This window comes from Spodoptera frugiperda, chromosome 13 (genome assembly GCF_023101765.2).
Source record: "Spodoptera frugiperda isolate SF20-4 chromosome 13, AGI-APGP_CSIRO_Sfru_2.0, whole genome shotgun sequence".
NCBI classification, from domain to species: domain Eukaryota; kingdom Metazoa; phylum Arthropoda; class Insecta; order Lepidoptera; family Noctuidae; genus Spodoptera; species Spodoptera frugiperda.
In genome coordinates, this window is record NC_064224.1 from 3,023,530 (window position 1) to 3,124,888 (window position 101,359).

The following is a 101,359-nucleotide window of genomic DNA, read 5'->3' on the forward strand; positions in this document are numbered from 1 at the left end:
TTAGTACAAGATAGCTTATCATCAGCAATCATGCATGTTAATATTTCTAAAATATGAGAGTGGACGAGAACAGGCACATCATCAGATGATGATGATGATGATTTCTAAAATAGACGAATATGAATTTACTAAAAACTTAAACCTTCTTGCATGCAGCGCCTGATATTGAGCTCATAGCAATATGACATTTGAATACAGATTGTAAAACTATGCGTAAGTAACAACTGGAGCTGCGGACTACCTAGCGGGTTTACCGGGGCTCCGGCTTCAAAAGCAGGAGTAGAAACGGGGTGGTTTTTAGTTAGTAAGAGTCTGACACTCCATCTCACCTCGCCCAAAGCTGGAGAAGAACCTAGTAAAGTTAATAAAATGATTGTTACAGTAAAACTAAACACAAGTAAAGTTGAAGCAGATAAAGAGAAAGATGATCATTATACAGAAAATAGCTCGGAAGAACTAACACACATGATAGACGGAGCTATCGACCATTTCTTCGATAACCACATCATCAGAGTCAGTGCTTTGGGAAAGGAAACCTCTCTGCCGATGCCAAATAACGGTAAGTTTTTATTTTATAAAAGATAATAAGGGCATTCTATTGAAGATGATTCCATTTGTAAAAGTATTACTGATGCCCGACCCGGATCTGTAGACTAACGAGCTTACCGGGAATTCCGATCAGAAAGCAGGAGTAGAAACCGGGTGGTTGTTAGTCAGTAAGAGTTTGACACCCCTTCTCGCCTTGCCCCAGGTGGGACGAGGCATTGGTTGATTTTCCCCCATTAAAAAATGTGTTTTATATTGGTATCTACTATTTCACCAAGTAAAAAATATAAAGTAGTTGTACAGATTCAAGATACTGGACAAACACTTATAGCAAAACTACAATCTTGCGTTCTGTTGCTTGTTTAAATAGTACAGATTTACCACAGAATTAGGTACAATCAAATTACTTACAAAAACTACGGAATTGACTAATATGAGTTTGAAGGTATAAAACAAATTATTTTCTTTTTTAAACGTTACCCCACACCATGTTTTCTCCTGAATCATGGGTTCGTTTACAAACATCAACTCGAAACAACTATTTGTAGATCACACAAAGAGTTGCTCCATATGAAAATCGAACCGCAACACGTTGCGCGGTAGCCGATTGCACAGCCACCGCACCAACCGTGCATTCAAATTTCATTTATTAATTACTCAATATATCCGTTCAAAATGGCATTTAATTTACACTTACTCTAATTACCTATGTTACAGTAGAAGAATTTGTCGGTAGAAAGAAACGAAAAGGCGGTGGCGGTGGAGGTGGTGGGGGTGGCCACGACCATGATGGAGGAGATGGGTTCGGGAAGAAGAAGATGATGATGATGGCCATGATGTGCATGAAGATGAAGTTGATGATGGTAAGACTGTTGTTTGATGAGAATGACACTTGTTAATTTTATTTTTAAAAAGAGGAATAAAACTAATGTGGCTTTCTACACTGATTAATCTATACATATAATAAAATCGTAGAAAAGTGCTGTCTGTACATTGAAAATAAAAATAAAAAAAATAGCAGGGGTTATTGTTATGTCGATGTCGAACCCAAAAATGTAATTAACTTTTTTTGTCTGTTTGTCTGTTTGTCTGTTTGTCTGTTTGTCTGTTCGTCTGTGCGCGCTAATCTCAGAAACGGCTGATCCGAGTTGGATGCGGTTTTCACGAATATATTGTGGGATGCTTAAATTTACATTTAGTGTTTGTTTCATGTCAATCGGTTCATAAATAAAAAAGTTATGTCAAATTAAAGAATCACGTCGAACATTCTATGCTTATACCATTAATCTCCGCAACTATTTGACGGATTTGGTTGAAATTTGGTACAGATATAGTTTAGAACCTTAAAAAGGACATAGATATATTTTTATTTCAAAAATCAAAAATAAAAATAAGAAATAAATTATTTATAAATAATTCTATGTCGATCGTTACACGACTTCGGTTCATGTTATTGTTTTAATTTATCGAAAAAAAGTAAATAAATAGTAAAAAGGTATGAAAAAAATAATATCAATATAATAAAACATTTAGTACAAAGAAAATGCTCTAACGGAGTATAGATAATTCTATGTCGATCGTTACACGACTTCGGTTCATGTTATTGTTTTAATTCATCGAAAAAAGTAAATAAATAGTAAAAAGGTATGAAAAAAATAATATCAATATAATTAAACTTTTAGTACAAAGAAAATGCCCGAACGGAGTATAAATAAATAAACAAGTTGTCTTTATCCTCGATAGATGGCGTTGGGATCGAAATAGATCGCGCTATGGTTTCGTTACATTCATTTGGTTGGGTATCGGCCGAGCGCTTCGGTACTATCGTAGAAAAAGTGTATTATCAGTCGTATGATTATTTGTCTGTAGTGGTCCTGCTGTTTCGTATATTCTAAATTGGTTTCGTTGTATTTGTCAATTAATAAGTTTATTTGTTGGGTTTTCCTGGTTTTTTGGTTAAACTATTTAACGTAGGTTTAGTTTGATATCGATTATTAGTAGTTACTGTAGTTAGTTTTTTTAATAAAATTGTAAGTCTAATTTATAAATTAATTAGATTAGATTTAAGTCGTTTCTTTTAAATTATTTAGTTTAAGCTTGGTTATTATAGCATAGAGGATAGGTTGTAATATAGTTTCTTTTTTAATTGTTATAAATTCGTAAGTAGCTTTCTTTAGTTTTAAGTTAGTTTAAGTCCGTTTTTAAACTATTTTTTCAATGCCCTAAGTGAGTATACATCTATTAAATTCAAACGCAGAGCTCATTATGTTGATTTTTGAAGAGTTCCCTGGAATATCTTCCACATCTCATTTTTGAAGAGATCCCGCGAGATCGGGAACTATGTGGTTAAAACCAAAAATTTGCCGGAAGTCACTATTCCACGCGAACGAAGTCGCGGGCAAAAGCTAGTAACTAATATAAGGCCAAAATTAATAACTACTACTGATTTTTGAGATCGACTCTAAGAAAATTGTGTTTAAGAGTGCTTTTACAGCGAAGCTAAATTACGAAGATAACTAAACTGTGAAAGTATGCGACAGCTTATAATGATACTTAGCTATGTATTCTGTGAGAGAAAGATGCGCAGCTCGATTATATCGATAATAGGGTAGCCATCCATAGCAAGCAAAAAACATAAGTTTTTCTACCACTGCTAAAGTATATGTACCAATAAATATGATTGGTGGAAGCCAAACGCATCCATAACAACGTAGCATAAAGGTCTCAGCACACATATGGGATCGGAAAGGGATCGTAACCGTAACGCCTTTTGCCTCGCTGTCAACCAGGCGTCAACCTACCGTATGCACGTAACGAAAGCGTATCAGCAGCGCCTGTACGTCAACTCGGCTACGGCTAGGCGACACCGCGCTTACGCCTCGCCGCCCCCTGGCTGACCTGGGGGCCTAGACAAAATCCAAGCGTGGACGAAGAGATGTGAGCTCGGGTACGGAGAGACGTAAGCGCGGGGACGGAGAAACGTTGTTCCGAGGCGAGGCGATTACGTTATTATTCCGATTAGTGTGCGTTGCAGTAGGGAGTTTAATACAAACCATTCTGAACGGCTCGAGGCGATACGGTGACGATCCCTTTCCGATCCCATATGTGTGCTGAGACCTTAACACATCTCTTGTGGATAAATATCAGTTATTGATTTTGACTGTCAGTGAGTAACATATACGTACAACTGAATTAAACGCAATTGCACTATTTAAAAGTAGTACAAAAAGAATCGTATGGTTAAAGTAATAGCAACGGATTTTGAACTATTGCAAACTGTTGCAGATGGTACCAGCAATGATGGGGATGATGGGAATGATGTCGTTCAAAGGAATGATGTTCAGCATGATGTCGTTTATGTTATCTAAGGTAAAATATATATAATGTAATAAATCACGTTTGTTTGATATAATGAGCAAAGTAAGGACTCTTCAATCGTAAAATAAAAGACTTGTGTCTTGATCATATTTAATCATTTAACCGCCTTTAACATATTTCTATGTATCTGCTACCCGTGTCGTCTTGCTGCGACAGACAATATACCTATTACTCTTTCTTATTTAGTGTAGAAATATTTACATTTTTCGATTTATAGCCGCGCGCTAGTGGCACGGTAATTGATATTGAACTAAACGGTTCAAGATTTTATCATAATAATGTAATGTGTTTAGATGATGCTGCTGATGAAAATACTGGAGAAGAAAGGAGGAGCAGGCGGTGGTGGCGGCGGCGGTGGGGTAGGGGATGGAGTAAGTGATTTCAATTATATTATATCAAAATTTTTTTAAACCTTGCCCCTCACTAGTTTTCACTTGTATCGTTGGTGTGTTTATAAAAATACATGTTCACATAAAAATGACACCTAGACCCGAAACAAGTATTAATAGAGCACAGTTTTTCCGTGCGGAAATCGAACTCGCTGCACGTTGCGCGGAAGCCGGTTACCCAGCTACTACGCCAGCCGTACAGTCAAAATATTATAAACATGATTAGTGTATTATTTAAACATTAAACATAAGCAGTTTTAGAAATCAACAAACGCCTGGTAGATATATAATAGCAACTGTCATGTTTATGTAATAGTGTGAATGTGATGGAAACTGAAAAAGTACGTTTTGATAGTATTTTTATCATGTCACCTTTTATCACTCTCTAAAAGTGCATATCGATTTTGGTATAAGACAAATAAACACAACTTGCAAACTTCACAGGGATGGGCAACAGGTGGTGGCGGCGGCGGCGCCTGGATGCCAGCAGGTATTATCCCAGTATAACCCAAACTACACATAAACAACACACAAAACAAAGAATGAAAAATTCCCTTTTAACATCCAGGTGGACCAGATTACGGGGGTGGCGGCGGCGGAGGGGGAGGATATGACGCAAACGGCCAATGGCAAAGCAGATCCATACTAGACTTAGGAGGCAAAGAAGAAATAATTGAAAACAAACCAATCATAACTTACGTAGCACCGGTAGTGAGATACAACAATAACAAAATTGATAAAAAGGCAAATATGTATGCAAATGAGGACATTAGCAAGAAAGATGAAGATAGGACGGCAACGAAATCAAGACGAAAGAGAAGTATCATCGATGTCCTACAGAACTCATATTTATACTGGATGAATAAGCTTCTAGGCATCAACAATAACAGACGAACATCAACGAATTTTCCAAAATATAAGATAGTGAACGGTGTGAAGTATGTCTTCTATCCTTACCGACAGCAAAAGGTGAAAGTGCCGAAAGAAATTCAGAGTAATCGAATCAAAACTGTCGATGAAGGATTCAAGCCGATTATAACTGCAGAAGATTTTAATAAAGGGGAGATTGTAGAAGGAGCGGTGGAAAGCAGAATGAATAGAAAGAAGATGAATAAGATGAAAGAGACTGTGAATGATACTATAGATGAGAATCCATGGGAATGACTATATTATCTGATGAAGTTCTACGTTCTGGAGAATTTAGTGGAACCAGAGTTTAAATCGTATATATTTTTGTAATGGTTATGTGAATGGGTATGATGTAGATGGTTTATTTGATGAAGATGTTTTAAATGATGTAGTAATGTAAGACTATTTATTTGTATTCTTAATAAATGATTTTAGTCAACAATTTCTTGGTTTATTTTGTGTCTTTGAATTATTCAGAATAGAATAGTATGAATAATAATTTGAGCTGACTAACAGCCGTACTCAGAGTCATTTAATGGTTACTTAGCCCAGTCTTTAGCTTTTGTTTTTGGAACAAAATCGTTACTAATGCATAGTTTAAGTAATCATTCAAGTGTCTCTGAGTACGGGAGTAATTATTAGAAATGAACGTTATTTACTTGAATACACCTATTTCTATACAGTTAGATATAATTTGGAACGAACTACTAAATTATCTAAACCAAAACTATTTAGGGGCATATTAGGACACCCAGTCAAGTTAAGTTAAAATGATAAATTAACTGAAGGTTGAAACAAAACAGACTCTGTGCCCACCGAAGACCATAAAACATGAGATAATATTATTACATTTTGATATAACAGCGCCATCTGTTATTTAACACGCATACTAAAACATTTGGTTACATACCTACACTGTACACAGCCGCTGTGTGCGTGATTGGCACACACAACGATTTTGATGTTTATAAATACCGGTAGATGGCGTAGTTAAAAGTGTACTGTAATTGTAAATGTTGTTATAGTACTATAATGTTATGATTTGAGAGATTTGGTTATTTCTTTATTAATTTGAAATTATATTTTATTAGTAAACATTAAAAACATTGTCATGAATTATTGTAACTTAACATAAGAACCTAAATTTCGACTAATATTGTAACATCCGATATGGTCTAGTGGCTAGGATACCTGGCTCTCACCCAGGAGGCTCGGGTTCGATTCCCGGTATCGGAAAATCTTTTTGTTTGTTGATATTTTTTTTTTATGTATTCGTTGATAGTGTAACGTAATTTATTTTTATCTAAGCGAGAATGACGACCAAATTCCCTTTAATTTTGTGTGCAAACCGGTTTGATAAAACGCCCATACATACTTACATACTATACAAATCCATTACTCTTGTCTCTCATTGAACTAGGCAGAGTCAATGGAACGCGAAATCAATAAAGTATTAAAACCTTTTTTTATAAAAACATGATTTTCATCTACTATGAGGAAGAAACTGCATAGCCACGGTTGGCTCACATCTCATAATGTTTGTTCACACATCAAGTGAATGCGACTATGGAATAGTTTCAACACAAGCAGCTTGTTGGCTTGACTCCCTGTAGCTTGTTGTTGTGTCAATTTTGTTGATTGAGAGATTGAGTTGATTCCTCTAATATAAAAGAAATAATTAAATAATTACATAAATATTTATTAAGAGCAGACGTCTAAGGAAGAATACTCCTGTAGAGTAATACAGTTAAATTGAATTTTACTACCAATAACAAGACTGTCGAAAATGAAAGTGATCACACAAAGGAAGACACTAAAAAAGGACTAAATACTATTCAGCCACCTGTAGCTCCAGCAACAGTTAATGATATACCATCAGTTGAGACTAAGACACCATAAACGAGCATTGAGCACGACCTTTACTCGTACATCTGTGAGCAGACACGCTCTGGTTGCCAGCCCCACTTCTATGGGGCTTTAATTCGGACTGCGGATAATCCTATCGCAGAAACATTAATTAATTAAAAAGGTTTAATGTAAATTAGAAAATTAGAAAAAAGATGGTTCTGGCTTAGGATTAAAGATATTTTTTTTGGGTTAGGTTTAGTTTTTGGTTTTGAGCAGAATTTTTTGGAATTTGAGGCAATACAAAAAAACATTATTCTTTTTACACATTAGATTTAAAGCCATAACTTGATTTGAGAATGGTAGCCGACATGAAATTAAAAAATATGATTCTTACATAATTATGTGGATTGAAAGTCATAACCATTCTTTGTCAGTTGACTTTTGGTTAATGCAAATAACAAAGATCGTAATAGTAACAGAAATAAGTCCGCAAGGCAGCTTGTGGCGAGCTGTTGGGCAGTGGCGACCCCACGGACCTGACTCCCGGGAGAGGCCCTACTTTTTAACTCCGGTTAGTACTCGTGACTATCCGGAGTGGCCTCTCCTACCTACTCTTGCCTTAATCGGCTGGTTTGAGTGGAGATTCGCAAGAGTGGAGTTGCCTTCAGCTCCACTTGGGGGAAGCACGTATCCCAGTAAGATGCTGGTAGGGGTCTTGACCGTATCCGGGATTGCTATGATAGCCGTGGGATGCCCCCTTCCTCAAGCAGCTCAACGGATGTTGCTTCCTTGTCGCTATATGCTAGCGGCCGTTTCCGGGGCCCACTATTGAGTTTGCGAGTCACCCCCTGCCTGTTTATCCGTATTTTTCAATATTGGTCAGGGGCAGCCATAGTCCCCATAGTTAACCGGTTAACTATTCCACAGCCACTTACACCCATATCCCTATCATTTCCTTACCATATCTCGCAATAGTCCTGCATCAACCGGGGATTGTCCTTTGGTGTACTTCAATAGTGCATACAGGGATAATCGCCGGCTGATTGTCCCATTACATTTGATCAAAATTGTTCAACGGGCCTCTGCGAGTTGGCTTCGGCCCCTCGTACGCCTTCCAAAGGTCCGGGACCCTGTGGTCCCGAGATTATGTAAAGAACAGAAATAAAAATTGTTTTAACAGAAAATCTTTCATTTGTGTTGTAATTACTTATAGGACAAGTAATTATTAACCTTCCTATGACTATTTGTTCTTTATACATTTCTAAGCATATCATGGTGAGTGGCGGCACATGCATGTAAGCATGTCAAATGTCATGGTCAATGTAGTGGTGGCCCGGAGGTTTAATAGACCCGCTACTCATGCATGAGGGTGCGGATTCGAAACCTATCAACGCAACGCAACGCCAAGTACCAATGTGACTTTTTCCGAGTTATATGTATTTCCCAAGATAACAAATATATATACACAGACACAAAAAATTTTGATTTGGTTTAAAATATTTAGACACTACTGACAAACGGTGAAGGAAAACATCGTGAGGAAACCTGGCCTTATAATTTCTAATTATAGGTTTGAAATCGCAAACCCGCATTGAACAAGCATGGTGATTAATACTCAAACTCACCTTCTCCGTGCCAGAAGAGGCCTGTAGTCAGTAGTGGCCACTTATAGGCTGTTGATATGATGATGTGTATGTCATGGTGTTAATATAGACAGTATGTCAATAAGGATACGAATTGACATACCGATTAGTAGACAATGTGGCAACTGTAATACAATTTGTAATAAGTCGGTAGTAATTTGTATTCAATGAGCGATTAAGTCGCCTCGGCACCTAGCGCGGCTGTCGCTTTCGAAAGCAAGCGGTTCAGTGGCACCTTGTTTAACGGTAGTTAGTTATCGTGGTTCAGTCTTAAATGGAATTATTTTACTTACTGATGGAATATTGTTATTTGTTACTGAATAATATTACGTTAAATAAAATGTGTCAATGAACTTAGTGGTTATTGTTAGTTTAAGCCTGTTGTTTTATCTAGGCACGTGCTTTATGTTTTAATGCTTCCAGCACGACCTAAGGAAATATTGTGATCTATAGCGTTACCCAAAATTGTATTTGTTTCAAGTTTATGTTCCAACTGTATAGTAGATTAACTAATGTAACAAATACAACACAGAAACTTAACTTTTTATTTATTTAAAATTGTCTAAAGACATACTTAATATCACAAGCAGTCTAGGGCAATGCAATGATAACTCATAATAATACTACTTTAATCACCAGTTAAAACTAATTCATTCATAATGCTTCGCCTACCAGCAGTTAAAATTCAAATCTTAGATTAGCGCATGGTAGAACCCGTCGCGTACAATCGGCCACTGCATACGGTCAAAGACCCAGATCTTCACCTTGCTCTTGGGACCTGGTTTGACATTTGTAGTGCTGTACCTGTAGCTCTTGTCGATGATTGTGGTTCATTGCTTTGTTTTTACAGTATAAAGTCAAAATCAAATCAAAACATATTTTATTTCAATTAATCCTAAATTAGGAACGTCAGATTGAATTGTCCGTCAGTCTGTATATCGGTGAAGCTAGGTGCTCGTACCAAATTAGTATAGCTTTGAATGGAGAAGAACGATAATGTTTAAATCTGTTGATGTTTATGTAATTGTACCAACATAGTACAGGTAAATGTTTATGGGTTTTGTAGATTCATCAGATACGTTCTATTATGTAACATAACTTAAAAAAAGAATAAGTTGCTTCATTTATTTTTATTTGATAACATTTTATTGCATTCATTTCATAATGCATTCTAAATTATTTTGTTAGTTTTTTTTTCTGTATATTGTTGATAAAATGATAAAACAATTTATCTCGTTCCTATTTTCATTAACCCGCTTCTTACCAGCACTATCGAAAGTTTTCGCACATCGACAACTTCACCCATCACTATGAGGCAGTGCGAAAGAGACCCACCAATTTCTCCCACTCGCCGTTCAGCCGAGATGAATTTAGTAAGCCAAGCGATAGCCGCCGGTTCGCGCGCTTTTCTAGTACATATGACCTGTTTACGAACGTAAACATAAACGTAAACGTGATTGTTTTGTGTTACGGATTTATAATTATGGGACTCAGGTAAATTAGCATTTTTTTCTTTAATTACTCTAATTCTACTTTTTACTCTATTCAGATCTACCGGTCTTTCCTGTTTGTTTTTATTCGAAAGTTTTGATAAAAACTCGCGAAACGGTTTCTTTTAGTTTTAATGTCAGATTTTGGTGGTTATGTGTTGAATTTAGTAGTTGTATCTGTGTCATGTTTTATATTTTATTCATGTTTAAATTTAACACCATCAAGCTCATGGCTATCATTCTATTTGCGAACATTTTCTTGGACTGCTACTTTATCACCTACATTCATTTGAATCCTTACATCAGCTACCAATACCATTACGTAATCAATCTGTTTAAAGTGGTTTACTTATTCAGGACATTATGGAACCTCACACCCAGTACAAGAACTCTCCCACATACATGACATCTACCATGCGTCATATTGGTTTTAGTAAGAAAGTGTTGATAGGCATTTAAGCAATGTCATCATCACTTTCTATTTGTTTATCAATCGGAAGTTTGCGACCTTGCTCATGTGTTTAGGAACCGGGTCATTTCGAAGATGGAAGATTTTCTACAATTCTCTCATTTTCGATATCAAACTGCTTTACGCATCGATTAGGCTTTCTGGTTTTGATTTCCATATCGAATCTTAAATAGTATAATATAAAGTCTAGTTTTCTAAAACCGGCTAGACCAACCTCTGTTACTACTAAAATATAACTGATGAACAGCACATTTACAAAGACCACCTCTTCCTTATGGATCTAAGAACATTTAAATTAAAAAGTCCTCTTTACAAGGACAACAAATCCGTACTAGTTGGACAGTGTATGAGTCTGCAGTCACAACTATCTAGCAGACACATAAATCCATCTAAGTCTGTGTTGAATATTAATAACATTAACCTGAATTGGAATGGAAATTAACCAATCTAAATAAATAATGAATCTAGGACTATAACAGAAATACGTCTTATCTATATTATGATGAAATTCTTAAAAAGAAATCCATCTAATCCCGTTTTAATTCCTCAGCCAATTGAAATGCTATCACTTACATGACTCATAAATTATAAAAAAAGAAGGCAATCAAAGATCCAATAAATTATGGAGAAGCCATAAATAATTATATCAATGCATATGACGACGAATTAAGTCAATTACTGCCACTTCCAGTTGACAAAAAGTGCACACAATAACAAAGAGTCGTTCATCTGGAAATACAACATAACTTCACGCTATACCTCATTGAGTACATACAATTATGATATAGTTTCTCTATCGAAGCAACTTTCTTTCGCATGTCCACCTGCATTCTTACTCACCTTACGTTAAAATTCTTCAGTCTTTGTAATTTCGTGTGCAAGTGATGGATCTACTTTCAACGTTTTCTTTGATATTTTCGATCTCTTCTCTGGAATGTAATTTCCTTCATCTAGGCTGATTAATTTGACAGCTGCAGTTGCTTTTAACCAGAGATGTGCTATGCTACGTTGTTGTGGATGCGTTTGGCTTCCACCAATCATGTTCATTGATACACGTTGCTTAGTACTAGTGGAATCAAACTCAGCTAAGCTATGTCTTTATTGGCATGCTATGGCATGCATCTTTTCATATAAAGACTTCTATGGGATGAAGAAGAAGATGTTTACTATGGATGGCTTCCATACTATCTATACATCGCATCTTCTTCGCATAGCTACATAGCTTATTATCGGTGGCAACGGTCACATAGTTTCACAGCTTCACTATTACATCTTCGTAACATAGCTACATAGCACATCTCTAGTGGAAAAACACCCTTAAACTTAAACATATATTTACAAGTTCCCTAATAAGTGAATACCAGTAAATACCAATACCTTCATACATGCAACATAGCACCTTTGTAAATCTACTTATTCAATTTAGACCACTCGATGATTCTCCTGAAGAAGACCACCTTCCAGTGACTTCATGGAAAACGGATGGGTCAAATTTTAGTCCATTGGCCCAAATTGATGTAGGCATCGTCTTTGAAATTGACTACAAACTGATTATTTATCTTTTTAATAGCTGACCCAGCAAACTTCCAACTGTTTACTAGCTGCTAGCTGGTCCAGCAATCTTCGTTCCGCCTCAAACATTATTTTCTCACCTTTTAAAACTTCGCTAGACTTCCACAAATAATTAAAGATCAAAATTCGCCAAATCGGTGTAGCCGTTCTCGAGTTTTAGCGAGACTAATGAACAGCAATTGATTTATATATTATACCAGATTATAATTAAATCAGCGTCACAATTTATTCCACCATGTGTATCATGACTAATATGTATAGTGACATTAGCAACAGTTTTCACCGCAACCAAAACAAGCAACGAATCATTGTGTCATACTGTAGAAAGTCTAACGTCATTTGTTTATTTCAACCCTGCTAATGAATACTTGGATTTGCAGACAAATTTGATTTTGTTTTTATTATTTACCCTTTTTTTTGAGGGGGAAAATCATCCAATGACTTCTCCCACCTTGGGCGAGGCGAGAGGGAGTGTCAGACTCTTACTGACTAAAAACCACCCCGTTCCTTCTCCTGCTTTTCGAGCCGGAGCCCCGGTAAACCCGCTAGGTAGTCCGCAGCTCCGGATCAGGCATCAGCCCTACTGGTTTATTATTTACCCTTGGTATGCGAACGCAGATCCACAATGTGTTTTGTATTGTGTCTTCTTTTTTTATGGTATATAAGCTGAGAAACGAAGAGGATCTCCTGATGGTAACGAAACACCAAAGGCGTTACAAGTGCGTTGCCAGCCTTTTAGGGGTTAGGAATTTAACCCCCAAAAGGCTGTTCACTTAGGGATGTTGGGGAATCAGGAATTGGTAAGACTGAGAATAGGGGTAATTGGGCCTCTGGTAACCTCATTCACATAACGAAATACAACGCAAGCGTTGTTTCATGTCGGTTTTCTGTTAGACCGTGGTATCACTCCGGACGAGGCGACGCATTTGTGCCGAAGCATGTTTTATCAGTATCACCTGAATCTTCTCATCGTTATCAACTATTGACATAAGGACTCCGTATAAACAGAAAGCTTGCCATAATCCTCATTCTTCGTAAGCGGCTTGTGGATCAAAGTTAAGTCATCGTCATAATATTATTTGACCACCTCTTGGGGACTGCTGGTAGTTTTAAATGGCCTTATAAGAAACAAAATAAGGTACATCGTCATTTTTTAAATACCGAACAATTAATAAAATTGGTCCTTGAAATTGAGACTTTCTGTTGTATCAATCAAGGTCTGTTTTAGAATAGAATTTGCAAACAATAGTGCTGCCAGTAAGCGGATAGGGTCGTTATATAGATACCTATGGCTAAATAATATGTATGGGTTGTAAAATATGAATATTTATTGATTTTCTAAAACATTAGAATTCTGTGTTAATTTTCTCCTATTGTTTATGTTATAAGAAAGCGCAAATACTCATTTATGTCGTCCATTACTTAGACATGGGTGGCCTACTTTGTAAAGAGGTTGTTGCTAATATTTTCATTCTTAAGTAGCTGTTAGTTAGGACTTAGCCTAGGTACTTGAAATTTTAGTAACTGGCCGGAGTTTCTTCAACAGTTATGGCAGTCAAAAGTTTCATTACCTACTCATAACATGATTGTCTTGCTTGCTAATAAACCAATGACCGGTTTAACTTCTTTTGGGCAAACATGCTATCATGTGACCCATCTGCTCATTTGCCCCTTATTCCATAAAAAATATATATTGATATTTTCAATGTTCATTTTGGTTATGAAATCCAGCAATACACCTGTGACTCCTCTGCTATTATGTGTGTCCATGGGCGGCGCTGATCGCTTTCCATCAGGCGATCCGTCTGCTTGATTGCCTCGTATTCCATAAAAACAAACGAAATTGTCACATTTTAATTTACTGTATAATCAATGAAGATTTTGTTTATTGTCTCTCCTTTTATAGTCATACCTTTTGAGTATCTCTTCCCTTAAAGTCATCAACTATAAAAAGTCCAACAAAAAAACAAGCAACCAACTTAAGAAATCACGCATCGGTTTACCGAAACATAATTCACTGCGTTAGAGTCGGTAAAAGTGTGTTAATGCGTGTGACATTGTAAAATCACGCAGAAGATACCGGATTATCTTCTAGACGTGTTCGATTTCTGAACCCTACATCGTATCGGTCGAGAAAAAAAGTAAAAACGGGACTATTTTAACATAATGTCAATAAGTGTGTCAAGTCTACCTATTTATAAGGTGTGAGTGAAAATCTCAAAACATAATTAATATGAATGTACTGTAACTGCAAAACGAAAAAAAAAACTACATAAATAGGTATAAATCAAAATTATGGAATGGCTAAATTAATTGCACCTACCTTATTGTGTTAGTTTTTATCAAAATAAATATGAAAATCTTGAGTTTTATTTAAAGACGTGTCATGAATGGAATGAATGTTCCGTCTCAACCAGAGTTGAGAAAACCACGGCCTCACAAAAAACGGACGTGAAACAATGCTTGCGTTGTGTATGGTCGTGTGAGGTTACCAGAGCCCCAATAAAATTACCCCACTGTCCAATCTTTCAAATCTACAACAATCCTAAATTTCCTTTTAGGAAATTCGGCCTTTTAGGCCGACAACGCACTTGTAACGCCTCTGGTGTTTCGAGTGCCCATGGGCGACGCGGATTGCTTACCATCAGAATATCCGACTGCTCGTTTACCAGCTTATACATTAATTAAACTGTTATAAGTTACAAGTGTGGGAGAGCCATGCTTCGGCACGAATGGGCCGGTTCGACCGGAGTGATACCACGGCCTCACAGAAAACCGACGTGAAACAACGCTTGCGTTGTATTTCGTTGTGGGAATGAGGTTACCGGAGGCCCAATTCCCCCCTTCCCAATCTTCCCCATCCCCGATTCCCGAACAACAACCCTTAAATTCCTAACTCCCAAAAAGCCGGCAATGCACTTGTAACGCCTCTGGTGTTTCAAGTGTCCATGGGCGGCGGCAATTGCTTACCATCAGGTAATACGTCAGCTCGATTGCCGGCTTGTTCCATAAAAAAAAAAATCCGTCAACGTTTGGTTTTCCCACTTTCTTAGTGAATGCGATAATTTTTTCCCCAAACTTTCAAACCATGCCTACCCATAAATACTCGATACAAACGTGTTTAGTGCACAAACTAATGGACCAATATTTGCATATCAATGAAGTGTGTGTTGTCGTTTGTGTGGGCTCGTCTATATACATAATTAACCTACCAACTATATTTTATAGTTATATGCTTGCACGCATATTCAACAAAATATTTTTCCCATGGATATTCAAAGACTCGAACGGAAATATATAATATTGCATTATTGTCCCATAAGTTTGAGGTCTTTAAGTACTTTTTCTTTTTGGAAAGGTCTGTACAACATGACATTGTAACATAAATAACTATGTCAGGATTAATATTATGTAAAAGAAATAATAAGATAAGTAGATTATGACTTCATGGCCTCGTTGGTCGAGTGGTCAGAAGTGCGACTGCTGGACAAGGAGTCACGAATTCGATTCCCGGGTCGGACAAAGTATTACTGGATCGCACACTAAATTATATTTATTTTCTGTTTCTCTACATTTCCTTTTGCAATATCTAAAGATACCAACGATTCAACCTAATTTAAACTTTATTATTTTGCGACAAAGTTAAAAATCTGTTGACATAGACCATTTGACCTAAGTCAAACTACACTACTCTAAAGTAGCTTAATCTACAAGTAAAAGAGTCACACAACGATATTAAACATACAATTTAAAAACATGTGTGGTCCTGTCACACAAACTTATTGGAAAGATAAAATCATTTATCATACATTCATTCATACATATTAATCACACATGAACGTACAAAAAAAACGCATAGGCCATAAAAATAACAGGTCAATATACTTATAAATAACATAACAAGTTGGCCATCACCAATAAAAAATAATCGAAAGTATGGCCTTGTTACACATGGACCTGCTTTACGTCATGTATACCGGTCGAGAGAGAAAGTACCACGAAAAATCCGCCCTTAACAGGAAATTAAGAGAAATTTCTTCGACAGACATGATACTTCTTAAATTGGTCGGTTTGTAGTAGGCTTGTCTGGTAGATTTAATGTCTACGTTTAGTAGATACATTTATATGTCTTTCTGTTTTGAAAACAGTCTGTTCTAATGGTCTTTTGGTAAAATAGGCCTAATCAAGTACCTGTGCTTCCCAGCATTTTGATTAAGCTTGGTCATTAGAATAACCAGAATGTTAATTCTATTGTATATACTATTCTATTGTATGTACTATTGTATACCATATACTATTCAGGTAATTCTACTTTGATGAAATGTCCTAGAATGCAAGTAAGAATAGAATATATTTTTAAAATAGTAAGATGAAATCGCACAAATATTGCTGTGCGTAGATTTCCGGTGATGCGAACTGCCTAACCGTTTACCGGGGCTCCGGCTCGAACAGCATAAATAGGAACGGGGTAGTTTTTAGTCAGTAAGAGTCTGACACCCCCTCTCGCCTCGCCCAAGGTGAGACAAGTCTTTGGATGTTTTTGCCCCCTAAAAAAACAAAAAAGGAGCGTAGATTTACCTAACAATTAGATAAATTACATCTGTCTCTCACTGGTAAACATAATAAGGATGATAGTCTTTACTTTAACTTTGCTTATACCCTGTGTACACCCAATTTCCACTGTAGTTTTTTTAATGGTATAAGCCGGTAAACGAGCAGACAGATCACCTGATGGTAAGCTCGGACCGATGGACACCCGAAACATCAGAGTTCCGGTTCGAAGCGGAATTTCAAGAGAAAAATTCGGTCGATACACCGCCGAGCCCTTTTACCGAAACTGGATTTTATATGCACAGCGGTAGCTCATGTCGATAACCATTAGACTATATGACATATACCTATGAAAGTGTAACGTGCACCTTTTTATTTATATGCTATCAATTACTTATTGATAATTAAATGTTTGTATGGTCGAATGATTTGTAGTGAAACTTCTGATTTCTTTTTTTAGATGTATTGATTGGTTTTTGGACTATGTAGAAGTTATTTTTATTTGTAAAGTTTGTTAGAAGATGGATTGCTAAGCACATGACTCAGGTGCAAATTTCATATCGAACATTCCTTGCTGAAAAGGCATAATTTCATTAAAGTTTGTAAAAGAATTTCGTTCATGTATCAGAGAGATTGTAAAAAAAAAGAGGAACGATGGAGTTTATTGATGGTTCTTCTCCATTCGAAGCTAAACTATACAACGAGCACATAGCTTTACTGACAGACAGACTGACAGACAATTCAATTTGACGTTTCAAAAGGTCCTAATTTAGGATTAATGGAAATAGATGCTTTAACTTTCATTCATATATCAAGACCCTGTTCTACAATTGTACATTAAGATAATGCATGTTGGTTGTATTCAAATAATACTGCTAATTACCTTTGTAACGATTATTTGACATACATATTCGTGAACTGTGAAACTTATGCTCATTAGAATTAAACTTAAAAAGGCATAAAGTAGATGCTTTGTTATAAAGGTTTAGATTCGATTTCTGAGAAGGATACTTAATTTATCTGCCAAGCAAGGGGTCTTGGCTTCGAATCCAGGGAGGGCTAGGTTTTTTCTGTTTTTAGAAAATTTCTCAGTTCTTGCACGGAGCTTGGAATTATGCCCGGTATATGGCTCTGAGATGTACAGTGACATTACGTGCTATAATGTGCACCTCTGCCTCCCTCTTCGGGGATAAAATGCATGACGATACAACAAGTCCTTAATTGAAGAAATTCTCAATACAGTAGCATTTAAGTATTGAATAATTTTACACTCTATACTATTACGGAATGCTTTCAAAACGAAAAGTAACCTGGGGAATTCCAAGAATCGATTTAAGCATCGTTTTATTTAATTGCTAACGAATTCTAATCAACATAATTGGTCGGAATATTTCATCTCGTCTGGGAATTAAACCTAGAACTTTGAGCTCAACAGTCGTGTTTATCTTTTCCTTAAACTGGCCACTACCACTATCTACGATATCTGTTGATTTCGTTTTTAAATTGTCTAGAATGTATTTATTTTTATTTGTATCCGAAGTAAGGCACTTTCTCTATATTATTAAACTGCAATCTAATCAAACTTGTTTTATTGGAAAATGAACGTTAATCTTTATTCGTTTTGTGTCCATTTTCCCTAATATTACCTTGTAACTTAAGTCTAGGTCTAATCTAGCCTAGTCGTAGTCCTAGGTTTCGACTTGGTTTTAAAGCATATTAATATATCGGGAAGAAATAGCTATGTAAAACGATATGTTGTAAATTTGTTTCGGTATTTCCTTAGAAATCGCTATATATAAAAATCAATTGCTGTTCAAAATTCGAAATTGGCTGGACCGATTTGGAAGCTTTAAAAGGTGAGAAAGTAAATATGGAGGCAGCATGAAGTTTGTCGGGCCAGCTAGCATCCATTAAATAATAGTATCCAAACCCACAGCATCTAGCGTATCTAGTTATTTAGCTAGAAAGGTCGTTTCCAACCTACCGATTTGGAAGTCATCAGGCTATGTTCACACGTTGTGGTAAACATGATGATGACGAATCATTTAGGAAATACCAACCTCCAATGACGTCAAATCTTACAAACACTAAGCACTCTTATTTTCTATCTCCCATTCACTTATTTCGATTACTTTCACTACGATGTGGTAAGCCGTTATCTGATACTAAGTAACTAGTGAGGTCTATACACGACAGATGAAGCTATGCAAAGCCAGTATACAATGACCTCTGAATATACTGAAAGATCATACAACGCGAGACCATAGTAAACTGGTCGTGTGTTGCTAAATATGTAGTAGTGAGGTCTATACACGACAGATGAAGCTATGCAAAGCCAGTATACAATGACCTCTGAATATACTGAAAGATCATACAACGCGAGACCATAGTAAACTGGTCGTGTGTTGCTAAATATGTAGTAGTGAGGTCTATACACGACAGATGAAGCTATGCAAAGCCAGTATACAATGACCTCTGAATATACTGAAAGATCATACAACGCGAGACCATAGTAAACTGGTCGTGTGTTGCTAAATATGTAGTAGTGAGGTCTATACACGACAGATGAAGCTATGCAAAGCCAGTATACAATGACCTCTGAATATACTGAAAGATCATACAACGCGAGACCATAGTAAACTGGTCGTGTGTTGCTAAATATGTAGTAGTGAGGTCTATACACGACAGATGAAGCTATGCAAAGCCAGTATACAATGACCTCTGAATATACTGAAAGATCATACAACGCGAGACCATGATAAACTGGTTATGTGTCGCTTGATGTGTAGCTGTTCTATTAACGTTGCTCCTACTTTATGCTCATTACACTTCTTATAGATTACTGTAATGCATTTGGGTATCTTCATAATATATTCTTAGGATGTGCTATTGTCGAACTGAGGTTCAGTCAAAGTCAAAGTCAAAACATTTATTTCAATTAATTCATAATGAATCACTTTGAAACGTCAAATTGAATTGTCAGTCAGTCTGTTTGTAAGTGAAGCTAGGTGCACGTTCCAAAGTGTAGCTTTGAAGTTACTCTTTTCAAGAATTGTTTTTTACAATCTCTCTGATCCATTACTTGATCCCTTTACCTATTATATGTTTATAGGTTTAATGTATAAGTGTCGATGTGTTTATATTTATATCTTTAATTATATCTTTGTACAAATACGAACTTCAACTACAGTTTTTTAATGATATCAAGTGTATGTGTATGTTTCATATTTTAATTAGTTTGGGCTTAAACAAATATTTGCATATAAATTAATATAAATCAAATGGATTTCCGAAAAAGTGAAAAATGCTTTCTCTTAATCTTAAATTAATTAAAAAATATTTTTTACTGTGTTAAACATTTTCTAATTAAAAATGAACAAATTAATGACTATGTATCATCAAAGGTTATGACATATTATGTTTCATTATATAATACTGTATTATTTCATCGGTCTCGTAGGTAACTTTCTCAGAAACTTGAATTTCCAAAATGTAAATAAAACCACAAGATCGATATAATAATTATAATAAATTATAATATATCTTACGTAAGAGGTAATCTATTAAATTTTATAATAGAATTGGCAAAATTTCACTCGTACGAGTAGCATTTTTATAATGTTTACATTGACCGAACTTTTCCTTCAGAAATATGCTACGAAGCTACGAATAAGCTACGAAGATGTAATAGCTAAGCTGAGAAACTATGTGACAGTTTCCACTGATACTAAGCTATGTTACGTAGTAGTTGTGCGAGAATTTATTCATAGGTTTAGTTAATATTGTCTTGTTCTTTTTTCTTAAAGTAGGTTAATGTTAAGCAATTTCAGTGTTATTATAGTTTAATGTAAAGAAATTTAAAGAACATATGTGGCTGACGATATTTTATAGTGCTATAAGCACAATATCTACTTATTGAGTCTTAATACTTAAAGGGAAATTACTTAAATAAACGAAAAATAAAGATATTTTGAACTCTATAAACACCATTATTATAATACGATCCATTTATTTTCTTTATACACTATATGGTACTTATTTACCAATACTTTGTACATATAACCAAAACGTAAACACCATTACATATATTATGACCAACAATAATAAGAAACGTAGTACTTTATGTCCGTCTGTCAAATACTCCATTATTCCTTATTTACTTCACATACTTTATGGCGTTTCGGTACCAGCTTTCTTTTCTTTAGTACTTTCGTAAAGTTCATGGTTTTTGTTTTGTTTTTTTTTTTAATCTTATTCTTTCATTTAGTAATGTATTGAGTTTTGTGCCATTATCGCTTCGAGATATCGTTTGTCGTTTTGTTTTGTTTTTTTTTTGTTATAAGCTATTAAATGAGATTTTAAGAAATGTTATAAGAAAAATTATTTTGTGTTTGTGTGAGGATTGGTATGAAAGAAAAATTTGTTAGTGATGTGATGATGATGATTACTAGGACAGAATGCGTGATTTGGATGTGTGCTATAATTGATGGCTACTCTACTATTGACACATCGCATAATCAAGCTGCGCATCTTCCCCACTCAACTACAAAGCTTAGCATCAGTGGAAACGGTCACATAGTTCCACAGTTTAGCTTTTACACCTTCGTAACATAGTTAATTAACTATTAAAAAGCACTCTTATTAACCTCAGTAACCACAGCTTCACCTTTACTTGACATACACATTACGTTATGCTAGCTTCTACATATACATATAAATATGACTCCATTTGTCAGTAAACCTGACATTATATGGTCATGAACTTCACCTCTATACAGATGACATCTTGCCCAGTAATCAGTAGCACATCAATCTCACACATTCATTAAACCCATGAAAGTTAAGACTTGTTTAATCACCCACTTTTGCTTTCAACAAAATCTATAAAGAAAAGTGAAGGTCGGTCATTGCAATATAGCTTTAAATGTCATCAGAATAAGGAGTATATCAGATTGTGAAAGAGAAAGTGATTTACATGCGTAGTTGTTGAGAAAATATCTCGCCACGTGGAGTTGTTTGTGTTTCCTTTGGGTTTAATACTGCAAATGTATTATTAAAAATTCTTCTTAACTCACTACAACCCTTTAAAAATACTTTTTTGCATCTTTTGCTAAACTTAAACAGATATTGAACTGCCAATCAGAATAAAAAGAAATACTGTTTTGTGTTAAATTTATTTCGGGTCGGGTATAGTATTGCTGAGCTTTTCTCGGTTTTTCGAAAATTTCTCAGTGGTAGCACGGAGACTGGAAATGTGCTCGGTATATGGCAATAGGCTCACCACCTATTAGATTGGACCTACAACATAAATTGAGAAAAGTGGGTGTACATTGTACAGTGGCATTACATGCCATACTATGCACCTCTGCCTACCCCTTCGGGAATAAAAAAGTGACTTAAAAATCAGTAAACGAAGATAATTGAACAATCATTTGAATATCTATGTCAATTACTGATCTATCGATATTTGCAGACAGCCTTTCTGAAGGTGATTGAACTCATTAGAATGCAACCAATGATCTCTCGAGAAAGTAAATGCATTGACAAAAAATCTCATTTAATTGGCATAAAGATCTTTTCAGTCATCTTTAATAATAAGAAGGTATTTTTGAGCCAATAGTATAGATATAGAAGTATTTGAAAATGCAGTATTCAATAGGAACTTAAATAAAATGATTGGCAGGTTTATTTAAAATCATAACTTTGTAGTATTTTTTGTTCTATTTGAAAATTCGAAACTTTTTTGATCTTTTTTTGTTTTATTGAGACCTCAATTTGTTTTTTTTTTTGCAAACTTCTTCTTATAAATAAATATGTGTTACTATATCGTGGTGGCCGGAGGTTTAAGACGCCCGCTTCTCATTCATGAGAGTGTGGCTTCGAAACTTACCAATGACAAGTACCAATGTGGCTTTTTCCGAGTTATATGTACTTTCTAAGATTATTTAGACACCACTGACAAACGGTGAAGGAAAACATCGTGAAGAAAATTGGGTTTATAATTTCTGATTCTAAGATTAAAATTGTCAACCTGCGTTAAGCAAGCATGTGGCCACTTATAGGTTGTTGATGTGTAATAAGTCAAAGGTCTTATTTATGGAAATTAACAACTTTCGGTGGAACCCAATTATTTCATGTAATTTCTACTTAAAATCTACCGATTAATGTCCATAGGCGTTGTAACTGTCATGATTACAATGTAATCGCACTTTTACTGTAAAAAAGTTACAAGTTACAAGAAAAATATTATGTTAATAACAGTAAAACATGGTTAAATCATAGCTTTTACTTTAAATAACAACTTAAGCTTATATGTTAAGTAAGACATACATATATTAAGTTAAATAGGGAGCCATTAAGAACTTACAAGTAATTATAATTATTGATCGATTGCCCAAAAACCTACATTGACCTCTTGGTCGGTCACAGTCAATAACAAGATGACAGTGACAATGACAAAATGGCGTGGAAATTTGGCATAACTGACATTTATACGCATAATTTCACACGGCTTTAGTTGATTCTATGAAGGAGGTAATTGAAGTGTTTATTAAGATATAATAATATTTTCTGTCGTATTAAGTAAATTATACTGATTGACAGAGGTGCTTATTGATTCGCAATCGGATTCATTGCTTTGCATAATTGTTAAGAGTAGAAAACACTTTTTTATAAATGTTGCCCCACACTAGGTTTTCTCGTGTGTCGTGGGTGCGTTTACAAATATGAAGTTCACATACACATCACACCCAGACCTGAAACAATAATACAAATTTCTTGGATCCCACAAAGAGTTGCTCCGTGCGAGAATTGAACCCACTTAACCGAACTTGAGCCTTAATAAATTCTAGCCGCGAAAGACCTGACAGGTTACCGGTGCTCCGGCTTGAAGAGTAAGTGTAGGAACGGGGGTTTTTAGTCAATAAGAGTCTGACACTCCCAATGCGGGCGTAGTCATAGGATAACTCCCCCCTTCAAAAACCTTAATTCTAGATTCAATAATATTTGCTGAGGCTGAAAATCATAAAAAATTAAACAACACAATAGAAGGAATATTAGTAATCAGTCGACAATCGGCAATCACTTGACCAACCACACGAGGCTATAGCTCAAACAGTTTATAAATATCCACTACTTACATTTTAATGTTCTAGTACATCAAGTATTTACCTAAGTCTAGTCTGAAGATACCTCAAGTACCAGGACCTGACATACATCTACAGTTTAGTGATAATAACAAAACATACAAACTAATGAATGCATGTCTACGGACTTTCCCAGTGAAAGTTTACACGTGTCGTGTCGAACCTCGGACCTTACGCTTTTGTGAATGGTTCCTTTGATGGCTAGTCATAATGGAGTGCGAGGTATATTAGGTAACATATTGCTTACCATCAGGTGACCCGTCTGCTCGTTTGCCCCCTATTCCATAAAAAAAACTTTATGGCACTTTACTTTACTATAAAGGTATAATAAGATTGTCTCTTTAATTAATTTATTAGTTGCATAAAAGCTTTACAACTTATAGAAATGGGTATCCGATTTTTATAACAAAATTCATAATACATATATTGAGTTTAAATTAATTATGTCTACCAATTTACTCGATTCGCGACCAAAAGTGCGGCAAGCATTGCGCAGCTCATGACCGCATATGAGTCCCTAGCGTAGCTTGAAACTAGTCGACTTATCCCGTCAAACAGTTACGTACGAGTAAGCCGTAAACCGTATTTTTTTTCTTTACGTATATTTACATGCACATAACACCTAGATCTTCCCAGACCCGGAACATCAATTTGTGGATTACACAAACAAAAAACAAGTTGTACCACGCGAGAATCGAACCTGCGACACGTAACGCGGCACCCAGTTGCTCAATAACTATTTACTTACTTAAATACGTATATTTCCTTATTCCTTTAGCTCAGTTTTGACAGTCTCGTTACTCAAATAAGTATGATATAATAAAGACCATAAAACCTTAATTACCGTCACTAAGTTACCGTACATAACGGTGTTACAGTGACAAAATATCTTCATAATTTCACACCATTATGCAAGGTCATGGGAAAATTCGTGACTGCACAGTTAACGCACTGTCTGATGTATTTAGGGACAAAGGTAGGAATTTTTATTGTTCAGTATGTGTATTGTGTATTTTGAAAAGTGTTTGTAGATATTTCATAATGATTAACTGTTTATTTTTTTAAAAAGGTTGGTTGAAGTTTAAGTTTGTAGGTGGTATGTATATTTTCTGCCTTGTCTTACCGCCATGCCTACTTAGAGTCATTAAATGGTTACCTAACCCAGTCCTTCCGGAACTGCGGATTACCTAGCGGGTTTACGGCTCCGGGTCGAAAGGAAGGAATAGGACCGGGGTAGTTTTTAGTCAGTATGAGTCTAACATTCTCTCTCGCCTTGCCCAAGGCGAAAGAAGGCATTGAATGTTTTACCCTTACCCCACGCAAAAAGAAAACCCAGTTATTGACAATTATTTTCAGAACAAAATCGTTACTGAGAAATAGTTTACGTAATCATTATAACTGAATACTGTTAAATTAAAAGTTCATAAAGTAGTTTTTTTTTTTAATATAGGTAACTATAATCACAGACAACTTATCAATCAATCAATTTGAAGACAAGTACTTAAGCTAGCTTCACTTTCAAAATCTGAATCGATTTGAGTCAGTTTGAGACGTGGTAACAAAACGGATCAGTTTTATTCATTGTTACACTGATCTCTATTCACTGGATGTGCCTGCACTGAAAGTGCTCAAAATACAGAAAAATATAACATATCGTTCTTTTTTCTTCTTCTCTAATACCTAATATCTTCTGATTTATTTCGTTGCCGGATCCAAGACAGTCATTCATGTCCCTGTGACGAGCCGAACTTCAGTATTCAGGTGTTTTCATGGTTGTATTTAGTGTTGCATCGGTTTTGATAGGTTGTGGCGGGTTTATCCCAGTTTGACAGTGTTTGACAGCTGAAGCTACCAGCTAGCCCACAGAAACTTCTTCACTTTCTTTCATTTCTATGAAGAACATAAAAAATTAAAACACACATATAAATCAAAATAAACCTCCTTATTATTTTCACACACTCTAAATCATGCTATTTTCTATTTTTGGTATACAAAAAATATATAAAAAAAAGAAAAATAATTCTAATTACAAATACGAAACTAAATTTAGAATTAAACATTAAAAAACGAAAGTTAACAGAAAATTTAATGTTGCAAAAATTCAAACTTTGAAATTAAAAATGTACGATACATAATTATGTGCATAATAACAGTTTAAAACAATCAGAGCATGACAATGATCGATACAAGAGTAAGTACAACAGATGCGTCATCTAGAAATACGTAAATCTCTGTGACGCGCACACGCCGAAAGCGTAACGGATGACAGACGCGAATCGCCGCGAATTCTGTGTCCGTTCTAGCATTTTATTGGTCTGCGAAATTGTTGAATTAATGTTTTTACAAATTGCAATTTTGTCTTAGGTAGGTAATTGTTTTGGTATTAATTTTTTTATGCAAATGTGTTCACTGATGGTAAGCGATCAGCGCCGGCTTTGGACACCCGCAACACCAGAGAAGTACGGATATTATATACGAAGTATGAATATTAACATGATCCATACTTCTTATCATGCAGCTGCAGACTGTCTAGCGGGTTACCGGACTCCGACTCGAAAAGCAGGAGTAGAGGGGATAGATTGGTTCTTTATTTATGCAATTCTCCGTATGGAACCACATAATGTACTTGTTTTAGCGCAATAGGGTGGCCTTTATTAAACATAACATAACTGACTAAATATTGACAATACTAACTCTTTCTAAACATTATAAAATAGTAAGATCTACGACCCGTAGTATGCCGGGAATATAGATCTAAGCTTATATAGCTTAAATCTAAGCGATACATAATGTGGTTTCTATTGTCTGGCTTCTCATATTATAGCAAGAGATTAATCAACAAAAGGCCATAATAAAATAACGACTCATTTTATAGTTAAAAAGAGAATAAAGTTCACTGATGCGCACTGGTTTAAAACCGGTGTAATTCTTTTTAAAAGTGTGTCTGTTGGTCGTATGTGTAACCAGTTTGTATAGGATTTTCCTACACGCAGCCATGAAGGTAGTGGCTTTGGAGGTTCTATGATAAATCAAGGTCACAATATCCTTACAATAGTCGGGTAAAAACTAAAAAGTAACAGAATGATAAAAGCTTTGAACTGATAGAAGTGGAAGGGAGGGTAGAGAAGCCTTTGCCCTGCAGTGGGACGATCATGGCTGAAATCTGAAATCTAAACAGAATGATAAGAGCTGCGGACTGCTTAACGGGTTACCGGGGTTCTGGTTGGAAAAGCAAGAGTAGGAACAGGGTAGTTTTTAGTCAGTAAGAGTCTGACACTCCCTCTCGCCTCGCCCAAGGTGGGAGAAGTCACTGGATGATTGTCCGCTTAAAAAATAAGTGTTGAATGATATTTTATGTTTCAGTAAAACACACATGCAATCAGTTCTCATATTATTTTTATGTTATTTTCTATGTTTGTTTAAAACCAACTATAATTTATATCTTGATGATTTCAAAAAGTAAATCAGTTATTTTACAGTCTAGTGAATAAAATAAAATAAAATACGAATTTGTAAACGTCTTGTTTGAAGATTATTCATTTTGTAAATTATAAAAGAGTATTCATAAATTAATTCTGACGTATCATCTGATAAAAGGATGAAAACTGTATTGTAAAAATATTCATGAAGTTTCACTTTCTGAAAAACTAGTCTTTTCAAAATGGTAAGTACGAGTAAGTAGGTGGATAATTTTTGTAACTTTCTTTATTTGTTAATATAAATCTTTATTTAATTTCAATTTTATAAAGACCATACCAGATGACATTGTTACTTAAAAAAAAAAAGAAATTTTGGGAATAGAAATTTATAGATTCTTATGCTTTTCAAAATTGTCTTTTTCTCTTTCTCTGTTTCTCTCAACAAGTTTACAATTTACCTAAAATGACAGTACAGTAGACATTTGCCTTCAACTTTAGCCAATTTGTACTAGAAGACTGACAAACAGATAGACTAGAGATTTGATATTTTAATATTTGCTTTAACGTTCAAAAGTGCCTTCCTGGTTCATTTGACATAAACAATTTTGACTTTGTCTAATCTAAGCATTGACTCATATTCCACCTCCAAATTTAGCAATATTCCATAAACAGAATTTACTTTCTCTGTCAACAGTCATACATTTTGGAGTCCCCCATCACGACTCCACAACCTCACACACAATCAGAATGCAAGACATTCATAGTTAAAGAAGGTTATACGTGATTAGAATGAGGAGTGAGCCAAGTTCCGGCCAAAATGTTGCTTAACCACAGCTGCAGGTGAATGATTATGGTATAATTATAGTGACTGATTTAAGTAATACATTATACATTCGACTTGAGAAAGCAGTGAGTAATGATAATATTGATTAGTAAGGCGAATTTCCAAAAGTACTAGTAGGTGATGTAAAACGATCACAGCGCCATCTATGATGTTTGTATCTTCAATATAAGAAAATTGAATTAATGTTGGTGAATTCTTTTAAGGAAAGAGGCTCTTATTTAGATCTATACTAATATTATAAAGCTGAAGAGTTTGTTTGTTTGTTTGAACGCGGCTAATATCCGGAACTACAGGGCCGATTTGATTTTTTTTGTTTTGGGTAGTGCATTTATCGAGGAAGGCTATAGGCTATAAAACATCACGCTATGACCAATAGGAGACAAGCAGAGCGGGTGAAACCGCGCGGAAGTAGCTAGTTTTACATAATTGTGATTTGGTAGATTTATCTGAAATTGTATAATAGGTGGAAACAAGCAGTCAATTACCTATAGATTAAAACTCAAAGCTAATTATCACATTCATGGCTCAAAGCTTACACGTCTATACTTAAAATTACAAATGGCTAGTCCTACTTAAATACATAAATAAAACATACCTCGTACAATTAACTACAGTTACACAATTGATCATGCATTAGTTTCTTGTAAGAAACACGTCTTATAATTAAAGAAAAGTATACTAAAACCAACTCTATTGATAAAGTAAATAAGATCTAAAATCTGTTAAAGAACAACTGTGCTAACAACAGCAGATCAAGATGCTCCAAATTTGCAACTATTTTAACAGATTTTCAACTTTATGGCAAAACCATAAGGTTGTAATGTTAAGGAAGATGGAAGGATATGGTAGCTTGTATTGCTGGTGTGTTTCAATAGATTATAAACAGTTTTATTAAACGTCAGTTCTAGTCTGTTAATTATTAGTATTAATTAATAAGCAATACGTTTAGCTCATGAATTCATGATTACTTATATTACTACTAGCGTCTGCCAGCGGCTTCGTCCGCGTTCCCCTGGTATAAAAAGTGTCCTATCACTCAAGTCAGCTCATACCCTATCTGTATACCAAATTTCATCAAAATCCGTTCAATAGTTTCAGTTTGATTGATGGAGAAACATCCAAACAACATGAGGCAAGTTTCTGAGAAGGAAAAAGAAGTTTCTCAGTTTGACTTGTATGAATATTTGTGCGCGATTATCTCGCGTTTGGGTAAACCGGTTCTGATGCCGTTTTCAGCATAGTATTTTTCAGACTAAAGAGAAGGTTTTAGGGTTATTTTACCTGGCTTTAAAAAAATAATTCCGTAAAAAACAGAAGGCGGTTCCCATTTAATAAAAAGCTATTATTCTGCGATTTACTATCCATATTCCTCAACCCAAAACGTTGTTTATAGATAATATTCAGTTTTACAAGTTGCGTGAGACAAAAATCGGTATTTTTGCTTCACTTCCAAGAAACTAATAAAATCATTATTGTAATTCCATACAATTTGTGTGGATACAGTGCAATGTGCGTGCAATGATAAAATAAGCTAGTTGCGTTCATTTTTATGTAGCAGATAATGATTGAACTGATTTATCACGCATATAATAATACTCTTGTTGAGATTAAACTTGAGTTAAAACAAGTAATGCATATTTTAGTTAAACAGTTTTAAATAGCTGTATATGTTGTATGGTTATCAAGATTAAGAGTATGTATAAAACATCAGATTGATCGGTCATCAAACAGGGGGTGAAATTCCAATGACTAAATTTGCCCCAAAGAAATAAAAGGAGCAAATTTAAACAGTTTAAAAAATACAAAGCATGTGAAACATCATATCTAAAAAGTAGATATAAAGTAAATATACCAGCTATGTCACTTGGTAGATACATTACTGTTTGTTATTTCGTGCTACTATGCAAATAAACTAAAGCCCCAATAATACACTATCCGACCCAGAAGTCGTACTTATCCATCTATCAACCAGCAAGCTACAACCTCTAAACTGACAAAATGTCTCAATTATTTAATTTTATCCGCGTGAGAACCCACACATTCACAAACATAATACTTACTTTAACAAATGACTAGCGGACAATTCTATTTGTACACGAAAGAAACCATTTTATGTTTAAGTTCTGAACTCTTGACACTTCCACAGCTTTGGATAATTTGTCAAGATTTAAATAAATACGATATAATTAAAATGAAGGATGATTTAGTGAAAATCGGGTTTACCGGGGCTATGGCTCGAAAAGCAGGAATAGGAACAGGATGGTTTTTAGTCAATAAAAGTCTGACACTTCCTCTCGCTTCGCCTAATGCGAGAAAAGACATCGGATGATTTTACACCCTTAAAAAATCCGGAGCTGTGGACTGCCTAATGGGCTTACCAGGGCTCCGGTTCGAAAAGCAGGAGTAGGAATGGAGTGGATTTTAGTTAGTAAGTCTGACATTCCCTCTTAACTCGCCCAAGGCGGTAAAATTCATTAGACAGATAGCTTTTCACCATTTAAAAAAAAGTCTCATATGAGAGGTTAGCGTAAAAGTCCAGATCTGAGCGAACGTGATTGTATGACCAGAATGATTAGGCATATTTGAATGTAATAGAAGATCAAAAAATAAGCAAAGACTGAGTAAATAGCGATATACCGACCTGGTGTTTTTTTATACTTAATAGGATGGCACTTGGTCACCATCTCGCCAGGTGGTAAGCGATGATGTGGCCGAGGATGAAGCACGCCTTCCTAAGAGCAGTAATGTTTATATTATTAATTTAATAATACAAAGCGTGTCCACGTGTTCATGGCTCCCAGACATTGCCTTAAGGGACAGACGTCTCATTCATACGAAGCAGTGTCAACGTCTTGCCAGAACTAGTATTACTCGTTTCCATTTAAGGGTTAATTTGTACCGGACCTAGTTTTAATGTCCTAGTCATCAGCTGGAATACTTTTTTGACTTTCATTACATACTCCTATACTCTGACCTTTCATTCCTTTTCTCAGTTCAATCACATTCATTAGCCTTTTCATGAATATGGGCCCTTTAAATTGGAGTATTTTTTAATACACCATCATCCTGTTCAGGTCCTTCTAAAATTTTATGCGGAGCTTTTCTCTCACTCGACTTATTTTCATTGTCTTCTCTCCTCTGACACCATTCTTGTTCATCCTTTATGACATGCAATATAAATATTTTATTCGTTAGAAAGCTCGATTGTTGAATTGAATTCTTATCTTAATGGGACGGTAATAATATTTCCTATATTTAGAGAAATTATATATTAATATATGTATGTATTCTAAAATAGGGAAATCGTTATATAATGTCTTATGAAAGATGTATTAAGGCAAGAAAGGTCTTTAATCAGTATTTTGAAGCTTTTTCTTTTATCCATAAGATTTATTTTGCAAAAATATTATACTGGTCGCTCCAATGAATGAAAGACATATAATTTTAAAGAAACCACGTATGTATCATAACTTCGTTAGTGTCATAACATCATCGGCCTAACAAGGCATATCCAATTTACTAGGATAAGAGAAAAAAATGTCATATATTTCCAATGACATCTCACTTTCACTAGAAAAGTACTGTAAGTCTGCTTTCCAAAATGTGGCGTGAATATATAGTATACTTTAATTTTGGATGGTCTAGAATATGAAGATTTACACAGTTTTGAATCTAAACGCTTGATCAATAGTAATTGCTTCATTGATGCTGTAGCATTCGATTCAGACGTTTCGAAAAGTATTATTCGACATATTGATTTTGTCGAAATTGTTAGCAAGTCTAAAATAATCAACGATGTATGGCAATAGGATTAGCTCCCATTTAAGCCTTAGCATATCTATTCTGGTACGTGAAGTGAAAATCGTATGTTACACAAACTCACTAATGAAAACCACAAACATTCAAATACTTTCAATTTTCACATTTATCATTTTTCATATTACGATCATCACTGATTTATGACTGTATCATTAAATTTACATAAAATATGAGCCTCTTCTTAATCGGCTCATACTTATATGAGTATACTATTTCCTTTCATTAATAAAATCACACTCATTTTACTCTCAGTTGCCGAAGAGACTTTCAAGAGAGCAGACGTTTGCCTTTATGGTTTTATTTATATTTAAATCATATTCTACAATTTATTGATCATTAAAATGTAAATATATTCGTAATAACTGTTACTCAACATGTTATGTGATCGAAAATATTCATCACTACTGTTTTCAAATTAACATCTCCGTCACAGACTGCCAACTAAGATAATACATTATTTGTTACAGATGAAACGACGACAAGATCAACACACAAGATAATCTGACCTGTCAACAAGATACAGAATAACTTTCCAAAATTACAATTCACAAAAACGTCAAGAGAATGGAATTACTCCAACTAGACGCGACTAGATACAACAGCGGACAACACGTGTGCAGAACATAGAAAAAAAACTTGTGATAAAAAAGAAAACAGTGATGATCTGACAATGGCTGGACATAATGAAGTTAGAAATAAAAACAAAATGTGTATCAATACGATAGCAAAGTTCATACTAATAGTTTTAATTAGTGTTAAACAAGTACAGTGCAGTGAAGACGATGAGATAGCGAAACGAATGAAGATTATAGAGAGTGTGTCAGGTAGATATTTCAGTGACGTTTATCAGAATGGGACATTTAGGACTGGGAATGTGTTGTGGGATGATATTTTGAACAAGTGTACTGTGACTCCGTCGGTGAGTTGTTTACAGAAGAATGTTTACACTTACCTTGATGATAGGTTAGGGATGAATGGTGATGTGGAAGTGGCTAGTGGTGTGTGCTTCAAGAAGAATAATGTGGACATCAACAAGTATAGCAAGGAGGCTAATACTATCTACCTCACTGGCACTGACAGTGCTGAAGAGAAGGCGCGGTACATGGAGGAGGAGAATGAAGTGGATGATGAGGAACCAGGTGAGTTTATATGTTCATTTTTTTAATAGGGTTTCTTAAATTAGGACAGCTTTGCGTTTCTATCTTAAGTGTTAAGTGATTATTAAGTGATTATTCCAATGTTTTGTTATGACTGTAGTTCGTTAGTTACTTCATGGAATACGAACTTGATATTAAAAAATTACCAAGTACCATGGAGTGGATATGAGAAAATATTATCAGATCATGATTTTCTTCTCTATTGGATTGAGAAAATAACTTTATTATGAGACAACAGTTCTAGATACACGTACAGAAATCAAGGATTATAATAATATATCAAAGTTAAAGGCAAATAGAGAAAAACTAAATAAAAATAAATAAGCTAAGAAGCACACTAGTGACATACAAAAGATTTCTCTCAAAGACAAACATATTGTCGACACTTTGACGTATCATTGAGAGTTGAGGAAACACCGACACGGTGAAAACACATTTGTTTATCCACACAATAAGCAATTCACGTAGAGTTTAATACACATACCAGTATAAACTGACCCATGAATGTGTAGAAAGATTATACAAAACGAGGTCTTAATAAACTGGTTATGCAGGTATAGCTTGATGTGCAGGCGGAAAAACCAGTGTATCTAGAGCTCTAGTCAGGAAGTAAATGTTTTATGTCTTAAACTGGTTCTTGTACTTTCGTTCCGGTTGTGTGACATTTTTATGTTGTTATTAGTTAAGTGTGTGTGTGCTCTGCATTGTTGATAACCTTGAACTTAGGATTTGATATGTAAATGTATGTACATTTGAAAAAAAACACGACTTTAACGTTACTAGGTCTTATTTCCTTAGCTAGCCGATACTATGGAACTAGGACTAGGGTATATTTGTTTGGGCTTGCTGTCATTGCAGCGGTAAGTCCCCTCTTTGAGGAGTGGCTTGAGAGGCGCCACGGCGTCCTCACCTACCGCCTGACACAGGTGCTTACCGGACATGGAAACTTCGGTAGGTTCTTGTTTCTAATTGGGCGGGAGGAAACGCCCGGGTGTCATTACTGTGCGGACCGCCCGGAGGACACGGTGGAGCATACGGTGGCGGTGTGCCCTGCATGGGCTGAGCACCGCCGTGTCCTCAGGGATGTGGTCGGCGACGGCGACCTCTCGCGTCCGGCATTGGTTCAGGCCATGGTGCGGAGCGATGGGGACTGGGATGCCGTCTCCTCCTTCTGCGAAGCATGATGCTAGCTAAGGAGGAGGCGGGGCTCGTGAGAGAATGAACCTAACATTCACGCCCCAGCCTTCGCGAGAGACACTCCGGGCGTCGGGGATCGCGGGACGATCTCCGGTCACCGTAAGTGCGGGTCTGCGGACGGTGAGCAAGGGTAACTCGCCGCCCGACCAGAACCAGACCCGTGCGTGGGGCGCATCGCGTTCTGCGCGCGCCTCAAAGAGCCATCAGACCACCACAGATGGGGCCCAGTAGGGCTGATGCCTAATCCAGAGCTGCGGACTACCTAGCGGGTTTACCGGGGCTCCGGCTCGACGGGCAGGAGTAGGAACGGGGTGGTTTTTAGTCAGTAAGAGTCTGACACTCCCTCTCGCTTTGCCCAAGGCGGGAGAAGCCATTGGATGACTTTCCACTCTCAAAAAAAAAAGGGTATATTTGTTGGCACACAGCTGTTTTTGTTGATAAACTGGACTAAGTCTTAATTTTTTTAATCCTGAACAATAAATTAGTATAATCTTTTGGTTAAAAGGAAACCGGTCTAAGTCCTAGGTTTTTAATCCTGAGCGATAAATGTTAATCTTTTGGTGGAAAGGAGCCTAAGATTTTTTTCACCTGCACTAGCTTTTTATCTTATGTTGTAAGTGCGTTATTCACGTACTCCCAGATCCGAAACAGCAATATTCGGGTCACACTAATCCGCGAAACATTTTGCAGCAGCCAGTTGCCCAGTCAGTTTAAATTCATAAAATCGATGTTTTTGAGAAAAGCATTAATCTTCAGAAAATACCATTTGTAATCTTACACAAAGATAATAAAAAATGAATTCTATTATGATTTGTATAGATAATAAATTGTCTAGTCACGCCGGCACGGTGAAGTTTCTGATACCACTCTAAGTCTAACGTTTCCATTGAAGTAACACCAGTGTCAATGACATTATATAGAATCTTAATCTTGTCGACTCTTGTAAGTACAATGAATAACATTCACTACATTGCTGCTTAATACTTATTTATTATTATTAGGGCTTTTTTGCTAATAGAAAAGCGACAGCCCCATTATATGTAGGTATATAATTAAACTTTAGTAACGGTTTGTTCCGAAAACAATTGCTAAGTACTGGGTTAATTAAGTAACTATTAACGGGCAATTTCAATAATATCTGTAGATTTGAGATGGTATTTTGACACATTTTGTATGGAGCTTGTGACAAAATACTCTGGTAGGCAAATCTACAGAAAGATGGGTTATTGAAATTGGCCGTAAATGTCTCTTAATATGGTGATTAGCCATAAAATAGAAATGATATAATAATTATGATAGTGATGTTTGTGGCACAAATCAATCAATTATTATTTACTGTGGGGGTATTAAACAGAAAGTAATTTCTATTATAATTCTTTTAACGAGAAACATCGTAAACTACACATAAGACAAAGTAACTTTTATGAAAAACAATACAAGTGTAAATTAATATTGGTCATCATCGTCTTCATAGGTGTTTATGTATCAACCACAAGACGATCATTGCTGAACATATACCTCCCTCAATGACTTCTAGAATAGTTAGTTATACTAATATAATAGAAAAGTTCGCCTTATATACCATTATTTAATTGTATTGTGTACATTAAAGATTAAAAAAAATAAAAATAATAGTTGGTTGGAAGCGACCTGCTGGATAGTTATTTTATTGATATACGGCGAAAATTAACAACTCTAGCTTGAGCGAAAATCTCTGGACTAAGTTTTCATCCTATTGTAAGTTTAAGGGTGTTTTTCCACCAGAGATGTGCTATGCTACATTGCTGTGTGTGCGCTTGGTTTCCACCAATCATATTAATTGGTACATATAGCTTAGCACTAGTGGAAACGGACTTAGCTAAGCAATATTTTTTATATGAAAAAATGCGTGCTATGGGTGACTTCCCTACTATACTCAAGTTACGCATTTCCTCGCACATCTACATAGCTTAGTATCAGTAGAAACGGTCACATAGTTTCATAGCTTAGCTATTATACCTTCGTAACATAGCTTACATTTCACATAACCACTTGATGGCAAAAGTTCCCGAATCTTCAGTGGTAATCCTCTTAGGCACCAAGGTACAAGCTTATTTATCAATTTTGGACTAAGATCGGTTATTCAGTTATTGTATTCAGCTATTATTCTATTCTGCTTATTTATGCACGAAAACTAGTTACTACATATTGTTAACAACAATAATAGTCAAACTCGATGGGTACACTGCACTGACTTATAAACAAGTGCCATTACAAACCCATGCTACACACCTGTGGCTTTACCATCAACACTCATGATACTAATGGTAGTAGACAGAGTCAACCGTCTCAAGGTCAACAGCGATACAAGTGACTTTCGTCTCGATATAAAGTGAAAACGAACTGGTTTTCGGTAAAAATGTGCAAGGAGATATTGAATGTTTTTTTCTTCTTTCATTCTCATATTTGGAGATAATTATGTGGACGTGGAAAAAGCTTGAAAGAAGTGTGGGAGAGCCACGTTTCGGCACGTATCGGCCGGTTCGGCCGGAAGGCCTATTAAGATCACGATCTTATAAAACCATACCATTTTTACATAAAACTATGAATTAAATACAAACTGTCACCAAACAGCATTTGAAAGAACAAAACATCTTTTAGCAATTTGCACTACAAGTGCAACCTTTATAATCAAAATTGTATACAATATTGTTTTTCATTGCACGATAACAGTGGTTCATAATTGGTGGTCTGAAAAAGACAAAAAATGGTCCGCAAAATGGAAAACAAATACACATTACTATACCTCTGTCTGATAAACACCACGGTTAAAGCTCAAATTAACTTACATGAAACGTGATAACTGAGAGGAGTAACTGAATTTCAATAATCCTAAAGTCACTGTTTTCGAGAAAATTAATATAGTAATAGTGGTCCTTGAACCAGATAAAGGTTGGGAACCCCTGCACTAAAACAATAACCTCCAATGTAATAAAAATGTGCTGTATCATCACAGTAGTTAGCATTATATCATAACATACGAGTAACCTTCAAGCTACCACCAATACTCTTATTAAATTATCACTTTTTTCTTTCCTACCACTTTCATTTTTTTACCAACAACCATCATCTGTAAAGACTGTAAATTAATTCATCGCAAACGTGATTTCGAAAGCATTTTGCATTCCACAGTGAAAGCAAAATAAACTAACAAATACACTGGACACTATCCACCTTATCACTCAAAGCATAAGGTTGAATATCGCACACATTTCCGTGAAACGTTTCTTCGTGTCCGTCACCGAAGTATTTACGGTTGTTGTAATTCTTATTGCGTGTGAAATAAGGGTTACATTTGATTGCGCAACTGTTGTTTTAACGTTGTTACGTTGGCGTGAGGCGTGCTTGTAGAAAAAGTTAGGCATGTTCTAATGGTCGTTTTAGGTGCTACAATTTCTATGAGCTAGGAATGCGGGAACATTGATGACTATAGATACTATTGTTACAGCTGTGCTATGTAATGCATGAATGGATTGTAGCTAGCTTTTGTACTATACATATTAAAGGTACATCTATAAAGAAAGCAATGTGATGTAGACGATACTTGCAGATCATAATTGTTGTTGACTAATATTTTATTTGGTATTGTTGTGGTTGAGATCTTTATGACATACTCTTATTAAGAAAGAAACAGCGAAAGACACATTTTGGCCAATTTTGACCAAAGGATTTAAGTGATTAGGAGCTTCAAAATTATCAATAGTTTAAAAGACATGCCTAACTCCAGTAAGGTTCTGATCCGGAGCTACGAACAGCTTAGCGGGTATACCGTGGCTCCGGTTTGCAATGCAGGAGTAGGAATGGGGTGGGTTTTAGCCAGTAAGTCTCTGACACTCCCTCTGCGCTCGCCCAAGGCGGGAGAAATCATTGGACGATTTTCCCCCTAAAAAAACGATATTTTGGATTTTTAATACAATCATGTTTATAATTACCTATACATACGCATGAATATAACACTTACTAGGTACATTTTCTCAACATTTCTGGTTCCTAAACTTAAACTTATTCTATACAAAAAGCTATTTCTCCCAAAAGCGACAACAGCGCCGTAAAAATCCATCATTTCACTAACAAAAAAGCAGAAAGCATATTATGTCAGTACTTATATTCTAATGGAAATTCCCAATACTTTCTCTCGACGTGTCACAAGTAATTTATTACCTTAAATGTGAGAAGTATAGGTTGAAAGTTGAAAATCTTTATTTTTAGAGAGCCCTGCCCAGAGGTTAGTAAGTTTGTCTTTTGTTCCTAATGCTAATTACTTTTGCAGTAATTATTCAGGTTTAAGTTCATAGGTACTTGTCTTTTTATTGATGTGCGAAGTTATAATACTCAAATGTACTAGTATGAGTCAAATGTTAAGAAAATGCCATATTATTTGACATTGTCGTGCCGTAAAAAATGAAAATCTGTATTATATCACAGTAATAATATAAATGTCAAAGTTTGTTTGGTTGGATGTTTGTCCATCAATCACGCTGAAACTACTGAATGGATTTTGATGAAATTTAGTATACAGACAGGGTATGAGCTAACTAAGGAGATCGAATAATTTTTATCCGCGAAGCCGCTGGTCAATGAACATTATAGTAAACACGTTTTTATGTGGTCCCTATTTCACAAAAGAAAAAATAAACGATTGATGAAAATGTGTTCAAGGCAACGAACTCTCAATATCATGAGATAGTAAATAAATCCCACGATGTTACGTTATAATTATAATAATTATGTAAACGTCTCATTATAAATACAGAAACATGTAAAAAGAAAACACTAAATCAATATTAAATAATACAAAAATGAGTAATCATTACCAAACATTTTAATATTCATAATATTTGTTTCTTTTTAGAAATAAACTTATAATATTAAAATACATTATATTATCTAAGTTATGCTACCAGTTGTATTTATATTACGTTGCTAGATCCAAATGTATCGAAAGTTATTGAATTAATTAATTCTGCTTTCACACACTTACTTTTTTAATGGTATAAGCCGATAATCATCTGATAGTGAGCAATCGCCGCCGTCCATGGATACCCGAAACACCAAAGGCGTCGCGTTGCCGGCCTTTTGGGTGTTAGGAATTTAAAGGTAGTTGGGTAATCAGGGGTTTGGCAAGATTAGCAAAGGGGAAGTAATTGGGCCTATGGTAACCTCACTCACACAACGCAAGCGACGTGAAATAATCACGTTGATTTTCTGTGAGGCCGTGGTATCACTCGTAATGCCTCTGGATGTCCAAGAGCGGCGGCCATTGCTTACCATCAGGTGATGTGTCTGTTCGTTTACCGGCTTATAACATACAAAAAAAAACCTTTTACATATATTTTTTTTACATTAACTTCCTACCGAATGAATGTCACCAGACTTAAGCAATTTAGCAGCTCCCTATCTTGAGAACACCCTTTAAGATTATTTCTAGATGAATAGATAGTACAATCCATCAATGCACTACAAAGGCTCATTTCCCCAGTAGGTCAGTGGCTCATGAAGCTAGTTCTGCGGTTCACCACAAAGGGATACACCTGTCATAGCCGTAGTCTTGTTATTGGCAAATACTTCTTGTACACTTGTGTTGAATGCTGCGGTTTTAGAAAAACATGTGCAATTGTAGAAATTGTAGGTACCTGTGAGATACTTGAGGGTTTCGGAGTCAAGTGTGCAATTATATTCTTGTCGTTCATTCATCGTTCTGTCGAATCGAAGTGAGCAGAATCTTTCTTTGACATAAAACTTAATAAGTCACCAGCATGATGGTCGGGTTAGATGACCGTTTCTCATGCATGAACCTGCGGGTTCGAAACCTACCAACGGCAAGTACCAATGTCACTTTTTCCGAGACATATGTGTTCTTTCTAAGTTTATTTAGACGCCACTGACAAACGGTGAAGGAAAAGTTGCGCTAAAATAACCAAAAGAAAAAACGTAAGACTTTGACGGCTTATAACTTTTTAGAACGACAAAACGATATCATGTTTAATGCTGGATGTACGATTCCAAAAAGTGGTGGAAAACCCTTCCCCTCCCCCCATTTTTTTTTTATAGAAAAAAGAACGACTAGTCTTAGTAGTAATATTTGTTTTTAAAGGTACCTGCTACCTTATAAAAAACGACACGGCAGACAATAATAAATGTTTAGCTATTATACCCGATTATAATGTAACGCGTTGTATTTATTATCTATGCGTAAGCGCAGCCATCGCACACGCAACGAGTGATAGTATTTTGTAATGGGAGACGGTGTGAGTAGGGCGTGTGAGTTTTGTTTTATAGGAAAGTATAGTTTTAGTACCGTAGTGTTTTTCATTGAAATAAGTTTATTTCTTTTGTTAGGACTATTTGGCAAGGTATACTAAAGATAAGCGTCCACAGGCCCGCATCGTATGCATCGCACGCAACGGATTTTAGTTTGTCTTGTATAGAAACTCATACAACTGCGTTCCCTGATCCGCATCGTACGGATGCAGTCAATCCGTTTGATACGATCCGTCCAATTCGTGCGATGCGTACGATGTGGACCTGTGGACGCTTACCATAACTACATGTCATGCGCACGCTTTTGTCATTTGAGGATTGCAAGTCGAATGCTTGCATTTTGCCTAGAAACAAACAAATCTGCCCACGGAACGGCACCGTTGCGTTAGTCATACATCTATCATAACACATCTGCCTTTCGTCATTTATAGACTGCATGCATTCATCAGCAACACACAAACACCTTATCCAATACAATGATAATGCATTTTTATGATTAAATTAAATCCGTATTTTACCTCAGAGGTGAATGGAGGTAAATCTCTCCAAACCACTGGTGAATCATAATATCGGTATGTAGTTACATAAAAATCACATAGGTAGGTACAATAAATCATAGGCTATAACTACTAATAGGCTTGTAGAAATGTCACTATAATCATAGTCACATACCAATACCAAATATAAATCGAACTGTGGTTTTATATTAGTGGTGGGGAATGTGGGATTGGGAGGGGGGAATTGGGCCTCACTCACACAACGAAACCAAACGCAAGCGATATTTCACGTCGGTTTTCTGTGAGGATGTGGTATCGCTCCGGTCGAGCCAGCGCATTCACGCCAAAGCATAGCTCTCACACACTTAAAAGCTTTGCTTTAGAAGTGAATTGAGGTAAATCTCTCGAAATCACAGTTGAATCATGACTTGGGTAGTTCATAATAATAACAGAGGTAGGTAATAAACCAAAAATTTCCCAGTAACTACCAGTAGCAGTTTTACGTAATAATGATTCAATGAACTTGCAAATAAAGCCCTTTTTTAACACCACGACTAAAACGATTGTCCACGTTTACAAAAATATTTTCTAATCTATTATTAAGACTCAATCAATTACTGTCACAATCAACTCAATACCAAACACTACGTGACTCCGGAAGAGAAATGGAATTATAAGAGAAATTGATATTGTATCATAAATCTTGAGAAATAACTTACTCCATTGTAGTATAGTAAGCAAGGAAAAGTTCGATCTAGAAATGGGAAATGGTGAAACGTTATAGCAAATTACGACATGATACAGTTTCCCCTACATTGTTGTAATTGTCTGGTAATCGTAGGTGAGTCTGTAGGCTTGCCACGTGTGAACCTTTTAAGTAATGAGTGTGTTGAAGTTATGTTTAATGACTTTATTGTTGAATTACTTCATATGTTTACAATGGTGTGATTGCTTTTGTTTGGTTTGTAAACGCACCTAGCTTCACTGACAGACAGACTGACGGACAATTCAATTTGACGTTTCAAAAGTGCCTAATTTAGGATTAATTGAAATAAATCCTTGACTTTGTCTTTGAACGGAGATGCTTATGGCCCTAATTAACAAAACTGAATCCAATTTAGAATCTTTTACAACAATCAATCCAGTAATTTTGGAGCCAGATTGGTTATTGATTTGACCGTTATTTTATTCGTAAGAAACATTTACCTTTTAACGTCATCACCCTTTTTTGTCATCACCCTAGTTTGGATGATTATCCATTAATCACGCTGAAACTACTGAACAGATTTTGTTGAAGTTTGTATACAGACAAAGTATGGGCTGACTTGGGTGATAGGATACTTTTTATCTAGCTAGTCTAAAATAGAAATTAAAGATTTCATAACTATCATTTAGATACGTCTATTAACTTACCATCACAGAAACTAAAAAAGTCTCTCATAATTTTCATTAAGTTGAAATAATTTTAGCCTCAGTTCGCATATCATCCAATTCAAAACAAAAATCTTTAAAAATCAATGCATTTGTTCCAGATTCTCCATTCGAAGAAATAACAGATGCTCTATACGACAAGAGTGTGAAGTTTCTGGTGACACATGACATGAAGCTGACCCTTCCTGAGATGTTCTTCAAAGGAGCCACGTTGAGGGTGTCCCCCAGGGCACTGACGAAGACTGGAGCCCTGGTTCATATAGATCTGGAGCCACAGGAGAGTAACGGCGAGGGAAGATTATTCTTTAAGAAGATAAGTAAGTGCGCTAATATTATTTATCGTACGTTATATACAGAGTGTAAATGGAACGCTCCCAAACGCCGCAAACAGGTGATAGCTAAAAAAATAGTTTTATTTTCAATAATAAGGAATTAAATATTTATTTTATGTAATAATAGTTTTAATCAACTGCTTAAGGCTGATGTTGCATGAATAACAGCAAAACATGAACGATTAAAATTATAAAAACAAAACAAAGTATAGCGTTTTTAGGGAGCGTTCTGTTTACATCCTGTACGTATAGTACAGCTACTATAAAATAATTAATTAAGTTGCTAAATAACCCTAAAGTATTCATTAACAAATTGGTGTACGTAAAACAGAAAACTGAATACGTGAGAATTAGAACATTACTCATTCTCTAGACTGAAATAAATTAGATGGTAGACATAAAAGTTCTATGGGAATACCAAATAACATAGCATTTTTAGTTCCTTGTAATTCACATACTAAGTATAATTTATAATCTTTGTTACAGAAAAATACATAAAGAAGAAGCTAATCACAGCGGCCATAGCAATCATCTTAGTCATTAAACTGATTGCATTGAAGTTAGTCTTCGTACTACCTCTGATCATGGGCGTGACGACTGCGAAGAAAATGTTCCTGAAACTCCTGCTGTTCGTCTTCCCAGCGTTGAGTCATATCTTCAAGCTATGCTCCTGGTACCACCAGAACTACCACACGACGAAGTACCATCACCACCACCATTTGATTACCCATCATCATAAGGTTTGTTTTTATCAGTACTAAAGCGCATACGTATTGTTAGATGGTTTTGGATTTTGGCAATACGAAGATCTGAGGGCTTACTCTTGAATACAATTCCAACCTATCGACGTTGATATTGTGAATTTTTGTACTCTTAAGTAGCAACGCTAGAGTCCATTGCATCCGTATTACGTAGATATTGAATAAATTAAATGGTATTGAGTTTAGTTTTATACTCCGCACTCTGCGTGCTATTTTCACAGGTACGATTTGGGTTGTATATAGTCACGATTGAATATTTTTTGAGATTTTATAGGATTGATTTGCATTGGTATTAAGATTGTTTTCAAGAGTAAGCGGCCTGGTCTCCAATTTGGAATCGGAATTTGACAACTTCATTATTCTTTGTCTTCCTTGAAAATTGAGACATTAAGCTTATCTATTTTAAAGTTATAGTTACAGCTTACGAAAAAAGCAACCCTATATCGTTTATTCCAGTTAAACTATATTTTGCTGTAGTCTAAACTTTTTCTAAGCGTCTTCCACTCTGCACACTAATACTCTATTGAACAATAATAAACAGACATATCCATCAACATGAATAGAATTAGTGCTTCAAAACTATAATGAACAGCAATTACTTTATTATCTAACTCATTACATGACTGCACATTGACATCAGCGAATCGATTTAATTCACGGAACATAGTCCATCATTTTTTGCCATGTCGTGCACCAACATAGTTTTTATCATGCCAATCAAAAATCGCGTGTTCTTCATCGTGCCATCCATATTTACTTCACTTTGTATTGAAAGTGGTTTTTAAAATGTCCAAAAAGTCAATGAACTTTGCCTTTACTTGTACATACTATGAAGTATTGTGCGTAATTCCCACGAAATTTAGGCTTGGTGTTTTAGTGATAAATGTTTTGTTCTCAGCGTGAGTTTTGATCGTATCATCGGTTTTCTATAGAAACTATTTACTTAAAATAATAATGTAGGACTTTTCTTTAACTTTGAAATTATTGATCTTACACACTTCTGGTAAAATCTATTCTCCTATAATCTATAAGGTAAATATTCCCTAGTAACGCTTTTGTCCCGAAAACAATGCTAAAAACTAGATTAAGTAACCATTAAATAACTCTGAATATGGCAGTAAGTATTTCATTATCTTATTGCTGAATGCATCCTCTTCTTTTTGACAATCATAACTGCTATTACGATAAATAGACTCATCATTTACTAGATACAAATAATCATTACGATTATAGTTACCCACGGTACCCAACTTGGTCATTTGAACACGGAACACGCAATGGCTGCTTCCAAAGCGCTATGATTAGATACACGTGAATTTTAATGGACAACTTTCGTGTATTATATGAAGAAATATTACTTAGGAACTTCCTCTCTTTTATTAGTATTCAAATTATAAAAGATGTCGATCGAGTGGTCGTAATTACCACTACCGGTCAAAGCGGTCTCGGGTCTGATTCCAGGGTCGGGATTCAAAGTAATACTGGGCATTTTTCGGATTTTCGAAAATTTCTCAGTATTAGCACGGAGTCTGGAATTATATAGCAATAGGTTCATGCTCACCCCCTATATGTGACTTATAACACAAATCATAAAAAGTGGATGTACAGCGGCATTGTGTGCCGTAATGTGTTCCTCTGCCTACCCCTTCAGGAATAAAAGGCGTGACGTTGTAAAAAAACTACCAATTAAAAACAATAAAATTTTTGAGTTTCAACATCATTTATTATACTTTCGTGGTTTCTTCTAATCTCTTTTCTATTCTAATACGTCTTCCATTCCCAGGGTCCTCATCACCAGCCCTACGGCGGCCACGTATCACACCCATCGACAATAGTAGTGAGACCCCACAGTGCTGGGCCACCACCAGTATCAGAACACTTCGAGAGCGAGAACTGGCCACTCTCTGGAGCTCCACTTGGCACTGAGTAAGTATCCAATGATTGTTCAATATGGAAATAATGTTTATAAAAGAAGCACTCGGTTCCAACGCCATACTATGTAATATTGAAAATAATATTTAAACAAAACAACTATCATGTAGTTTGATAGATGGTGTTGGGATTGAGTTACATCGTGATATGGTTTCGTTACCAGCAAAACATAAGGGTGCTAGGTTTGACAGCAATTTTGCCTCGCTTTGAGGTACTGCATGTGGTATGGCGTCATAGATCTATGTGCTGACAATGTACATAATTATGATAAGGATGATGAATTAAATGAAGATGGTTCATTTAATAAAGATTGTTCTATAAATATCAAGCCTTAACACGTTAACTGCCACGTAGGTCACCGGTGACCTACGATAGTGGAGGATTTGTCTTCAACAGTTTTCTGATGGCAGTTAAAGGCTTTATTACTTTTATTAATGTCTAATTGAGAAAAGATCATTTGTGATTTAAATAATCTTCAAGTTTTACTATAAATACAACAGCATGAATATTTCTACAGAAGTTAATTTTGTTATGACTAATTTATGACCCTCGATCCATACGCTTTCGTATAGAAAAGCCTCGTAAGATATAATCTTAGATCTTTGTCTAAGATTACCAAATATTATATAACTTTGTTTTTAAGCAAAATATTTTAGCATTTCGATAAACAAATTAATATTTAAATCCAATTAATAGATTTCACCTGTTACGATACAAATGAAATAAATTAGTAAATCTTCTTGTCGTCCATATTTATGGCATTTGGTAGCATCGTCATTTATTTTATGGATGTGGAGAAAGTTGCAAACGTCAGGGCCTTGGGAACTTCAGCCTAAAGTGTATTTTAATTGACCATTAATCAATAACGAATTGAAGGTCATAATACTGTGGGATACAAAAATTAAGATCATATGAGAGATTTAGACACCATTGACAAACGGTGAAAGATATCATCGTGAGTAAACCTGAGCTTATAATTTCTAATTATAAGTTTGAAACCGCATTGAGCAAGCGTGGTGATAAATGCTCAAACCTTCTCCGTCTGAGAAAATGCCTTTGTTCAGCAGTGGACACTTACAGGCTATTGATGTGATGTGAGTAGGTTGCAATTTAAAAAGTAAGATTTCAGTAGGAGATGTATATGTTTAGCGGTGGATTAAAAAGGGCTGACAATGATAATAGTCAATATTTAATTTACGGCGTCTTTTGTGTCAGCAACAGATTTTTTGTGCATCACATTTCATTCGTCAATTCAAGGTCATGGGGTGGGGTTGAGAGTGGATCATATCATGTGCAAACATTAATTTATTGGTGATCATGGTGACTTAATTTTTATTCATATTAGTTAGTTTCTCAATAATATAATATCTAATCATTTATTCATCTTCCACAGCTACATCATTGGCGATATCCATCGAAACGCAATATCTAACTTCAAACCGACACTAAATGACGCTAACGACATCAACGCATGGGGACTTGGTATGCCACCAGGTAAGTCAATCAAACCCAATATTCTGGACTCAATTACAAAAGTTGAGAAATTATTGTAGTATAATCAGGAACATGTGTATGCTATGAAAAAAATATGCTCTGATAAGACATACATCATAACTTCACGCCTGTCTCCCATAGGGTAGGCCTCTGCCTATACAATGGACCACCAATTGCTACGAATCTTACATACCTCTTTCATCGACAGTCATCGATCTTTTCATGCATCCACGTCGATTAAAGGTGCTTTTAATTTAGCTCTTATTTAATAATTATATCGATCGTTCTGATATGTCCAGAAGAATAGAACTAAAATTCGGCGACTTCAATAATTCTGTTTATAAGTTATCATGTCTTAATCCCTCAGGACCATCGAATGTGGGTGAAGTTGCAGTGAGCAGCAATATAGCACAGAACGTGGCAGCATCGGCTTCTATACCTCAGAGAGTAGTCGTCGCTAATACTGGAAGGTAAGAATTAATTATTACAACAATGAAAGCATTGTTCACAGTTGTGAATTAACCGTTTCTCTTACAGATTTTAAACGCCAATCTCTGAACCATTCCTATCATTTTTCTACCTCTGTATCCCAAAGAAATCAATGATTCATAAAAAATGTGGTCATAAAAAACAAAAACAATGTAAATATAGTCTGAACACTACAAATATCAACACAGTCATCAATTTGACTGCATGGTTGGCGCGGTGACTGAGCGAACAGCGGTGGCTGTGTGATCCATAAATGATTGTTTCAAATCTGAGTGATTGTGAAATTGTACGTTCAAAATCCTATTAAAAAAGCATTTTCACTGATTTCCAAAATTCTAACATGAATCGAAACACTGAAACACACAAATTGAGCAATTTCTTATCAAACTAAGGCAGTTGTCCCACCGGCAACGATGAACGAGAAACCAGTAGAGCTAGAACTAGTGAAACGAAACAAAACAAAACAAACTAGTGAAGCGAGCACTCGCCGGCAGTGTGAACAGTCGGCGATCAACTATTTGTATATGCATCTCTTTTGTTTACACGGAAAGTATATCTATTGTACGTTTCTTGAGCGAGAAAATACGGCTATTTTCTAAAACGATAACGACGACGAAAATTTGAACGACTAACTATCGGCGATAGTTAGTCGTTCACTCGCCGTTGGTGGGACAGCTGCCTAAAGTTACGTTGTTTGTTGTTCATAGTGAAAACAGAATAAAGCCTTAATATAGATATTTCGCTCAGCGACCCAGATAATGTCATGACTCAGAACTCAGAAACGTCTGACCCAAATAAGCTAAAAAGGGAAACAGCTCTAGATGTTTTTAAGGCAACCATAACAAATGCTTCTATGGAAGAACATCCTACACTAAACATGATTTTGATGAAGATAATAACAAATATAGTATTGATGATAATAAAGATGATACTATCGGTGAATATAAAGAAGATTTGAAGTAAAATTATAATAAAATATGCATTGTTTAGATACATGTACGTGATTGAAATTAGGATGATTCAAATATGGTTATATCTCTAATAGAATAGTTTCCTGATGTTAGTCATAAAGTTGAAATGAAAGTTCACCTTTATGGCTTGTTGGAATCGTCTCGAAGTGATGGGCACTTCACATTTTATTTTCCTTTTTGTCATGAGTCTTGTTTGATGGTACTATTTCTTCCATTTGTATTTAAATATCCACTATTGCATACATGAATTTCATCTCTTGTTTGTATCAAGATAAATCTTTAATTTTCACCATGACTTTTATGACAGTTTAATAGTTATTGTTTCTTTTTCAATCAATCAATAGTGATAAGTGATTTATTTTTTACTTCCAGACCCGTGGGACCCCCGAATCCGTACTATCGAGCAACTAAAAAAGTAACGCCGAAAGATCCGCTTCTAGCTGAAAAGGAGGCATTGGTAAGTTTATATATTTTAATAAATTGAGCACCACCGCACCTTGTGGTGAGATCAGAGCACCTATAATACTTTTGTAATTACCCCTACTATTATCATTTGTGTCGAAAAAGCCAACTAAGGGACTAGACATTTGAAATAGATTGGGCTGCACAAATGCTACTTCAAATCACCTATGCCATCTAAACAGGTACAGACTTACATTAATGCAACAGGTTCTTTAATTTAACATACCAGGCCACAGTCGATACCTGTTTCAATGTATACCACCCATAATTTTATACCTTCGAGCATTAACGTTGATTAGACTACTGGCAATATTTTTGATCTCGTGATAAAATAGCGGTAACAAATGCTTCTAGTGATTTACCAGGAGATTGTAGTTGAGATCATTTGTTTAATTAGGGTAGAGGAATATTTTAATACGACGCACTGCTTATCTTTTTGGTAGTCATGTGTCATGTCATGTGTGATAGGAAATCTGGCATTTCCTATTTCCTCATCTAGTTATTTGAAAGATTGACGTGTAAAAGAGTTACATTGTAACCTATTTGCAAAAATAAATATCATAAATGTGTAAATGATATAAATTGTAGTTCAATTTCGAATAGTAATGTATTGTTGTTGTTAGTATTATTGAGAACTGATCATAACCTCGTTGGTACTGTAACTATAGGCCTCTAGTTCATTTATTTCACGGAACTTTTTTTTTTTTTTTTTTTTTTTTTTATTTAATATTTCATCTGCAATCAGTCCCAGGACTATAAGCAAATAGGTTGAGTGGTCTAGAACTCACGGAACTTGATGATAAAAAATATATTATGAAACTTGCAATATAATTTCCAACGGCATTGTAGTCCGCCCTATCATTAATTTTTGGTCAAAGTATGCGTAGAAAGTGTATGTTTAAATCATTAGGGCAAAAATATCGATTAAGTAATAAAAACACGTGGTGAATAATTATCATGGAGTAGAAATGCCTTGCTTTCTAATCCCATAAGTGGTAATAGAGGTGCCTTGTGAATTTTTATTACTGAATTTATTATATTTAATGTGTGTTTCTATTCTTTAGCTGTACTTTCAAGGAAACTTTTAGAACAAAAGTTAATATTTTAAGCTATAGGGTATTTCAATTAGCCATGCAGGGGTTTTTCGGAGCTACTATATACTCTTTTAAGTGTTTCATCACATCAACAGCATATACATATAATAAGCATATACATTATGGATGCAATACAATATGCAATGCAATACAATAAGCATATACATTATGGATGCAATAAATACTTGAATACTTTATAAGTGGTCTTAATAACCTTAGAAAGTATATAAATTGCAACTCGGAAAAAGTCACATACTTACTTGCTTTGCCGTTGGTAAATTTCGTGCCCGCACGCACCCTGATGCATGAGAAGTGGGTGTCTTAAACCTCCGGGTCACCATAATATTACCACAATTTAAGTGTTTAAATCTTAATATTTATGTCTTATTTGATTAACATAACTTCCCTTAATTTCCAGATTCGAGCAGCATCAATAGCGGCTCGAGCACCTCCGTCTCCTGTCAGGGATGAGATACTGAGGGTATCTGCAGTCAAGCTGAAGGAGACCAACAGAATAAAGGCAGAAACCGAACTGGTGAAACAACAGCAGCAGATATTGGCTGCACAGGATCCAGTAAGTGATTAGTGGATTTTATGAATATTGACTTTATAGGACTACCAACTATTTATTACTAATGACTTCTTATAACTACTGACTTCATATGACTAAGGACTTCTTGCGACTTCTATCGTGTTATCTTATCTTCAACCTTCTAGATCCCTGTAGCTTACTATTTTGTTATGACAAGCTTTCAATAAAATAATTCAGTGTTTATTTCGTTCTATACTTCAAACCACTTAGCTTAATATAGATGAGAGACAATATTTGCACTAGAACTGTGTTCACTCAGAACATAATATTGAAAGTCTATAAGAGAAAGCTTTCATTCTAAAGTGTCATTCTAATAATCGCAAGAACAAAAATAATAAATGTGAAAGCACATTTTCAAAAAAATACGTCATTATATTCTTTGTTTCTGTGTTTGTTACACAAAATATTACGTCAAACTAATAGTATGTTTAACAATTTTAATCATTAACCTTCCAGGAAACGATAGCAGCAGAGAAGTTCTACGGAGCACTGGTGGACAACGTAGACGCACTGCTGGGCCAGATGGGTGCCACCGACCTTGGATGCAGGGAGAGAGCCGTGTGTTCCCTGTACGGTGACCCCTTCAAGCATACGCCATACAGTAACCTCGTTTCTGGACATCTTAGCAAGTGAGTATTATCCTCAAAAAAATGATGTTATTATGGAAATACAGTTAAATTTAAGGTATGGAAATGCCTAGCGGGTTACCGTGGTTCGGGCTTGAAAAGTAGGAGTAGGAACGTAGTGGTTTTTAGTCAGTAAGGGTGTGACCCTCCCTCTCACCTCACCCAAGGCGGTAGAAGTCATTGGATGATTTTTACAATACTACCATGTTTAAAATTGGCAATATTTCTATCAGAAAAGAAATAATTGGAGGTGGTGATTTCTTTAAAAAGCAAATAATTTGAATCTAATCGTCTCTACTTATTTCTGTTGACCTCCCCGGTAATAAAATAAATAGCATAACATATTAAACTACCCTTAGTCCATTATACAACAGTCCAATCATGGCAAAGTATCTATACCCATTTCAGAAAACGAGTCCAATACCATTACTCATTTCAATATTTGTTCTCCATACTCACAAACCATATAATTATATCAAGCAGCTGCTCCGTCAATATCGTCCCCCATTTGCGCACGAGTGTCCCACTGTGCACATAAACACAGTATTTGTGCGAAATGACAGTAATCCCCGCGGCACGTGTCATTACCGTCTGTCATTCGTCATGGTTCGTGATTGTTATGAGGTGCAGTGCTTTGGTGATCGTCAGGAAGTCTTTGATGCGAATGATTTTCTATAAAATAAGTAAGGTCAAGCCTTTTATCCTCGAAGGGTAAGCAGAGGTGCACCTGTTCATTACGGCACGTAAAGTCATTGTGCAATGTACACCCACTTTTCACCAGTTGTGTTATAATATAGGAAATATTTAATTAATCCAGTAAAATAAACTATTTTGTAAGAAAGTGTTTTGATATTTTCAACTAAAGTCAAATATCTTGAAGTTTAATTAATTACCTATTATGTTATCGGATTTCTCACGTAACTGTTTGACAGAACTCGCTCATATTTAAGATCTTGAAGTTTATTTTCCCAAAGCGACATGTATGATAGGGATTTGTTTTACTTTCACAAATCCTTAAAATTAATTAAATTGACTTATATCTTAAACATTTTCAGCGATCATAGTGTAGTTTTTAAGAATATTTTCTCGTAACACCTTTTACTGGTTTAACTAAAAATCACGGATTACTCACGTAAATTAATTGATCGCCGCGTCTGCACACACTACTCATGATAAAGAGTCATTTTGTGACTTGAAACTAGTAGAGCTTTTTCCATTAAGTGAGTAAACCGCGTGTTTTATTTAATTTAGTACGTCTCACGGCAGTTAGTATAAAAATGTCTTACTTAGTTTATTTGCGCTTAAAAAACAAAGCCTCATTACCGTTTCAAACATCGTTAACGATTCAAAGAAGACAATAAAGTTATTAACCTCCTTCTGTACTCCTAAATACATTATTTTGTGATTATAGTTTTACCTTGACATTCATACCAAGTGCTCTACAATTCTAAATTATGTCTTATGAGCTTTCATTGAAGAATGATTATTCAAGGTATAATTAGTCCGGAGCTGCAGACTGCCTAGTGGGTGTACCGGGGCTCCGGCTCGAAAGGTAGTAGTGGGAACGAGGTGGTTTTAGTCAGTAAGAGACTAATACTCCCTCTCTCTCTCGCCCAGGGCGATTGGATTATTTTCCCCCTTTAAAAATACATAATTAAAAATACATAGTTAGAGTACCTTCAAGATTGACTTAAATATGATCAAATACAACATTATCATTAATAGTATCAAATGTATAATGAAAATAATAAGATGCTTTTTCTCTAGAGATGTACTATGTAGTTCTACGGAGTATAGACTCCGTAGAAGTAATAGCTAAACTATGAAACTATGTGACCGTTTTCACCGTAGCAAGAGATTGATTTTTATTATTATTTAATTAATTTAAGTTGTTCCAAATATTTTGCCAAAGATATTCATTTAGTTTGTCAGATCAAGTTATTTTTTTGATTTAACAGTTATTTTGGCATACATACGTTGTTTCACCAATCGATTGCCCCTAATTTTTATACAAATCGATTCTGGAAAATTTTACCAGCCTTTCAAATGCTTTCGTTTTTTATTTCGACCTTTCTAAGTCTATAATTTAAACATTTGGAGTCAACCGGTTTGAGTCCGGATTGGTAGTAGGCATAAAGCTTGCTAATATTAAGGGCATTAACATGATTAATAACTAGATATCATATCTACAGTAATAATTCGTTTGTCTATAATTAATTTATCTATACCAATATTATAAAGCTGAAGAATTTGTTTGTTTGGACGCACTAATCTCCGGAACTACAGGTCCGATTTGAATAATTCTTTTTGTATTGGGTAGTGCATTTATTGAGGGAGGCTATATGCTACAAAACATCACGCTATGACCAATAGGAGCCAAGCAGAGCGGGTGAAACCGCGCGGAAGTAGATATTTATATTATAATTAAACCAAAAAAACCCAATAATACTTTGCCCGACACGGTAGTCAAACCCGTGACCCATTGTCCGGCAGTCACACTAGCGACCACTCGACCAACGTGGCAGTATTTACAAATATATTTACAACATATTACAATATTTTTTAATTTCTTTTTTTCAGGGATTCCAGTGAGCTCGTTCCAGCTGGCGACAGCATGATGGCCATAAACTACTACCGATACGTGCAGGCTGCACGTGATGGACAGGAACAGAAGGACTGCCTCGTATCATACCCCAACTGCGACATAGACTTCAATAAAACCGGAAAATGAATTAATTAAAAATTAATTAATAATTAATTATTTAATCAAAATTATTGCGTTAAATAATTAATCGTTTAATCATAATTATTATGTTAAATGATTAATTATTTAATCAAAATTATTTTATTAAATGATTAATTATATAATCAAAATTAATACATTCATATTTAAATGATTCTAATTAATGAATGAAACAATGCACAGAGAATTGAAGACATTCAATGAATTTACTTTTTTTGTTCGTTGAATGAAACAAAAAATACGGCAATTTATTTTCAAGGTCTGTTTTATAATTATTTATAATGTCAATTGACAAGAAAAATGTACATATATATGTAGATGTAAACAAAAAAAGCTATTCTTTTTAATGTGAAAAGGTGCTAAATTTATTTATTTTTTGTAATTTTAATTAGGTAGATATAAAATCTAAATTATTGTATGTAATTATAAATGAGCCATGTTTTCTATTTATATCTTAGTTTATTATATATTTTTCGTAAAACTTCGATGTATATTGGAATCTACGGAATACTAGGTAGATAAATGGCTGTTTTACCTGATAATATCTTCTGTCTCACGCAATTACTTTTATTTAGTAAAGGACAGAAGACAATTCGGGTAAATACGCATTATACGGCCGTTGCCATTACCAACCTCTCTTAAACTCTTTGTGTGATCCACAAATTGTTGTTTTGGGTCTGGGTGTCGTGTGTATGTGAACTTGAGTGTTTATAATCGCACCCACGGCACAGGACATAAATCATAATGTGGGTAACGTTTAAAAAAAAAATACAAAAACAAAATGAAAGTCACGGTTTACTCATGTACATTAATGAAGAAAAGCTCTACTAGATTCGAGTCACAAAGGGACTCTTCATCATGAGCAGTGTGCTCTGTCGCAGCGACGCTAGTCATCGCCGCATTTCACGCTGTGATTTCTTAGTTAATTTAATATGTCATTAATATGTCATTTTCATTTTTCCGTTTCACAAACCTATAAGTGACACATAAAGGTTAAGGTAAGGGGTTTGTTTACGTGTCTTCCCAAGCTAAGCAACCCTTAATTAAGTGATTGTTTAGGGGTTGTTAGTGGCAACGGCCTTAGGTATCATAGTCTTCTGTAATGTAGGTACGAAGGCATTTAGTACATTTGATATAATTCCTACATTTTGCATTTACTATGGAGTTTAGTTCTGACAGCTACGTCCAAAACATAGGTTTAGTAGCAACAAGTTATTTATTCTTAATATTAAGTACTAACTAACTGGAGACTGGCTTTGATTCGATTCATAATACACTTTAAAAGACCTTAAAATAAGGTTTAATTTACTTTAAAAAATATTTTTTTAGTAAAATTTCATAAAATTATTTTTTTAATTAAGATTATTATTTTTAAATTAATTTATTTTTAATGAGTCACTCGGAGTCAGTCAGGTGAATCATTAATTTATTGCTATAGATGTAGTACCACCAAGTCACTAGGACATTAGTATTTATTTATTATTTTAAATTAAATGAAAAAATTGCTCAATAAAATTTCTTTTAATTTATTTTTAATTAACATTAAATTATTTCGTTACAATTATTGTAGAAAGTTGTATTTATATTTCTGTTAAATATACGATAACAATTTATTTTGTATTTTATTTTATCTTATAAACAAAACAATGGTTTGCTTAAAAATGCTGTGAGTTAAGTGTGAGAGAGCCATGCCCTCGGTGCGATTGGCTCGACCGGAGAGCTATGATGGCATCACAGAAGAACCGACGTGAAACAACGCTTGTTATAAATGTAAAAGTTTGTTTGTTTGGATATTTGTCCGTCAATCGCGCTCAAAATACGGAACAGATTTTGATGAAATTTTGTATACAGACAGGGTATTACCTGACTTGTGATAGAATACTTTACATGCAGAAGCTAGTAGTAATAAATAATGCAGACAGGAGAGTTAAGAGGACTCATCAAATAAATTATATGGACCTCGATTAAAATTCTCTAGGTTTTTTTAATAAAAAATAAATCTTTATCCAATTTTGAACGAAATATATTTATTTTTATTTTATAATGTAGTGATAGACATATTGAAATTCACTACGTTTACTCATACTTGACATTCAATACCAAATTATAAAAATAAAAATAACAATTTTATTTTGTTTTTTACATTTACATTAACACAAAATAAAAATAAAAAACACACATCAATAATAAATTCGTCATCATTATAAAATTTATTTTACAAAACATTTAATCAATATTTTTAATTATAATTTTTTTTTTTTCAAGTTAGTTTCAATTTCTTCTCACTATGCGTACCGGCGCTGTAGTCGTTTTTAGTACCATGTCTACTTTAAACCTCATATCGTTTACATTAGATATTATTTTGTATTTGCGCAGGAGATGAGAGAGAGTTGTCTTCATTGAAACCGTTGCATAGGCTTTACCTGGTAGGAGATACATTATTTAATTTAATAAAAAAGTAACAAACAATTACACATTTCAAACATACGGTAAAGCATAATATGACTGTGTGTGTGTGTGTGTGTGAGACATATTTTGTTTGAGAGCCCTCCTTTGGCAAGAATAGACTGGACTAGCTCAATCTGAGTGATATCACAGCACAGAAATTCGACGTGAAACAACGCTTGCGTTGTATTTTGTTGTGTAAGTGAAGTTCCCAATCTTCCCAATTTCCACTCACACTCCACACATTCTACAACAACCCTTGAATTCATAACCTCCAAAAGGCCGGCAAAGCACTTGTAACTCGTTTATCGGCTTACACCATTAAAAAATAAATAGATCATTGGTAACACTGCCACTACTAAATCAATTAAGGAACATTGTTTTGAGAGACACACAGTATATGTAGTGGGAATAAACAGTATTCAGATTGTATAACACTTAAAAAAAAAAAAGACTTGAAATATACCTTGAAATATATATAATACCTATATATACAGTAACTTACCTATACACGATCGTTTTCCTAAACTAAATCCATAGAAGGCATTGTTCCCCATAGCCGTCACGCTGGGATCCAGCCATCGTTCAGGTCTGAATGCCTCAACATCGTCACCAAATATGGGACTCCTGTGGGCACCCCGAGCGAGGATCACGACCTGGCTGTCTGCTCTCATTGTGTAGTTTTCTGAAACACACAACACATTAGGTCCTTAAATAAATTTTAATTAAGCATAGTTCAGGTTCTGGAACCTTTTGGAATTTTCTTCGAGCCGTGTAGTTTAGCTCGATAAAAATCTTACTTCTTACTAATATTATGAACGCCAATGTTTGAAAATAAGTAAATGTTTGAAGGTCAAAATGGCTGAAGGGGTCATGATGAAATTTTGAACAGGGGTAGATTATGGTTTGGAATAACACATAGACCATTTTTCATCTTACCGGACCGCAGGCAAAGCGCTGGTAGAAGGTAGTAATAATATAATTATCAAACAATTCACAAAATAAAATGAATTTTTAGAGTAGGTACGCGTCAGAAACCCAACAGTTTGACTGTAATTGTATTCTCTAAACTAAGTGAGATACTTAAGCAAATAACGATAAAAAATAGTTATAAGCACTGGATAAGTACTATAATAATATGTATAGTCTTTTTAGGCAGTAATTTTGCTTTCAATATAATACTTACTAAGTTTAACATCCCTATCTACATATCTCAGCAATGCAGGTCCAATAGGGAACACCCTGAGAGCCTCCTTGATGACAGCCTCCGTGTAAACCAGGTGCTTGATGTCATCCTTCTCAATGTCTCTGTCAGGACCTAGAACTTGTATTATTCTGGAAAGAGGGATGAAAATTATGTTAATTCATCATCTTCCATATTTCGATAATTCTGCTGTACTACACAGACTTTTTTACATAAGATTTGCAAAAATTGACAAGCTTGGCGGGCTGATTGGAGTTAGCAGAATAATAAGTAATCAGAGAAATCATATGTTCCTTCCGTTGTTGTCCCACACTAGAATTTTCTTCTGTGTCGTGGGTGCATTTACAAACATATAAGTTCACATACACATCACACCCAGATCCGAAACAAAAATTCGTGGATCACACAAAGAGTTGCTACATGCGGGAATCGAATCCGCGACACATTCCGCAGCAGCCGGTTGCCCAGCGACCACGCCAATCGTGCCTTAATCCTCTCAATCTCTATCCTCTGTCCCCATTCTCCAATCTTCAAATCCTTAAATCTCTTATGCCTAAGCCGATAACTTCTCTGGTTCTACAGGTGTCTATGGGCTGCGCAGATTGCTTACGATCAGGCAATCCGTCCGTATTAGATCAACGGATGATGGAAGGAACAAGTTTCAATGCTTTCGACTGCACAGTTGGCGCGGCAAGTGGCTACCGCTCAACATGTGGCATGTTTGATTCCCGCACGGAACAACTGTTTGTGTGATCCACAAATTGTTGTTTCGGCTCTGGGTATCATATCGACGCTGGAAAGGCAAAATGTATTAACCGCCATTATGTGAATTGTTCAGTAGAGCGATTTGAAGTTTCAAATTTTGCAAAAAAAATCATAACTAATTAATTACTGGAGCTTTTTCATTGAAACTCAAAATAGTTATTACGAATAACGTTTACTATGAAATGTAATAATAGAAAATAATGTAAGTGTCTTCGTGTCCAAGATTTTGGAGTTAATACAATGCAGGCCATAATCTTGGTTAGGTAAAATTGACTTAAGTCAGTTGACCGTACTCACCGTGTCCAGGTAAAACATGTTTTAACGAACAAAAAGCTGCATAAATGAGCTAGATAAAATGTGTTATATTCTGTACAGCATACTAACACGTCTAAGTAAAATGTTTTATCAGGCCCGGTCAAGTCAAACCATGAAAACTAAAATGTCTTATCTTGCATTAAGCTAAAGTTTTCGCTGGGCTTTAAGTATTATCTCACAATATTAATGAATAATGGAAGTTACGGGTAAAACTAAATAACGCAAAAAAAAATTTTAAAAGGACTTTTCATCGCAAAATGAAGAAAAAATATAAAGCACTTACTTCTGAGATCAATCAGTCTTAAAAAAACCGGCCAAGTGCGAGTCAGACTCGCCCATGAGGGGTTCCGTAGCAGCAAGTAGATGGCATAATATAAAAGTCATAAAATAACTTCGTTATACATAGTGTTTGTATGAACGACAAAGTTATATTTGCGTTTTTTGAAAATGCACTTTTTTATTACGTTTGATGGGTCGACGTTTAGCCGCTATCTTGCCTGGTGGTAAGTGATGACGCGGCCTACGATGGAGCACGTCTGCCCATAACCAACCTATTCACTCGGGCCTTGAAAACACCCAGGTTATACCCATCAGGAAACACAGACTCCGGCAAAGAATCCCACTCTCTAACAGTTCGCACATGGAAGCTTGGAGTGAAGCGCTTCGTGCGAGTGGGTGGGATATCTACCATGAAACGGTGACGCCTCGCCGATTGTCTTGTGGTTCGATGATGAAAAGGACTCGGGGGAATCAAGTTGTGCAATTCCCCCACACACTCTCCGAAATGTATCTGGTAAAAAACGGAAAGGCTTGCAACCTTGCGCCTGTGTTCAAGGCTTTGAAGCCGGGCCTCTACAAGCGCATCATCATTGATGAGCTTCTTGGCACGCTTTTCGATGTTTTCTAGCGCTTTGATCTGGCATTTAGCCGAGCCGTCCCAAAGGTGAGAACAGTAATCCATACAAGACCGAACCTGCGCTTGGTACAGGCTCAGCAGTTGTTTCGGTGTGAAGTACCGTCTCACCCACCAGAGAATACCCAACTTTCTACCAGCCAGATGCGCCTTCGACTCTATATAAGAGCCGAAGTTTAGTGTAAGCGATAAAGTTACGCCCAGAAGCTCAAGATGATCCGATCCGCACGCACGGGTCTGGTTCTGGTCGAGCGGCGAGCTACCCTTGCTCGCCAACCGCAGACCCGCACTTACGGTGGCCGGAGATCGTCCCGCGATCTCCGACGCCCGGAGTGTCTCACGCGACGGCTGGGACGTGAGGAGGTTTGTTCTCTCACGCGCCCCGCCTTCTCCGTAGCTAGCATGACTGCTTCGCAAAAGGTGGAGACGGCATCCCAGTCCCCTTCGCTCCGCACCATGGCCTGAACCAGTGCCGGGCGCGAGAGGTCACCGTCGCCGACCACATCCCTGAGGACTTGGCGGTGCTCAGCCCATACAGGACACACCGCCACCGTTCACGGACGAGTTCTATTAGTATTATTTCTGAAAAAGTAATAATGATATCTCGTTCAAACCAATTTTCTTTGAAAGTTTCAAATGAAATTTACAGCATATATTTTTTTTTTTTTAGTTTTGTCCCTCCCATATTTTAAATGTTAGAGAGGGGGACACTCATTTTTCCACTTTGGAAACGTCTATCTTTCAAACAATTGATTTTAACGAAAAATGGTTTTAGGAACCTTAATGTCTTTTTTAAAGTATTATCGATAGACACCCATCACGAATAGGTTAAAACTTTTTGAATCAGTTCCATGTATGGGGTGCCCCTTTTAATTTATTAATTGTTATTCGAAATCCAAATAGCGGTTACCAGAATACATCAACCTACAAAGTTTCAACTATGTAGGCCCAACAGTTTTGCCATTTTGGTACGGAACATGGAAAGGCAATACTTTTAAGTATACCTAGTAGAGATCAGATATCACAAGTTAATAGGTACACTTGTACTTAGACTTATACTAATCAAATACAAAATGAAAAACAATCAGACTTTGGAAACATATTCAAGACATAGATAACATGAAACTTCATCAACATCTTTTGTATCAGTATTAATCTTATAAGTGTAAAATATAATCTCACTTAATCTTATATTGAAATAATGACTGCCTCCTTGGCCGAGTGGTTGCAAGTGCGATTACTGGGCAAGGGCAATACCCGGGTTGGGCGAATTATTGCTGGGCTTTTTTCGGTTTTTCGAAAATTTCTCAGTAATAGCATGGAATCTAGAAATGTGTCCGATGTATGGCAATAGGCTCACCTATTACATGGGACTTACAACATAAATTGTGAAAAGTGGGTGTACATTATACAGTGGCGTTACGTGGCATAATGTGCACCGCTGCCTATCCCTTCGGGGATAAAGAGCGTGACGATATAATAATAAAAAATAATCACATTTTGGAAAATTAAAAATCTTCTTCTATATCAACATCTTCTATATCAGTATCTGGTAAATTCTTTTTGGCATTACACGTTTGCAAACTAAGGTACTCCTCATATTTACGAACAGTGTATTGCGACAGCGAGCGTGAACTCCCTCGTCGACAGCGCATGGGTGACTGAAGCGCCCGCGCAACGCTCTCGGCCCTGATTAACAGCCGCGGTCTCGGTGAATGACAGTCTTGAACTACCGTCTAACCACCATAGTTTGGTATTTATCAATCTTTTTTGGGAGGGTTAACTCACAAATGCAATTAATTTTACATTAGGTAAATTAATTTAAGTGCTACAAACACATTAGAATAGCTTCAGGTAAAATTGTATTATCAACCATTTTAGTAATAAAATGTTTTGGATAAAATTGTTTTAACGTCCAAATAATTGTAACATGCAGAAAAGTAAAATGTTTTAAACGCAAAAAACATATATTTTATTTACAAGTAAATTGACTTATGTTTAGATTTTATAATAATTGCCAATCTGTAAAATGTTTTATTGCGTTACTTTTTAGAAAAATGGAAAGGTAAAGAGATTTAAAACCAATCTAGTTGTAAACTTAAGCAGGTATAAATGACTTATCAATAGTTTGTTACTATCATGTACGCTTTATGAGCCAAAGTAAAAAAATGAATGGATTTAAAACAAAAAAATATACGAAAAAGTCTAAAATCACCGATGTATTAACCGCCATCAAAGTGCTCAAATTAAGGCGAGACATAGACCATTCGAAAGAGAAAAATCAGGCGATTCCAACGGTATATATAACTCATTTTCGACCAAAGTGGCGCTTAATACATTTTGCCTTTCCAGCGTCGATATGTATGTGAAATTGTATCTTTGTAAACGCACCCACGACTCAGAAGAAAATCCTAATGTAGGACAACATTTTAAAAAAAGGAGGAAAAATTAATGCTGAATGTAGTAAACTCATACTAACTCTTTATACATCTTCTCTTGCACTTCAGGGTGTGTTCCAAGCAGGACTAGAAGGCAGGTGAGACAATTGGACGTGGTATCGAAGCCTGCCACTATAGCAGTGTCCACTTCTTCTTTTATCTCCTTGTCGGTAAGAGTATCATCGTTCTTCAGTTCCATTAGTAAACGCATGAAGGGCTTGTATCTTGTGTCTGGAAAAAGAATTCAGTTGGTGATATTTGCATGTTTTCTTAAAAAGCTACGAGCAAAATAATTGTATGTCAAAAGGTATAATTGTTGATCAAATGGTAAAAAATGGTAGTGCTAAATGAAAAGTCTTAAGTTCGTTTCCCTGATATGTATACACACAAAACATGTCTGTCTCTCTGTTTGTTCCGGCTAATCTCTAAAATAGCTGGGCCGATTTTGACGGGAATTTTATAGGCAGATAGCTAATGTACTAAAATGTAACTAGTTAGTAGGCTAGTTTAATTTTAGAAAAAAGTAAAGCTTCAAATGATATTACAAGTCATTATTCTATACAGACAAAGACGCAGGCAACAGCTAGTTATATATAAGTTTACAACGTACTCACTTGTCGTCGACCATTCGTTCTCTTTTTTCTCATTGGCCATTTTCATTTCAGCCTTTTTCCTCTCTATCACCTTGAACATGAGAAAACTTATACAATAAATTAAAATACTAATTCCACACACTATTACCCAATAAACGTACGTAATGAATCGCCATGAAAACATAATAGGATGTATTTTATTTTCGAATTAATATCAAAATATATTAGAGATACTTATTAAAAATTTTACTGACCACTTAAATAAATAGGTATACTTAGAAAAGTTACGTATAGATACATAATTATCATAATATTGTCATAAAAATATTTTTCAAGGTTGTTGGACGATACTTTTCTGAATTTCTGACAAAAGGCTCACCCCCTATTACATGGGACTTATAACACAAATAGTGAAAAGTGAGTGTACATTATTCAGTGGGATTACATGCCGCAATGTGCACCTCTGCCTACCCTTTCAGGGAAAAAAGGCGTGACGCCACTTATCTGAAAATCGTGATGAATTATTACCGTCGTGTATTATAAACTATCGTGAGAGATACTAAAATTAATGGAAACGATTAACTCACATGAATTAGTTGAAATGATTAGATAATGATACTTTTACACGTGTCATAATGACGCAGAATACGATACAATAACCTTACATTTTTTATGACATATGTACGTATCTAATTAATTTATGACATACTAAAAAAACACACACACTTTTCACCATTTATCAAACCATATATCGCGACACCAGGCATAATCCCAAACTGCATCCTTTTCGAAAATCTAAAGGCTAAATTATTTCATCTGAGCCATTCAAAAAATCCATTGAAAGAGCCCATTTTTAGCAGTAAGCTGATATACTGATGACGGATGCAAAATTAGGCAACTTACTTGATTGGCCATATCATCCAGCCTTTTAATCAGATGATCCTGTTTCTTCTTCAGCCCAGTCAGCCTGAAGATCAGGTCGCTATGTAGCAAGAAGTTCTGGAACCTATACACCACCAAGTTCATCACCTGGTCTGATGATTCCATGTACTTCTTTGCAAACTCTTTTACGCTTTCATCTGCTATACCGAATGCAGTTCCTGTAGATAAAATATTGGAGATATGTTAGAGTGGAATTTTTTCATTAAAGTTTCCTATTTGTCCAGGTTAGTCAGGTCTTCGTAACGAGCTTCGGGTTATATTCCCAGATTAAAAGTAAAACCTTTTGGATTTTCAAAATCCTCAGTGACATTGATCTATTCAGCTTCAGCCAGCGGATTAGCCCACGTTCCCGGGGAATAAAAAGTCATATCCGATCCTATCCTACCCAAATCAGCTTATACTCTGTCTGTATGCCATATTGTATAGGATGATTCCTTCCCCCCCCCCCCGCCCTTAAAAAATAATACCCTACTTGCTATACTTAAAAACGTAGTTTTAGTAGTAAGTTATGAAACCAGAATCCCAAGTTTGACAATCGCAATTCACTACCAATTATAAAAATTAATTTCTGTTCGTTAGTGTCGCTTAAATTCGAAAACACCTTGTTCGATTTGGCTAATTTCAATGTTAAATTATTTATGGAAGTCCAGAGAAAGTTTAACAGGTGAGAATTAATTATTGAAGCGGTACAAAGTTTGCCGGATCAGCTAGTACCTAATAGTTTATACTCACGGCTAAAAGTTTGGAAGGATATGACCCTCAAGTAGGGGGATATCTCGAAGGGTCCGCGGTCTGCGTGGACCTCCAGCTCGCCGACCAGCTGCTTGGCCATGTGGTTGAAGATGCCCAGGAAGTTGTGGATCACCGGCACTGTGAATGCTGGGTTCAGGAGCTTGCGGTGGCGCTGCCAGAATTCTCCTGGTATTTGAAGATGAATTTTTAGTTCAGAGAACCTAAATTAATTATTTTTTTAACAGTCTTAAATACTGGGGCTTACTATAAACGGTTGAACAACTGCTTGGAAAAATCTAATTTTAAGTGTAAAAATCTGTTCTAAATTAGCTGAAAGTTGGAATTACTGCAATACTGTGGCCAACTGGGGTGAAAATAGTTTTTTTTTTATGGTAGAAGCCGGTAAACGAGCAAACGGATCACCTGATGCTAAGCTATCGACACTCATAGCCAATAGACACTCAAAACTCCAGAGGTGGTTCAAGTGCGTTGCTAGCCTATTACGTGCTATAAAACCGTACTCTAAAAAGTATTTTATATATTGTGTTCCTTCAATAAAATGCCAACTAACCTGAAGATGTGAGCAATCCATTGCCGAGCCAGGTCCTCACGTAATCATAGATGAAGTGTTTGTGGAGGCAGTTGTTGGCCACCGTCAGGGCATCATCAGGGTCTGTTACCACTACACGTAGAAATAATATCTCGTTAGTGTTTAAGTCAAACTAAAATAAGAAAGCCCAGTGGTATTTTCAACATAGAGTAACATAACTCGACTGTACGTTTTGCGCGGTGGCTGGGCAACCGGCTGCTGCGCAAAGTGTGGCAGGTTGGATTCCCGCAAGAAGCAACTCTTTGTGTGATCCACAAATTGTTGTTTCGGGTTTGGGTGTCATGTGTATGTGAACTTGTATGTTTGTAAACACACCCACGACATATTAGGAAAAGCTAATGTGGGGCAATGTTCTTCATAAAAAATAACTTCATCCAACTAGTTAAACTCTGATACTTACGGTAATAGATTTGAGTTCCAATTTTCGCATGTAGGACGCCACCATTTTCCACACATTTCTCCGACATCTCTTTCAAAATCTCCCATATTTCTAGAAATAATGGCAAAATAAATAACTTTACTTACTTAGCAAACATAAAAATACCATTTAGTGAAATCACTTCATGCGCAGCTGAAGTATGCAATGTGTCTATAGTAGGGAAACCATTCATAACACACATCAATAGCACGCACCTTTCCGTATAAAAACATAGCTTATCGAGTCCATTTCCAGTGCTAAGCTATGTGTAGCAATGAATATGATTGGTGACAGAAGCTAACCACATCTCTGGTGGAAAACCACCATTACACTAGTTTAGCTGCTAAACAGCTGACTAAACAGCTGAATGTCACATTCAGGGTCATTGGTCAAAGCGTAAATTATTTCTCAGTAAGACCGCTGTTACCAGAATTTTCGGTTATAGTATTAGCTAATTAAACTAATACCTAATATCCAAAGAAAAAAACATATTTCAACTCCACATACTTTCAGTATCACCACTAATCAGATGTGTATGTCCCAAGATCGGTAGCTCGCCAGGGTAGGATGGTGGCAGCGGATGAGCTGGCCTCAGCCTCCTCACCAGCACCAAGCATGCGCACCACACCACGAACAGAAGCACAACACTAAGCATCTCAAGTTCTACTGGTACTACCAAACACTACGCGATATTTTATTCTTTTATACAACCTTGGAATAATGAAAAAATATTTAAAAAATTCTATGTAGATGGTGAAACATAGATAGGAGTAAGTAAGTAGTCGGTAGCTGAATTTATTTTAGTTATACAGTAAACAGTTATGACTGACGACATTCTTTATTACTTTTTAATATTTAAATTGTTATCTTCAAGTGAAATGGACGTAAACTTTGATTTTATTTGCTTTCTACCACATTGGATGGGTAGACATAAAATTTATTTATACCCACAGTTAGCAAACGCGTGTAAGGATAAATTGTCATTGATTTTTCTTTATAGGCACAATGACCGAGTCTTTACTTATGATATTATAAGGTACTTAAACTTGAAATATTTATTTTATGAAGAGCCTACGTTAAAAAAATAAGATTGAATAGTATACTTTGTTGATAGAATAATAAATTATCCTACTTTTTTTTGATGTTTCTGCTTTTTGGCAATCTATTTACCAACTGTAAGCCAATTTTTTGTTTGATTTCTCTGTTTATGGTTTCCTCAAGAGCCATGTACTTGTGTGAACTTTTCACACGACTCTCTTGATGTCAAAACATTTATTATCCTACTAATATTATAAACGCGAAAGTTTGTATGAAGGCGTTTTGAAATGAAGGAGTAATAAACAAATTTATTACTCCTTCATTTCAAAACGGCCGAAGGGATCGAGTTGACATTTAGAACAGGGGCAGATTATGGTCTGGAATTGTTATCTACTTTTATTGTTGTAAACAAAGTTACTTTACTTTTACCCCTTCAAAAAAAAAAAAAAATGCGTGTTTAAGGTAATCTTTAATTTTTTGTATGTGGGTCAATGGAAATAAATATAGAAAATGTTATTCAGATTTCAGATGTCCTTTACAGTTACATAATGCGCAAGTTTTATTCAGATGAAATTGACAATAATTGTTGTGAAACAGAATATTTTATTTCTGACAAATTTATGTATTGTTTTCTTTTTTAAGGTCTTTCTATTTTTATACTTAAACCCTCGTCCATTCTATTTAGAATTCTAAAAACTTAGAAGATGATAAAAATATAGTAAAAACGCAAAATATATTTCCATAATCTTTATTTCCTTCTACTTTCAATACTGATATCGTGTCCAGAGATAGGTTTCATCAAGAAGTCGAAGTTCAGCTTCAAATGACTCAAGTCTGCCCTCACGCGGTACTGTCGTAGGAAATGTGCCAGCGTCACCTTCATTGATATCATGGCGTATGTTCTACCTGGAAGAATCACAGGACACCTTTCAACTTTCAGCTTACTTGCAATGTAACAAGGTTGAATATCAAATAAAATAAGAATGTCAAAATTTGGAATTATGGGTAGGTACTTGGTTTACGGGAATATCTTAAATGAGTCATAAGTATATAGATAAGAAGTAGTTGCTAGACCTTTACTAGATGTTTTTGTTTTCTATTATACCTCTATTTATTGCGAGATAATTTTTTTATCGTTGCCCCACACTAGGATTTTCTCCTGTGTCATAGGTGCATTTACAAACATACAATTTCACTTGTATATTAAAATTTTAAAACTGTATACTTAATTATATAACTGTAGATATATTAATCTTCTCTTGACGATTAAATTTAATGACACTAAAAATTAAAATTAAATCTCGTAATTCATGAGTATAATGAACTAGCTACTTCCGCGCGGTTTCACCCGCTCTGCTCGGCTCCTATTGGTCATAGCGTAATGTTTTATAGCCTAAAGCCTTCCTCGATAAATGCACTATCCAACACAAAAATAATTATTCAATTCGGACCAGTAGTTCCGGAGATTAGCGCGTTCAAACAAACAAACAAACAAACAATCAAACAAACAAACTCTTCAGCTTTATAATATTAGTATAGATGAATGAAAAAATGAATGAATGAAAAAAAATGAAGAAATTAATGAAAAAAATTAAACACGTTTCAAGCCACTCTGAGTTTCAAGGCTAACTGGACTACTCCTAGCTCGTCAAACAGTTGCGAGTGACCCGGTAAACATAATTTAATTTTATATTTGCAATTAGCTACTTCCGCGCGGTTTCACCCGCTCTGCTTGGCTCCTATTAATCATAGCGTGATGTTTTATAGCCTATAGCCTTCCTCGATAAATACACTATTCAACACAAAAAGAATTATTCAAATCGGACCAGTAGTTCTGGAGATTAGCGCGTTCAAACAAACAAACAAACTCTTCAGCTTTATAATATTAGTATAGATTAACTAAAGTTATAAAAATCGAATAATTGATCAGTACCTATACAAGCTCGCTTCCCCAAACCGAATGCAGAATATTCCTTGTTATTCCTAAAATCTCCGTGCAGCCATCTTTCTGGCCTGAATTTGTCTGGCTCTGCCCCCCAGTAGGGGTCCACTTTACTGGCCGCTATTGGGAATATTATACAGTAACTCCCGGCGGGCATTGTGTAGTTTTCTGCAAGAATAGGAATAATATAAATTATTTGGTCGTTTAAACGATAAATGGTTTGATTTTTTTTAAATAGATAGAGAAAATATTTTATGCAATGCTTGAAATTAGATAAAACAAACATAATTTTTAATTATGTGGCCAGCCTTTTACTCAAGTAACTTATTTATGAAATAGTTAAACAAGCTAGAAAGTCCCCGAAGGAAAATTGTATAGGCTCCAACTTTTTACATAATTATAAGTATAAAAAACATTGCCCCAAACTAGAATTTTCTCCTATGTCGTGGTTGCATTTACAAACATAATATATAATTTCATGACATGACAGCCAGACCCGAAACAACAATTAGTGGAGCACACAAAGAGTTGCTCCGTACGGGAATCGAATCCGCTACAAGTTGCGCAGCAGCCAGTTGCCCATCCACCGCATTAACCGTTCAGTCAAAGTCAAAGTCACTTTGAGTAAAAGTTAGAAGTTGATACTGAATGGTACCAAATGTATAAATACAAAGGAAGAAAGACTGACTACAGAACACTTACTCAGCTTAACGTCAGTTTCAACAGTCCTGAACAAGGACGGTACCGAAGGAAACAGCCGCATCGACTCCATTATAACAGCGTTTGTGTAAACTAATTTATTAATGTCATCCTTCTCCATATCTCTGTCTGGACCTAGCACTTCCAGAAGCCTGAAAAAAATATAGCAATCATCATCATCATCAACAGCTTATAAGTGGCCACTGCTGACCAAAGGAACCTTTTCTTACACGGAGAAGGTTAAAGGCTTTAATCACCACGCTTGCTTACGTAAAAGGTTACCGGGGCTCCGGCTCAAAGCAGGAGAAGGAACGGGCTGGTTTTTAGTCAGTAAGAGTCTGACACTCCCGCCTCGCCCAAGGCGGGAGAAGTCATTGGATGATTTTCCCCCTCAAAAAAAAATAAAAGGTTTTCTCACGATGTTTTCTACTTCACCGTTTATCAGTGGTATCTAAATAATCTTAGAAACCACGTGGTCAGCTGTTGTTCTTACCGGGGCTCCGGCTCAAATCAGGAGAAGGAACGGGGTGGTTTTTAGTAAGAGTCTGACACTCCCTCCCGCCTCACCCAACACGGGAGAAGTAATTGGATGATTTTCCGATGTTTTCTACTTTACCGTTTGTCAGTGGTCTAAAATAATCTTAGAAACCGCGTGTTGCTGTAGAAAAATCTATATCTATCAATCAAAGGAAATTTTAGTACGAAAACAAAACAAAAGTGTGTTCGGCAAACTGAGGCCTTAGTATGAATTTGTATTACGTTTAACGAGATCGAAACGTGAGCGCGTTCGGCCACAGGTTCGGCACTCTGATTGGTTGGTTCCTTCGCACCGGCCAATCAGAGCACCGAAAGCGGTCTCGTTTCGTTTTCTTTCAACGTAAAGCAAACTAGTACTAAGGGTACTGTAATAGTAATCTTTGTACAACCAACTTACTCTTCATAAACCTTTTCTTGTACATCAGGGTGTGCACCAAGCAGTAACAATATGAAAGTAAGCTGATTAGACGTGGTATCATATCCTGCCACTATGATGGTGTCTGTCTCCTCTCTGATCTCATCATCAGTAATCGCACCGTTCGTAGACAGGTCTAGAAGTAGGTCTAGAAATGGTCTGTACTTGATACCTAAAAAATATAAAATAATGATAATATTTTTTTATAAGATTTTTATTGTATTGGTCGCGTTAGTGTTGTAGATCTGATTGGCGATTGGCGCACAATTTGGGTAACCAGTAGCAACGCGACAATCGCCGCGTCATGTGTCGCGGAATGCTGCTCATGAATCGAAACTAGTCGAGTTCCTCGTCAATAAATTACGTGCATAAAATTTTAAAATTTATAAAAAACTACGTTGTTTTTTTTTCAAATGTTTAAGCTAAAGCTTTTATTACCTACATGAAAAACGATAACTGAAAAGCAAGAGAACTGTAGGATTATTTGTCTATTACCTGAAGTTTCCGACTCAATGACTTTCTCCGCACTTTTATATTTTAGAGCAGCTTTCTTCCGTTGTAAAACCTGGAAAAGAATTGAATATAATTTTATTTCTTCGTTCTATTACAACTGGTAAAGACATATTTTTTTATGGTATAAGTCCAATACACGAGCAGACGGATCACCTGATGGTAAGCAATCGCCGCCGCCCATGGACACCTGAAACACCAGAAGCGTCACAAGTGCGTTGCCGACTTTTTGGGGTTAGGTATTTAAGGGTTGTTGAAGAATCGAGATTGTGAAGGGAGATAATTTGGCCTCCAGTAACCTTACTCACACGACGAAACACATTCGTGCCGAAGCATGGCTCTCCCACACTTAAATAGAGTTACTACAGACATTGTAGATCATTAAAATCATCATCATAATCAACAAAAAGTCGATACCTGACGTTGAATTTGATATCAATAGATGGCAGCACCATCGAGTTTGGGTACACCGGGCTTATAAGTTACCAAACTCACTTTATTAGTCATTGCATGTAAAGTGTCCACAAGTTCTTGTTCTTTCTTCATTTGTCCAGTCAGCTTCCATACAACGTCACTGCGGAGCCAAACCATCGCCACTCTACTGATCAGTAGCGTCATTATTTCATCAACTGATTCCATGTACTTTTTAGAGAAGTTCACGTCATCTATGACATCTATACCTAAAGTACCGACTGAAAATAAAAATATAGATGGTATTGTAGTAGTAGTCCGGTCAAAATAGAAATAAAATTGGCGTTTCATTGTCTCTGCCTATCCTCATGAGAGACACGCGTGAAGTTATGTATGTATGTGAATAGACATAAAAAATAATGGTCAATCTCAGTTGTTAAAAGTGCCCAGGTATCGATCCCATGTGTCATGTGTGATCCTCAAAAACTATTTGGAGTCAACGGTCAAAAGTATTTTTTTTTTCTCAAAAATGTCCATAATAATGATATTTATGTTTTTTTTACTAAGAATTAGTTTCGCCATTTCTATGACACAAATGAACATTAATTAAAAACTGCTCAGTTGACGCGGTGGCTGGGCAACTGACCGTCGTGCAACGTGTAGCGGGTGCTATACCCGCACGGAGCAAATCTTTGTGTGATCCACAAATTATTGTTTCTGGCCTAGGTGTCATGTGCATGTGAACTTGTATGTATGTAAACGCACCCACGATACAGGAGAAAATCCTAGTGTGAGGCAACATTTCAAAAAGATATATAATAATATAAGAAAAATTATACTTACGACAAAAAGTTTCTAAAGCATTCAATTTTAATGTTAGGAAAAGATCAAAGGGGCCTTTCCCAGTGTGTGGTTTCACAGAAGTAACCAACTTCTTGGCTTGGCTGTTGAAGACATCCAGAAAACTATGGATAATCGTCAGTGTGAATGCAGGACTCAGTAGCTTGCGGTGCCGCCTCCATGTTTCCCCTGTGGAAAATAAATAGCAATGTAGTTTTAAGCTAGTTGCTGCTATGTATTAGATTTTTTATTGTAAAAAAAACCTGTCCTGACTATTTTAGCGATATTACAATCCAGGTGATGCATTAAAAAACAAATCTCTATATATAAAAATCAATTAATTACATTCTGTATTTAAAGAGATTGCACATAAGCTATTCGATTCTACGCGTGACCAGAAGGCTGGCTATTTCTTCGGTCAGAAGATAAGCATTGCCATTCAACGTGGCAATGCGGCCAGTCTTCTGGGAACGTTCCCCAGTGACAGCGATGCGGACGAGTACTTCGACGCCTAACGAGAATTTTTATTTTATTTTTTCTTTATTTTAGTTTTAAGTTAGTTTTTATTCCTTTTTTTAGGTATTTTTAAGTTGTAAATAATGTGTAAGTAATCGTAATAATTTACATGGAATAAACTAATGAACTACTTAAAAATCAATTGCGGGTCGTTAGTCTGGTTATAATTTGAAATCAGCTGGACTTATTTAGATGATTTTGATCTTGAATGAAACTATATTAAGTCACGAACCTGATGATATTATCATTCCGTCCCTCATCCAATTCTTGGCTAGATCAAATACATAATGTTTCTTCAGGCATTGGTTGCTAGCAGTCAAGGCATCTTGAGGATCTGTTATCACTGGAAAATAAAAGATACCACCTTCAATCCTTCAAGAAATTATTTGTGTGATGTACAATAAAGTATAAATTAATCTATAATATAAAAAAGTCTGCTATTACAATTGAGAGGGACGGAGCTATGTAGGTTGTATAGCTCCGTCCCTCTTGCCCTGCTCAATGATCGACCATTCTGACACAATTGTAATAGCAGACTAAGGCCCCAGAACGCAGGAACCGATTTCCACGGTTTTGCATTCGTTGGAAAGGTCACGGGCCTCCGTGAGGTTTATAGAAAATTCAAGAGTAAAGCAGGTAACAGGGAAAATCATTGGTGGCGAAACGAAGTTCGCCGGGCAGTAGGCTAGTAAGTAAATAAATAGGAAAAGAGAATATTCCTTTTTAAAAGTCCGGCAACGTGCCTGTGACTCCTCTGGTGTTACGGGTGTCCATGCATGCGGCGCTGATTGCTTACCATCAGGTGACCAGTCTACTCGTTTGCCCCTATTCCATAAAAAAAAGGATACATTATCTATAAATAGACACAGATAAACTATTGCGTCAATACTTACTTAAAATTAATAATGAGATGATATTAGAAGAATAATTTATTTTATGGTATTTGATATTATTATACCTAATGAATATTCCTTGTTTAAATCTCACATACCTAGGTAATTTCATCTATTTTTGTCTCTACGTATAAAATTTTTATTATTACTTTTTTACCATACCATAACAAAAAAAGAAAATTGTACACTAAGTACAGTCTAGAATTTTTCAATGTAGGAAATAGGTAAATACATTTCATGTTGTAAAAAACCATAAATTGGTTAAGGCATTTTTTTGAGTGCAAGTAATTTGATCATTATGGCTAACATTTCACACGCAGTTACTGTTATTGTCGCATTACCTAACTTAGGTTGCTTTTGCACCGGAGCTACGTAGGCTACCGGGGCTCCGGCTCGAAGAGCAGGAGTAGAAACAAATGGTTTTTAGTCAGTAAGAGTCTGACACTCCCTCTCGCCTCGCTCAAGGTGAGAGAAGTCAGCGGATTTATTTTATTTATTTATTTATTTGAATAGAACGGTACAAGCCAATGACACTATTCAACACCTTACAAAAATTTAAAAATATAAAATTCAGAAAATTAATCTAAATATTAATTATTAAATATTCATTCATCCATCTCTTTCGCAAAACTTCAAACATTCCGACAAAAATAATCTTCTTTCACTCGAAAACACGTCACACTCTGGCTTTGAATCCAGGAATCGGTTTAAAAGTTTCATAGTGCGCGGTAACGGAGACTTAGCTCTACTGACTGTTCTGCAAGAATAGCGAACAAATGGTGCTTTTTGTTGCGACAGTAATTGTCAGGAGCAAAAATTCTGAGGAACTCATTATGCAGTTCAGGAGCGTCAATCTGACCGTGAATAATCTTGTAAATGATTACGATTTGTTGCATTTCCCGTCTAACTTTTAAACAACCAAGTAAAAATAGTGATGGGTATAAGTAAGGATAGTAATTATTTATACCTACGTTTGATAACGTTTGTTCATAAACCGGAGAAATGCTTTTTGCACTTTTTCTAGGAGCAGCTCGTATGTGGATTTGTGAGGGTTCCATACAGCAGCGCTGGACTCTAGTTTGCTACGCACAAACGTGTTATACAATAATCTGATTACATGCTGGCTGTGAAAGTCACGGGCGTTACGGAGAACAAACCCCAGCCTACGGAAAGAATCCCGCGCCACTGCCACCATATGATCATGGAATGTTAACTTTTGATCGAATGTGACACCGAGATCTTTAATGTTGAAGGCTCTTTCGATAATACTGTCGCCTAGTTTATAATCGGTGTAAATAGGTCGTCGCATTCGACCAAAAGTCACTACTCTACACTTACTCAGATTGAATTCCATTTTATTGTCTCTGCCCCACTCAAATATCGCGTTAACATCATCTTGAAGGGCAACACAATCAGACTCAGATCTAATTTCTGTGAATATTTTTAAGTCATCGGCGTACAAGAGACACCTGGAATGTTTAAGGACCAAGGGAAGATCATTGATCATAAGCAAGAACAATAGGGGCCCGAGGATTGATCCCTGACTAACTCCGGAGCGCGTATGGTACGGACTGGAATCATAGATCCCTAATCTCACGAATTGTTGACGATCACGGAGGTAGTCAGCAAAAAAACTCAGGAGTTTCGGGGAAAATCCCAAACGACTAAGTTTATCCCCTATGAAAAAGGGTGCTTTTGCACCAGAGATGTGCTATGTAGCTATGCTACGAGGATGTAATAGCTAAGCTATAATACTGTAATCCGTTTTCACTTTTACTAAGCTATTTAGCTGTGGGAGTAAAATGAGATATGAAGATGCGCCGCCCCAAAGTAACTGCGCGAGGAATATGATGTATGGATAGTAGGGAAGGCAATCCATAGCACACATCTTTCGCTATGAATAACCTAGTTTAGCTGACTCCGTTTCCACCATTGCTAAGCTAAGTGTATGTGAATATGATTGGTAGAAGCCAAACTATCGAAACATCATATTCCTCGCCCAGATACTTTGCGGCGGCACATCTTCATATCACATTTTACTCGCACAGCTACATAGCTTAGTATCAGTGGAAACGGTCACATAGTTTCATAGCTCAGCTATTACATCTTCGTAGCATATAATAATATACATAGCACATCTCTGGTAAAAAAGCACCCTTATATCTGTCGTATTTATATATCCTCATGAAAGTTTTGCGACAATGAAAAATTTCTTTGCTATTGGCTAAAAATAGAACTATAGGACAGATTCTAAAGATTATTTCACTAAATATGTACTTACTATAATATAACTCGCTGCCGAAATGAGCGTGCATCACTCCGCCTAGCTTTGAGCACTCTTCAGCGGTGTCCTTCAGGAAATCAAAACGTCCTGAAATTATAACAATATCAACAATTTTTATTGGGAAAATTTCTGTGTTAAAAAATTGCAATAGGGGTGATGACGGGGTACAAAAATTAAAAATGTATTTTGTCCGTCACTTAGGTACCTACTGAAAAATATTAGACACGTATTTTATAACATATGTACTTCTAGGTACATTTTATACGTAGAAATTAAGTATTTGCTCCCACTCCTAAACTTCCAATCGTTTAATCTAAGTAAATATATTATGACAAAACAAAAAAAAAATACACGTCTAATATTTTTCATTACCTTTTCTTTTTTTTTTGATGACGGGGTGAAACTTTCAGAATGCGCCTAGCTTTTTGGGGGAATAGAAGACTAGGGATTGTGGGATTTTTACCTCACTTAAACCACCCCGGTGGCCACCCTCAGCACCTGTAATATTTTATCATTACCTAACCAGTGGTCTGAATAGATAATTTTCATACCCCGTCATCATACCTCTTATAACCATCCAGGGGGCAATAAACTTATTAATCACGACAGAAATAAAAAAACAAATCTATATACATCTATTAATGACTCAAATAGCAAGAATAGCACTATTATTACAAAACAATACTTACGAGAATAATTAATTAGCACAAGATGAAGAATTCCAAGGAACGGCAGGGCTCCAGGCATGGCTGGTGGTAGGGGGTACTTGGGTCTTCGGCCATATTTGAGCCACACACAAACAACACACAGTATAAAGGCGATTAGCAGCAAGCTCAACATTGTACGGCCACAATCATCGATCTAAACAATACAGAGAGACTATACGATATAAATACTAACATTAGCGACCACTGTCCCATGATTTAAAGATAATTATGGATAAGAACTGTCATATTATATTATTTACTATGTAGCTGGTTCTTATGGCTTTGTTTAGGAAAAGTAAGTATTAATGTGACTGTTGGTTAAACAAAGATATTGCAATTTTCAAAGCCCGTTACATTCGTAGTTTATTATTATCTTAAAAAAATACACAACGCTACGTCACTCCTTTTGTTCCCGAAGGGGTAGGCAGAGGTGCACATTACGGCACGTAATGCTGCTATACAATGTACACCCACTTTCCACCACTTTATCCGACCCGGGAATCGTCACACTTACGACCACTCGACCAAGGCCTCCTTGGTCGAAAGTCAAAAAAATATTATGTAATATTTGTATTATACAAATATTTTTTTTAATTAAAACTGATATAATCTAGTTTTAGATAGGCCGAACAACAGGTTCAGGCACATTTACATTGATTAGCAAGTTTACATTGATTAGTGCATAAACAACGTGATTGAATTAATTACAAATATTTTTTTCTGTATTGTCACGCTTTTTTATCAGGTAGGTAGAGATGTCCATTACGGCACCTAATGCCACTGTACAATGTACGCTTACTTTTCACCATTTGTGTTATAAGTCCCATGTAATGGGTGAGCCTGTTGCCATAACTTATCGGGCACAATTCCAAACTCCGTGCTACTACTGAGTAGAGACTACTACTATATACCTACTTTCTAGTTTATTAAGTAAGAGGTAATATTTATATTTTTTTACATAACGTTATGTTTATGTATAAATATAATTAAAAATTTCAAGCTCTTCATCTCTGTTTCTGATTGGACGGGAGGAAACGCCCGGGTGTCATCACTGCGAGGACTGCCCGGGGACACGGTGAAGCATACAGTGGGGGTGTGCCCTGCATGGGCTGATTACCACCGTGTCCTCAGGACAGTTGTCGGCGACGGCGACCTCTCGCGTCCGGCATTGGTACAAGCCATGGTACGGAGCGAGGGGGACTGGGATGCCGTCTTTTCCTTCTGCGAAGCAGTCATGCTGGCTAAGGAGGAGGTGGGGCGCGTGAGGGAACCGTTCGTAAGCGCGTCAAGTTGGCGCGTGAGAGAACAAACCTCCTCACGCCCCAGCCGTCGCGAAAGACACTCCGGGCGTAGGGGATCCCGAGACGATCTCCGGCCACCGTAAGTGCGGGCCTGCGGACGGCGAGCAAGGGTAGCTCACCGCCCGAACAGAACCAGACCCGTGCGTGCGGCGCGTCGCGATCCGCGCGCGCTTCAAAGAGCCATCAGACCACCACAGATGGGGCCCAATAGGGCTGATGCCTGATCCGGAGCTGCGGACTACCTAGCGGGTTTACCGGGGCTCCGGCTCGAAAAGCAGGAGAAGGAACGGGGTGGTTTTTAGTCAGTAAGAGTCTGACACTCCCTCTTGCCTCGCCCAAGGCGAGAAAAGTCATTGGATGATTTTACCACCCAAAAAAAAAAAGTATATGTACAAATCCAAACTATTCCAGGCATTTGTAGTCTATCTAACAAATAAGCTCATCATGGAGCCACTGATCTCAATCAAAATATTAGTCAAAGCACTTATTTTCATGATATAGCATTTGTACCTTTTTTGGATTTTCTCTTGTGTCGTGGGTGCATTTACAAACATACAAGTTCACATACACATGACACCCAGAACCGAAACAACAAATTGTTAATCACACAAAGAGTTCCTCCGTGCGGGAATCAAATCCGCTACACGTTGCCCAGCCACCGCGCCAACCAAGCAGTCATACTATAGAATAATATTTGATAACCAAAGAGAACAAATCAAAATATAAACCAACTCAAAACTACGAGCAATAGAGCTATAAAAATCAAAACACTATTTTGGTGACAGATCCCTATATTATCATTTCTCACCAAAACGAACATACTCATCAATACCAAATAAAAAAAGAAAAATGGGTATATGACTTCATCAATTGCCCTTTTAAACCGAAACAAAACAAAACAACCTAGCCAAACACACGATATGCGATAGAAGATTTTCAGCTCATTAGAGGCAGTCGATATTTCAGTACGGACGTCACAACATCAGTTGGTTATACACCTGAAAGTTTCAAGAAAAATCCTGAATATTTTGTAAATAAGCTACTGATTACACAGCGTTATACATGATTGCGTCAAACATTTGCTCGGCCCTAACATATTGGTGACAATGCATTCCCATTCTACTCAGGAGTTGCTGTTTTGCGTTTTACTGGTAAGATATTTAAATTGATTTTACTTTGTCGTAGTAAATGATGATGTCTGGTGTCTCTTTTGTTTTCTTTTTTTATTGTGTTGCCCGTTTTTCTTGGTGGTTTCTGTCGGGTTTATTTAAGTATTTGTTACTTAGAATTTTTATACAATAAAGTCGTAACGATTGGTCCATTATGCTGTGTTATTCTATCTATTCTATTCTTTTGTATTAATATTTTAATACAATTATTATTTTCCTTACTTGTAAGTGCTAAAACTCAGACTCTGGCAAAGAATTCCACTCTTTAGCAGTTTGCACAGCAATTTCCACCAATGGTGGAATATAATATGCCATGAAGCGATATGGCGCTTCGCTATTGTCTTGTGGTTTGATGATGGATAGAAGTGTATATATTTTTTTATGGTATAAGCCAGTAACGGATCACCTAATAGTAATCAATCGCCGCTGCTCGTAGACACCCAAAACACCAGAGGCGTTACAAGTGCATTGCCGGCCTTTAATTTAAGGGTTGTTGGGGAATCGGGGACAGGGAATATTGGGAAGGGGGTAATAGGGGCTCTGGTAAACTCACTCACACAACGAAACACGTTGGTTTTCTGTGAGGCCGTGGTATCACTTCGGTCGAGTTGGCCCATTCGTGCCGAAGCATGGCTCTCTTACACTAACATAACTATGTCGTTTATTGTCTGCTTTCAATAAAATGTATAGTTCAGTTATTTCTCGACTTTATTTTCTTCTTAAGTCCCCACTTTCAGCTCTTTCACCGCTACATTTCTCGGATCACGTCACAAGCTTTCGCCTTTAAACAGGTGCACCTAATCAGGTGTCAGTCATTGTGCCAATAGTTGGCATTCAGTGACACTTTTCCCTCTTTGAATATAAGCAGCATACACTGCATGCCAAGTACCCAACGGATTCTGTTTTTCTCTAATTATATATTCAATGGTTATACTACCGCTGTTCACATTAATATAAATGTATTGTTGTCGTACGAATTTCATTTTTAAGGGTCCATGGTCTCGATTTTACTTCCTGTTCGGTTTTAGGCTAAATTGTGCTGTAATGACATTTTATTAGAGTTTTTATTTTGGTGTCATGCCAGTTTATTGGTTGCTGGTAGTTTTGTTTAGAAGTTTATACAGAGCTATATGCTTCAGAATTTTTAATATCTGGTTAACGGATTTAATACTAATTATATTTTGTTTCAGGTATCACACTGTATCCATGTTCATTCAACATCCAGACAAACAAGGTTAACAAACCCTAATGGTAATATTTTCAATCTCCTCCTTGGACTATACAAAGTAAATCCATTAAAAAGTTCTAAAGTCTACAAAGCATTCTCTGACGACGTGTTACTAGGCCGCGGAGATAAAACTCATGTTGTTTTAAACTTTGAATCAGATGAATACGCGAAAGAACAAATGAAAACAAACCTTCATGAAATTGAAAAGATTATTCATAAAAAGTCTGATGATAAACCAAAAAGTCGTTTTGAAAAACCTGAATACGACATCAATGATTTAAGCACAGAGAATTTTAAAGTAGATATTGTACTTAATGAAAAAGTACTAGCCAAGGAACAATTGAAGAAATCCTACCAGGACAAGGAGGAATATGGTACATTTTTCGGACACATTGGCAGTAATGAAATTTTTGACAACGGATTGTTTACATCAAAACCTACAAGTCACATCAAAATTAAGAGTCCACAAATGTCAAAGCCAACTGTTAATCAATTTGAATCAATTAGAGAAGATCGAAAACTTGCAATGAATGATGGGATGGGAATCAGGACACGAGTGGAAGTCCGTGATAAGAATCAGGAATACAGTCCAGGAGATTTAAAGTTGATTAAAGTGCCCGACGTGGTCGTGATATGAAGCAGGGAAATAAACAACTCTCGATCGAATGTGAAACTTACTTTATACAGAATTTTATTTACAATAAGTTAATAAATAAATAAATAATTAAATAATTTAGTCAGAGGTCCGTAGTTTTAAAGCTATTTGTTTCATTTTCTTTAGATTTGTGCGGAGTAGGCCATTTCGTGTGCGTCGTCGAAGTTTCTGGCCTGGTAGGGTCCGTGCGCGTCCCAGCCGGGGGCGTGGTGGTCTACGTGGTGTTCAACGTGGTGCTGGGGGTAGTGGATGACTTCGTAGTTCACGACCTTGGGTTTCGTGAATTTGAAGATTACCATAGCACCTGTGAACAGAAAGAATCAGATGATTATTTTTTGTACACATATTACACTATTTCTGCATGATGTTCTAAACATAATCCTTTTTATAATTCGTTTCAACCACGAAATACAGAAACTAGGTCTCAACCTTACAGTTCATGATGTAGTAAGTAGATTGTGCAACAACACATTGCGTTCTATGATTCGTAAAAGAAAACGAAGAAATGTTTGCCATATGTTTGCTTATTTTAGCTGTAGCGTTGTTTAAGTGTAGGAAATAAAAGAAATTTTAAGCCAGCGACAAATGACCGTACCAGACAGAACAAGGGAGATGAGACCCAGAGTCAGAGCCTTCCAGGTCTTGAGAGCGATGAGGGCAAGAGCCAGGGGAACCAGCACTGAAGCCTTGAATTTCAGACCGAGGAGGAAGGGCAGCAGAACCTTCTTGATGAATCCGTGCTCTGAAAAATAAACACTTGATTAATATCTGGTTTACGGTTTCTGGTATTAGTTTCAAACGCAAACTTAGTTGATCCACTAACTGCTCTTGATCCTCAAAGGCTTGGGGAGCTTGATCTTCTTCTTTCTGCCCTCGAAGACTTGTCCGTCCTCTTCACCATCCAGAGGCATCTCCAACTCAGAAGGCAAGTCGGTGAGCAGAGACCGCGGCACATACTCAGAAGCAGCACTGTTCGTGATTTCTTCAGGAACTTTCACTTTGAGGGTATGTGTCTGGAGGAACCGGTCCACTTTGTCTACAATCTGGTAAGCAGGGTCCTGTGCCATCCTGGGGTCAACTCCCATGTCGTCTTCTAGGGTCGCGGTCTTCACAATGGAGAGGTCATCCGTGATCTTGATCTCGTCATTGTTGGACACTTGCGAAATCCACTGCAGGGTCCTAGGTTTCACACATTCCACCGAATATTGGCTCAAACATTCGTTATAAATGTTCTTTACTAGTTTGGAGGCGGTATATGAGTTTGCACTGGCAACTGCCGCGAGGGTAAGGAGCACTAATAATTTAGCCATGTTGCACTTTTCACTAAATATTTTTTTTTGTTTAATTAATTGACGGCAGACGACTTACTGCCGTCCGATGAACGATCACAATGTATGCCAGGGTACTCCTGGGCTTGGTTTATATACGAGCATTAATACGTGACGTGTTATCAGAATGCGCAATGGTACTATCTTCGGCGATACTCAGTGCTTGTAAGCTTGTGGTACATTTAAATTCGTATGTGTGTGTGTGGGGCTACACTGTATTGGAAAACTATCACTTTGTTGCCTCAACGATGGTCCTGTGGACTTGAAATTTGCCAAGGGAAATCGAATGAAAATTAGATGCCGATGCCATAAGCATTAAGCAACGATTTACAATTGATTTGTCTCTACAGAATCATAGATGACCGTTTTGCTATCTTAGCAATATATAGAAAAATCTCGTCAAAGAGCATAGGCTCCCCTACTCTTATACATTTTGCCAAAGAAATTGATTTCTTTGGAACAAATTAGGGCATTTCGCTTCTGTTTGTCTGTGTGTCATGTTCATCAATCATCCAGTCATTACTAACTATTCTTCTTTTGCCAGCGACTTCGACCGCATTACCGTACCAAATGTCATCAAAATCGCTTATCATTTAATAGTGTGTGTGGTACTTCCTCTAAAATATCCACCGCATCAATACTAAAGCCAAGATCAGTGTCTAATACCCTTGCTTTCTTAGCTGAGCTCGTCTCCATCACCACAGTGGTAGCCATCGTGGCACTGGCATACAATATACCTAAAAATGTAATTTCTACGCTAGCGTGGTCGCGTCTACCTCATTATCTGTGCGTATCTTGTGTTTCTATAGCTAATGGTGTAGCAGCTGGAACATTATAGGACGTGCGAAATGTACCAAATTAAAGATAGTTAGATAACAAAAAAATGTGTGGGTAACATAATTTTATATAAGAAGTTGTTTACAGAAAACTGAAGGTATCTAGTAATTGAATGTCCTAAAATATGCTAAAGAAGTTGCTGTCAGGTTTAGTACTAAAATAACATTAGAAATAGTGGTAGAAGATTCGGCAAATGATGAGTAAAAGTTGTTGTACGAATATTTTCTTGTATTCATTTAACATAGCTTATGTAAAGTCATCTGTTGTTTATTCAGTGGTGGTTAAATAGATAACCGCGAAGAAGCTCTTTCAAATCTAACACTAAGAGACATTTAATGATTACTGAAACTATTCCTTAGTACGATATTGTTCCGAAAAGAATTGCAAAGAACTGGGATAAGTAACCATTAAATGACTCTGAATACAGCAGTTAGTCTTAGACTTATTAGTGTGGCAAATAAACTAAGAGAAGCCTTTCTTTATCAGTATACGTCATCCAGCTATTGATGACAACGGTGAACCAAGAATCATATCTTACGCATAAGAAAAGACAATAAATCTGACATAACCAATGCATCATCAGACAGCAATGACCCATTACCTCAGAATGAAAACGTAAACAAACATAAAAATACCTTAAAACCACAAAAGGCAATAAAAGAAAGTGAAGACGCAAATGATCTGATACCGTTTGCTTACGTAACAGGCGACCGTTTCAAAATGTTCTTCATTCTGGTCATATGGTCAAGTGAAAGATGTTGGTGCAAAACGGATGCATGGCGACGTGAGCTGCCGACTAATTCGATGGTCGGAGTACGCGTTACCATCCGGTGTCGGCTGCCTCAAATTATGAACAGCTGCTTTGAGGATTTCTGTTACGTCAATATTGATGTCATCGAGTTTCTTTTATTGAGGTTCTAATTCATAGAAGGTAGTTAGGTTGCCTAATGTTACAGATTTTGCATGCTATTTACCGATGGTATGGGTTTAAGAAGTCAAAATTTTGATTATATGGTTACATTCTACAAAAGCAGCAACTGTAAATCATTGTTGGAAACGCCAGTCAAGAGATATACATTAATATGGAGATCACTCATATGATTTTAATTGAAACTACGAGTAGTACTCGTCCACAGAAACATAATACAACTAAATATTGCAGCAAAAACCGAGTTTTCAACGTGATGATAATAAAATTAATCAAGTATTAAATTCTGTGGAATCAGCTTCAAGTTTCTTGACCACAGAAAAGCTGTAATCTTGTAGATGCGCCGTTATAATGCCGTGTTTGTAAAGAGTGTTCAAATTATCTAAAAGCGAATAATGCAATTTTTGGCTTGACTGCTGGACCTATTTCGGTAATTTTTCGTATTTTGTCTATTTGCCAACATGATGACAAATATGTGGTTCAAATTAAGTCATAAGAGGTTTATCCTTACGGTATAAAATATTGCAAAAATTGATTAAAATATCAATCAAATATCTTAATTTTTAATCCAAAACAATGCTCAGAATTGTAAATACCGTAAGCTAAACTTGACTCCTAGCACCTCCTAGTCCCTAAAGAGGTCTAGTGCTAGGAGGTCATAGACGTTCACGGGCCTCTTACTCCTCGCTATAAATAAATCAAGCTGCAAGTGGAGACGTCAGTCGGAATCTATGTTTGTAGGTATTCGTCGTCACGCGTTGGCCTGGTACTTAAATAATTCTGCCTGTCAAGCTTGACGATTATGGCTAAGGCTTTTGTATCTAGGGGAGGCTCATCAAGAGTTCAGCAATAAACTGTCTGATGCTTTTGGTGATGACGTTGACTACTATCATCATCATGTCCCTTCATTATTTTATAATAACACTAGCTGGCTCAGCAAACTTCGTTCCGACTCAAACATTTTCTTTTCACATTTTAAACCTTCCCTGGAATTCTACAAATATTTGAAGATCAATAATTGTGGAATCGGTCAAACAGTTCTCGAGTTTTAGCGAGACTAACGAACAATAACTGATTTTTGTATAATTATTTATTGTTTACTATCTAACATTCGAATTATTGTGAAGACTCCGATTCAAAGCCTAGTTGTGCAAATGCAGAATGGGTCATATTTCATTGTCGCATTTTGATCGTTCGGTTTCCCACTGATCTGGAGCTATCCAATAAGTCACAAGGCCATCCCTATTTCTCATAATAATAGATTCAGTCAAAACTGAATTTTGCATTTATTTATTTTCTACTACCTTTTGCCCGCGACTTCGTCCGTGTGGAATAATGACTTCTGGCAGCATTTGGGATTGCGACATATTGATTTTCTCGAAGATCTGTATCAATTTTTCATCAATAATAGTATCGGGTTATAATTTATGATAAAATTGGACTTCTGGTTACTGTTTTGCATTATTTCAAGTTTGTCTTTAATATTTTTATCTTCGTTAGCTTGCATCTCCAATTGATTTATTTTCTTGTTTTGATGTTTAGATCTTAGTAAGTATACCTTAGTATAATACCTACCAGGTATTATCTATTCTTCAAAATTACTTAATAGGTTCTGTCACGGAGGCTGTGTTCTATACTATTATTAAACGAAAATTAGGTAGGTATTCAGGAAATGAAAATAAAGTTTTTTTAGGTCTAGTGTAGGTAATTGAGTATGAACTATGTACCGAGAAACGGTGAAGGCAGCTTTATGCATAGAAATAAGAGACTAGTAAATAATTCACATCCACTTCTTCCAAATTAACACTTTGGGGGGTGGGGGGATTAATCCAATGACTTCTTCCGCCTTGGGCCAGGCAAGTGGAAGTGCACCACTTTTTCTGACTAAAAACCACCCCGTACCTTCTCCTATTTTTCGAGCCAGAGCCCCGGTAAACCCGCTAATAGTCCACAGCTCCGATTCGAATTAAGACAGAAATAAAGAAACAGGTTTCAGGTACAGACAAATCTATTTTAAATATTAAAAAAATATCAGGTGCCGGTCGGCTCATTAGGCAGTTCGACAAATATTTTTTATAAGTGAGTGAATAGATTAATATTCAAAATATTTGACCTGCATATATTTTTGAACCCGCACCGACCTGTTTCTTTATGTAAGCACCCATAGAGACCCCATCTAGATCCAAAACAGGTTCAAAGCATTTCACACAAAGAATCCTAAATTTTAACCTAGTACCTATTAGATGATGGGTAAAATATTTTTTTGGCAATATTCATTATCAGAAAATTTCGCAATAATATCCTAAGGTACCTCTATATCCTACATATATCTAATCCGGAGTTGCGGACTGCCGTATCCTAAGGTACCTATGTATCTTATTCAGAGCTGTGGACTACCTAGCGGGTTTATCGGGGCTCCGGCTCAAAAAGCAGGAGTAGAAACGGGGTGGTTTTTAGTCAGAAAGAGTAACACTCCCTGGCCTTGCCCAAAGAAGTCATTGGATGATTTAACCCGTCGTGTGCCAGAACGCATATCTACGCGAGACACAGTTTATTTTCTATTGTTGTCTTATTGGCATACGAAAGGTTAAATTTTAATAAAAAGATACCTATCTATTGAAAGGCCTGCTACATCAAGTACCCAGTCCACAAGGAAGCACATTCCTCTACCATAATCACATTGCATATAATTATTTAATTAATTTGAGTCCACAATAGTCGACCGCGAAACTGAGTTACCTACATAGATCTGAAAGAAGGTCTGGCCACACTTTCATTGATAGTTTATAAGGACGAGCTGCCACGGCGTCTGCATATAAATCGGTCATTAGCTTGATTTATGGGAAGTCTAACAGATGGGAGTGTGAAATATGGTGTGGTTAATTAATTAGGTTGGTAGTGGACTTGATTACTGAAGGTGAAAATTTATAGTCGATGTTTTGCCCTTATTAGGATAGGGTGCTGTGGTGGTTGAAGCGCCCATTTCTTCAGTTTTTTATATGTTTGCTTTGCCTTCAGTCTTAAGTGTCTAAGTTAGTTCGAAGCTTCCCGGAGCTGCGGACTGCTTAGCGGGTTACCGGGGCTCCGGCTCGAAAAGCAGAAGTATGAACGGGGTGGTTTTAGTCAGTAAGAGTCTAACACTCCCTCTCGCCTCACTCAAGGCGGGAGAAGTCATTGGGTGATTTTACTCCTAAAAAAAAGGCAAAGACAATTTAAAATCTAAGTATACAAGGTCACAGCGATCAATACTTAGCAGTTTAACCCATTGTCTGTCGGAACGCAGATCTACACGAGACACAATGTGTTTTCTATTGTGTCTTATATACCGACAGACAAGTGGTTAATATTGAAAAACATTAAAAATTAACCAAAGAGGAACTACTTAAGTAAAACAAAATGCGGACTACCTAAGGGGTTTACTGGGACTCCACATTTTAGTCAGTAAGAGTCTGCCACTCCTTTCGCCTTATCCAGGCGGGAGACGTGATGGATGGTTTTTCACCCTCAAAAAAAAAAGATTTTGCAGTTCAAGAGAAAGTAACAGACAACGCATTGAAAACAAAACAATCGGTCAAGGTATGGTGTTAATAACGAACATCAACTTTTATTACATTTATAGATCGTGTCACAAATGAAATTAGAAATGAAACTGAGGATGCATGGGCATGAGTTTAATTGATATTAAGTTGGAGGCGTCAAACTATCGCCTAGTTTGTATGCAGCGAGCGACGCGAGCGAAATCGGCCTGAATAGCTGCCGGTGTACTGGCGGACCACTAATCAATCGAGGATTTTAATATGATTTACTGTTTAAGTATTACAATGGGCGTAAACTGTCAGGAAGTTGTTTTACTTGAATTTAGTTTAAATAGACAGTTTAATAAATTAATTTTCAATTTCTTGATGCTGAAGTTTTAGTATTCTATTTAACTAAGGAGGTATTTAGGTAGGTAACTAAACCAGTAGAGCTGATTTAAAGTTTATTTGCAAAATAAAGATGAAGACGACGAAGATATTCACATAATTATCTGTATTTTTTGAAAGAAAATGCTTTACTTGGGATGTTTTTATTTGCCGCCATTAACTTTCAACAGACAGCGCCATCTGTTTAAACTGGTTTAAACTATCATGCATATTTTTTCACGTGTCGACTATGCTATCTTTATCGGAACAACGCATTTGGAATTTTAGCTGAAATAAGATTTATTTTATTAGCCATAAAACTTGGCTGTAAGAAAATATCTGTTTTATTTTATTGTAAAGTTCCAGAACGCAACTTTCTACGAGATCTATGGCAAGATGTCTGCCTGACAGATAATGTCAATCACTGACGCACGTCATTGGACTTTTATCGAAATATCGCGAGAAAACAGAATCCTCCTCGTATTTCTATCTGCAAACTATCATGCTAAAACTATGATACATTCATAACACAAAGCATTCCTTTAGACTTATTCTATTCTGTGTTGGTGAACTATAGTTTGTGTGTTCTGAATGATGGCAAATAATCGTATACCTTCTGGGCCGAATACGCCTGGGAGTCAGCAGACTCCTACACAGCAAGGAATCAAGATATTTATACAGAGGGATTATTCTGAGGGCACTGCAGTGAAGTTCCAGACTCGTTTCCCGCCAGAACTGGAGGATCGAGTAAGTGAAAGTCATTTGTTTACGTGAAGTTTCGAACCTTTGATCGTGGGCGCGTTCGTCAACATTGCAAACGTCTGTGACATCTAAGAAATGATGTCAACTTGAATTTATCCTTGTTCCGTGTTGCAATTGACTATAAGACGTTCATTCATGTATGAATTTAATAGTTTAGACTCAAAATGTTGAGTAAAATCGAGAATACACATTGTAGAACAACTGATGTTTCCTATTTGTGTTAAAGGAGGTTGTTGATCTTGAGTTATTGAACTGGAAAGTAGCTCTCAATACTAGTACTTGCTAATATGCTAATTTGAATAAATTACTTGCACATGAGACATAATAAAGGTTTAAACTCAGTGACCTGTGCATTGATTGTGCCAATAAGTGTAACACAGCTGAGCTTGACCTACTAGGATGTGTACTCATCATATTTAATGCACTATTGAGGCTGTAGTTGTGTTTAACTTAGTCACATGCACTTTGTTTGCCATATAATTACATGTTGTTGGTGAAAATATCACAATATAATGCCTCACAATACTTATCGGTACTAAACCTATTAGTATACATTGAGACCAAATAACGCATGTAACTATATTTTTGACAAAGATTACTTTGTTATTGTTTTTTCTATTTCACTGTCAATAAATATAACAAATTAATTTTGTCATCAAAAGCAAGATATTTGTAGAATATACTTTTGCTCTACTGCTACAGAATATTAAATACTTAATAGAGAATTTACCAACACTATAAACAGACACTGGATCCATTTAAGCTAGGTCCATATTAACCGATCTACCCAATCTCACAACCTTTAATGAATTTCTTTTTATTGTAAAAGAAACTGAATAACCACTAGGTCATGGTCACATTGCAATCTGACTAGTATCTCTATCTAATCTTAATAATCAGTTGATCGATTGGAAGATAAATGACATTCAACATATTTTGCATCATGTCAAATAAGTATCTATCTCTTGTCAAATCAACCAAGAGATTTCATTTGTGGGACATACCTGCCACACCCTCTTTAACTGCTGTAACTCCTCTAAGTCAGGATCTATTAAATTGTAGACCACACTGTACACTATGGATGCATTAGAATGATTTGATCTATAAGAGATACAATCATTTAAAGACCAAAACTGTGAAGTCTGGCATATTCTAAGCACATAGAGAAGAAATGAGAAATATGTTCTTAAAACTGACCAATGGTAACCAAAATATTACCAATAAGCATAAACTACAGTCTTCTAAAACTAACCTACAGTTTATCTACAACACAAGAAAATCAGAACACTGAAACTGTCTTATTTTGAACCTTAAGTTAGTACCTGTTGATTCATATTTAAATGCCACCCTCGAGTGACAAGACCTTCAAATGAATTGCTTTACATATCACTCTGAATATCAGTTTGTATGGAAACAATACTGGCTATTTACATAATAATAACATATAACTGAGTGACACAAACACAAATAATTATTCAAAATCAATGTAGGTAAATGACTTCTGTGTTGATTTTGGTGTGAAAAAAATGTTTTAAAACGACTGAGTCAGTTTTGCCTTGTCAAATGTCAAAATGATCTTCTTTTATTGTGTTTACTGCCTCATTCCTTCAATGGACAGAAGTTGTACTGCAAATCACTTTAAATTCAATTCCAAGTTGCTGCAGACTGCCTAGTAGGTTACCAGGACTCCGACTTGAAAAGCAGGTGTAGTAATGGGGCAGTTTTTAGTCAGTAAGAGCCTCTCGTTCATCCAAATGTGGGAGAAGACATAGGATGATTTCCCCCCTAATAAAAAGTTGAGTTTGAAAATTGTAAATGGAATATCAATTTGTGTCAAGAAATTGATAATACGCACCTTATTAGTTTTTTTTAAATGTAGTTTGATCTAGCATGATAACTTATGAGGAATGTCATTATTTTCATAAAAATGCACTTAATCATTTTTTAATTTCTCTGTGGTTTTGTTAATAAAACCAAGATTAGGTTCTGATAACCTATCTTTCATTTGTCCTTGTTTTGATATTTTTTCTAACAACACAGTACCTAGATTTTTTTTTTATATGATTTCATGATAATGTGTATGTCTTCAAAAATCTATAACCATTTAATTTTAATAAATCATTATTCTCTCGCGTAATTAAGCATCGTGGTAACTTAGTTATTATCATCCTTTTTTGATTGAATAGGTTGAGAGCTGTGTCGTAGCTTCATTTATTGACACCAAATCTTGTGTTTCATTCAGCAGAATTGATAACATTTGATTGAGGACATTGATGAAAGAATCACTTTAATATGGAATTTTTGTTTAAATACAGAATACTCAAAATAGAACACATAGGTTTTGTGTTACTACATTTTAAACTTGTTAAATAGAAGCTTAAGTGTAGGTTGTTATGACTGCTCATAATTTTGTCCTAATCAGATTAAAAAGAAAACAAAACATTTCAATAACAGTTTATCCTTGAACTTCTAGTGGGTAATAAAATTATGTTGTCGGACTTATTGAATTAGCATCGAATCATATGATTCACAAAATAATGATTCACATTGATGCATGATTGAACTCGTAATTCATTAATTTATTAAAGGTAGCTAATTACAATAAAATTGTGCTCCAAATATGTGAAGTAATGTATAGCAGTGGTTCCCAATCGATTGGTAGTCCACAGACAAAATAATGGTCCGCTTAGTAAAAAAAAAAAGTGGTAAAGGTAGTAAACATGCAGACGGATCACCTGATGATGAAACACCAGAGGCGTCACAAGTAATAGAAAGTAACAGAAAATAGACAAAACAACATATCTGTCCAGTAACCAAGTCTATACTCAAAAAAAGCAGACAACTGAAAGGAGCAAAAAATAATAGTGATAGTGGTTTGTAGCCAAACAAGAATGATATAAATTGTTCTATGACCATGAAAAGGTTGGGAACCCCTGTGTAAATTGTGATTGTTTGTTTTGTTATCAGACACTGCTGGTGGTCGGCTCAAACATCCATTTTTATCCTTAATTTCTGTAGTTATAATAATTTCTGTGATTTTCGCTTCAAAAGAATATGATTCCCCACAGTTTCATCTTTTAAATAAACATGCAGTTTCTTGCTTCCATCACTCTATTTTTTATAGAGGCCTATATCCAGCACTGGAAATAAACAAAATCTTTTATGTTTTGGTTTTATAAATCAGATACAAAAGTAAACATTATTTAACAAAATATGTTCCACAATTCCAGATAGATCGCCAAACCTTCGAGTACACAATGGAACGGCTGAATGAACACTTCGAAATGGCAGAGACAGCAGACTGCAGTACGTACTGCGAAGGCTGCCTGGCCTGCCTCACCGCCTACTTCATATATATCTGCACTGAGACACACTATGAGAAGGTATGTTGAATTTATTTATTTTTGTAATGTTGCCCCGCACTAGGATTTTCTCCTGTGTCGTGGGTGCGTTTTTTACAAGTTCACATACACATGACATTCAGACCCGAATACAAAAAAGACTTGCTCTGTGCGGGAATCACTCCCGCTACACGTTGCGTGGCAGTCGGTTGCCCAGCCACCTACCACCTATGCACTTTGTTCTCGGACTGTATACTTAGTTATACTCAAGTTCTTAACTCCTTGCATTGTCTCGCGTGGATTTGTGTTCCTGGCACACTATGGGCTAAAAATTCTATACAATTTCTATGCAGTGCCACAGGACTATAGTTCATAGGAGAACTAGTAGACAAAATTTGACTGAATGTTTAGTACAGCAATCACAATGTTTCAATTGTCATTTTTTCCTAATTCTAAATGTTATCTAAGAAAATATTTCTTCAGTCGAGTAGTTTTATTCATTTCAAACTTTTTCCCAAATTCTAATTATTATCTAAGAAAATATATCTTCAGTCATATTATTCATTTCAAACTGTCAACAACATTTTATTCGTCATTCCCTTAAATACACCCCTTCATCACATCACATGTTCATCTGATCTTTCATTTCAAAGTTAATCAATGTAATTTGAATCTAAATGCTATGAAATTATCCTTTATTTTGCTGTAATTTAGCGACGAAGCTATCATTAGAGATGAACGCAAAATATTGCGTGTCATGTACTGCGTGTAAACTGTAATTTAATGAAATTATATATGTGAAGGAAAATCGCTATTGTTACCATGAGTTTACAGCTAATTTGCAAACGTGAATTGTTTTTCTGTACTAATGTAAAATTCAGAGTATAAAGTATTATTTTAAACAGATTTCTAGAATAGTTGTAAGTGTTGTATTGTGAATACTTAATGATTTTTTAATTATTACGGTAGTTTCGAACTTGTCGAATGAATATTTATTTTTCAAAAATTAGCTAGAAAAAATTCACAGAAAATAAGTACATCGTCGTACGTCGTGTATATCGTCAATTTAATTAAATGAATGTACGACTATTTTGCGATATTATGTTGTATTGAAAAGTCAAAATAATTTATTTTTGGCCTAGAAAACTACCCAATTCTGTGTAGTTTTCTGTGTTGTGGACCACAATAATAATTACTCCGTGTGGCAAATACATTGCACCAAAAACTATTTGCAGACAATATATTGCTTTTCTACCTTTCTCGCTTCACTGTATCGAAGTTTCTATTTTAAACTTTTGCCTCTAAAAATCAAATTTCATGGAAACGCTGCTGTAGTAGATACCGACCGTAATTACAGTTGAACACGCTATCGACAGGTAGACTAGCGCAAAATCTAGGAATTACTCATATTGCATAAGCCCTAGATTGTATTTTCAATTAGTGAACTTATATTACCGATCTATATGGAAGTTATTGAGGGAGGCGCATGTTCAGCAGTGGACGTATTATGGCTGATATGAAGATGATGAAGTTAGATTTAAATAAGTATGGCTTAGGTTTTGGTAAGCGACTTAACATTGTGTAAATCCCTAGGTAAGAATATAAAAAATATGTGCAAAATAACGCAACGTAATATACAAGTACCCCGTCTCGAGTGGTTGTCTGTTTGGGAAATTGATTCTTGAAAAAAGTTTTAAAGCATATAAAGAAGAAAGCACAATCCATACAAAATTACTCCACGTATAGGACGTGAAGAAATATCTCAATAAAAGAAAATATGTCTATAAATACTCATACGAAAGAATTTGTCATGACAGCGCCTCAACTATTTTCATAGCAGTTTTTTCATATGAAGGTGTAAAAATTGAAGTTAGGAAGTATGCTATATGTTTTTAAACATTTTTATCTTTTTTATGTCACTTTGTTATAGGACGAGGGGCAATTTGGATCCATCTCCTATCTCAAACTTCTACACTCTGCAACATTACTAACATAATTTATTTCTTTTTCCACAGCACCTAAGGAAAGTATCAAAATTCATAGCGACACAAAACGAAAGGGTTTACAATCCACGCGGCATCCACATCACAGACCCCATCCTTAGGGGATTACGGGTCATAGAGATTACTGTCATCGACGTACCGAACTGTCAAAGTCCGACTGGCAACTCGAACAACCAAATGAGGCATACATGACCACCACAGGAAAATAGGGAGTTCTTCATGTAACCAACAAGACTCTTCTTGATGTAAGGATTTGGCTCTTATACGGGAAAATAAGGTTTGTTTTTCTGACACCACACAAACGTCAAAACAATGTTTGACAGCTGTCATTAATTGTGACGTTTAATTTTAGGATGGTATTTTTGACAGCTGGTTGTTTTGATGATGTGATACCTGTTCTACCATTACTTACCATTCTACCATCTATTTAGTTTGATCGATGAGGTTCCTATTATGTGGTTTCATTTTTTGTCATTTGTGTGTTTTGATGGTCTCAGTACCTAACATATGCTACTACTCAATGTAAAGTCTCAGATTATATTCCAGAGTTGGATAGTAGATTTGGGAGTATGTTCAATGTCTCCAAAATCTCTATCTTTCTGAGTATTCAACACATCAATACATATGTTGACAATTCAATCTACAATAGTTATCAAAAAGTTAACAAGTGTGAAATTAAATGGAATTACATAAAGGGAAATAAAACGCTGTTATCTGATTGAGATGATAACTGATATTATTTGGTTGACTCATATTCTAGATAGCCAACATTACGTGTAATATTGTTCTTTTTGACGTATCTGTCAGATTGCGTTATCTATGTAGGTGTAAACGGGAATTTTACGTTAATTTTTTTCATATAAAAAACCGAGGAAAAATTATGAGAGCTGAATCCGTATGTCATCGAGATGTGATTTTCTACAAAATATTTATAAATAAATATAGACTCTTTTTCAATATCTTTAAAGTCATAGATTATTGTATAAAAATGTAGATAGGACCACCGTGTGGTTTTGTAATGAACGTAATTTTTATACCTAGCTGGATTGTTTGAAGTCTAGGTCACTTGGGAAGAATTAAAAAGTAATGTTGACAGTTAAAAAAGCAATAATGTACAAGTATGTTTTATACAAATGTCTACAATTACGTGTGATACCATCATCCATTTTGTTGTATAACATTTTTATGGACACCCTGTAGATGGTTTGTTATACAGAGTGTGTATAAAATATCTATTATCTTATTTTACATTTTAAATAATTTCATTAATGACATTTTTATGGACACCCTGTAAATGGTTTGTTATACAGAGTGTGTATAAAATGCCTATTATTATTTTCTTCATTATAAATAGTATTTTCATAGAGTTTGTACATTGTAGATTTGTTTTCTCTCATCTTAATATAAAAACCATTACTTTTTATCCCCTTCCTCGAGTAGGCCTCACCAATTAATTAAGTACACATCAAGACTAAAAAATTGACTCAATTTTGATCGAATGACTGATTTTATTTAATTTCTTTCGTTAGCATGACAGAACTCCTTTTGCCAAATTGTTCTTCCAAGTGGAGAATGTTCGAGAATGTTTCGTATTTGATGTTCTAAGACTTTGGTGGCTTATTGCTTAGTTTAGGTAATGTACAGACGGATAACTTAGTGAGCAACCTACTGTCATCTGTCAAGGTTATTTAGGCAAATTGAACTTTATGATTTTGTAGTTTAGCGTCCCTTTTCGTATGGCCACAAGTGCGCATGCCAAGAAAGCAGTCTTGAGTTAGATTACCAGGACAGAAGTAATTCCGATCAGGAAATCCACCTTTGAGAAACTTGTGCCTGGTGTATACTATTCACAAGGAGCTGGGGCACGAGTTTCTAGTGAAAAGATGAGTATTTCGGGCTATTCGTTCAGGGAATAAAAGGCGTGACGTCATATAATGATATCTTGACGTCATAATAATTGACAGATCATAGTAGGTAGCTATAAAAACGTCTGTATTTCTATGTATATGGCTTGAGGTTCTTGCTGTTACATGTACGAGGAACAAATTTAATTTGTTCGTAACTATTTAACTATTTGACGACTTGATTATGGTCGCAGAGGCGTTGGATGTTGGTCGCTTCCAACCTGTCTATCTGGAAGTCTAGGGGAGGCCTCTGTTCGATAGACGGCTTGTGGCTGATATGATTATGATGATTAAGATATATATTTACTATACTTATACCCTTAAGCGTGTGACATATAAAAGATAGACACTTATTGGAAAAAAAACCGGACGTTTAATGAGCTCGCTTGAGGAGATTATTGAATCATTAACAATCTCTTCATCACCATCATCGCCAACGACCCATGAAGGTATTGCACCCTCACGGGTCCACGTCCTAGTGGCTGGACTATGGGTCTCCTCCACAAAAAAAGAGGTTTACTCTAATCTCCACGCTTGGTAAGCGAGTTGGAGATCACAGTTAATAGATTATAATAAATCTAATACTGAACCGATATTTTATATCGATACTTTCTAAATCTGTGTCCTCCATCTTCGCTTTGCCGTCCTGGCAGTAAGCGGGTCGGCGGCCAAACGCAGACTTATCAACGTTAAAAAAAATCCTATCTACCAGAACTTATTGATATAAATACAATATCATATTTTCAATAAAAAGGGATCAACAAAATTCAAGTCGCAGAAATATTTGTATACGATACGACGCAGCAAGATAACTCGAGTCGGTTACATAAATAGGTGAATGATAAATGATATATAAATATCATTATATATAGAAACTATTACATAGTATATAATGTGTAGCGTATCATTTGATGTAAGAGGTTTTAATGCTTGTAATTACTTACTTTCTGAAAGGATAATGATTAGATAATCTCCACGCTTGGCAAGTGGGTTGGAGATTAATATCGATTAGCTACACTGACTGTGTTTAACAGCCATAATCTTCACGCTTGGAGATTGGAGATTATTCTCCAGACTTGGCGGCAGGGCTGGAGATTGCTGTTGTAAATTATTCAGATCTCTGCTCGGTCTGTCAAATGTATAGTCCTTTATTCGACTCTTATGTCACCCAGGAGAATAGGCAGGGTGGTGACAAGTGATCACTGAATTACCTTTCAGAATGTAGGTTCAGTTTTAGTTCATGTGGACCATTATGAATTACCTTTTTAATTAAATAAATGTATAAAATAGTTCATAGTTACAGTTATACGCCATTCCATATTATTAAAATAGTTTTAAATTAATTTTTTAAAGTAAGTTTGTAGTATAATTTCCTCCGATACAAAACTTGATTATTTATTTATTAAGCCTATATTTAAGCTCCTATGGAATCCCATCGCCATTCAAATTTCAACCCTAACCACATGGACTAAGACTCGAAATTGTGATTAAGTTAAGGCCCGTAGAATAGCCTAACAAATTGTGGTTATAAAACCTATGTTGATAGTGTTCTTTTTTATAAATTAAATTGATAATGACCCTCTACGGCCCCTTGTTATTTATATGTGGTATTTTAATTAAATATAGGAATTTATATATAGGAATTGTATATAAGGTGATATTTAATTTGTAGAAGAATAAGCACGCGATTGTACAAATGTTAAGATGTAACTTTCCAAACAAAATTATGTTCTAAACTCATTTATTTCACATTTATCATAAACTGTGGGATAAATAGTATCCTATCACCCAAGTCAGCTCATACCCTGTCTGTATACCAAATTTCATCGAAATCCGTTTTTTAGTTTCAGCGTGAATGAGACAAACATCCAAACAAACAAACTTTCACATTTTATTACCATTAGTAATATTACGTGCTTAGCTGTCTTTCAATAATTAAATGTCACCATATATAATGAAAACTATTCACTAATTTTACTTGTATAATACTATTTATGGTTGGTTCTAAGTAGTGTGAGTCTATCATCTGTATTCTGTTAAATTTGTACATACAAAAATAGCTCTAAAGAGCGTTTTATTGTGTATAGTTATCTAACTATACATCTTCGTCTGTGGTGCGATGAGAATAAGGTTTGAAATTGCTTGACTTGTGACCTTAAATGTCGAATGCGTATAAATACTTGTTTGACTTCATATTTGTATGAATATAGTAAGTTTTTGATTTACTGTGTCTTGTCTATGTGTGGTAGACTAAATTAAGCTCTTTTACGGTGTGTCAGAGTTCAAAATGGAAGCACTTATTGTTAAGCAAGCAATTGTGTGACGGTTTGTAAAATCTTGTGTTGTTACATTGGTAATAGTTATCCAATTGGCCTGATGACTTAGTAGTTTGTTTTACGTTTAACAAGATCGAAACGAGAGCGCGTTCAGCGCTCTGATTGGTTGGGTCATACGCGCGAGCCTATCAGAGCGCCGAACGCGCTCTCGTTTCGTTTTCGATCAACGTAAAGCAAACTCATGAATCAGAGCGCCAAACGCGCATTATTTCAAGTAATAGGTATATATAATATCGTAGATTATTGTAAACTTATTATTTTTATATTTCTGAAGATAATATCAGTTTTCTTTTCTAACGACTTATTTATCTAGCACTTTCACCCCTTTCCTGGGCCTTTATTTAACTAGATATACCTACTCCTATTTGTTTTAAATATCTTCATGTACCAGTAATATTATATATAAACAATCTTTATTTTGTGACAGAAGTATGAAAGTGTTCTGAGACAAACAACTCTTCTCACAAAGAGAAGAAATTGAATTGATAGCCTAAAACATTGGTCATTGGATAAATTATTACCAATTATAGACTATTTAGTATTGTGGCTTTAATGACACAACTACAGACGATACTTAGATAAAATCACAATTTTTATGTTTTTTTTACGTAAATGACGAGTCATGTGTAGATTTTAATTATTTTATTTTTATGTCCAAACAGTTTTATTCTTTTTTTCTCTTTGTAAGAACAAAATTTTAGTTTGTGTTTTAATTTGGTTTTTATCTAAAATATTAATATGAGTGATGATTTTATCATGATTTTAATTAAATATGTCTTTTAACTCAAGGTTTGTGTAGGTTGATGACTTGTGAACGGACGTATCCGTATGATATAACTTGTATAGTTGGGCATTTATTTAATATTTATTATTATGTCATAGTATAGGATATATTTTCATAATTTTAATGTTAATTGTTGTATTTAGCGCTTCAGTTACATCATTAAAAGGTATCCTGAAAGTCTCTGATGTTGATTCCGACAGAAATCGGTTGAATTTTGAACTTTATTGTAAAAGAATAAGGTTGGAAATGTACTAAATAAATTCAAAACTACGAACGAACGACTGAATTTTGTCGTTTATATCGGTTTCGAAAGAATTTCGGGTTTAATAAATTAAACCTAATTTTCTTTTTCATCCAATAACTACAATCTTCCTTTAAATGCTATGCGTTCGACATATTTTAGATGAATTTTCAAAGCTTGCAACACTAACTACTAGTTTGTAGTATATTCTGCAACTGGTCTTAAGCAGCTAGTTAAATAAAAAATTTTGAAAATGAGCTTAGAAAGAACTAAGCCCATCGTGATCCACTGAGCTTCACTTATCCCCCTTCCTTTTTACTTAAATAAGGTAAATAAAATACTTACTACAAACTTAAATCGTCTCAGCTTACATAAAAAATGAACGTTTTTGATTTTTGCCATCACTACGTGGCGCTAGTGTCGCCTAGGATCCTGTCAACCTAATAATGATAATGTTTAACTGTCATAAGTTTTGACTAATGACAATGTGTTTTTAAGACCGGCAACGCATTTGTAACACCTTTAGTGTTGCGGGTGTTTAAGAGCGACGTTGATTGCTTACCATCAGGTGATCCGTCTGCTCGTTTGCACCCTATTCGGTAAAAAATCACCTTAGGTGGCATTCGCGACTCTATTAGTAAAGAAAAATAGGTTCATTTTGGTCTACACTTTGTTTATCACATAGATAAATAATCACAATGAAATAGACTGTACGTAATCGCCCCCCATTCTCACCAATATCTTAGTGTTCAATTGAAGCATTTTGTCATTTTTATACGAAACGAAATTATTTTTGTTTGTGTGTTCTCTTGCATCTGTAGGACTTTTGCATACTATTAGTAGATAGATGTACCTATGATAGATAGATTTTAAATGCATTATTATAGTCTGAATAAAATTCATAAAAAATCTTTTATAGTTAGAGTGGTATGATGAACAGAGACAGAGATACAATCGAAAGTCAAATTTATTTATTTCAAATAGACCAGGAAGGCACTTTTAAACGTCAAGGCAAATATAATAATAATACTAACGTCTGTCTGTCAGTCAGTCCTCTAGTGAAGCTATTTGCTCGTTCCAAAGTGTAGATTCCTATGGAGAAGAACGAGCAAGAAACTCCATAGGTTATTATTAATCCGTATCTCTGTCTCTCTTCTTTAACGATCATTCCTACTACAACTGTGTACATCTGATTTAGACTATAGTTGGGCCATTACAAAATGTACGAACTGTCATAAGTAATTTTTATCAGTTCTCTCGCTCACACTTATGCGAGTTGTACGGGATAGTCAAATTCTTTAGACTTTTAACGTGACATTTAGCACGTTTGTAATGGCCCACCTATAAGTACCTAAGTAATTGGCGATAGTGAGACACAGGTCCTATTAGTCGTCAATATCTTGCTGTAATTTTTTTTTCTTTATCTGTCATTACCTTGACAGTCTAATGACATTGACATTAACACATATTCCATTAAAGAAGGATGCCAGAGTTTCTATGGAATCTGGTCCCACTTCCAATAGCTATGTTAATAAACTATAACTCTGAACGGACTAAGATTGGGAACTTGGCGCCATAGTAACTTTTATTTAGCTCAAAATTACCTATCCATGATGTAACATACATAGCTATTGGAAGGTGGGACCAGGATTTGCATCAACCTTTGTCAATAGACGTTGTGCATAAATACATGTTTTACAGATTCTAAAAAGTCCTATAGATGCATTGTATATTTAGCGAAAGAATTTATAATAGCATAGAATATAAATATCAAAATGTTATCACATAATTTTCGTGTAACTTAAGTGTAATGTATAAAATGCACAGATAAAAAATTGATATTAGATTAATGTTGCAAACAAAAAAATACCTAAATTTGAATTCGTACGAAGTCTTAGCATTAAGTTATAGAGTATATTGTAAAATTTACTATGACTATTATTATTAAATAATTGGAATTATATTTGTGAATGTTTTCTTTTATAATAAATAAATTAAAGAAACCCTAAATTTTAATCCTAATAAATTAATCAGTGCAATGCCATTATCAAGTATGGATGTAAATATTAACTAAGTGTAATACTTACCTAGTAACCATAATAGGTCTGACTAACGAGGGTCCAGGTTCGATACCTTGGGCTGTAAAAATATTGATTTACGTAATCGTTTTATTTACAGAATGTATTGTCGGTAATTGTATTTAATCTTACATCCAACCTTAGAACAGTTTACCAAGCCATTTTCTTTTGTATCAGCAATATGTGACAGCAGTGACATCTACTGTAAAAAACACTAAACAGGAAATCTGTATCTGTACAAATACTCCTTGATAGGTACTAGGTACACGTAGATTTTATATCACGCTGTCGCTAG

At 35.7% G+C, this 101,359-nt stretch overlaps 6 protein-coding genes and 1 non-coding gene across 8 annotated transcripts; 4 read left to right on the plus strand and 3 right to left on the minus strand.

The window, feature by feature from the left end:
* Nucleotides 1-6,386: 6,386 nt before the first annotated feature.
* Trnae-cuc (transfer RNA glutamic acid (anticodon CUC)) lies at nt 6,387-6,458 on the plus strand. Its single transcript has one exon. It is a non-coding gene; the product is annotated as a tRNA-Glu (tRNA).
* A 3,589-nt stretch (nt 6,459-10,047) lies between these two features.
* On the plus strand, nt 10,048-54,107 carry LOC118270399 (uncharacterized). Of its 2 annotated transcripts, none has more exons than XM_050697853.1 (11): nt 10,048-10,207; nt 32,490-33,161; nt 42,706-42,921; nt 43,423-43,676; nt 45,481-45,623; nt 47,023-47,123; nt 47,491-47,593; nt 48,956-49,040; nt 50,558-50,713; nt 51,188-51,360; nt 53,938-54,107. In XM_050697853.1, the coding sequence occupies exons 2-11, from the start codon at nt 32,693-32,695 to the stop codon at nt 54,086-54,088; spliced, it is 1,851 nt and encodes a 616-aa protein (XP_050553810.1). In that variant the 5' UTR covers nt 10,048-10,207; nt 32,490-32,692; the 3' UTR covers nt 54,089-54,107. The 2 variants fall into 2 exon arrangements, with proteins under 2 accessions (XP_050553810.1, XP_050553811.1); XM_050697854.1 differs by lacking the exon at nt 10,048-10,207 and adding an exon at nt 32,269-32,365.
* A 2,246-nt stretch (nt 54,108-56,353) lies between these two features.
* On the minus strand, nt 56,354-66,379 carry LOC118270763 (cytochrome P450 4c21-like). Its single transcript, XM_035586531.2, has 10 exons — nt 65,983-66,379; nt 65,458-65,547; nt 65,019-65,129; nt 64,448-64,633; nt 63,677-63,873; nt 62,795-62,864; nt 62,222-62,411; nt 57,732-57,880; nt 57,051-57,230; nt 56,354-56,523 (listed from the first exon to the last, which is right to left on the minus strand). Exons 1-10 carry the CDS (start codon nt 66,128-66,130, stop codon nt 56,372-56,374), a joined length of 1,473 nt encoding a protein of 490 aa, XP_035442424.2. The 5' UTR covers nt 66,131-66,379; the 3' UTR covers nt 56,354-56,371.
* Nucleotides 66,380-67,245: 866 nt separating this feature from the next.
* On the minus strand, nt 67,246-76,891 carry LOC118270750 (cytochrome P450 4c3-like). The gene is made up of 10 exons (XM_035586511.2): nt 76,250-76,891; nt 75,558-75,647; nt 72,616-72,726; nt 71,871-72,056; nt 71,112-71,308; nt 70,602-70,671; nt 70,089-70,278; nt 69,158-69,306; nt 68,447-68,623; nt 67,246-67,419 (listed from the first exon to the last, which is right to left on the minus strand). Exons 1-10 carry the CDS (start codon nt 76,398-76,400, stop codon nt 67,262-67,264), a joined length of 1,479 nt encoding a protein of 492 aa, XP_035442404.2. The 5' UTR covers nt 76,401-76,891; the 3' UTR covers nt 67,246-67,261.
* A 1,612-nt stretch (nt 76,892-78,503) lies between these two features.
* On the plus strand, nt 78,504-80,741 carry LOC118270456 (uncharacterized). The gene is made up of 2 exons (XM_035586046.2): nt 78,504-78,719; nt 79,928-80,741. The coding sequence occupies exons 1-2, from the start codon at nt 78,675-78,677 to the stop codon at nt 80,600-80,602; spliced, it is 720 nt and encodes a 239-aa protein (XP_035441939.2). The 5' UTR covers nt 78,504-78,674; the 3' UTR covers nt 80,603-80,741.
* On the minus strand, nt 80,627-82,024 carry LOC118270437 (uncharacterized). Its single transcript, XM_035586025.2, has 3 exons — nt 81,444-82,024; nt 81,216-81,362; nt 80,627-80,924 (listed from the first exon to the last, which is right to left on the minus strand). Exons 1-3 carry the CDS (start codon nt 81,928-81,930, stop codon nt 80,743-80,745), a joined length of 816 nt encoding a protein of 271 aa, XP_035441918.2. The 5' UTR covers nt 81,931-82,024; the 3' UTR covers nt 80,627-80,742.
* A 5,993-nt stretch (nt 82,025-88,017) lies between these two features.
* Nucleotides 88,018-100,949, plus strand: LOC118270527 (golgin subfamily A member 7). The gene is made up of 3 exons (XM_035586134.2): nt 88,018-88,362; nt 91,608-91,760; nt 93,734-100,949. The coding sequence occupies exons 1-3, from the start codon at nt 88,207-88,209 to the stop codon at nt 93,911-93,913; spliced, it is 489 nt and encodes a 162-aa protein (XP_035442027.1). The 5' UTR covers nt 88,018-88,206; the 3' UTR covers nt 93,914-100,949.
* The last annotated feature ends 410 nt before the right edge of the window (nt 100,950-101,359 follow it).

Coding starts and splice junctions, on each gene's coding strand:
- LOC118270456 (XM_035586046.2), top strand. CDS start 78,675: ATGCATTCCCATTCTACTCAGGAGTTGCTGTTTTGCGTTTTACTG. Junction 78,720..79,927: donor TGCTGTTTTGCGTTTTACTG/GTAAGATATTTA, acceptor ATTTTGTTTCAG/GTATCACACTGTATCCATGT.
- LOC118270527 (XM_035586134.2), top strand. CDS start 88,207: ATGATGGCAAATAATCGTATACCTTCTGGGCCGAATACGCCTGGGAGT. Junction 88,363..91,607: donor CGCCAGAACTGGAGGATCGA/GTAAGTGAAAGT, acceptor CCACAATTCCAG/ATAGATCGCCAAACCTTCGA. Junction 91,761..93,733: donor CTGAGACACACTATGAGAAG/GTATGTTGAATT, acceptor CTTTTTCCACAG/CACCTAAGGAAAGTATCAAA.
- LOC118270763 (XM_035586531.2), bottom strand. CDS start 66,130: ATGCTTAGTGTTGTGCTTCTGTTCGTGGTGTGGTGCGCATGCTTGGTG. Junction 57,881..62,221: donor CAAGAGAAGATGTATAAAGA/GTTAGTATGAGT, acceptor CCCTCTTTCCAG/AATAATACAAGTTCTAGGTC. Junction 57,231..57,731: donor AGATAGGGATGTTAAACTTA/GTAAGTATTATA, acceptor TGTGTGTTTCAG/AAAACTACACAATGAGAGCA.
- LOC118270399 (XM_050697853.1), top strand. CDS start 32,693: ATGGCTGGACATAATGAAGTTAGAAATAAAAACAAAATGTGTATCAAT. Junction 49,041..50,557: donor TAGCTGAAAAGGAGGCATTG/GTAAGTTTATAT, acceptor CTTAATTTCCAG/ATTCGAGCAGCATCAATAGC. Junction 51,361..53,937: donor GTTTCTGGACATCTTAGCAA/GTGAGTATTATC, acceptor TCTTTTTTTCAG/GGATTCCAGTGAGCTCGTTC.
- LOC118270437 (XM_035586025.2), bottom strand. CDS start 81,930: ATGGCTAAATTATTAGTGCTCCTTACCCTCGCGGCAGTTGCCAGTGCA. Junction 81,363..81,443: donor GCCTTTGAGGATCAAGAGCA/GTTAGTGGATCA, acceptor TTTATTTTTCAG/AGCACGGATTCATCAAGAAG. Junction 80,925..81,215: donor CATCTCCCTTGTTCTGTCTG/GTACGGTCATTT, acceptor TTCTGTTCACAG/GTGCTATGGTAATCTTCAAA.
- LOC118270750 (XM_035586511.2), bottom strand. CDS start 76,400: ATGTTGAGCTTGCTGCTAATCGCCTTTATACTGTGTGTTGTTTGTGTG. Junction 72,057..72,615: donor CGGAATGATAATATCATCAG/GTTCGTGACTTA, acceptor TATTTTCCACAG/GGGAAACATGGAGGCGGCAC. Junction 68,624..69,157: donor TGAAACTGACGTTAAGCTGA/GTAAGTGTTCTG, acceptor CTATTCTTGCAG/AAAACTACACAATGCCCGCC.